This window comes from Aptenodytes patagonicus, chromosome Z, assembly GCF_965638725.1.
Source record: "Aptenodytes patagonicus chromosome Z, bAptPat1.pri.cur, whole genome shotgun sequence".
Taxonomy (NCBI): domain Eukaryota; kingdom Metazoa; phylum Chordata; class Aves; order Sphenisciformes; family Spheniscidae; genus Aptenodytes; species Aptenodytes patagonicus.
This window is the reverse complement of record NC_134982.1, coordinates 53833610-53977788: the sequence shown is the minus strand read 5'-3', so window position 1 is coordinate 53977788 and position 144179 is coordinate 53833610. Positions and strand designations below refer to the sequence as shown.

Below are 144179 nucleotides of genomic sequence, written 5' to 3'. Positions count from 1 at the left end.
TAAGATTTTCAGGTTTTCCTATGCTCAGCTGAAACAGGAAAGAAATTTTTTTTCATGTCTGTTCCCATTTTTCCAAAGGGAATAAGAAATGAAGTTACCTTTCTCTTCTTTGAGTTTTAAATTAGCTGTATCCTTTGAACTAGTTCTTGTTCAGGTTGGCTTTCATTTCAAAAGATCTGCTATTCCTTTGTAAATTCAATTCAAATCTAGAAAATATTCTGATCAATATAAATTTATAATCAGAAAAAGGTTCATCTTCACTAGGTAGATTATACCAGCACCTGAAACTGAGTTCTCTTTTAGAGAAGAAAAAGAAAGGATAACAACAACAACAACAACAACAACAACAACAACAACAACAACAACAACAACAACAACAACAATGCCTGCTTTTATTTTCTCTATAATAAATTGTAATAAAATAAATTATTGTAAGGTAATGAAGCATTCCATTGGAAAGAAAGAGGAAATGAGATAATATGAGTATAAAGTTGGCTCAGGAGGAAATTGATAGAAATCCTCATAGAAATTCTCAGTTCTGTTTATCATCTAAGCAGGGAATCACAAATTTTTCTGCTAGGACATTTTAGATCTAGAAGTGCCATGTGAAAATATGAACATTTTCACTGATTTTAATGGAAGAACTGTAGCACTTTGGATGAGATTTAGGTGTCTGGGTATCTTCCTGCTCACTTTGGTGAAGAAAGAATAGACAGACAGGTGTAGTTCCTTCAAGCTAAACCAGGTTGTAACTGAAGTATGTGAAGTTGCAGCTGTTTACAACAATGTGGTTCTTGGCCTGTGATAACCAGGTCAGATAATAAGGGGAAAGCTGATAGCATCATGCATATTTACCTTTGGTGTCTGGTAAATGCCAAGAACAATTCACAAAAAAATCCCTAGAAGATTGCTAGAGATAGTCAAGCCAGATGATCTTTATTCCATGAAAAAATCAAGTTTCTTTTATAAAATAAATAGGGTGATTATGAGAAAAAATATGATCTAAATAGACTGAAAGAATTGTATATCCAATTTTCAATATCTCAGCAGTAAAACAGGCAAGGAAATAAACATGTGAATTGCATTGGTTTTTTGCAATAAAACAGGCATCTAACTAAAGAAGCCTTAACATAGGCTTCTGTTTTTGTAGGGCAACGGCCTAAAAAGAATTACAACATGACTGCATAAGCAATGTGAGTTTTAAACTTATATTTGTGGATGGTAACTAAACAATATGAACCCAGAAATCTTATATCCCAAGTCCTGGGCTCATAGGATGTAGGACAAACTTAAAGGAAGCTGTGCAGTGCAAACACTGAAGGAGAGGTGGTCATATTATAAGTTTTCAGTTCATATCTGAAATGGAGTACTTACTTTGAGTTGGCAAAAGCTATCAGCGATTAGCTGAACCAGTCACCAATTTTGAGGCATTGACCATGGTGAGAACGGGTTAAACATGTTCTCCTGTCTGACAAAGACTGATGGTGCCTCACCCAATCCAAATGTAAGGGAGATATGAGTAAAGAGGTGAGAAGAAACTTGGTGTGGTTTGAGCAGGCCTGAGACAAGAGCCCTAGGGGCATTTAGGTCTGGCAAATGTTGGTTGTTTTTTGGACAAAGACAAGCCCCAGGAAAGGGCAAAGTGTTGACTGCAAAGTAGTCACTACGGATGTGACTTATGAAGACATGTACCTATTTCCCATTGATTTTAGTGGCATTTAAACAGGTGCTTAAATGTTTTATTTAATAGTGGTAATTTTCTAAAGCAGGGGCTTTGGTTCCTGTACTTCAGGAACATACGGGGAAGAAGGTAACAAGTACATTTTTCATGGAAAACATTAGCTTATAAGAAAACAAAAAGCACATTTCCTCCTGACATTCAGTGAATAGCTGTTTTATTACTACTTGCTCCAGGAGTCCTGGGTTGCATTTTTTTAAGGCTACCTTGGCCTTGAGAGGCAGTAACATTTGCTGGAGTTACGACTGGGTTGTTGACGGAGCTCAGAAGCACTGACGAAACCTGAGTTCTGACCAACTTCTCTCTACCCAACAGGCATGATGGCAGTCAATGGAAAAGTTTATCGAGCAAGAGGGAGTCTGGGGTGAGTAGATGGCATGGGGACAGTCTGCTCATATCAAAGAACATAACCAAACCATGGAAACATACCTTTAATCAAGCTTTTGCATTAACAGGCAAAAAGACTTTTCTCAAGAAAAACATCTTTCTGATGAATACTTCTTTTAGCTGGTTGGTCAAAAATCTTAGGGCAAGCCTGATTACTGCTGAGTGTGATAAAGAAATACTGCTTGCTCCTGTGAAAGTAAAGAGTTAATAAACTCTTAGAAAATTTCTCTCCTGGACCTGCTGAGTGAACTTGAAGGTACTGCAGACATATTGTACCTGAGGTGCCCAGAGCAAGACTGGACATGGGAAAAATAAGTCTTATCAGCAAAAATACTTATTCTTACGGTAAAAGTTCTCAAAACAGCAGAGATTTAACTAATGACTGTTTGTCCAAACACTCCTGGGAACTGCTTTTTATATGTGAATAAAAAAATCAGATGGCAGCAGATGACAGTAAACAAACACAAATGCTCTCAAAACATAGCTGGAAATTATATTTTTCCAGATTATGATCGAAAGTGTCCAAACAGCACTACTGCTGATGCTAAAATAACGCCCTTGATAAAGGTGATAAGGTATTATTATTTTTTTTATCAAGCTTCATATTACCAAATTACATTTTTAAACTAGTATGTTCATACACAATTATTCAGGAAAACAACATCAAAAAAAGATCTACACTGGTCAAAGCAGCTAGGCTAAAAGTGGATTTCACAGGCCAACTCTCATGTTGGTTATAGACAAAGAGTTCAGGAAGAGCTCAATTACAAAAGAAGATGGTGATTGTAGCCTTTTTTTTTCCGAGTTGTTGGAGATGGAGGAGTAGGGACCACTGACCTATCATTAAGGTCATTAAATAGCACTTGCTTTCTTTTAGAAGGGAATAGGAGGCTGAAAAAAAGCCAAATGTAAGTAGTTGAAATTAAATGTAAAAAATGTAAGGGAAAACCATTTCTTTATATACATGAAAAAAATAGCGTATTGTGGTAGCTAATAACAAATGAATCAGTGATTTAGAATCAGAGAATAGAATAGTTTGGGTTGGAAGGGACCTCTAAAGGTCATCTAGTCCAACCCCCCTGCCGTGGGCAGGGACATCTTCCACTAGATCAGGTTGCTCAGAGCCCCCTCCAACCTGACCTTGCATGTTGCCAGGGATGGGGCATCCACCACCTCTCTGGGCAACCTGTGCCAGTGTTTCACCACCCTCAGCGTAAAAAATTTCTTCCTTCTATCTAGTCTCAATCTACCCCCCTTTAGTTTAAAGCCATTCCCCCTTGTCCTGTCACAACAGGCCCTGCTAAACAGTTTGCCGCCATCTTTTTGATAAGCCCCCTTGAAGTACTGCTAGGCTGCAATAAGGTCTCCCCGAAGCCTTCTCTTCTCTAGGCTGAATAGGGGAAGAGAGAGAGAGGGAGGGGGAGGGGGAGAGGGAGAGGCGAGGGGACGAGGAGGGGGGGAGGAGGGCAGAGAGATCAAGGTTTGGGGTGCAATTGCATAGGTCTGTGGCTGACCTGTTATAGAATAGCAAACTTCATTCACTTTGGGTGGCCTGTAAAGTTATCAAGTACAATGAAGAACAATTAAGTGAAACTACTTGTTATGTGCTTTTAAAGAACAGACAGAAGTCATTAGTCTTTGCTTTACTTCAGTGTGATTTCTCAAATTGGCACAAGAGCCTATGTGAGTGGAAGAACAATTGGTAATTTCTAAAGAATACTAACTTTCCCTAAAAAAGAAAAAGAGAAAGCAAGATAGGGAGGAAGTTTTAATCTCCAGTGATTTACAGAAAACATAATAGAGGGAAACGCAAAAGCCTCTGTCCTTGGATCTGGATCTTGACAAGTATGATATGAAGATATAAAAAAAAAACCCCAACAACAATTTATTTTCCTCTTCCTTAGTGTTTATGAAGTCGTCTTTCATCTGTTTACATGGACACACCCTGTTAGACTCCAACCTCCAACAACTCACCCCCTGAGTTTATGAAATTTTATACTCTCAAAACACTCATCATATTTGACCATGAGAGCTGCAAATGTTGTACCAGGTGCATGACATATGGTTAAGCTATCACACTTCATAACATAACTTTTGTATATATGAAAACACTTTATCATAGAAAGGAAAAAGTGATAAGATTAAACGTCCTTCGCAGAGGTCTAGGAAAGGTGTTTTTTCTGAGCTTATGCAGTATTTCAGGACTTGGCCCTTATGGCCTTAGGTATTCAGACAGTAATCCTTTCTCTTTGGTTTAACTATTTAACGTAAAAGTTTTAGGCAATAATTGAACAAAAGTATTTAGTTCTTGTGTTCTCTAGCAGTTATGCAATGAACCATCAATTTCAGGGTTCACAGAAAAGGTCTAAGGACTGATCAATGACACGGTAGATACTGATGCGATTCGTAGCACACAATACTTGTTTACTAAATTACAGCAGCGCATGGGGTATGTTGATGCAGATTTTTAATGACGTTACCTCAGGATGTATTGTTTCAAAAAGTATTAACTTTAAAAGGAAAACAGTATCTTGTTTCAGAGTAAAACAGTGTTATTGTTCTGGTTGTTTTTCCAGATGCCTGAAGCATATTGTGGCATAGTTACTCTTGCCACAGGGATGGGCTGTCTATTCTATGGACTACAAGCTTTGATCTTAAACTACAGATTTTCATCTTAAAAGCAATGGAAACTATGCCTAGAATTTTACATTAGGAATGATTGTTCACATCAGTCAAACTGTTTCATTACAATGTACACTGTGTGACTATGACTGCAAAAGGTACTCTTAAGGGCTTATTGTTATTTCTAATTTGCTAACCACTATACCATCACATATATGGATTATACATATGTTTTATATAAACATATAGCTATATATATACCTAAACATACAGGTATATACATGTAAAGAATGCACTCACACAAGTATACAATTAATATGTTGTATGTTGTATTTATATATAATATGTACATTTTAAAATTACACACACACACACACATGTAATATTTTCAAATGGAAGGACCTAATCCAGTTGTCTTTATTTAAATAAAACTTGTTTTATTCTAAGTGCAAAAGGGTCTTTTCCCTGAGTGAAGACTGAAGAATTTCTGAGTTGCACGGATAATAAATATTTATTAAATGTGAATGTTAAGAGCTAGATACAATGCTTAGAGCATCCATAGTTCTAATATTCAAGGTGTTATTGAATCACTAAATGCAGCAAATACAGAACTACCAATGCAAACTGGCAGACTAGATTTTTGGAGGGTGTTTATTTCAGAAATTCTTACATAGTAAAAAGGTTTATGAATGGAATGGAAAGACTTTCTGGAATAGATTGTGCAAAGCTATGAAAATTAACGTTTCCTTGTCATTACTTCAACTTTACCCCTAGTTATACCTCCATTTCCCCTTTTTGCAGATCCTTGACTAAGACTGACATGGGTGAAGATGCAGTCTGCATGACAATGCAGTCACAGTGCCACCTGAGAAACTTCTGCAAAAATTTTAAGTGCTCTCCCCTCCTTGTATCTCATTGGCAGCCTTTTAGGAATTGAACCCATTCATGAGCACAACCTCTCTCCATCCCAGGAAACTGCTATCCTTTGTTTATTGTGGAGAATGATGCAACTGATTGAAAATTTTCCTATTCCAGATTTATACAGGCTGACTACCTTATTCACTTTGTTCTTTAAAAATAATGCATTATTCATAATGATGCTTTCAAATCTGCTTTAATCTGTATTTATGTGATGAAGTATATGCAGCTGTGAACAATCTTTCATTTAGCTTCAAAATAATCCGGCGTTAGGCAATAGTTTACAGGGATTTATTAACACAAGTTACAGATGATTTTGATCAAGATAATCTGTTAACAGCTAGTCTGTTTATTACACAGTATTTTTTCCTCCTGTAGTATGTTGTTTTCTTCCTTCTTTGCACCAGGTGCAGTAAATTGAATAGAGAGTACTTGCACGTGCTATAAATTAAAAAAAAAACCCACTTGCCTTTCTTTATTATTGTCTTCTTCCCTAGCCATTACAGCCTTATTTAAACACATGTATGATCTAGTTACAATCTTCCACTGTGAGCTTTGCAGCATGGATTGTCTATATTGCTTCTTCATGTCATGTTAGTGCAACATGAGACTAATTCATGACTGAACACTCCTGGTGTAACTGTATGCTAGAATTCAAGGGGGGGTTGTTTGGTTTGTTTTTGAACAATAGTGGGAAGACTAAGACAACATCCCATTAGTTTAAAATATTCCTTTGTTCTGAAGAAAGGAGAAAACATCTGAGCTCCAGGGAGAATGGTATTAGATTTTTATTTAAAAAATACATTAATGTATGCAGAAGATTACTAGTGATCAGTATATTAGGGTATAATCAACAGTTTTCCTCTGAAGGAGGGGAAATCCTTTAAAGGCTAAAATCACTTAATAAGATGATGCTTCACCCTATTGAATATTATATTATTTGGTAACTGTCTAATTGTAATCTTCTTTCCCCAAATCTGAGTGCATATTAGAAATGATGGATTTTATGGCTTCATCCATGCATGAATGCATGGACATACATGAAAAACATTTTAACCATTCATGATGTTCAGAAGACAGAGCATGCATTTTCAGGAAATATATTAGCCTCCACTCTCTCCTCCTAACCCCTTGCTGAGACTGAACTTTTTGTGCTATGTTTCCAGTAAAAATAACACTATAAGATCTTCTTTGCCAAAAACCTAGAATAACACCCTTGTCTTCAGCATTTTAACTTCATCTCTATTGCTACTTTGAAAAGTGAACATTCTTATTTAATTGGACTGATACTTGCATGTATTGTATGCTTACTTTTTACCAGTAATGTTCTTTTTATTATGACTGGATGAAAATCTTCTATGAATTTTCCATGGTTTCTCAGTGGAAAATGATTCGGGTTTTGTTTTTGAAAGTTTCTGCTGCCTATGAAAACATCACAGTATCAAACTGGAAAAGTTCATGAAGAGAAATGCTTGGATAGTGTCTGAGTTGTACCTTAGGTAACCATGCTGACTTTCTATGAGTTGGGCTTCCCAACCTGACTTCACTGTTCATGATACCTGGTGGCCTTGAGACCACCATAATCTTTTCCCCAAGAAGGAAGACTACTGTGAAGATTCGTAGATGAAACCCAAGTTGTCTTTTGGAAACAAGTGGGAATGTTCAACCTCTGACCTACAAATGCTGTGTAGAACACCATAAGGCTTCCAAATTGAAAAATATTGCTTTGGAGTTTTCCACCACAAACTGGAGATTTTCACTGAGGAGAAACAGGGAAGGAGAGAGGCATACCCTGCCCCATCTCTGCCAAATCAGCTCAGAGATAATATTATCATATTTTATTTCCAGCAGCACTGCTAAACCAGGGCAGTTTTGGGAGAATGAGTGAGTGTGTCTGAATTTTGGTCCATCACCTCCAGAACAGTCTGATAATTCCTATTAGTTGCACTCTGCAACCATCAGTGTAAATGTTAGTCCCATGTCTTTGAGAGAACATGTCAATCCCTCTTCCACTGCTTAGACTATTTGAGAAGAGGCCTGTCCTTTCAAGGGTCAAACAGAGTAAAGCATGAGTAGATGAAGGGTACTGGAGAGACAACTAACAAACTTTTGATTCATAAACCAAGCCTATGTGAGATAGGTTAAAGAGAAATAATACAGACAGAAATCCCAAGTCTATTTTTTCAGAGACTTTTCAAAGCAGAACTCAGTAGTGAATGCTACCAAGTCATATCCTATGTTTCTGTGACTAGGACTTAATCGTGACATCAAAGTTATTGGAGATATCTAATCTGTGTACACAGATGTGCATGGTTTGAACACTCATGTATGGATTCTGCCCTTCTCATACCTCATAAATGTGTGTGAGGAAGAGCCAGGAACTCTGCCTTATGTTCCTTGAATTTTCTGCTTTGGGGATCTTCACAAGGGCTAGGGCTCATTTCAGGTCTGAGCTGGAGACAAATTGTTGTTCAGCTATTCTATGGCTGAGTAAAGGAAACTATGGTACCATGTTTCCTTTCCTCCGACATATGTTAGTAGAGCCATAGATGGACTGGCCACATGGCACTCAGGCATGACACAGCCTGCATTATGCTGTAAGCATGCAAAAGAAAGAGCAGTTCTTGCCTGTGAGATCTAGTTGCTCCAGATCGCTTATTCTTGATTAGTTTTGCTCTGCTCTGCTTTCACCATCAGCTGGATTTGTAATTCACATCAGCTGACTCAAGCAAACATTGCAGTTGTATTCCCCACACACACACCTGAGAAGTTGAAATTAAAAAAGTGGGGGTAGCTCAGTTACTAGCGCAGATCCGATTACATCTAGACACTTGTGTTTAGAATGTTATTGCCTTCTTCAGCATGTTAGAGAGATTCATCACTGTTGCTTTCTGATGGCTCTGATATAATCAATTTCCAATGTAGAGAGTAGTGATTCCATTGGGAAGTACTACTGCATGACAAATAATTAGAGTAAGGCTTATATTTTTCATGTGCCCGGTTTTGTCCAACTGAGTGCATTTGTCATTCTTTTTTTTCTTCGAGTTTTTAACTGGAAAGTTTTTTCCTATGAAATGGGAGACAAAAGTTCCTGGTAAAGTACTACCTCTTGTTCTCTGTGCAACAATTTTATCTGATCTTCTAACCTATGGTTCATGAGCAATAGTGAGTAAAGTATCACATTTCTTTACAGCTTTGTCTGGACCACAGTGATAATGATCTCTTCTTGTGAAGATATCTCTTGCAAGGCAGCTGCTCTCCTTCACTGTGAAATCTGCCATACACTCCTCTCCAACTACATCCACTGCATGATTAATAATATTTGGTGCCTGGTCATAGATCCTACAGCTTGGACATATACCCTTCTTACCTTTCTTTGCTTTAACATACTTTGGCTAGTACTAGCTAAACTCTTAGTTTCTTTTTTTACAATCTCTTGTGCTATTTACCTTAGAATCTGCTTATAATAGACCACTTCCTTTTCCTTACTTTTTTAGAAAAAATTGTCTATGTGCTTCTTTTCTCTGTTTCCTTCTTTATACCACCTGCCTGCTGGACTTGGGGTCAGAAAGAGAATACACTTGATTTGGTTTTGGAACTTGCTTCTGTTTCCAGTCAGTCCTTTATGTACCTTAAATAATATTTTTACTTTTGTATCATTATATATCCCTGTTTCATACCATTCTTGATGGCTGTTAGCCCAGCCAGTTTTCCTTTTCAGTGGCTTTTCTATCAACAAAATGAATATACAGTGGAAGTCCAGTACAGCCATTATCATACAGCAGCAGACAGTTGCTACTGTGGGGTTAAAACCTGCCCATTATCACTTTACATTCAGTGTTTTCACTAAAGTCTCCATTCTCTGGGGTTAAATGCCAAATGAAAATGTAAACTTTCATCTGATATATGTTCACAGTTATGAAAGAGAAGTTTGAAACATGACATGTTATTATAGAAGCAGAGAAGTCAGAAAAGAGGTATAAAGATTTCAATTTTTTGTAATATCTTTATTTTTGGAGAACTCAGGATTTCTGAAGGTAACTGACAATACTGTGTCCTTGACACAGGTTTCTGGAGGTCAGTTAGCAACCCAGCACAGCAAATGACTGTCTGTGACCGTTCCTGACACTGGTGCCTGTGGACTTCAAAGAATAAAATATCAAGGTATGTAAATAAATCATAGGAGCCAAAGGTCTAGATTAAAAAAAAAAAAAAAACAAAAAACAAACCAAACACAAAACTAAAGCCTTTCTCTTATGAGTGACAGGGTGCTTTCACACTTCATCCTCCTGAATGCTTGGGTAAAAGAGCAGCTGGGCCTCAGAAACATGTCATGTCCTTCCCTTCCCTTCCCTTCCCTTCCCTTCCCTTCCCTTCCCTTCCCTTCCCTTCCCTTCCCTTCCCTTCCCTTCCCTTCCCTTCCCTTCCCTTCCCTTCCCTTCCCTTCCCTTCCCTTCCCTTCCCTTCCCTTCCCTTCCCTTCCCTTCCCTTGTTCTTTATTAATGAAAATATTTGGATAAAAAGGGATCCTTGTTTCCCAACATTTCATCCGCCTCTCCTGTTTATTCTCTACCTGGTGTCATAGTCCTCTGAGTTTTGGCAGTGTAATAATTTCCATAGCAGTCCTGCTGTGATGTCACAAACAGAGGATTAGGATTTCAGATTTTTAATAAGTAGAAAAAGAAAGATGAATACTTAAACAAAGACTCTGTCTTCAAGTAAATATCCTTAGTAATATGCAATAAGGAAAGAAAAATAGGGGAAATCTCTAATACCTAGGCATAACTGCATAAAAACAGTACAGCTTTTTCAAACTTTTCCACACACTCCCAGATGGATTTCAGGAATGCCATTGCCTTTTGTCTTTATCCTCTGTTAGGAAGCCGATTCTGTACTTTTTGGGCAGAAGAAAGCCCTTGGCAAAGTTTCAGACTTGAATGAATTAGATTTTAATGACCTTTTTCTAATGTTAAATGGCAGGATCCCACCTTAAATATAGGGCTGGATTCCCAAAATAAACAGTGCAGAGAGAATTCCTCTCGGAGGCAGAGCAAGGTGGGTATGAGGTAGACTGGGGAGAGTCAGACAGCGCTGCTGCTCAGCATGTTTAGGGCTTGGGGCTGTGAAAAAACATCAGATGTGGTTCTAAGGCGGCCATCAATTACAGTAGTCTTTAAGGTTATTCTAACCTGCATTGTGGATCACACATTTCTCTAAAACAGATAGGTAGGTTAGACAAATTGGGTGGGTTAGCACATAAATAATTGAGCTTGTAAGATTTTAATTAAAAGCACTATGAAGCCTATGAAGCAATTAGAGTTTGAAACCATTAATACAAACCTTCAGGTGTAGCTTACATACTGCCGATGCAAGTTAAAAAAATCACTAGGGGCCAGATTGTGCAATCAGTATTCCCACAGGGTAGTTGCTTATTCTCCAAGTAATTCCTTTGAAACTAAGCATGTTTAGAACAGCAAAATCTGTTCTAAATAGCTACCGGCAACTGACCAGGTGGCAAATAAGAACCCTCTGAAAAATTATGCTTCCATATTTTTCTCATAACTGTGTTACAACTAAAATAAGGCTTTAAGTGAGGTGTATTTTTACTATTGCCAGAATAATATTTCAGTGTTAGCTATCCAAGTCATAGGATTTCACATGACTTCATAGATAGGATGGTACAACTATAGCCCTTGGGAAATCTGCATTTGTTCCTGATTGAAGTTGTAACTTGCCTGAGACAAAAACATACTGAAATAAGAAGCTAAACGTGGGCCAGTTCTAAGATCTGCAAAAAATAATATGCTGTTTTCCATGGAACATGAACAATAACATGTTCCACTGCACTTTTACAGACACAGTAGGAACAGAATTTTTAAGCTTTGGTTAAAAGAAGCAGTGCACAGCTTAAAAAGACTGGTATTTTACACAGTATATTTGATTTTCCAACAGTGATAATATCTTATGTGAAACGCTTCTCACCAAAGCACTGAATGGCTTTCTCCAGATGTACACTTGAGATGTTCTGAGACTGATTCTTTTCTTACTTACATTGGAGTAAAAGAAATCTACCAAGTATCTGCTCTAAGGGAAAGCCAGGTCCTTGGTACTTTACTTAGTACCTTGCTGTGTGTATGCAGTCTCTTATACAAGTTCAGTAGTCAGAGCAAGGTACGAGGTCAGTACACTCTGCTACTACGACTGCCCTCCATAGTTCTAGTCAGACTTGTATCAGAAACAAACTAGAAGCATGCCGTGCTGCAGTGTGTTGCTGGATGCAAGAGCTTCCAGCAACTCCTTCTTGTACCCTTCTGCATCACTGGGCCAAAGTTGTCTGCCTACGTGTATGGCTTCTTTCTTTTTTCCATTTTAGAACACAAAATGTACACACCAGGCAACCTATCTGCTGTTAAGGAAATGAGTCCTAATTTTCTGAAAATAAAGCACAAAAATAAAAGGTAGCCCTTGAGTGGACTGGATAAGCAGTCTGCTACTATCTAGTTCTAGCAGGTTTTCAGGGCTGCATTTGCATTCCATGCATATGTTACATGGACAAGTTAGTAATATTGTGATGTGTTTGCTTATGCACGTCTGTAGCAAGTTATTGTGTAATTTGCCTGTACAGTGGTTTCATCTGCATATACAATCATTACAATTATATTTGCAAGTTAAGTATGTATTCATGTACACACATGGGATAACTGTATGCACAATTTTTTTTACTATTTGGACTATAAATTTTTTTCAAGTGAACATTTATCTTATTCATTTATCCACCCAATTTGCATAAGTCTTCCTTCTGGGTGAGAGCTATTGTAGGCTGCAAATTACTTCGTTCTTATCTACACTAGAAATATGTTTGTTGGCATTTGTACAGCTCTATCTATACACCTAGTTGTATAATCTGGTAATGTCAAAACACTCACACCTTCTTTTCATGACACTTTCTATTCCTGATGGTTAGAGGGCAAAGCCTTCCACAGCTGAGATATTCCCTCTAGCAGTTTAGCTATGGCAGCATAGTCTAATCAACCAGACATTTCCACAGCTTTTGGGGTAATTTTCTGGTTGACATTGAGTTCTGTGTTACTGTAGGTGAATTTACAATGGTTAACATTACTGGTTCAAAGCTAGCCCGTTTTTCCCTATTCTATGCTAATCATGTTCCTGTAGACATATGCAAAGACAGCCAGGGAAGAAAAAAAAGGGGGAATTTAATGCCACTGGGGGCATTTGGGGACCTGGGGGTTTTTTTGGGTGGGGTGTTGTTTGGGTTTTTGTTCTTCTTTTATGAGAAATTAATTTCTTGGTATAAGATGCTGTGTTGAAGGCAAGGAGAGAAGGGTAAAAATGATAGCTGAGGTGAATGTTGAAGTAACATTGTTTTCTCTGCTGTGTCAGTGTGGAAGAATCTGTTACTTGTAGATCCATCACACAGTGGCAAGTGGTGGCAGGTTGCAACCGCAGGTTTGTGGCCTTAAGCCATGGGGTAAACCCCTCTGTACAAGCACCTACTGTTCATGAGTCGTGTGTCACCATAGCTCCCGTTTCCCTTACCAGCTCCTCTTAGTGTCTGTTCCATATACATAAGCAGTCTCACTACTTAACGTTTTACACTCAGGGAGCAGGAGCAGACCAAGACAGAATGAAGTAGGGAGCACAAGCTCAGCAGAAAAGGAAAAGTTATTGAGGTATTTGTGTAGCAAGTAGATGACTGAGGGTTATGAGACACGTCCCAGATCAGGTGAAGCTAGAAAGGGACAAGAGGTTGAGAGTGTAAGAGGAGAATGATGATGAGTGGGCATGGTATTGGAGTGGGGAGACTGAGGTTGCATGAAAAATGGGTATGAGAAAAGAAAATTAACATATATGCCTTTCTGTGCACTTGTGTTAACTAGTGTACTTTCAGGGATTGCAGGTGCATGACCACCACTCATAACATATAATCAAAGTATGCTGTGGAAGCCCTGGTATAATACTTCTTGAGGTTCTTTAATTGAAGGAAATTTGGTAAAGAACTTGGGAATTATTTGTTCACAGTAACAAAATTATCAGACAGCAGTAAATACTTCAAAGTCCCCAGCCTTTCAGAATCAGACTTGGGAAACAGGATATGGGATTTAACATGCTGAGTAGGCAAAAACGCTACATTTATTTAGACAACATGAAAAACAACAGGAAAGTAAATCTCTCACAGTGCCAAGAATCCCTAAGGATTTAAAACAGGGATTGTCTTTCCGCAATAACATGGCTGCAGGTGCAGGTGGAAAGGTCTTTGAGTAGGAGTCATGGAGTAGATTTTTCTTAACTATGAAAAATGCAAGAATATGTGTTTTAAACGTCAGAGGGGCTCCCATATGATTTTAGGGTAGCCCTGGTTTGGATTAGACTGGATAGCCTGCTACCATCAATTTCTACTTTAGCAGGATTCATTTAACTGTTTATTCCTGAAAGGTTAGGCTTCAAAACTACTGCTTATGTCTCATGTGGGGCTGAGGGGATACGTGGAACACAAAATCAGCTTAACTTACCTTTGTAGATGTGTACTGATAAGTTGCAGGTCAGCGTGCTAATGATGTTTGAGCAGGGAAAGCGGCTGCTGCAAGCTGCACTTCAAGCCTGAAGCTGCATAGGGCCATTATGGGAATCAGTGCTCCCCAGGGAGGAGATACATACAGTTTCACCATCTTCCCTTTTGCTGTGGAAAAAGGGGGTGCCGTAGAAACTACTCTGTCATTTCTCCTACTTTCTGTTGGTTCTTTACCTGAGCTTCAGAACAATATTGTTCAAAGAAAAAGGTAGGATTTAGCCCAATGTGATTCCAAAAATTTGCTATGTATAGTGCCTCCCCAAAATCTTGAATATTGAGGATGTCCCTGCTCAGACTGGACTTCACAGGTTTCAGAGAACTTTTCTGAAGAGGGAGATTTCCTTTTGAACCCTTGCCATAACATTGCTTCTTATACATTACTGCTGCTGATTCCCAAAGTAGCTGCGTTACAGTGGTCCCGTTTGCAAAATTTTAAAACTCTTTTGGGATAAAATAGCTACACCAATATTAAAACACTTCTATTAAAAAAAATCCAGAAATCCTACAGCTTTGTAACGGTAATAGACCCATTAAACTGGACTTTGCCTGCAGCTTCCACTGAGGAAGCAAACCGAGAACTGTGCGGGCAGGGTAATTCAGAGAGCAGAAGTCTTCTGGAAGGCAGAATGGAGTTGTTACATTTGGCAAGGTTGGACGTTCTTTATTTCCTGACTGAAGAGTTAATCCTTGGATAACCAGAGGAGCTGGATTTAGGCTATGCATTCCTATAAGAGCCTGACAGCTTGTTTTGGAACATCTTCTTATCTTTTTTTAATTGACAAAGATTAATGAGAAAAAATAAAAACACAGTAACAGTATCTGAGAACTCAGACATTAAAGGGTCTGAAAGAAGACAATTTATCTGGTGAGGAGATAGTGATGCTGTGCGTTTCTGACATTGTATTTTTTCATCAGGCAGCTCCTCCTTCTCTCTCACCTTCATGAAGTCACACATTGTGACTGTCTTGGAAATACAGTCCCTGGTCTGTAATGGTTGGGTCGCTTTCATGTCTTGCTTCTTTTTCATTTCACTTCTCTTTTGTGAATCACTATTAACATAACTTTGTTCTGAGCATAACTGTGAAGCGAAAAAAAGTATTTGGGTCTAAAAATCAGAAGAATGGGGAGCTTTATGTTGCCAGGTTTACTCTCTTTTATTTTAAGAGGAGAAACTTTATTAGAAATTTATTTGAAAAACCTGGCCAGGGATGTCAAGCACAAGAAGAAAAGATTCTAGAGGTATGTTGGGGATAAAAGGAAGATGAGGGAAAATGTGGGCCCTCTCCAGATCAAAACGGGAGACCTGGTTACCCAGGATATGGAGAAGACAGAGGTACTCAATGACTTTTTTGCCTCAGTCTTCACCAGCAAGTGCTCGAGCCTCACTGCCAAAGCTGCAGAAGGCAAAGGAGGGGACTGGGAGAATGAAGAGCCGCCCACTGTGGGAGAACATCAGGTTCGAGACCATCTAAGGCATCTGAAGGTGCACAAGTCCATGGGACTTGATGAGATCCATCTGCAGGTCCTGAAGGAACTGGCGGATGAAGTTGCTAAGCCACTATCCATCGTATTTGAGAAGTTGTGGCAGTCAGGTGAAGTTCCCACTGACTGGAAAAGGGGAAACATAACCCCCATTTTTAAAAAGGGAAGAAAGGAAGACCGGGGGAACTACAGGCCAGTCAGTCTCAGGTCTGTACCTGGGAAGATCATGGAACAGATCCTCCTGGAAGCTGTGCTAAGGCACATGGAGGACAGGGAGGTGATTCGAGACAGCCAGCATGGCTTCACCAAGGGCAAGTCCTGCCTGACCAACCTAGTGGCCTTCTATGATGGAGTGACTGACTATATCAGTGGACATGGGAAGGGCTACAGATGTCGTCTCTCTGGACCTCTGTAAGGCCTTTGACACAGTCCCCCACAACATCCTGCTCTCTACACTGGAGAGGTATGGATCTGATGGGTGGACTGTCCAGTGAGTGAGGAACTGGTTAGATGTTCGCATCCAGAGGGTAGTGGTTAACGGCTCAATGTCCAGATGGAGGTTGGTGACAAGTGGCGTCCCGCGGGGGTCCGTCCTGGGACCGGTACTGTTTAATATCTTCATCAATGACATAGACAGTGGGATCGAGTGCACCCTCAGCAAGTTTGCAGATGACACCAAGCTGAGTGGTGCGGTTGACATGCCAGAGGGATGGGATGCCACCCAGAAGGACCTGGACAAGCTCGAGAAGTGGGCCCGTGTGGACCTCATGAGGTTTAACAAGGCCAAGTGCAAGGTCCTGCACCTGGGTCGGGGCAACCCCTGCTATCAACACAGGCTGGGGGATGAAGGGATTGAGAGCAGCCCTGCCCAGAAGGACTTGGGGGTACTGGTGGATGAAAAGCTGGATGTGAGCCAGCAACGTGCACTCACAGCCCAGAAGGCCAATCGTATCCTGGGCTGCATCAGAAGAAGCGTGGCCAGCAGGTCAAGGGAGGGGATTCTGCCCCTCTACTCTGCTCTGGTGAGACCCCACCTGGAGTACTGCCTCCAGCTCTGGAGCCCTCAGCATAAGAAAGACACGGACCTGTTGGAGCAGGTCCAGAAGAGGGCCACGAAAATGATCAGGGGGATGGAACAACTCTCCTGTGAAGAAAGGCTGAGAGAGTTGGTGTTGTTCAGGCTGGAGAAGAGAAGGCCTCGGGGAGACCTTATTGCAGCCTAGCAGTACTTCAAGGGGGCTTATCAAAAAGATGGCGGCAAACTTTTTAGCAGGGCCTGTTGCGACAGGACAAGGGGGAATGGGTTTAAACTAAAGGGGGGTAGATATAGACTAGATAGAAGGAAGAAATTTTTTATGCTGAGGGTGGTGAAACAGTGGCACAGGTTGCCCAGAGAGGTGGTGGATGCCCCATCCCTGGCAACATTCAAGGTCAGGTTGGAGGGGGCTCTGAGCAACCTGATCTAGTTGAAGATGTCCCTGCCCACGGCAGGGGGGTTGGACTAGATGACCTTTAGAGGTCCCTTCTAACCCAAACTATTCTATGATTCTATGATTTTATGAAATTAGATGAATGAGAGAAAATCCGGGATCTTACATTTTTAGAACTTGCTGAGGTCCTTTCACAGACAGCAAGTCAGTTTCTATGAGACGCAACTATTATTTTATTTTCAAGTTGTTATCAAGTGTATTGCAACTAATCATCCAATTTATTGTGTTTACCATAGGAAAAAAATAGCCCTTCATTTGCAGCTTCAAGCTTTCCTGAAAAAGTATTGTTTGGATGAACTATAGATCAATACAGAACCACCATGAGCTGTTTGATGAAATATTTTAATTTATTTCAGTGGAAGTTTAAGTGAGGGACTAAGGACAATTCCTGAAAAGTTCTTAGCATGAGTTCTGTCTGATTTTCTTTCAGTTTCAGAGTGCTTGCTGAATGTTCAGAACCTAAACCGATTTGGACTGTAACTCGTGGTCCTGGTCATAAGAAGAGTAAAATATATTCTTGCCTCTCAGTTTGCAACATTATGTTTTGAGGCATTTTTATAAAAGTGATATAGCTATCTATGTCTCTGTATTTGTAGTCTGATCTGGCAGAAGAGAGTCTTTAAGGCAGTGTGTAGTCTCTTTAAGCCTCTTGTAGCATCAAATTTTGAGAGAGCAAGAGCTAGCAAAGAAACATGTATTTCTAAACACACATTAACTTCAATGAGGCCAAGATATGTAATGTATCTTAACATATTTAATATATCCAATATGGCAATATTATAAAACAATGAAATGCTGTCCTAACTGTGAAAATAGTAGTGATTATAAATGTTTTTCTTTAGTTTTTAATTTTAAAAGTTTGCTTTCACAAATTAGCACTCTACATGGTTTTTTTTTCTTTGAGAGAGAACTGCATGAATCAGGAAGTTGTATTTTAGCTTTCTATCAGCTTGATGCTATAGGAGTACTGCTATCAGAACTTTGTCTCTGAAGGTTCAGTTTCATATTTTAATTCTCCTGTAAGCCATATCTGAATTCTTTTTTTTAAGGTAAAATTGTAGCCACCTTAGTACATTTTCTATTAAAATCAAAGATAAATAGAAATACGTGAGCTAAATATTTTAATGAAAATATTTTCTGGTATCCACTTTAGTGCAGAGAATATAATTTTTCAGCATTGTGCTGAAGAATAAGAATTAGAAAACAAATTGAAATTGTCTGTTTTCAGTGGTCTAGATGAAAGGAAAATCAAATCACATAAATAAGGACAGTAGTTTTGTCTAGCAAAAACATCAAACTATAGAAATAACTGTTCTATTTGTCATATATGTTTTCTTTTTAATTATTAATTATGGAAGACATTATAGCTCTTTTAGGGCTTATGAAAAAGGTATTCTTCTGCAGACAGTCTTCTGAGCATACTTGCTAAAATAAAGAGAATAAGTCATTGCTAACATTGGTAAATCTTTTACTGAGTAACTTTAGAAGTTTCACTTACACTTTCAATTAATTTGATTATTTTGACTATTATTTAATTAATAACCAATCCAAGCAATGTCAAGTGCTGTGCAGTCACAGAGCTAAACATGATTCTGGTCCTTCAGAACTTGCAGTTTTACGAAGATACAAATTCAACAGTTACGCCAAAATATGATGCATCCAGATCCAAATCTCAGCTGGTGAGCTCAGGGGCAATATTTAGTTTAGTAGGAATAAAGTCTGTTGGTACTGAGAAGAGAGACACAGAGAGCACAAGGCAGTTTAGAGCCTCACAGAGGTTGTTAAAAGTCATTCTGCTATGCTCAGGCATTGCAGCTGATCTGAAATTTCTATCGCTGGATCTCTAGCTAGTGGAGTAACGTACATAAGATATAGTGGTACAACATCAGATGCTGGGCATATTAAAGATACTAGAAAACTTGGAACTTGGAATTTTCTTGGGTTTTTTTTATTTGTGTGGTTGATAGGCCTGCTACTTTAATGTACTGTAATTCTTTAATTATTCCTCTGCATTACTATGCATTTGTGTAACTGCAATAAAATGCAATTATGAAATGTGTAACATGTAAAAAATTATTCAGATATGTGCACTGATTCATAACACACAACTGTCTCTTACACATAGAAGATAAAAAAGAATATTAAGAAAGCCAAAAATCCTCATGAATGTTCCATTATTTCTCTTTCCTGTAGAAAGTTTTATACGGATCTATTCAGACTGAGGCTTTCTAAGGAATTGGATTGTTTTGCTTTATAGTTAAGCAAAATGAAACGTATTAAGAATTACATTTGTGATTAGAATGTTAGTGCACTTTGTTGAGTTAACCATATATCCAAATAGCATACAGTTAAGGGGTTCACAATGTGATCAGCAGAAAAAACGTAATGCGTTCAGTAACAAGAAATTTTGCACTATGGAAATGAGTCATTTTATCAAAATGAACCAGCAGGAATACTAGACCTCTAAGGCTAATCTTATTTTTAAGAGGTGAAGTGTGTATATCAGTAATTTACCTCAGAGTTGCCTACAGTAATGAAATTTTGAAAGTGTTTATTATAAATTTGATGTGGAGAGACTGCAGAGGTTAGGCATGAATTAATCTAGCAGAAATGCAGATGACCTCTGTGTGCACCCTAAGTTGCCTTATCAAGCAAACTGTGATGGGGGACTGAACACTTGCTTAACACTGTTGGCAACATAAATGAAACATCACATATTGCTTTATCATCAACAGCAGACATGTAAGGGTTTTTGACATACTGCTATATTTCTCTAGTACAATATGCTGTAAGAAGTTACCCACTTTCAAATCCAGTACATGCAGTAATACCTGCAGGAAAACACTGATGTTGCTCCACTGCAAAAGGAAAAAAGGCTAAAGCAGTGGAAGCAAGACTGCTTAAGTGTTTGAGTAGTGTGGATGCTAGTTTTTCAAGTTTCTTGGCAGTGTACAAGGCAACCAACTGAGAAATACAGAGCCCAGCAGTAGTGACTATGTGGTCTCATGAACGAGAACTTGTTTTAAACATTGGGCGGAAATATTTTTCATAGTGCTCAATCTGCAGCTTTCGCTGCTTGATGTGTCACAAGGAAGGATTCCTACCTTATATTATTGCCATCTTCCTCTGAAGAATATCCAGACTAATAGTACTGGAGAACAAATAATGCTTCTATAATATCCATGAAGAACAAGATACCAAATCCACCACAGCATCAGGAAGAGAATTCCTTATATTGCCCTTTAATTTGGACTCTCAACTCTTTTTTGCTCATGTTTGCACAGTAGTAGCCTCACTGAAAATTTGTTTCATATCTTGGAACTCCCAGATGCTCTAATATGGCAAGTAACGCTATTGTGAAGGAATATCCACAGTAATAATTCTCTAATTTGCCTTAAAAAAGGGGAAAGGGCTCAGAGGCTATTAAACAGCTTTAGCAGACAAAACCAGTTTTCTGTAGATGAAAGATTTTCTCTCCTTTTCATGTTAAATAGTACTTGTTTGTTAGTGATTATATTCAGATTTCTCTTAATAGGGAGGGTTATCCATATTAAAGAACAATATAGGATGTCAAAGACACTCAAGATGTAGGAAGACTTGAGGATACTGATAGATGAAAAATTGGACATGCACCGGCAATGTGCACCTGCAACCCAGAAAGCCAACTGTATCCTGGACTGCATCAAAAGAAGTGTGACCAGCAGGTCAAGGGAGGTGATTCTGCCCCTCTACTCTGCTCTGGTGAGACCCCACCTGGAGTACCGTGTCCAGCTCTGGGGTCCCCAGTGCAAGAAAGACACGGACCTGTTGGAGCGGGTCCAGAAGAGGGCCACGAAAATGATCAGAGGGATGGAACACCTCTCCTGTGAAGAAAGGCTGAGAGAGTTGGGGTTGTTCAGCCTGGAGAAAAGGCGGCTCCAGGGAGACCTTGTTGCAGCCTTTCTATATATAAAGGGGGCTTATAAGAAAGATGGAGAAAGACTTTTTACCAAGGCCTGTAGTGACAGGACAAGGGGCAATGGTTTTAAATTGAACGAGGGTAGATTTAGACTGGATATAAGGTGTAAGGATGAAATTTTTTTACGATGAGAGTGGTAAGACACTGGAACAGGTTGCCCAGACAAATTGTGGATGCCCCATCATTGGATGTGTTCAATGTTAGGTTGGAAGGGCCTTTGAGCAACCTGGTCTACCGAAAGATATCCCTGCCCATGGTGGGGCCTTTGGACTAGATGATCTCTAAAAATCCCTTCTAACCCAAGCCATTCAATAGCTCTATTCTATGATAGTTGTCTGCGTCTCCATTAACAAGATTACAACCTGCTTCAGTTGTGATTTCCTGTTTGCTCCCCTGTAACTTTGGCCGGGGAAAGTGATTTGACCTGAAAAGTGTCAGATGAGTTGCTGCTGCTGAGTAACAAGATGACTTGCCACACTACACTGCATAAAGGTGCTTTCCATATTTAATTCATTGATTGTCTGAATAATGAGAAGGTTGAAACAATCAAGTCTTTACCAAGCAGCATTGAAGAATATGACCACTGAGTACATGTTTTCAATGTAAAATACCACCTGAAGATTCCTTGCCTTTTAGCAAAACTGATCACAAATCTCAAAACAAAAGAAAATGCTTACTGACCTATTTTCTTGACCTCAGAGAATGTTGAATTACACAGCTGAAATAAAATGTGGATTTGGCTTTGTGTTTGAGATTGTACTGAAACATGATACTACTCCAGTCTTCTGCTTTTGCACTTGCTGCTTAGATGAGAAATAGCAGGCAAAGAAGAAAATTTCTAGAAAAGTTTATTACTACATATGTAAACAGGAAATGTTCGCCACCTGGGGCACTGGTATGTTTACCATAAAGGTTCAGTGCATACAGTGGGAAAGACACAGATTTGCAACATGGAGAAAGCCAGCTCCTTCTGGCAGGGCCTGGAGCTTTCTAGGTGGAGAATTTATATCATCGACCTTTATTTATGGAAACTTTGTTGTCTCACATACTGTGTGGTGAAATGTTCAGCGTTTCTTATATGAGCCCTGTTTCAAATACTATGTTAGAAAGAATACTTTTCGTAAACAGATAAATTGCACAAGCAATGTGGATTTTATTAAGCTTGAATTTCCCACTGAAGTTGATTTCAAGTGTAACTGTGGAGTTTTTTTCAGTTGGTATTAACAAAAACAAAGCATGAGTGAACCACCTTGTTAAATGATAAACTGAAGCTTACCATAATTGAATTGTAGAGGTAATTGCGTGTAGAAATACAAGAGAAAAAAATCTGGTACACTGAGGGAAACTGTATTTCTGTAGAATATCCTTGAAGATATTGTCCCTTATTTCCATGTGACTATCCTGGTAGCCTGTGAATTCAAAAAGGAGTAGCAATCTGGATTATGTTTTCTTGTTGTTGTTGTGATTTCCTGGTTTTAGCCTCCCCGAGCATTTGCATTTCTGCTGTAGCTGAGTGAAAGCTGTGACTAGACCAAATGTATTAACAGTCTTGTGGATTGTCCAGTCCTGTTCTGGCTAACATAAACTGTAATTTTGTATTTATTTGGAGGGTTCATAGGACATGTAAATGTAGCACTGACTAGTTCCACCAGCTTCACAGCATTCTTGTGCTCAGATACCAGCAAGAGGCTGCTCTAAAGAGCCACAGAATCAGAACTGGTTTCTTCACTTTTCTTCAGGTAAGGAATAAAATAAAGTTGTTTTAAAATAAGCAGGGAAGTACAAACTTTAGAAAACCCAAGTCCCAACCAATAAAAAAACTCACAAAACTTGCTATGATAACCTCAGGGGCCATTTTTCAAGGTGATTCAGATGTTTCAGGGCAGGGGGGCAGACAAAAAATTGTGTTACTCCCACTGGTTTAGGTGTTTAAATCCCTTTAAAACTCAGGCCTTCAGTAATGTGTACTGCACTTAGCCATCAGAACACTCGCAGCCATTATTTTTCAATCTACGTTTTTTTCTGAAGTTCTTCAGGATATATAATTGCTGTGAATCCTGTACTTACCACATTTCATATGCTTTCCTTCCCACTGTCTTCCCCCTTTTGTTCTACATCATTTTCAGGAACTGGGGAATGGGATGATTTTCAACAGTATGGAAAAAAGTTGGATACTGGATTTGAAGATCCAATCATTGTTTAAGAAGATAATAAATCATCAGATATTCAAACTCATTCTATGGTAAGCCCCAGAGATTCTTTGAGCTCTATTCCAAATTCCTCTCTGTCACTGTCATCATAGTTGTTAGCTGTTCGCAGTAGCGATAGCAATCTCTCTTCACATACTTGGTATCCAAATATTCAGTGGTAAAAAATTCAGATAAAAGGGGATTAGAACTCTTCAGATACAGCCGGCATAAGTTTAACTTCAGAAGTTTTCCAGCAGGAACCTACACTTGTCAGCATTGGTTGCAACTCTTTAACCTGTTTTTTTACTTTTCTAAGAATATGAGTAACAAAGTGACTAGAGGAAAAGGAGTTTTCTCACTTATGCCAAGTGAAATTAAAATTGAACAGACCTTTTTTTAAAAGTTTGTTTTAAAGGAAAGCATGACAGAAGAGTTCTGTAGAGACCTCAGACCAGTGGGGGAGAGAGACACTAGGCTTTGTTTGATTCTGGTGTCATCTACTCAAGTTTCACTGTAGCATGAGAAGGTAAAGCAACTGGAATAAGCTTCAGAGTAAAGTGAAAAGAAGATGCAGCAGCTGGTAGCAGATTTTAAGTTCAAGGCTATTCTGGTTGCTAAAATGTCTTAAAAGTATTTCTCAAAAGTACCAAATGCAATGATGTCAGGATAAATCTCATGGAAACTTCTGAGAACTGGAACTTTCTTTATTGAAATTACTGAGTTTACAAGGTAATGTCAAATCAACTAACATCCACACAGTTCCCAGAAGCGAAAGGTACAATAGTATGTTTCCCAGCAATAAATAGAACTTCTTCCTGCTTTGTTATATCATTTAGAAATAGAAAACCAACAAATTTCAAAGCCAAATCAGAAAATGGAGCCCTAATGATAAGTTTAATCGTATAATTAGCAAGGTATGAATAACCTTGGATGAGGGAGACACAGTATCGGTTAAACTGGAAAGAATGCAGCAGTCACACTCATTAGAGAAAGCACTGAAAAATAAACAGAAAAACTAGAGTTCAAAGTTACTAGGCAACTGCATTTAAAGGAAGAAATGTCAAACTATGCGTTTCTCTTTGGGAGTCCTAGTTATTGAACTGACTGCAAAATTATTGCTAAGCAATAAATTAGCCTGAGAAGTTTCTTTAGATATTCTCTCAATTTTGTTGCTATTGCTTTTTATTTTTGTCGGGAACACATTTCACTAACACTTAGTAAATGTTTATAACACTAAAAAAGACAGTCTAGGCAAACTGTGGTGGGATAACTCCAGTCAAGTGGGCAAATTCCCTAAGGATGTTAAGATTACAAAACTACATGAGAAAGCACGAGATCCATACTTTCTTTCATGTCTGTAGCTGACTAAAAAAGGAAATGGAAATACCTATTAATGTTCCACCTTGCTCAGACAGTATGGTGGGAGTAATCCTTGGGGAGAGAAGATTTTTTAAAAGGGAAAGAGAAATTTCAGTGAATCTAGAACCACACTGTGTCCGACCCCTGTACAGAATGCCAGTGAGCTGACCAACAGCCAACGTGGTCAGAGTTGCAGTCTAAGCACTTTCCTTCTTCTTCCTCAGGTGACTAAATCCCACAGGCTGGGCAGAGGTATGGTCCTGACCACAGTTCATCAGCAGCTCAAGGCAGAGGAAAGAGGAGGCATGTTACTTCTTGCAAAGCAAGGTCTTTTTGTATATGCCAGTGGGCTCAGGGAGGACTTTTGGTTCTTATATGATCTATTGTTTAGTGGTGGAGTATAAAACAAACTAAAATATGAAATGATATTCATATTATGCAGTCTGTAAGGATAGCTTGTATCTTCACAGATAGCAATCCTTTTTCACAACAGTTTAAATCTAGTCTTTCTGCTATAAAGATTCTAGATGATGTAGAGTCTCTCCTACAGTCTCTCCTAGAGACTGATGTACAGTCTGTCCTAACTGTGACTCATGATTATATATCAGTCTTTTTTCTAGGTCTATAGCTTCTTTAAGAACTGTAACTTATTTCATTTAATGAACCATTTAATCACAGTATGATGAAGAATGCTTAAGTAGACTTTGTATCATTTTAGGGCATAGAAAGTGAGCTATATGGAGAAGGACATTAGGAGATACCAAATCACTGAATGGATCCCATTCATGTGACAGTTTAATTTTGTCACATGCCATGAGATGATATATCCATAATGCCCATTGACCCCTCTGGACTTTGAGGCTGCTGATACTGTATAGAATCAAACTCAGGGTTGGTAGAAAAAATATGTAATCGATTTTCCACTAGAGAAATCTGCTGTGACAGAAACTTCTTTGTTAAACAAATCACAGCAGTTTTGATCTAATATTTTTTGTAAAAATAAAAATTGGAAAATGTTTAAAAATTATCTAAAGGACCATTTTTATATTTTAAATGTAAGTTTTGTTGATAATTTCAAAATAATTATTTGCTTTTGAAATTTCTTACAGTGTTTCAAAGGAATTTGAAGTCCAAATGAAATATTTCACATTTGTTAAAGTAAAATACTTATGTTGATCCAGTTTGGTCTTTCCAGACATGTGAAATTATTCATGAGCTTGAAAATCAACTTTCTGACAAGCCATAACTAAGCTTGTGATAGAAAATATGAATTCATAAACTACAATAATTAGCAAGATTTATAATCCTGCATAAAACAGTGAGTAACTTTAGTTAGTCACAGAACAAACACCCTGTAGTCATGTAAGAATTTAGTAAATTCACAGGAAAGTAAAAGCTATTACAGAGTCAGCAAGTCTCCTTCTGGAGTGATAAAGCATTATTTTCAAAGTCACTGTCATCAAGTTATGCGCACATACTCATACTAATGAAAGGCTATAAGCTGCAACTTCATTTGATGGATCTTGTATTGATTTCACTGGGAGTCTTGAATAACTATGAACCAAAGTAAGTGAAATGTACAGAGCAAACAGATCTTTACATTTCTACATACTTTACAAAGACAAGCAAGCATTAAGATCCTTATTTGGCAGATACAAAAGATCATGACTTGTGTAAGGTTACACAGGCAGACAGGCAGTTATGAAGCTGGGGAAAGAGCCCCGTTCTGACATGCTCTGAAAGCCCTATCTTCCATGTTTCCCATCAGAAGTTATCCAACTGTAGGAAAGCTGAGGAACTGTTCAGAACAGCCTCTGTCTGCTTTTTGTACACCATACCTATAAAAATCCCGAAGTACAATATTTTAAATTTTTAGAACGACTGGATTATTGCTAGTTATCACCTAGGTCCTGATGAAGCAAGGAGCTTAAGCTTCATTGTTAAACCCTTTGACTTCAATGAGCTTTGAGTCAGTTGCTTTTTTGTATGCATACCCTTTATTGTAAGTGTTTTCTGATGCAAAACAGAGTCTAAGCTGGTTGCATTGCCTACTTGCATACAAATTCTGTAGTTGTTTTCTCTTTATGGTTAGTTACCAAATCCAGAAGCATGGGACTTGTTCAAAGTATCCAAAGCAGCATCATATCACACTGCTGATTAGCTAGCATCCCATGTACACAATATAATATATGTGACGTTGTGATCCTGTGAAGAATTTGGTACCCTTAAACATCACTCCTTCTTTGGAGCTAAAGACATTGAAATGTCTTTGGAGCAGTTACATGAAAAAAACATCCTACTTAAAGAAACGCAAGAATGGTTGTTCTGTTAAAGTTCTTCCTGTGATTTGGAAACAAAATGCATGAGTTTGTGACTGTAATTGCTTCTGCAATAGTCTAGTGTAATATTTGCTTTATTTAAGAAAATTTCAGCAGGGTAAGCTAAATGTTTAGTTAACATATAGTTAAAAAAACCCAACAAAATAAACCCCTCCATTTGTACAGTTCCTATAGAAAACACAAACTTCATCCAAGAAGGACATTTAGAAAATATCTTTTAAAAGTATTCACGAGGAACTCAGCTTAAATGTTAAGCTGAGCACTTCTGCAGGTCTACCACTATTTTATTTCACAGGCATAAAGAGCTGAACACATGATATGAGGTTTTCTCTATTTAGGATAAGCAATCATTCTGATTGCACTCTACTCTTAATCATTTAGTTCCTTTTTTATCTCTCTTTGCTTCACAAATGTTTAGTGTGAGATGAGATCACCCCATACGTACAGACATGCTAATGACTAGTTTCAACACTTGAAGAAAGAAATTCTCAAATGAAAGCATTGCACAAACAGAAAAGGCTTTGGCAGTAGGTCTTAACTACAGCAATGTAGCTATAAATATATTTTTGGGGAAAAAAACACTTTTCATCAATACTTGGCTTATGATCGGAATGTTTTTCACATTAACTTAATTCCAAGTTGTTTACAAGGGAGTGAGAGCGACAACGAGAGAGAGAATGAGAGTGTTTTATCAGTGACTTGGGAAATAAAGTAGAGTACTCATGACAACTATTTCTCTTGAATTAAACATAATAAAATGCCACAATTTTCCAAAGATGTAACCAAATAAACGGTATGTGGAGGGGATATATGGGAAAGGCAGTTGAGACACACAAGCAAGTAAAAGAAATAGAGATGGTCTATGACTCCCCAAAACTTAGAAGCTGTTGTCTGAGTTGAAAAATGAGCATTGTCATTAATATTAAAGTTGTAAAACAGGCTGTCAGATACTGTGAAGACTATGGAGAAAGTAAATGATTAAGCTTTTCCCAAGCCTTGAATAAAAAAATTGTTCATTTTTAAAGAATATGTCACTGAAAGGATACGTTTGTACAAGGATACAAGTAATTTTGCACTTTACTATGTTTTGGTTCCTTCTAAAGAAAAGTATAATGAATATATATCAGTTGTGAGAAAACAGAACAAAAGCAACATAGGAAGGAAGAAGAGACCTAATAATTGCTTTGACCTGTGTAAAATGAACTGTTTGTATACAAAACACCAGATTCATATTGGTGGATTTCTGCTCACCACTGATGGTATGGATTATTTTACTACATTATTTATTCATATTTATGTATTTATATTAAAGCAAATGGCGCCTGACCCTAGGACTTTTGAAACTGATGCAAAGTTTTCCCTTTTTATTTTGCATTCACTGGATCCATCTCATCGAGGATGGAAGAGCAAATACTTGTACACATGGGACATGGTAACAATTATTGGGAGGGAGGGTTATATGTCTTTTTTTGGTGGTGGTGGTGGGGTTCAGTTTGCTGCACAGAGGATGTGGGACTTCAGAAGGAGTTCTCATAAACCCGTCTAGAACAGGGAAGGGCCTTGAAGCCTTAATTGCCCTGACCAGCCTCACCAGGCATCTGACCTTCAAACTCTGCATCCATTGGCGCAGGAGCGCCGTTTAAGCTCAGGTCCAGGTGCCCTGCTCCTTACCTGACCTGTGCTCAGGTCTTTCCTGGACTTGCAGACTGGACTTGTGGGGTTGATGTTGCCTTGCAGTTGTCTGACAATTGCTAGATTCTTGGTGGTCCCTGTCGTTGTCACTAGCTCGCCCTTCTCTCCTTGCTCAGGTATGGGCAGACTGCAGCTTTTTTGGGTGGGCACCTGTGGCTCCCATCTCACTGTCTGTTGTGGAGCAGCCCCACTCTTGCTGTTTCCTGACAGGAAAGTCAGTCTGTAAATCTCGGGTGCAGGACTGTTTACTAGAAATCTTTACAGCATACCTTTCAGAGAAAAAGTAGTTATAAACATATCATCTGTTTGGCAATTGTTGTTACATAACTTATAATGCTTTATCCATGTGCCTTTGGAAGGCTATGACAGTGAAAAGGAGACTGCAATCAGAAGTCTTCTTCACCAGAAGAAGTGGGATGAAAGGTCAGGAGTCAGTCTTTGTATCCATGTATGCCTGTTATACTATGTGGTATACCGGTGCTCACTCAGGAGAAACAAGGCAGCAAAGTCTCAAGGGAGATGATGATCTAGCTTGGAAATGGCATGGAAAAAAGGACATATTTTTAAGGTGCCTTAATCTTCTTTGGTTAAGGGGGGTGGATCTTAAGTCTTTAGCCTTCCTTTGAACTTCTGGGTCATGAGAGGACTACAGAAGGAGGCAGTAGCCATCTTAGATAACAGAAACAAGATAGACTTCATCTCAAAGGAGGGAAATTTCAGCTTAGTCTAAGAAAAAGATACAGAAACTGAGGTGCTAAGCAGAGAAGGAACTGCAAAACAGCATTTTTAAAAGTGCATGTTATTTTCTTCAGATCTTGCCTATCATTAAAGCTCACTGAGAAGTCTGACACAAGAGCTAGCATCTCATTTCCACAGGCATGCTGGAAATGAAAAACAGCAGTACTGGGACCTCTAATACAAACTGCCTCAGCATATCTAAAATATAGAAAAGCAGACCTTCATACAAATTGCAGGGACTTGTTTGACAGCTGGAGAAAAAATGGGCCTTGAATACAGGCTTTCTCCCAGACCATTTCCAACTTGTTTTAGGGGCTTGCACGCTCTTCTGGATGCAAGTGTTTGCAATGATTTTCTGTAAGTGTAGTCTCCTCACCGTTATATGTACAAAAGTAGGCATCTCTTGCAGAACTGCCAATGGAATAGCCAATACAGTAGCTTAAACCACCCGTACTTTAGCCAGCTTTATTGCTGTTTTTCCTTCAAGGCAATTATCACCTAAGAATGTTACAGTTTTGTTTTAAGTCACTGAAATAACTCAAGATGTGGATAGAAGCCTCAGTGGGACTTTCAAAAGCTGACATTTATCTTTAAATTAATTAGATGTGCGGAGTTTTTTGCAAGTTCTGCATAGGCATGTAGTCTTTAGATACCCTAACACCTTTAAATACCAGCACCTTGATAAATATCAATATAGGCTTTCAGGGACATCCTTCCAGTAAGTAATAAGCCCTCTTTGTAGAACAAAACTAATTTCTTTCTGCTGTTTCTTCTATTGCACATACTTACTAATTTAAAAGACAAATGGGTCATTTCAAGCTGTAGAGTGGGGTAAACAAAGAAGTTGGTATAAGTGCTACAACCTCTGACAGATTATGTAGAAAATAAGAAGCATATATTTCAGAGGTGGTTTAACATCTAAGTACTTAAGCATTGCTATCAAATACAAATGATTGAAATGTGTACACTACCATTTCTTCAAATTAAAACAATGTGGCAATATATGGAGAATATATAGAATGATATTTAAGTTTTATTTTTTAACTCTTGCAAGAAGAAAAGCTCAGACTGACATTTTTGCCCAATATTTTTTATAACTGTAGGATGGAATGCTAACTAAATAAACAGCTCCCAACAAGTGGGAACTTTATTCCTGCTTGTCATCTTTGTGGGTCTGCAATAATTTTGCAGTTTGCAGGACATACTGTCTCTCTGTAAACTTCTCCACACATGAAGTTCAAAAAGTCACAGTTTTGCTATATTTTGTGTTTTAAACCTGCAAGTACTAATGGAATATTAAGAGCACTTGGAAAGAATGATCATTTCCCAGTTTACTCCTAATACACTTGAAATTATTTTCACTTCAGTCACTAGTGTCATGCAGTTCAATTGCACACAGCAGTCAGTAAAGACACTCCCCTCTTGGCTACATGTCTTACAAGGCAATAGGTCCCTCTTCCTTCTTTTCCTTCTTTGCCCAAAACATGGGAATTTCCATGCAGCTTCCATTCTCAAGAGACCACCCACCCCCAAGCGCTGACAACAGTTACTACGTACTCACTGTGCATTTCCCAATAAGGAATGAAGCCAAATTCTTTGACCTTTCATTTAGCTTTCACAGTAGTTTTGTTCCACTGACAATGCATGGTCCTGCCTAGCTAGGTTCTGCAAGACTGGCTGTAAAACCAGTTTTAAGGGCGAACATTTACAAGTGGTACTGCTTACTCACTCACTCATTAACCTCTCAAACAGTCAGAATCCAGGAATTGAGTATGGTAGCTATGAGTTTAAAAATAAACAATTGGGATTATTAGCCTGCTCCCCCCACCCCCCTCCCCTCCACCCCCTGCTTTCACGGAAAGCATCGTGGTGGCACGGTGTGAAGCCAGCAGCTGCCACACACTGAATTTTGTACGTAGCTCTGAGTGCTCTGTATTGAAAAGCAGTAGGATGAGAAAAGGTTCACATAATCCAAGCAAAGCAGATGGTCCACGAGCAGGAGTGGCATGGAGGCGGGAACACATACACTGGAGCTCCTCACTTTGGAAAAGCCTGAAGGGGACCCAGAAAGCAGTCCATAAAAATCACCAGGGACAGGGAAAAGGCAATCAGGCAATGACTGTTGATTGCCTCTTCAAATACAAGAATTAGAAACATCTAACAAAACGCCGGAATGGCAGACTCAACTAAAACAAAAGGGAGGTAGGTTAGGTAACTTCTTGCTACACTGCATCTGTCATGCTGATTGCAGCGCTCTGTCACTGAAGGTATACTAAATACCAAACTCTTTTCCAAACAGGAAGGATTCCCAACAGTGCAGGTTGGATTCACTCTAGCCTTTCGGCAATAGCCGTCCTTATCCATCAGGATAATTGGGAAGTCCCCATTTCTCTCCTCCATTTTGCTACACTGCAGTGATACTCTAAATTTGACTGCTTTATGCTTATCTAGCAAAATCAGTGAGGCAAGCCTCGCAGGCAAGAACTGTTAGTTACGTAATAGCTTCCCTTCACAATAAATCAAGTTGAATTTCTTTAGCATATTTATTTTTACACATTTTAGGGATTATTTAAAAGAGACTATGCAAGTAGCCATTTCTTTGTACATATTACTTAGTAGGTTTTCTCCTGTTTGAGGGTAGGGTGCAGCCAGAACGTGGCTCCTTGCTTCTTGCTGGCAGCTTCCCCTCCTCACGGTCTGCAGGACTGCAGTTTGACAGGCTACCATGGAATTCAGTCCAATTAAACTTGGTATTTATTGTGACCCTACTAATTTATTCTGCCAAGAAGGTTAAGTGAGCAGCTTTACAATGAGCTAGGAGGAGGGCTGTGTGACAGAGCGACTGTAAGTAGAAAATTCTGCCTATTGCTGGTACTGACTTCAGCTGAGTGCCTACATGGAGCCCTGGATCCAATAGAAAGAGGAAGGCCCCAAGAGTTGGATTAGATAGGGCGGCAGCTGCCAAAATAATCTTACACGGTGGAACCTTGAGCACTTCCCAACATACACATCAAAAACTAGTGAGTGTAAAGCCACAGAGGGGACACAGAGATTCCTTCTGAGCTTCCCTGCAAAAGGCTAGCAGGAGGTTTCTGAAACTGTGTCCACAGTAACTGGAGAGGGTCTATGTATTTCAAGCACAAAATGTGCATGCCAGCATCTTTGCTAACCTGTGATATATGCAGTATTGTAGCCTAACTATATATTGACCTGAAAATTTTCTTGCCTGAAGATCAGTGCTTTGATCTTTTGGAACAGAAGTGAATCCTTCATTTAACGCTATGTAATTTTTGTGCAACTCCCCAGTTGCTATTTTCCCATTTTTCAAATTTTCTTTGCCATCTATGAACATGGTAATCAAGCTGCTCACATCGTATTTGTGCTTTTTGCATCTCCTGAGGTTACGAGGAAAAAATGCACCAGCTAACTGACTTAAAAGAGTGAGCTATTCACTTTACCTGCCAGAGGAAAGTCAGAAAAGCCTCCTCAAACTTTTTTGGTTTTGAAAGGGATGAATTATTTTTTCCACATTCCTCTAAGTAGAGAGTAGTAGCACTCCTCTTACATATTTAATGAAAGGGGCGCAAAGACATTTCCAAAAGTCAGACTGAGAACAAGCTCCAGAGTTTTGACTTTGACTTGACAACCCTGCTCAAACTAACAGGAAACACTGAAAAACCTTCTCACATACAGATTATTCTGTTCCTTTGATAAATATAAGTATAAATATAAGTATAAACATATATAGTAAAACTTCACCACCATTTATAGGTGCAGTTTTATGATTCCAAAAGTAGTTGCAAGCAGAGCCTCTAGAGCAGGCATATTCCCTACAGGACTGAAGCAAAATTCCTATGGTGTGATCACAAATTATCTTGTGCCTCAGAGTAACCTCCTTTACTGTGGAACTCTCTTTTTCAGCCTTGCTCTGTTGTTGAAACGTCCAGTCATGGGAAACGGCGATTAAAACCCTCCTCCTAACACATTGTGGGAAGAGTCCTTTCAGTTGTTACCATGGCTACGAGATATAAGCCAAGGTCATTGTTTGTTATGATTGTAGCTGTGCTGAGCCTGTTTTTTTTTTAAATCGACAGCTGTTGCATATCAGTGAATTTAAATCATGGTTGAGGCAGATAGAAAGTGTAGGATTTTTCTAATTCAGGTGAGTCATGCTGTTATTTCTATCTTTTCTGTGGTCCAATCTCTGATCTTCATTATCACCATCCTTTAAATACAGAGTAACACCTCTAATTGTCCTGCGCCATTAAAAAGGATATCAGAATGTGTAACTTCATATGGATAATTTCAAATAAACCTGTAGTTACAGAAATGAGTTAAGTTTGCATGCTTGCAAACTTTGCCATATTTTAGAGATGCATTTTCTAAAACTAATGACATTGCTGACAATCTGTACTTGTGCTTTATTTAAGTTGTATTATCCTCTGAATTAATCAGATTTATCACATTTATTCTGGGTGGATTTGGTATCAGTCATTCACAAGCAATTTCCAAAATAAGAACAACAGAGACGTGATGTAAAAAATAAGGTCCCTTCTCTTTTTAACTATAAGGTTGATTTGGCTATTTTTGTTGATATTTCTAATTTAAAGAAGTTACTTCTAAGTATCTGGACTGTAAGAAAGTCTGTCATGTATTTTAAATGGGCCTCTATACTAAGGACAACTTCCATATATCTGGTTAAACCATAGCGTAGGATGCAAGGAGCTGGTCCAATGCTACCTTCTTGTTTTTCAGACCCATTTGGGCAACAACAGAGGTAAACCCAATTCCTAGGGTAAATTAAAGCAGATCCAGCATTGCTTTATTGTATATGAACTGGCATTATTTCCTCAAGGAGCTCTCAAGTGACTTAATGCTTATATTGGTTAATGTTGCAGCAGCAGTCTAGCAAGGGTTTTGCTACAGAGCAGAAACCGAGGCAGTAAATGGGATATGGTGTGATATTGGATAAGACACTAACTTCTTTGGGGTAGTTTTTCATAAATATAATACAGAGAACTAAAATATAAAAAGCACAGTCAGGTACTATTTCATATTTTATTTACTTTCTATTTCTAAAAGCTGTTTTTCACGTGTAACTTTCCAAAATACATAATGATAGTTCTGACAGGTATTTATCACAAAAGAGAAATATTTCCCACTTGTGTATTCCTCTGTAGAGAATTTTCCATACTTCTGCATTCTCCTTTAAAAATGGTGTAAAACAACATACTTGGCATCTCTAGATCAAATATGAGTAGTATCTAAACAACCACTTCCTTAAAAAAAAAAATTATATATATACACACACATAATCAAAACTGTGCTTATCTTCCATTTCATGTGGACAGTCATGTAATACATGTTCTTAAATGCATCCATGACCTTAGTTAAACCTTACAGTGCAGGCTCTTATTTTCCATCATTTCCTTTCTGACAGTGTTGACAGTAAGCCAAGTGAGCAGAGAGAATCCCTATCTTGATATATACTAAAAGGTTCATTAAGTACATCACTTTTCCAGGACTGAATTATTCAGTTTCAGAAAAGCATATAGAATAGAATACTTCAGAAAGAAGCCCTAAATATTAATTATCTCTTTACTCTCAAGCCTTAGCATATTGCAATATTTCTGAATGTAAACAGACTGAAAATTTGTTAGTAGGGAGAATACTGAATGACAAATTCTTGGGTAAAAGTATTTACAGGAAGATAGGATATGAGTCAGGAATCTCAGGAAAAAATAGCTATCTTACAGGCATCTGAAAAAATGTCCAAAACTTTTTTTTTTTTTCAGATGGAGAAAGGAAGAGGAAATGTATCAATAGGAGTTACAAATCACAAATCCCTAACTTCCTTCTTAGCTGCATACCAGCTTTGTCTTAAACTTTTAGTGCTAGGCACCAATGGGTAAACCAGGCAAAGGAGAGAGATTGTTTGGCTTTATTCTGTATATTAAAGTCTCCTTGATGCAGACACTGAATAGAACTTGAATAAGTAATTTACTCTGCTTCTGAAATTCTTTGGAAATCTCAATAGCACTGCACAGAAAAGGTTTCTGAAATCTGCTTCAGGAGCTTTTCATATGCTATGCAGAATGCATTTTCATATGCTAAGCAGAATAACAGAATGGTTAGTATGTAGTGACTACGGTTTTACATGCTAGGAGGAATTCAAAAGGTTCATGAAAAGAATATTCACTTATTTCTAGGTTTTATCATGGTAAATAAAATGCAGAAAATAAGGAGAGTTAAAAGTGTAGTAGCAAGTTTGAAGACTAGAAAAAAGACAACTTTACACTCTTCCATTTGCTCTAAGGAAGGTATCAGGGCACACAATCAGTAAGTAACATTTCTAAACTTAGATATTTCAAATAAATGGCTTTCTACTTGAGGGAAAGAAGATTTCAATAGCATCATCCGGTACATTCTTTTGGGATGACTTGCCATTCACACGTGGCAGTACATGAGATGGATGTCTTCCTGTGTTCTCAACTCTCTCCCTCTCCTTGGTATCCAAGAGATACTAAAGAGTCTGTGAGACTCATGCTAAGATCAAGTGCAAAAAGTTGCTTTCTAGTCAGAAATTTTAGATGGATGAAGGACAGGGGAAAACTGAGGATACCTTTGATGATACATTTTTGTTTTGCTAAACAAGTGAGAGGAACTCTCACTTGTAAGATATAAGTTTGCAGATGACACCAAGTTGGGTGGGAGTATTGATGTGCTCAAGGGTAGGAAGGCTCTACAGAAGGATCTGGACAGGCTGGATCAATGGGCCAAGGCCAATTGTATGAGGTTCAACATGGCTAAGTGCCAGGTCCTGCACTTGGGTCACAACAAACCCATGCAACGCTACAGGCTTGGGGAAGAGTGGCTGGAAAGCTGCCTGTCAGAAAAGGACCTGGGGGTGCTGGTCAACAGCTGGCTGAATATGAGCCGGCAGTGTGCCCAGGTGGCCAAGAAGGCCAACGGCATCCTGGCTTGTATCAGAAATAGTGTGGCCAGCAGGACTGGTGAAGGGTCTGGAGAACAAGTCTTATGAGGAGCGGCTGAGGGAACTGGGGTTGTTTAGCCTGGAGAAAAGGAGGCTCTCTACAACAACCTGAAAGGGGGTTGTAGCAAGGTGTGTGTCAGTCTCTTTTCCCAGGTAACAAGTGATAGGATGAGAAGAAATGGCCTCAAGTTGTGTCAGGTGAGGTTAGATTGGATATTAGGAAAAATTTCTTCCTGAAAACATTGTCAAGCATTGGAACGGTCTGCCCAGGGAAGTGGTTGAGTCACCGTCCCTGGAGGTATTTAAAAGATGTGTAGATGTGGCACTTCAGGACATGGTTTAGTGGTGGACTTGGTAGTGTTAGGTTTATGGTTGGACTTGATGATCTTAAGAGTCTTTCCCAACTTAAATGATTCAATGATTCATGAACATGAGCACAGAGAGAAAGGGCTTGTTTTTCTGGATAGTATAATTAATAAAAAAAAAACCACATTTTGTTCATATGGGCAAGTTTTACTGGCATAGTGGCAGTAGAGTCATTACTGCCTTACAGAAAAGTTGGTCAGTTCCTCTGTGTAGAGGAGCTTACATGCTGCAGAGAGCAGCTGCTTGTAAGGCCTTTTCCCAGATTTGGAAGATACAAGGGGCGTGGATATTTTTCAGTTAAACTATTGTAATTCGCCCTTTAACAGTAATTAGATCCAGTCTGACACCTTTATTTCCATTTTAGCAGGTCAGTTTATAGCTCCACAGTCCACAAATCCATTCAATTAAATCAATTGGGAAACATCTCTTTCTCTTAGCCCCAAGAGAGTACCTACATCCACAGCTCTAAAGCAATATTCTCAACAAAGCAAGCTCTTTGAAAAGGTGATGATTCCCTGACCACTCCATTATCAGGAGAAATGGAGGAAGACAGCCTGACTGTAAGTTAATTTACACAGAGTGAGAATGGATTGAGATATATTTGGACAAAGAAGTACATGTCAATCAAATCTCACTTATAGAGGCCTTTTTCCCCAGCGAACCTATAACTTATTTTTATTGTAATCCTCAGGTACACATATGTCTGCACTAAAAAAACCAGCCCAAATGGCAGTCCAGGGTTTAAAGAACAATACATGCCTATATACTAAGAAAAAGCATACACAGATGAGTAATGAAGTTGGGTTTTTTTTTTCACACAGGCCTGCTTAGGTTAAATTACCAAAATTGTATTTGCTGCTGCTCCCCAAAAGCAGCATCAATAATTGAGTCACATGCATATTTAAATCCAGAGCTGCTCTTGCCTAAAAATATCTCCAACTTTGACTGTGACAGAATAACTATCTTCCATTGTGTGATGGTCCCAGATTGTGATTTGGCAAAACAAGCAGAAAATTACGTAATTGACTCTCTCTACTCTTCTTAGTTTATTTCAGTCTCTCCAAAACTGCAGAAAAGTATTTCAGGTACGTAACATATACTTCAGATAGTCTGTGTTCTCTTAGAAATATTATTAATTGAAAATAAGTACTTAGAGTATTTTCAAATCAGAACAGCTCAATCCCTTCTTTTATAGTTCCCAGAATGGGTGATGATCACAGAATGAATAGCCAGCCAGTATTGTTATGCTATCATTTGGTGTGAGACCTTGTGCATTGTTTACTGTCCATCATTGAAATTATATTGTGCATACAGAAAGACTCATTTCCTCCTAGATTTTCCTCTAGTAGTCTCATGATTTTAGGACTTCTTTTAACATGATTTAATCATCTTCCAAGGTCCTGTGTCTATTTGCTCAAGTTTTTAATATGACTATTTCATCTTTGGGTACTTACTACCATTAATGACCTGCCTCTTGGTTGTTTATAAATGTTGCTTAATAACATCCTGTGAAGTTAGTTAGTAGTTTTCCTAATTGGGGAGAGGGAGAAGGGTAGGAAAACATTAAACTTGAAATTAATTCAGAATTGACAGTTTTATAATAATTAATAGGTGATCTTTTTCAGAATGTTTAGCATGTAATAGATCATTGAAAAGTCAAACTCTTGACTTCAACTGCAACAGTCATTGCTCAACTCTACTGCAGATCAGACCCTATGTGTTCTAAGTTTAGCTCCCAGAATGCGAGAAATGCGTAGCATCTGAGAAAATGTGACTTGGCCAGCATTGCATACCATCATATTATTCAAGGTGACATTCAAGTACCATGAATATGAAACTTTCCCCCCCCCCCCCCGAATTTTTTTGGCTTGATTTGTTACCCACCTTTGATTGCATGCAGTAAGTTATATAGCAAGACTCCAGATTTCTTTCAGCTTAAAAGACTAACACAAGTATATGATACTAGCAATGTAATGTATGCATTATGTATTCTGGTACAGATTTACTATTTGTTGAATAAACATTTCAGATGTTGGAATTTTTAGCTTTGGATAAAATTTATAAATTAGTTCTGCTATTAGGCTAGTTATTCATTATTGAAATGCACTTGAAAACTTTGACAATCTGATGATTGCCTATGGATTACTAGCAATGCATGCTATTTTGATAAGTGAGTTTGAATACACTTACTTAAGCTTGCACCTCTAATTCTGTCATGTATGATTCCTAAATACTGAAAATGATTTAATGTATATTTGTATGTACATCTGGATGCAAATGCAATTGTATGGAGCCAAAGTCCTGGTGTCGGAAATACCTGTTTAAGCCAAGTATTTCACAAACTCTCCTCCTAAAATTCATGTCATGGATTATGCTGTTCTTTCAGCCATGTAGCTGAAACAACAGTAAGTCTCATTAATTAATTAATGAGAAGGAAAAGAAAGAAAAGAATCAGCTTATCAACAAATACATTCAAGAGTTTAGTCATAATAAGGTTCTCTTACCACCATGTGAACTTTCAGGATACAGGATTGAGCAAAATGGGTACAGCTTTCATTTTAAAGGTCAGGTACTGTTTGAATTTCTCTTCCACAGAGAAAAGAATTCATTTTACCCTCTGGATTCTCACCAGGCTGAAACTTGTCAGCCAAATCCAGTTCAAATCTCTGATTTTTCAGGTCCCATTGGTCCAATATGTATGCCTCTAAAAAGGCATTGTTGATTGGTGAAAACCTACAGAGTTTTAGAATCATTTCTCTAAAGCTCCTTTGAAATTGGATATTTTCCATGTATAATTATATTTCAATCTTAATTGCTATAGGTGCCAAGCTTCTCTTTCCATCTTTGAACCAAGAGCATGTTCTGTTTTACCAGTTTAATTTAAAAGCCAGAAAGCCATTTAAAACAGGTGATCATCCCAACAACTGTATACAGCTTAAAGATGTGGTGAGGATGGAGGAGGGGGGAAGAGAGCTATATTGTAGTTTTAATGATATAAATAAGCACTAGTACAGTTTCTTGATGCATCTTTGCTTATAGTGGTGGGTTTTTTTAATATTATAGCAGTATTTGAGGACTTCAGGCAGGACTGAGTTCTTACTCTGTTACACATTGTGCAAACATAGTAAGAAACAGTTGGTCCACTGAAAAACCTCTGGGTAACCTGAGACAATAGTAGAATCATGAAGAGAAGATAAAAAGTCATAGCACAAAAGTGATATCTAATTGTTATATAGTCAGCTGTTGATTATCTTAATGTGTTTATATACTTCTGATTAGCTTAATTTTTATTTATTGCACCTGTGCAACCTACTGCAGCAGGTTGACTGGAGCATGACAGTTTCATTTCTCATACAAGGTAAACCAGGCAAATCTGTGCAGCTGGTAAAAATTATAAAAAATAGAAGAAGTGAAAATCCCTTAGGTTCTCTATGGCCTTCTGTCCATTTAAGGAGAAAGTAAGTCTGGCAACATGAATTTTCCACAAAATTAAGACAGCAAAATAAAGAGAATCTGTGATTCACAAAAGATGTAGCTTCATGTTTTATTATGCTTTCATTTTCTCTCAGGACTACAAGGCATTGTGCTTCTGGAATTAAGATAGTCTTGACTCAAAAAAGAAAATGTGATATTCTTCTTGACCCCCTGCACAGGAAGTTATTAGAATGGTATTTGTTTTCAGCGACTAAGCGCTGGGTTAACCATGCCCCGGATTAGCAGAGCAAATCATCTGTTCCGGTTGAAAGTGTTTGGCTTTAGCCTGTAAATAACCAAGCACATTTTCAGCCCACAAGAATCTTGAATTGCATTAATTAATTCATGAGACATCACAGTCGAAGAAAGTGTGTCCTGTTGATTAAGTTCTTGGATGGGAATCAATGGCTTCATTGCTTGGACGTATTAACTTTCTAAATAACATCACGATGGGTTTCATTACAGAGAACACAATGGATTGCACATTGCTGAGTGAGATATACCCAGGAAGCCAGTCACTTAGAACTAATACACAGTCCTCCATGAATCAAGCTGTCCTGCTGGTGTTCTGCAGAAAGGGAGAGAAGCACATACTTGAAGGCCCTGATTCACAGCTGACATTCAATCTGACCTCTCTTTCATGTAGCATGAAATGAAGATGACAGGCTGGGTGTTTGTTTGGCTTTAGAATATGTGCTACTGTGATAAATTGACAGGCAAGATGATCAAACCCAGGGGAGGAAATAAGGGAGTGTGGTTTTGGTAGTTTTAGGGAAATCAGGTGGTTTGACAAAAAATTTTTTCACTGACAAATGGGAGATTTTTGAAACTTAACTAGAAATGAGTTGTCAGGTATATTTTCCTTCTCTCTTTTCTTCTTTCTGTCTCATCCCATTATTCTTTTTCCCCCACTGAAGACAACGTAATGTAGTATTTAGGGTTTTTTTTTCCTGTTTCCATTTGAGTCTTTTTCAAAGTGAGGAAAGTTTGGTGAAAGAAAAACAGATTACTTGTATTTTTTCCTCCAATTTTCGTATTTTTATAGCTAGGGAGTTACCTATTCTGCCACACTCAGTTGCGAAAGAGAGAGAAAAAAGGAGAAAGCTTAATTTGTATTAAAATAACCACAGCGTTCTGGAATGAAAATCAGAAAATGTTTTTACAAAAAAAACTTCTTTTTCTTTTTTTTAACCACTCCAGTTACAGGAGGTGTGGAGTTTCTAGAATATAATGTAAGTATGAACTCTGCAAAATCTTGAGACACTTGAATGGAAGTAAATTTTGCCTTCATTTACAAAGAGGAGGGCTCTTCGGATGTCCCTAAACATGGTGATAACACTGATAGGGGTGCCAGTCAAGTATGCTGTTATTGTGGAATTGCAGTGTGTTTGGGATGCTCCAAAGCTACAGTGTGTTAGCATACCACACTGTCTTGTTTTGTTTTAATGAGTTCCTTGGTTTTGCTTTTCTTTTCCTACCCCTTCTGTATCAAAAACTTAATTGCCTCACGTTTTTATTCCTGTTTTCAGCACTTTTCTTCTGAATTTTTGTTCTGTAAGGAGAACAAAAAAATCTTTCTGAAATAAAGATTAAATTGGTCGATAATTACCATTCAGGAAATATGCCTGACTCACTGTACAAATCACCTACGTAGCAGCTACTGCCGTCCTATTTGGTATATAAACTCGGTGACAGAAATGCTATGTAGTTTATTCTGGCAATGGCTTCAAATGACCACGCAGGGGCCTGCAGGGGCCTGAACTACTCTCCAGAATGTCCTCTCTTGGTGCACTGGTGGGTTAAAGTACAGGCTCCCTTGGAGCTGAGCAACAGCCTACCTCCATCAGATCTTCCTTTGCCCCATGGTGCATACAGTACTCAGCGGACCCCAAGCACTAACACTACCTTAAAAATGTAAGCATTGCAGACAGATTCTTTCCTCAGACACTCTGCAAGTCTAGTGTACCTTTTTTTACTGTTTTTTGTGTCAACAGTAAAAATTAGAAGGGAAAAGATAATACTATGTGTTTCCTAAAGTATTTAAAATTCCTCTCCAAAGACTGCCATTTCTATAGCATCCTACACAGCTTTCCATTTCCAGAGTTAGAAACATTTCCTTTACTTGACATTATTTGGTAGATTGAATGGACACATGGTTAAAAATGTTTTTTCTCTAACTAACGGGGAGCTGGATTCCTGATGTTCAGAATATGCAGAGTGTTGAAAAGATAAACAGCACTGCTCTATTAACATCTTAATAAATTTACTGAAAAGCTCATCTGATGTCTTAAATTCACATTTCACGTGTAAAAAAAACAGTTTTATGTTTCTTTTACATTCCTTTGAAGTCCTTACATGCAAAAGATCATAACAGAATTTTTTTTTAATCTCAAATATTAAGATCAGTTGCACGTCTGACTCAAGGCATGTTACTGACTGCTGTTAGATGGCATACCAGAGAGAAAACAAAGTACCATGCCTCTATCATAAACACCACCTGTTTCAGAAACTGTCAGTCACCAGCCTTTTGAACTTCTCGTTTTGCTACAGACATCACATTGAGAAGGAGGAAAGGGAGCTGGGGAAGGACAGAAATATTTCAAGGCAAAACCTCCAAAAACAAACTGCAGTTTCCTTCCAGCCCAGGGAGTACACCAGAAATGTCCCTGCCTGAAACAAAGCAGAGGGAGGAAGGGTGAGGTTGAATTTTGTGTTTTAAAGTCTATCTTAATTCCACATGAGCGTTTATTATAGATCAGGCCTGAAACATAGTGATTTCTGCATGAGGACAGATGAGAGCAACTTGTTTCAACATTTGCTTCATAAAATAGTTTCACAGTTTCATAGGTACACCCTTACATGGACCATTTCCACAGTCCATTTAATCTGTGAGACTCAGAACAATTATGAAGGAACCCAATTTTCAATCTAGGCCCCTTTGACAGGGATTTTGGTAATACCTTAAAAGACTGAGTATTTAACTCAAATTTTTGAAAATTCTGTCCTTACATTGTAATTTCAGGAACTGAATTCCAAACTCCGTAACTCCATCAGACTCACTATTTAATAAAGTGAGATGAAGGCATTTAATTTTTTGTGGTCATTGTTCAGATGGTGTAATTATCTGTAAGATGATGTTAAAGAAATAGCTCCTCTGTGGTGTCAGTGTCTGTATCACAGTGTAGAAGGCTGAGATCCATCCGCGGGTCCTGAAGGAACTGGTGGATGAAGTTGCTAAGCCACTATCCATCATATTTGAGAAGTCGTGGTAGTCCAGTGAAGTGCCCACTGACTAGAAAACGGGAAACATAACCCCCATTTTTAAAAAGGGAAAAAAGGAAGACCTGGGGAACTACAGGCCAGTCAGTCTCAGGTCTGTGCCTGGGAAGATCATGGAACAGATCCTCCTGGAAGCTATGCTAAGGCACATGGAGGACAGGGAGGTGATTCGAGACAGCCAGCATGGCTTCACCAAGGGCAAGTCCTGCCTGACCAACCCAGTGGCCTTCTATGATGGAGTGACTGACTACATCAGTGGACATGGGAAGGGCTACAGATGTCGTCTCTCTGGACCTCTGTAAGGTCTTTGACACGGTCCCCCACAACATCCTGCTCTCTACACTGGAGAGGTATGGGTTTGATGGGTGGACTGAGGAATTGGTTAGATGGTCCCATCCAGAGGGTAGTGGTTAATGGCTCAATGGCCAGATGGAGATTGGTGTCGAGTGGCGTCCTGCAGGGGTCCATCCTGGGACCGGTACTGTTTAATATCTTCATCAATGACATAGACAGTGGGATCGAGTGCACCCTCAGCAAGTTTGCAGATGACACCAAGCTGAGTGGTGCGGTCGACACGCCAGAGGGATGGGATGCCACCCAGAGGGACCTGGACAAGCTCGAGAAGTGGGCCCGTGTGAACCTCATGAGGTTTAACAAGGCCAAGTGCAAGGTCCTGCACCTGGGTCGGGGCAACCCCTGCTATCAACACAGGCTGGGGGATGAAGGGATTGAGAGCAGCCCTGCCCAGAAGGACTTGGGGGTACTGGTGGATGAAAAGCTGGACATGAGACAGCAATGTGCACTCGCAGCCCAGAAGGCCAATCGTATCCTGGGCTGCATCACAAGAAGCATGGCCAGCAGGTCAAGGGAGGGGATTCTGCCCCTCTACTCTGCTCTGGTGAGACCCCACCTGGAGTACTGCCTCCAGCTCTGGAGCCCTCAGCATAAGAAAGACACGGACCTGTTGGAGCAGGTCCAGAAGAGGGCCACGAAAATGATCAGGGGGATGGAACACCTCCCCTATGAGGAGAGGCTGAGAGAGTTGGTGTTGTTCAGGCTGGAGAAGAGAAGGCTTTGGGGAGACCTTCTTGCAGCCTAGCAGTACTTCAAGGGGGCTTATCAAAAAGATGGCGGCAAACTGTTTAGCAGGGCCTGTTGCGACAGGACAAGGGGGAATGGGTTTAAACTAAAGGGGGGTAGATATAGACTAGATAGAAGGAAGAAATTTTTTATGCTGAGGGTGGTGAAACAGTGGCACAGGTTGCCCAGAGAGGTGGTGGATGCCCCATCCCTGGAAACATTCCAGGTCAGGTTGGAGGGGGCTCTGAGCAACCTGATCTAGTTGAAGATGTCCCTGCCCATGGCAGGGGGGTTGGACTAGATGACCTTTAGAGGTCCCTTCCAAGCCAAACTATTCTATGATTCTATGATTCTATAGGAACATTTTATGGAAATTTTATGTCATAACACCGAGTTATGGATCCTGGAAATGTTAATACTGCGGATTGACATTTTTGTTCACAGAACTTCCCATGGGTCAAGCTTGAAAGCCATAAGCAATATTATTACTTACTCTTGATTTTTTCTGGAGCAACTTAAGTGATGTATGTGGGTTGGAATACTTCTCAGATGTTTTTTTGTCCTCTCATTCTGGTTATATGGATGGAAACACATTTACTGAAAAGTTTTTTTAAAAAGGTCCTTATGAGCTGAGAGCAATCTATGCACCATTGAGAAAGCTCAATGAACTGGGGTGCTAGGATTCTGGGACAAGAAATAGTATTGATTTAATTGCTTGCATTGCTGTTGTCAATGTGCAAAGAAGCTTTCTGACTGAAGACTGTCATATCAGTAAGCTGTTTAATAAAATAAGAAATAGTATCTTAAGGATACTTGTGCTGCCTAAGGGAAAGTAAGTGCTGTAAGGCACATTGGAGACCTTAAAAAGCAGCATTGGCTTGTTATGATTGTAATTCATATTTACGTCACTTCAGTTGTCACAGACTCAGAAAAGCTAGACAAACTGAGTCATCCTGGATAATATCCAAAACCTCCCACATACAACCTGGAAAAAACTGTCCTTTATAAATATGTATCTGTATCTTAAATATCCTACCCATTTTCTGGAGTTACTGTTTGATATCCTGTTGTCTTCATGTTGCAAAAGCCTAATTATGCATGGCAAATAATATACCATTTTCTACTGTTTTTCTAGTAAGAGCTTAAAATCCTTAAAACAGGTAGGAGGCACCTTCCTAATAACATATACATTACTCTAAGAATTACTAAGAAATTCATAGGAAATCACTGCTATTCTGGTACATGGTGCATTACTCACACGTTTCTGTAGACTGGAATTCAACTTCTGATACAAGGCCTAAGTGAATATTAATGAAGTATTCTCAAAGTACTTAATACATCCCAGAACTGCCACCGAGCTACAACTGGACCTGCTTGGCAATTTCCCATCAGTAACTCCCCATGAAAAGTGGAGACAGTTACACAGAAACAAGCTGAACTCTGAGAACCCTACGGACATTCAGTATAAACGACTTAGAGCTGTAGCAGATGTTGAATCATACTAAAAAAGCATCATTTAGTTTTTTGGATCAAAGCTGGAGAACGCTATGCTCTGCTATGTCTTTACTGTTCTTGGGAAAGTTGCTTTAGTTGATTTTTGTAGAATCAGCAATAGATGCTTTATTTGTACATTTCCCCTGTGCATACCATGGATGATAAACCCTTCACTTGCAATCATCTGATAGCTGATCTGTATAGTACCTAAGAGGGTGAGCTTTATAACTATACCACTTATTGCTCCCTCATTGGATATTACTGACTGCAAGTCTAGCTTGTCACTAAAGGAATTTGAGTTATTTAAATGTCATGATGTTTGGATTTGTTTTGTTGCTAATCAGAGGATATCGTGTCTTCAAATGAAATATTGGGACCTTGGTAAAATTGTCACATCTAACCTTATCACCACTGTACCAAATTTCACATCTTGTTTCTGGTTTTGAACTCTGAATAAAATGTGCTTTCATGGTATCTAACAGATGATGGAGCCTCACAGCAGCTTATGAACTGCTGGATTCTTTTAAAAATTATGCTGGCAAATACTTAAGTGTAGAAAGTGCCCTTTTTAGAAACTTGTTTGCCCGCCTACTAGATTCTCATAATCTCTTTTTTAATTGCTGTATATTTATTGGATTCTGACAGAAAGTTGCAAAACATGCCTCTGATGATTGCATACATTCAAACACATTTAGATAGCACTTGCCTTAAGCAATCAGTGCTGTGAAAGCAATCCTTATGTAAAAGAGGCGAAAAAACCCTGTAAGCTGAAAAAGAGACGATGTTCTGTCATCTTCAGAAACACACAGTCAGTCAAACACTAATGCCAAGCATGCTAAAACAGTGGAAAAACCCCAAGCATTATACATCAGCATTCCAGTATCTTTCACAAATGGTTCTTGCAGCTTTGGACTCATGCAACAAGAAGACAAAAGACATCAATCTTCTCCGTAACTGTAACAATAAAATCATATGCCACTTGGAAGATGTAATTTATTTTCTCTGTTTTATATGCAGGATAAATGTTTCCTCATGCATTAAAGTGCTCTGAAATATATGTGGAGCAGTGCTGTGTCAGTGAAAACCATTATTGGAATAGTATCATAATCATACCAGTCTAAAGATAAGTGAGAAGTAACGTATGTAAGGGTAGGTTTCTCTCTTATATTTTATTTAGGCAGCTGGAAAAACATTTGCAAAGAATGTTCTATCATCTAAACAGTTGACTTGATTGGCTTAATAGGTCATCGTTTCCTTTTTTCTACAAGAAGATCATCAGCATTCATGTATCACCTTGCCGTAATAATTGGTATTGATACCTGGTTCCCTCTTACTCTAACAGTAGAAGGCATGAAAGAGGTGCCAGGAGGAAAGGATATAGGGGAAGGAGTATAACACAAATTATAATTTCAGGGAAAAGTGGGCGGAAGTCACTAATACGATTAAAACAAGGAATTCCTTAACAAAAGACAGTTCAGTGACCTATTCCTACCATAAGTATTAATTATGACACTGGTGTGTCTCAAACAGAGCACTTTCAGTGCACGGCAGATTCTGCTTGCAAAATCCATTAAATAACAATATGAGAAATTGTGTTACTGGCTACCCAGACATTTGAACATGTGTGCCTTCTCTCCGCATGCTGGCACTGCCTCTTGCTCGAATTTAGTAATGCAGAAGATTAGAGCTGTCAGTTACATATAAGGGTTAAGAACTCCAAAAGGATTTATGATCTCTGTGCAGTCTCCAGGGAGAATAAGCAGACTGTTCCCTGCCAAAACACTCCTAAGCTGCCCTGCAGTGAGGAGCGTTACAGGAAAAGTACCAGAGTCAGACAGGGGGAGAAGGAATAGTGAAGGAATAGGGAAACGCAGCTGTCAGCATCTTACCTGCTATGTCTATTCTCCATTCTTACTTCAACATACTTCCTCTTTTCTTTCAAGAAATGTATTGTAAAATTGACTTAAATTTAATGTGAAGCTGACTTAATTCAAGTTAAAGAGTATCAGTATACCTTCTGCTGCATATAGAAACTTCCTTAGAATAATGAACTTAAAGAACTTCGAAATAATGAACTACTAAGAATAGTGAACTACTAATGAAGATTGCTCCTCTCTCAATTTGTGTGTTCATTGCCAGGAATCTAGCCTGAGCTAATATTCAGTTTACAAGTCCACTGATGGCTGAGACAATTTTTTGTTGCTCTAGTGCTCTCCTGAAGAATAGTGCTTGTCAGACTGTAATTAAAGATTACAGTCTTTCAGTGTCTGAAAATCTGGGAATACAATTTGGTTTCAGCTCCTACCATTTAGGTATTAACTAGGGGAAAAGCTTCAGAATTATCACAGTCCAGTCTCTTGTCAAAACATAACCGTATCGTCTGCCTCCCCCTCCGCCCCAGTAACTTTTGCACAAATTTACCACTCAGCAGAGATCTTTCAATCACTAATTTCTCAAAGGCTTTGCAAATGGGTTGTTGAGGGGACAGAAACTCCAGCTGAGGAAAAAAACCTGTGATTTGACTACAGATCTGCAGTTGAGACAAACTGCTTATGTGCCCCAGCTGTGTGAAGCCTCCAGCTGGAAGAATATGTATCTTTTTAAACATCAAAATCAAGCATCAACCATAGTTCATTCATCCTATTGCTTGCTGAGCAGTTTGCTTTTCTACAGCTGCATTCAGATTGTGGTAAAGGTGAGGGTGATGATAAAGGTTTACAAGAGCTTAAGCTAACCCATATGCTTATTCGTGGGATTCACGTCATTTGGGTTAGCTCTTTAAAAACTGTCCAGTCGGCATCGAATCTGCTGCAGAAGAGTACGTTCAGTAGGGGTCAACCCAACCTTGAAAATGTAGGGGCGGTTGTTTTTCATTGCACAGCTCTTCCCCATTAGTGATGAAGAAGCAGTGTTTTGTCAGTCCCAGAAATAGAGGAAAACAAGCCAAAGGGAGGGTTTCACTATCTGGCGCAGGGAAGGGCCATGACAACTTCACCTGAATAGCCTTTTCAAGCATAACGTTGCATGTCCTCACTTGTGTAGCAATTTATATCTTGTTTGCATAAGGTGTGTGAATGAGATGCATCTTTCCTGTGAAACAGGAGCATTTCTGAACAGTTATGTAATAAAGGTATTAGTGTGCCTGTCTGCATGCATAACGCCGAAGGAAAAGGAGAATAATGTCTGAAACTGGAGGAAACATGAAAAAGCTTAAAACACCTCTATAACTCCAAATTAAATTTCTGTGCACCTTTGGTAATACCGTTCCACGTTATAAAACATTGGCAATAGGAAATGCAGTCTGGTGCAAGTTATGCACAAACAACCCGACTGTGACTTTGAATATGCCATGCAGCCCTGAGTACTGCTAAAACTGGGTAAGCAGGGAAAGAATTTGATACCTCTGTATATGAGATTGGCTCCGAAACACACCTTAGTATATCTGTGAGGTAATTTTCTTATAATTTCATTGGGTGATTTAAGCAAATGAGAATCCATGTGTAACAATTCATAAGCGGGGGTGGGGGGGGGCGGGGAGGGAAATGACCACAGATTACCTAGAGATTTCGTTCTACCTGAACTCTGTAATTTGGCACTGTTTGGGTTAAAGTGGCTGTCCAAATGACTCATTGGACCTGGATCACTACACTGGAAAAGAACTGTTCTGGAAAGAAATTAACGAGTTGAAGGTACAATCTAGCAAGACCCAGGATGCCGATATCTGTTCCAAGCAAATAGGCAGTTTCTTTACAGAACACATGTATTTTTGGATAGCACTAAGACAGTGCCATAAGGAACTGTAGGAGGATAGCAGATTACAAGCCAGGATCTCAGAGAAAGTCAGAGGCAGGAAACAAGCAGAAGAAGTCGTGGGGAGTCTGTCTAGATCCAAGAGCCTCTTTGGAATGCCTCTGAAGCTAGGAACTGAGAAGATACAGAAGAAGAGAGACAAGCTAATATATTTTCAAATGATATGATGCTTTTATTGTTATCCCCATCCCTTCCGTGCCAGAGGTAACAGCTTTATAAATTTTACGACTGTTTTTGTCAGGAAATGAACTGAAGCAGTACTGCAACATCCCCTTTTGCTTTTAGTTCCATTGCTGAGCCCTGGTGTCAGTCCTGTCACCCTTCAACACCTGACTTGTCTCCTCTTCCAGGCAATGCAGGATTTTTCAGTCTTGCCTGAACCCCTTTCCAGCATGGTTCCTCCTCCATGTGGGTCAGAAGTCCAAGGCAGATGGCTGACAGCAGTTGACTGCATTGTGTCTCTAGCCACTGACTGAATATGCATAAAATTCAAACTAGGTATAAATATACGAAATACAGTAAAGCAATCACAAAATTACGATGAATACAGTTCCTTCCAGCACTTCACTGTTAGACACTGAAATCAGGGTATTTATTAAAGAAAGCTGGAAAATAATCTTAATATTTCTTCTTTCGTCAAGGATAGCCTCAGGATTTGTTTTTTAATTTAATGCTTTAGTTTTGTAATCTCATAATCAGGTGACAGTAATTTCCCTGTATTCCCTGTCATATTCTTCTATGGTTTTCCTGTTCTGGAATATATCATTTTTGGGGATTTCTTTCAACTAACTTTACCTGTTTGAAAGTTAGATATCTTGTATAAATTCATCATCTAGGTGACTTCTCTAATGGAAAGACAGGCATGTCCCATCTACCTTAGATTTCTATCTTAAAGTGGCATTAATCATCCACTGGAGGTGCTTATCTCTCTCCATTAGCATAGTGTGAGAATATTCAAGTAATTTAAACTTGATGTTTAAATTTAGATGGCTAAAGTTAGGGGTGATAAATCCCACCCTTGAGACTTCAACAGCTGTTTAAGTTACACTTCTCTCTCTCTTATTTCCAAATGAGAACAGTTTGGGAATATTTCTAATTGCTGATGCCATACACTTCTTGCAGATGATCCCAAAGCAATCAGATGTGAAACTAGTTTATAAATATTTGTTGAGAATAGAAAAAGCAAACCAATTTTTTTGTTCCCTGGAAGATTTTAATGGCATTCATGGACAGAAGGGAAATTTGTTACTAATTTGGGGCAATTTCTTGTAGCAGAGGAAGATACTTTAATCTTCATCAGCATTGTTTTGTAGATTGAATCTCTTAACAAAATTTAGCACACCTGATTGCTGTGTTACAGAATAGGCCATGTTTTCAAGCTGCCCATACTAAATCTATAGTAGCTTAATGTTGAAGAAGTATGTGGTTAGAGCTTTAGTTAGAACTCAGTTTTGCTGAAGTGAATTATGGGAGGGTGAACCTAATTTATAAACATATTACAATGTCGTATTATCAGCAATTCAAAAACATCAGTTTATAAGCAAATAGCTTTTGTGACCTCTGAAAAAAACATTGTGGCCAAACACTCTTTCTTAAAGGTACTTATAATTAATTACATTAATGTCCAGCAGATGTTCAGAACACTAACTGACTTTACAATTTTTTTTTCTGGTCAACATTAGGACCATTCTGCCTATATTGGCAAGAGTTAGAAAGGGAAATACAACAATTTTTAAAACAAAGCTCTGTTTAAGATGCATGCCATTTAATTTTCCTATGTTGAGTTCTGATACTCCTACTGAAGTGCACAGGAGCCTCAATTATCACAGGAAAATCAGTTCCTAGATATCTTTAATTGACTTTGCAGGATCAGGGGATGCTTTTGAAAGCTCTGATATGAATGATTATTCAAGGTTACCCTCAAAGACAGCAGCAAATCTAGGAACAAAGCCTACTTATTATCAATCTGCTGTTTCAAATATTTTTTTCTGGTTTCTAGGATTAGCTTTCTACCACAAAATTGGAGCAATTATAATTAAAAAATACCTTTAATACCTTGTGCCTTAAACGCAGCGTGTATTCAAGGGGGTCCTGGATGCATAGATGAAATTCCCAGAGACATCCACAAATCAGTGTAATACTTGGTTTTGTGTACCTCCATAGTTCACACATTTTCTTTTTTTGTAAATCATTAACTGAGAGAATTAATTTCTTACCAATAATGAAAAAAACCAAACATTATTTGATCTTGACTTTGACTCACGATGTTGCTCAGGCAACAAAGCAAAAGCTGAGGGCTACGTAACTAAAACATGTACATAGACTCAAAGAAAAGAAAGCTTCACAGAGCTATCATCATGTCTCTTTAGAAAATGTCTGGCAGATAAAATGAATAAGGAGGAGCCTCAGCAGTGAGTTCTGCAGTACGGCCTTTCAGTCCATCAAAAAGCATGTGCTTGACACAGGTTTCCCCACTTTTTACAAGGCAAGAGCAAGAGGAAGGCTGATTCCTTTAGCTTAGCTGATCCAGAGAGTGCAGCAATGTTTTTCTTCTTGCAGTTGGGAGAATGTTACCATCACTTGATCCCTAAAAGTGCACTTAGTGAGAAGCACTGTAACATTTAGGAAATGTCTTTCTTTACAAGTTCTGACTGTTTGTATTACTTTGGAGCTATCTGCCATCTTGCTAAAAAGTGACTTCATCTGAGAAACTTGCAACAAGTTACAGCCAAGTGTCAAAGAATGCAAACAATAAGACAGAGAGTGTAGAAGTTTAATATTTACTTAGCGTTTTAAAATAGAACATCTATTCCAACATACGTAGGGTTTAGATGCCACGGAAAAGGCAGAGCACTTGTCTGAGAATCAGTGGACTGTGCAGCTATTCTTACCTCGTAGCTTTCCCCTTTCTGCTTTTCAGCTGTAATGAGATTTCACAAACAATTGTGTTTTCAGGTTAATTTACACATTGCCTTATACTTGTCAGTCTTTTTTTTTTGTTACTGAGAGGAGAGATAACTGGAGGATGTGTGTAACATCAAACACTTGCAGATTTGTATAAAGTTAAATAGTTTCTCGTTTATGTTTCCCGTAACTGACTTCTAGAATTTGGAAATGGGCCCAGATGAATACAGTTAAATATATGCATTGTGTAAATACGGCCACATCCCAAAGAGAAGCATTAAGTGAGGGGGCATTGGACACTAGATAGGTTTTTGCTGATGTTTTGTACATCAGTACATCCTGTAAAAAGAAATATAATTAAATATGTGGGCACTTTTATGGCCTGTTTTTCAGAAATTAGAATACTAACAGCTAGTAGGTTTCTAGTTAATCTGCTTGAGTGCAGGTTTAGACCTTTACTTTAGCATTTTATTATTCAAACTCTTGGCCACAGATATTCAGATGCTGTTTTCTAAATCCATGCCTTTATGTTCCAGGCTGCAGTTCAGAATAAGGATAGCCCAAGCCTGCACCACAAAGTCCAGGCAGTCCTGCAGCCACTCGCGTTTCAGCATTTTGCTGGGAGCTGAGGTTCCTACACACTACTTGGGAGAGCTGGTTCTCAAAGGAATGGCCTTTCAGAAGATAAAGTGAGCACGAGCTTTAAAGAAGAGCTTAGGAGGGGAGCTTATGACTAATCTGAGTCAGCCAGCTGATAGGCATGCCTCTTTCCCAAGATAATCAGCCTTCAATCCTTTCCTGGTGGTAGTAATCATTCAAGAAGCTTAGTTTGGACGTGCTAAACCCCTGTACCTATCATTCGCTCATGCTGGCTTCTTCCCATGTATTCCTTAAGTTCCAAGTGTTTTCTGCATGAGTCCTCTGCTGTCTCTCACCTATTAGGGACCTGTCTTCTCTCATGATACTGTTAAGTAATAGTTATCAGGCAAGTTGTAAGAGTGCCAACGAGAAGGAAAGGCTGCCTGGGGCTCATGTTGTGAATAGTTCAACTGTGGCACCCATAACAGTCTATCTCACGTGGCCGTGTATGCTAGACTGAAAGCTTATGGGTAGTCCTAATCCTCAGCTGTGCCAGGAACTAGGTTATCGTGAGACCCAGCTGCACAGTCAGCCAAATCCAGTCCAGCCAACATCCAAACTAAATCCATTGGAAGCTCCTATCATCTGCCTTTAAACTCCCAGAGTTCTTTCCTTTCGGCCCCTCCATGTGTTTTCTGTAGTCCAACCTTTGTGAACATTTTGACGGATGGTTCGTAAGATGGGCAAGATTGGCTTAAGGAATTGTACATTTTCAGTCTAACTAAATAATCCACTTCAGGGACCGTGGGACTTTTTGAAGTTGGGTTTTGCATGACGTTTTAGCCCTGGGGAGGCACACAGTGGTTTCTAAATAGAAAAGGTAGAAAAACAAATGGTAGCAGACAGTCATCTGAGCAATTCTGAGGTTTTGTGCTGGATCAAGAGGGGAACGAAACCTGAAATTGCTATCATAACTTGCATGTCAGCCTCTCTTCAACTTTTTATTAATTCTGTTTGTTCCAGTAATGACTAAAGAGTAAACATGAACAGGGCCTCACTTATCACTGTACAACGTTAAATATGTAGAAATGTATATTGTTGCTTTTTTAGTGCTTTATATCGAAAGTACATTTGGAGGCTCTCTGAGGTACATGTTGTCCTACTTGCAGCCAGCCAGTCAGTTAGATGAACAAGCATTCTGTGCTACGCAAAACTGCTATTCTGGTAACATTGCACCTCCTAAACATTAGGATGAAAGCAATTTACCAGTGTACAAACCTGCATATCCTTGAATAAGAAAGATCTTGTTAATGTGGAAGTAAAATGACATGATGATTGGGACAAACTCTAAGTTACTAGAATCATTCTATTCAACACAGGTCAGCATAATCCAAGTAAACTTAAAGTTTAAAAATGCTCAGCAACACCTTGTGTGATGCGATTCTCCAGATCCACCTTGTTCATATTAACACTTGATTGAATCTCCTGGGAAGGGTCCCTGCAACAGGAATAAAAAAACCACTCACTTTTCTCAGGCAAATTTTCAGAATACTTGCTTCTACTTCTGCTTCACCTATTAAGTTTGTAGGGCTATCGTAAGCGTTTGGGTTGCCCAGTCCATGCGCACATAGTGAGAATGGACTCATGGTGCTTGAAAAGCGAAGACAGTTGCACAGGTACAGAACTGATACTGGCAACTGGCTGCAAGGGAACCGTCTGTCCAAGGCTCCAAGTGCATTTTATTGTCAATATCACTACCAAAATATAAGTGTTGTTTCCGACTCCCCCACTATTGGACCTCTTCTGAATAGTTTAATACCCTCAATATTACTACATGTACAACTTCAGAAGATCTCAGCCTAAGGTACATTCTTTTGTCTTCCTCTAAATGTTTAATTACTGGCTCACAGCATAACGTCCAGTTGACACAAGCATGCACACATCCTGGTGTCTACATTTCCATTACCTTATAATCACACAATATTTTATGAATGCTGTGTTAGAAGACATTTAAACATTTTGTATCACAGGAAAATCACTGTGCAGCATATTGGGTATTTTCACAAAGATATGCAAAAATCCACACAATTATCACAATCTTTTAGTGTCTCATAATTAAAATGCACTTTGATAATACTATAAAGAGGTGGTGGATGCCCCATCCCTGGAAACATTCAAGGTCAGGTTGGACGGGGCTCTGATCTAGTTGAAGATGTCCTTGCCCACAGCCGGGGAGTTGGACTAGATGACCTTTAGAGGTCCCTTCCAACCCAAACTATTCTATGATTCTATGATTCTATATATTGATATGCATAAGAAAAATATAAAAAATTAAATTCTCAAAATTCAGAGATCCACTTTATAGAAATTGGACATACAGAAAAGATAATTCTGCATTATAAAATATAACAATGCATGGAAATATTTATACTGCATTTACCTTAGACAATGTAACTCTAAGCTCTGCTGAAGTATGTAAGATTTTGTCAAGAAATGTCAAGTAAATTTTTCATATTTGGATCACAACAATACAGCAAACCTAACCCAATATTCAAAACACAGCAGAATGCATATGAAATCTTAACAATTCTGCCTGACAGATATTTGTAAGTGTTTTGTTTGGATGTGTCATAGCTTGTTCCATTTTTAACATTTTTAGTAGAAAACAAGTAAATTCAGCACTCCAGAGGTGAAAAGAAATGTGAAAGTGCTTACAGAATCATAGAATCATAGAATAGTTTGGGTCGGAAGGGACCTCTAAAGATCATCTAGTCCAACCCCCCTGCCGTGGGCAGGGACATCTTCAACTAGATCAGGTTGCTCAGAGCCCCGTCCAACCTGACCTTGAATGTTGCCAGGGATGGGGCATCCACCACCTCTCTGGGCAACCTGTGCCACTCTTTCACCACCCTCAGCGTAAAAAAATTTCTTCCTTCTATCTAGTCTCAATCTACCCCCCTTTAGTTTAAAGCCATTCCCCCTTGTCCTGTCACAACAGGCCCTGCTAAACAGTTTGCCGCCATCTTTTTGATAAGCCCCCTTGAAGTACTGCTAGGCTGCAAGAAGGTCTCCCCAAAGCCTTCTCTTCTCCAGCCTGAACAACACCAACTCTCTCAGCCTCTCCTCATAGGGGAGGTGTTCCATCCCCCTGATCATTTTCGTGGCCCTCTTCTGGACCTGCTCCAACAGGTCCGTGTCTTTCTTATGCTGAGGGCTCCAGAGCTGGAGGCAGTACTCCAGGTGGGGTCTCACCAGAGCAGAGTAGAGGGGCAGAATCCCCTCCCTTGACCTGCTGGCCATGCTTCTTGTGATGCAGCCCAGGATACGATTGGCCTTCTGGGCTGCGAGTGCACATTGCTGTCTCATGTCCAGCTTTTCATCCACCAGTACCCCCAAGTCCTTCTGGGCAGGGCTGCTCTCAATCCCTTCATCCCCCAGCCTGTGTTGATAGCAGGGGTTGCCCCGACCCAGGTGCAGGACCTTGCACTTGGCCTTGTTAAACCTCATGAGGTTCACACGGGCCCACTTCTCGAGCTTGTCCAGGTCCCTCTGGGTGGCATCCCATCCCTCTGGCGTGTCGACCGCCACAGCTTGGTGTCATCACACTCAGCTTGGTGTCATCTGCAAACCTGCTGAGGGTGCACTCAGTCCCACTGTCTATGTCATTGATGAAGATATTAAACAGTACCAGTCCCAGGACAGACCCCCGCAGGACGCCACTTGTCACCAACCTCCATCTGGACATTGAGCTGTTGACCACTACCCTCTGGATGCGACCATCTAGCCAATTCCTCACCCACTGGACAGTCCACCCATCAAACCCATGCCTCTCCAGTGTAGAGAGAAGGACGTTGTTGGGGGGCAGTGTCAAAGGCCTTGCGCAGAGGTCCAGGTAGAGTCCATCATCATTATCAGTCCATTAACGTGTGGAAAAGATGGCACTGTCTCTGGCTTTGCTATTACAAAAATCAGTGTTTCTGTAGAGACACTGTGCAACAAAGTGCTGTAGTATGTGCCAACATTTTAGCACCAACTAATTCTATTCCTGCTCACCAAAACAGCTCGTCAGTTTTAACAGAATTTAAGTATGTATAAAAATTGTAAGTTTAAATGTTTTGCTCAAAGCAACTCTTCTTCTGACACAGAATTTTACATCACCTGAATGGAAATGCCATAAATTAAACAGAAGCAGACTTCTTCTTTCACTCCGGGAATTTTTTTGATAGATCACTTTTAAGTTAACAACTTTACTCATACAGCACTTAGTTTGCTGTTGCTCTACTGAAATTAATCAGTTTTGCTATCAATTACTGATGAGGGTTAGATTTCTATTTTAAATTAAAAAAAGAATAAAAATCATATTTCAGTCCACAGTGAGTGCTACACTAAAAAAACAGGTTTTGTCTGATGCAGATTTCTAACTTTTAACAATGTAGATGATAATGTTTTAATCTAATTTCCACCAAAACTTAATAAGCAGCAGATTTCAAACTCCAAGGAAAATCTTGTATTCCCCAAAGTGGAAGTTACCAAAGTACTTCATAGCCCTAACAATAGCCTTCTGGCAACCTAAAATGCAAATGACATCCGCTGGCTATTTGTTAATTATGTTTGGCTACACTAGAGGATATATTCCAGGCTCTGATTTCTATTAATAGATGCCTGCTTTGGAAAGCATAAAAAATCCTCTGTCCTATCCAGCCTCTTCATACCTAAGACAGCAAGTCCCCTTCTTTTAGATCATCTGCTCTCAATAAAATACAACAAACTGCTGCTCTCCCGTAATATATATGGAATATCCATGTGAGTGCATAATGTGTAGTCCTCTAAGATTTGTGAAACCATTTGTGAGCACTCAAGAAATGTGGAAGACTAATTAATTTGAGACAGCAGTTGTATTTAATGCTTTCATAGACCTCAGTGTTCTGTAATCCTTCAGGAACAGGTTAGGTTCAGTTCAAAGGGATGTTTATCGTAGCTATCTAAACGTCTTGAGATTAGACTAGACTGCAAATAACATAAAGTGAGCTTTCTTACTAGGCATCTATTAATTTCTCTTTTGATCACTCGGAAACAATTCAAGTGCAATCAGAGTCTGAGCCAAAACCTGGAACTGTGGAGCTATAACGTTTACACAATGTTTTGATAACGACTATTGAATTTCAGAAAGTTCTGACAAAAGCTCAGGTCTGCTTTTGTTTTACCTCCTCAACTTTACTGAACTGACTGAATCAAAAGAAGGGCCGTAGTTATGTAAGTTATCTCCCCAGTTTTAGGACCACTAAGAATGTAACAGCTAGTCCGTATTACAGGAGCTCAAATATTCTGTCTCACCATCACCTTTAAGTCCCCATCTCTTTCTACACCCAGGAGGAGGAAGAGAGATGATGAAGTACCTACTTTCCCATGAGTGTTTCCAATAGAAAATGTAAGATATATTTTGAAAAGTAAGAAGATGTAAATGAGAGCAGCAATGATTTAATCCTGAAAATGCTGTGCAATGATCTCTTCAGAAGATGGAGTATCGCTATGATAAAACCAGATATTTTAAAAATTACAGTACTTATTCATAAACTATTATAATGATGGTGTAAGTAATACTATTAAATTAATTGCTCTTTTTGCGTAACCAGAAGATAGCCTCTTAAGAAGTCTTATCCTGTTTTTCAAAAAATGTCCTTGAAAAGTATATACTCACTGCAGACACAAACATTTACATGTTGCAACTCGTGGTACAGATAAAAAAAAATTCCATAAAAACATATTACGTATGTATTGACAAGTTGGATAAGAATGTAAAGACCGATCCAGGAACATGTATCTGCTACTTTTGGCACGGAATAAGCCCAACATTACACCTGCCCTGGCTAGGTGAAAGATTGTCTAGATATGAAAAGGCAGAACAAACACTAACAATGAAGCTTTCATGTGAGGAGCTAGAGAACTATGTGGTGTGAGGGTAGGGCAGATAGAAATGTCTGCTCAAATGAGCTCTCCAAGGGCAGAGCATCAAAGCTAGTTAAACACCAGAAGAGAGAGAGCCAGTGGGAAGTCTACCGTTGCAGGTTTTATTAGTGGGTTAGACAAACATATATCATGAATGTCATTGGTGCAGTTGATTTGTCTCACTCCAAAGCAACAATTACACACCTTCTCAAAATCTGTTTTCCTTCCTCCCTACCCTGCCCGTTATTGTTCTCATGATCTTAGTCCACTGCATTTTTTTCTTGGTCAAATTTGCCTCTCTAGGTCATCTTCAGCCGTTGGAACTCAGGGCTGTAATAACTCTACTGCTTCCTTTCAAGAGAAAAAAAGAATCAAGAAGAAACCTGGACACACTGAATCCAGAGGCAAAGGTTTTATTCTCCAGCAGTAGAATCCTGTTTAAAACAGCTCTTTTCTCACAAACCGGGTGACAAAAACCTGTCCTCTCCTATCCTTGCCTGACAGTCTCTGCAATCCTGAGTCTTGATGCAAGCAGCAACATACCTCTTGGGTTTGTGTGCCAGCTACCTAATTTTACAAACTTTAAGAACTTAGCTAGCCTATCTGTTCTCCATAGCTAGTAGAAGGAGTCAGGACCCTCAGCTGGGGAGGGGTGGTGGTGATTAGACCTTGGCTAGGCCAACTGCCTTCTAGAAGTGCTCTCCCCAACAATTTCAGGCTGACTCTGGGAAGACAAGGCAGCTCAGCTGAATGGATTCATTCACTTCATGTGAATTGAGGCTTCTGTGCAGTAAAACAAACGAATTTCCTCAGAGAACAGGATTGCAAAACTAAAGGGCTCTTGGAGTTAACCTTTAACTTGAATGGCTAATCCAGTGTTTTGTATACTGAGGATAGGCAAGTTCCTAGTGTTCCCATAAGAAGAGGAAGAGAAGGTGCTTTGGCACAGTCAGGATGTAGGATGTTGGCACTGGGAGGCAGTTCAGATGGGAGCTCTGCAAGAGGCTGCTCTGTTGCTGTCTTCGGGCAATTCCCGCTCGGCCTAGTCCTGCAATGCAGACAACCCACAAGGAGAAATGAGGAATAAAAGCAGTAAATTTATATAGAGAACGTGCTAAAAGTTATGTTTATGCTGGTGGCTTTGTAAGCCTGGTGGTGGGGAGCAAAAGAAAGACCTGGCTCTTACTGACTGTGGGGAGGAGAGAGAGGAAGCAAAGGAAGAAGAGGAACAGCCTTATCCCAGCAGAAAAAGAGTGGGGAGAGGGATGGGAAAGAATTTTCTCTGCATCTTTTCCCAAGTCAGAACACCACTGAGGAAGCATCTGTTTGATTTAGTTCTCTGAAGGTCGTTTGTACCCTGGAATCTTTGGCAATAATTTGACATACAAGGTAGTTACACCTGTATTTACCAGGCACGAAAAACCAAAGTACAGCATTTCTTTTGGGAAATTAAGAAGACAACAAATGACTGAGACCATGGCTTATAACATTTTGGGCAAATATATATGTGTACATATGTAATTTTCTAATACTATACTGCCTAAATCAGAGTAACTGTCATAATTAATTCATATTTAACTAAAGAATCCCTACTTCCCTGCATAATAAATAAATAATGGGTTTTTTTCAGTTTGCATTTCCAGCAAAGTTTTAATGCAAAAGTGCTGATGTTTTATCTTCCTTATTTATCCATAGTGCCCATGAATTACTGGGATATGTTTCAGTTAGTGTATCGTAATGATTAACCTCTACAGCTATTTCTGAAAAATCACTATTTTGAAGAAATGCTAGTTGATATTTAGAAAATAAATCTTAGGAAAATAAAGCTGGCATAAGGATATCAATGTACAGACCCACTAACCAGATTCAGAACAAGGCAAAAGGGTATCTACTACCAAAGCAGTCTCCAAACCTGACAAGAATTTGAAAAGAGGTTATAATATTTCACAGAGAGGGCAGGACTAAAATAAACAGATTTATAATAAATTTTGACCTTGCGGTTTGGGTTTTTTTAAATAATAAATTAGCCAAGGATTTCAGTGTTATTCAATTTTCATCAATTAGATTAAAAAAAGCAGCACAACATAAATTTAAGTCAGAACTGAACAATCTCACTACAGAATAATGGAAAAACTAGCCAGCAGAGTCTATGCTTTAGCTCAGTACTGTGTTTTTCCCAATATCTGCAGAATGACTCCACTGGTAAAAAATAGTTCTGAAATTTGACCCATGTCCAAGTCAGAATGCAGGTGAAGAAATCAAGACTGCCTTCAATTGTGTGTGTGAAATGTTTAATGTTCAATATGACATTAGCCAGATTAAAAACATGAATTTTGGTACATCTGGATAGTACAGAAAGAGGGACGGCAACAGCTGCAAAAATTTAAAATGTATTATGTACTGTAACTTTTTGTCCTCGATTTCAAAACTTTCTGCCTTTGGCCCTGACCTTTCCTTCCTGTGCATATTGGATAAACAAAAAGCAAAATTTGTACTGCAGAACTCTCAGTGAATCATATTTGTATTTATAAGTCAGTTATCTTAAAGGAATCTTCATTCATCCACCAAAAGAATATTATTTATCAAAAGAGTAATTTTTTTCCAGAAATGTAAGGACTACATTGTACAAAGTATTCCTAGCTAACATAACAGTTTTAATGTAAAGTTGTTTTCTAATTTCATGGTCCTCAGTGGTAAAATCATTATGCTATATAATGTTTTAAAGTCACCCTGGTTTCTTTGAGAAAAGTCATCCCTTTTCTTTGGGGACAAATTGATACATTGGGGTTTTTTAATTGAAAAATATTTAATGAAATATCATCAGAAATCTGTTTGAAGAGAAGATGTGAATGCATGCAAAATGATTAGATTATGAAATCAAAGTTGCAGTTTTCACAGAGCACTTCTAAGTATAAGTTTTCAGATAATCTTATTAGGGAAGGCCTTTTGAGTGTCTTCTATATATTTAATAATGCCTACGTTTTAGTACCAAGATGCCATGGTAATCTTCCATAAATTGACAAGACCATTTATTTGTATATAGTTGCCAAATTCCTGAGATGTATACACTTCGTCAACCTATTGACAGGAAATCAAGGAATAAGTGGGGTGACAAGCACTGCCAAAATGCCATATTGAGCATTTACCTATTTGATTTGGTAAAACAAGAAAACACTTGCTCTCCTGTTGGAACATGAAAATCAGTACATTAATATTCTACCTAAATAGAAATAATTGTCAAATTAGCAAAGTAATGCTGGCATCCATGTTCTAACAGAACCAGGAATTTTGAAAAAAAAGAATAAAAAATTTGTCTAATATTATATTTCTGAAGTGTATATTCCCCATCACACAAAATATGCTGTGTGTTATTTCCTGCAATAGCTGTAATTAGAATTTAAAATTTACCAAGAGTTTTCCCCCAAATAATATGCAGACTATTTCCTTATATTTAACACAAGAACAAGCTACAATGCCTACAGATGGACAGTTCTGTTGCACATGACAGTATACGTTCATCTGAGGAGCAGGAGTTGTAGGGCCAAATGCAAAAACTCTGTATGAATCTTAAAAGAATCTTTTACGGAGTTCACTGTCTGTGGCTCACAACTAGGCTCAGTTGCTAGAAAAATAAATCCAGGGAAATTCAATGTAAGTGTTATTACTCAATTCTATTTCCAGTTTCTATTAAATACATTTCCATACAAAAAAAGAGCAACTAAACAAATAACCTCAGTGAAAACATTTAAACATGTCCAGTGAGAGGTGAAATATTTCAATCTGGAACTCTAAACCTCCCTGTTAGCTTCCATTTTTTTTACCTTTTTTCCATGTACCAAACTGCAAAATAATGTTTAATGAGGGACATCTTTTATCAATCTACCTCTGTTGGGCATGGCTCTTAAACAAACTGCTTGACCTTAGTGGACCTGGACAAGTTTAATGCTAAACACACTCTTCAGTGCCTTGCTGAATAGCAAAGGAGATAGATAAACACATGCTTACATAATTGCTATGTTGGTGTCTAGCTATGTATATAATATAGCTATTCAATTGAATAGCAATATTATACATCCATTTATTTCAATAGAGTACAGGTCATTAAGCAGTTTTTAAAACTCAGTGGCCTAGAGGAGTACTGAAAACTATAATCTGGGATCCGATACCTTTCAGCCTGCTAAGACCCAAGCTGTATTACTGGACAAAGGCCAAGAAGAAAGACGGAAGCAAAAGAAGGTAAGAAATATAAAACAGAATACTAGCAATGGTATTGCTAGTAGTATTGCTATAGCTTTAGGAGAAACAATCAGCTAGGGATTCAAAATTTCACGTGTATATGAGACAAGACAGTGACAGAATGGAGGCAAATTAAGGTGTGTCTTGGCTATGGGAGGTAGCTGGTCACACAAAGAACAACCTTGTGAGGTTTGTCATTACGGGGCCAACCAGGAAGACAATGAAGAATCAGTTAACATTTCCATTACAAAACAAAACAAAAATATTCTTTTAAGAGATCATAACATACAGGGATAGGAGGAAAAACTGCTGCTTACTGACAGAGTAAAGAGATGATAACAAAAAATACTGAGCAATGCAAAGAGACAAATTTAGATATTTTTGCATTTTGACGTCCTAGTTGAGAAGGATAACCAGATCTCACAATTAGAGGATGTGCAGAGACAGCTGCAGGGAAGTATTTCTACTGCATTTCCTTCCAGCCCATTCTGAAAGATTAAGGAGTGCCTATGATATTAATTCCCTTTGACATAAATGGGTGATGACAATAGGCTGCAATGTGTGGGGGTGATGCTTACCATATGTTTTTTGACACAGTTGAAGTAGCTATTTTTGAAACTGGATAAAACAAATTTTACAATATGACATGTGGGATAGAAATGAGCTATAGTTATAGCAGAAGTTCTCCCTCTTGGTCTGAATGAACTGTTTACAGGATGTTTTGAAAATATGAACCGGTTAACCGATCAAAGCAGGAGCAAGTTGGTATCTGTTTTGCTGGAGTTTTATGTACCTTTCGTCAAGGGGGAAGAAATCAAAAGAGTAGATTCTCTTTTGAACGTTCTTACCAGAATTTGCATCAGATTTTGCGCCGCCAGTTTAGTTTTCTAGAATTTATAAAGGTACCTGATGACCACTTTTGCCACCAGCTGCCTCTGAATAGGCAGCTGAATAGTGTTTTCCTAGGAGCAAAAGCACTATGTAAAGTGAGATAATGCAAACATCATCTGGAAACCTAGTCTCTAACAGTGACCAGTGCCAGGAGCGAGCATGAGGAAATTCAGAGTAGCAATTAATACACTGATTTGGGGAGAAATTCTTTCTAATCCTTGAGAGAGTTCACTTAAACTTTGACAGAAACAGATCAAGATCTTTAAAATTTTCTTCTGCTTGAAAACTATTGATGTTTTTATTGGTCATTTGAACGGCTAGTCCTTTCTTTCCACCTACCTAAGTCTATGGCATCTGCATCAACAAGTTAATTATGCTGTGTGTCATTACTTTTTAACTTAACTGATTGTCCCATTCTAGTAGAAAGGTAGACTGTAGCTCCCTATTTTCTCTCTTCCATTGCCTTCCAGCATTTTGCACACATCTACTATCCCCTTTCTATTTGACCTCTCTAAAGAACCACAGCCTTTTCAGTCTCTCATTTCCCCACTTCTAAGTACTTTTACTCCTCTAAAACTGGAAACATTTGTTTATTACTGTTTTTTTTTATGCAGACTAATCAACTAGAACTGTCTGTATGATTTCAAATGGAGATGAGTGACTGAGTATTATTATAACAATTTAGTGTGTTTTTATCCCTTTTTTAACTGCTGCTGCACCATGACAGGGGTTTTCACTAAGCTATGTTAACATAATTTAGATTTTTTTTTTTCTTTGAATCATTTGTGTTTACTTAGAAGTACCATGTACATGCTATCTTTTCCAGTGAATTTTCATCAACATTAAATTTCCTTAGCTCTCCCAGGGACCATTCACCCAGGTCACCCTGAACTTATCCTAGGAAAAAAGTTCAAAAATATTTTTAAGGATAAGAAAAAAAAATATTTGGATTCTACCCTATATAAAGACATGGGGCTACGTTTTTTTATAAAACTTTAGTGTAATGATTTTCAGAGGTTAGTGATAAACTCTTTCAAAGGATGCAGGCGAGTCACTATCTAAGCATTTAAAGACTTCAAGAGCACATACAAAAATACCCCAAGAAAAAAGAACACTTGACCACAATATTTAGCATTGTTCAGGAATACAATAAATTATACAGCAACTTATCCTGCCAACATATCTTAAAAAGCTACACAAAGGACCTACAACTAATATCTGTAATGCAATCTGTAGTTCTAAGATAAGTTCTAAGACTGAAAGCAAGGGAAAAACAAGTGCATTACTACAAACCTGTGTTTTCAGCTCCCACTACTTATAAGATTATAATGGATTTTACTGCCTTTGGTATTAGTAATTTCCCCAATGAATCTGTGGGTGGAACAAAAATGTGGAAATGAAAACTGAGAGGGTATTGTATGTTCAAAATATCCACCTCCACTCACACACAGTAGATTTGATTCAAGCTGTCAACTTTCCATGCCTCAGTTTTCCCCTTTGTAAAATGGTTCAAGTCAGAATATGCTTTTTTACCACTATTAAACTTCTTCTCCCACCTTAGTTCCCTTGTGTTCCCACATTCATTTCCTCTTCTGAAGACAAAAGGAGAGAAATCATTATTAGAACTGCTTATAAGCAAGCTTACTTGATTCCTTCCCAATGGCTGCGCTCCTTGGTGCTATCACTCCAAAGGCTGTACACATGCTGGGACACGAGTGCCCTATGCAGCCATCCTCAGCGATGCGGTAAAGGTCTACCTTCCTTGACCAGACACTCAGGATCTTATCCTCTGATGCCTACCAAACATCATAAGCGTCACAATTACATACCATACCTCCCCAAGTATTTGAATATGAATTAATGCTAAATGAGTAAGAGAGGATATTGGTGACATACGATAGAAGTAGTGTAATCTTCCTTTCCCATAACTGTAATTTCCTTAACATGTAAACTCTTTAAACTCATGAAACAACATGAAAAAGTGTATGAGTGGATAAATAATATTTTATGCTGCTGGCATATGGGAGATGTTTAGTTTGCCGTATCAGAGGAGGGTATAAAGATTTCCATTCAAACAATTAGACTTCTCCCTCCAGTCTGAATGACTCAGTTTTAAGTGGTTATTTTACCCTACTTTGTCAAATACCTTTATGGCACCTACCAGTGAGAGCCTGGAGCAAAATTCTGCTTAGATTTCTAACCATCTTTAATAGCATCCTAGAATTAATTAGTATCCATCCTCCTGGCATAAATTCAGTAGTAGAAAGGAATGAAAAATTCTTGCATTGCAGGAACACGTAGCACACATGAATCCCTTTGGCAGTGCCTACTCGGTTTCCCACTCTTGTTAAAATGCATGTTAGAACTTCTGTTGATGAGTGGTAGATCTCAAATCTAACTCAATTTGACTTAACTTCTATAAGGTCAGCATACAAGACTTGGCAAGTTTAAGCTGCTGGAGTGCTACATATAAAGAGTCCACTGATTCCACATGAATATAATGCAAAGGAAGTATCATTGAGGTATGACTGGGATCAAGTAACATCAGGCAGTAACCATGAAAAACTCCTTAAGAAACACTCAAGCTAGGAGTTACACTTTACAGACAGATCATGACAGTTTGGAACATGAGAGGTAGTAAAACTGTTTGAACAGCCATGGTCAAAAAACAGTAAAATAAGTCTACACAAACCTGTCAGCATCACTTGGAGTACAGAGGTTGTGAATGCAAAATATCATCCTGTTAATTTCTGTACTTTACATTAGTTCTGTATAATTGTTTACAAGTATAACCTTATTTTGGAATACTAGGATTTTCTTGCTTTCCTTTTTTTGAGAAAACTGTGTTACAATCATCTGGATGTGCAACAGTTGATCAATATTTAAATCATGTATTTGGCTCTTTTTTGATCTGACAAAATAAAAATCAAATAATTTTGGACTGAGGGGGGTTGCTGCCCGGGGCTGGGGGACACGTTGTGGGTGCAGGGGAAGAGCAGCTTGGGATCCCATAGGATTTATTGTGGGATGTTTGGGGAGGAACCAGAGCTGGGAAAAGGGGGTTGAGGTGATCTGGGGGGGAACAGGAGTGGGAAAATGAGGGGCAAGGGGGCAAAAAGGGCCGGTGGCAGGTAAGTAGTTGGCTGGTGGGTACACTTGTCAGCCATGCCTGCGCCTGGCCAGCACAGCCTGTTGTGGCTGCTCGCCACAATCCTTCCTCACTCTGTCACTGATGGCTGTGTGTGTGTGTGCACGCGCATGTGCATGTAACGGTCTGTCACAGCAGCTGGCGTGGGGCTGCAGCCTCAGGGGTTGTATGTCCCGGTGCCAGCACCTGGGGAGACTGGGATCCAGGGGCAGCTGCTGGTCAGGCTGAGGGGCAGCTGCTGGTCAGGCTGAGGGTCTAGGCCGGCTGCCAGGACCCACCTCGTCCATACGTGTGTGTATTTTGTCACTTGTGGACCCCCACCCTGCTCCGCTGGAGAGGGGAGCAGGATGAGGCCTTCGGTGCTGCCTGTGTCTGTGTGAGTGCTCTGGGTCTGATCCGTGTGTCCAGACACGTGCATAGGTACGTACGCGGTGTATACATGTGCTCCGTGTGTGTCTGCCTGCTGGGAATGCGTCCCCAGCCTTGCTGTGGGTTGGACCTGGGGACGTGGAGCTGAGCAGCCTCGCCTCTCCCAGGCTCTTGGATCCGGCAGGATATATTTGCTCACATACTTTGTTTCCTACACTTTTTTTTAACTTCTGTCACTTCACCAACCAGTTGCTAAACAGTAAGTACAAACAGTGCCAGGATTCCATTTCTTGGAAACATTAGATGGTTTCCAATAAGAAAAACTCAGGAAAAAAAAATTTCTAAAATAATATATTATAATAAGGCAGAACAAAAACTGAGAGTTTTCCAAACTCTGAATGAAGTAGGCAAGGTGAAAAAAACAAAAGGATGACTGCAGCATAAATGATTGGTAACTTCCACTCAATTTTGATAATGAGGGTCTATAGAACATGAAAAAAAAAGAAATGAAAAATAATTTAATGGACTGTCATAATACAAGGAGAATTAAAAGAACAGGACTGAAAATTAATTGTATGAGTGGAATGTGGTTAGCTGGCTTGAGCTTCTGGAAACATAGACATCTTGTCTGTGGGCACTGGTGGGCGGCTGGCCAACCCACTTCCTTAAGCTTCTTTATATAGTGGATGTCTACTCCAAAGCACATCTATTTCAGAAGCTAATGAATGGGATACAAAGATGTGGAAGTTATTTTATCTTCAAGAAACATGATTAAGTAACCAAACAAAAAATATCACTTGGAAAAGGAAAAATGAGAAACAGAAATCACTTAGATACACCCCTGAAGGGTAAAGCAGTGCCTCATCCCTGTATTCTGGCTATTTCATGTCTATATATGGAGAATGATCTCCAGAAGTTTAATGTTTGAGACAACTTCTTGCACATAGTTCTAGAGAGCATATAGATGAACTGAAGAAGGAACTGGATCATGCAAAATGGACTTAGTTCACGCAGAGGTGTCAGGAAGGAAGTATCAGAACAGGTTTCTAGCTCACGGAGAAATGAAATAGGAGGATCTCTTGTGAGAGAGACTGTGTGAGCTCTGTCCTGAGCTACTTGGCTGCAATCTGCATGCAAGGTTTGGAATCAAAATTAGTACTCTGTGGTCTGGACTGAACAGTTACTGAGCATTCAGGCTGTCCGCTTTACATTTCAGCAGCGCCTCAGTGCTACCATGCCGCTTCGTCTTATACTATAAAATTCCTTACAGACTGAGACTTAGAAATGACTAAAACTAGAAACATAAAAAAAAATTCGTGGAGTATCATTTTGCTTTGAAGATGCATGGGACTGCACAAAAAGCCTGTTTGTTTGTTTGCTTATTTATTTACATTTCCAGAATTGTTGCAATATGTTCCTCTATATTCTCAAGTTATTCTTGATGTAACTGCCTATAACCACAGCAGTTTAAGATAAAAACACCATCTCCCCTTTTAATAATTTCTTCTTCCCAACACATGTACATACACACTGCAATTTTCAAATGCTGGGCAAAAAAAGGAATGAGTCAGACATTAAGTGCTCTGGATGATATGTGATAATTAAAGTCCATAATTATAAGGTCTTCACATTTAATCTCACTTTGTCACATGTAGACCTTGGCAATGGTTTCTAGAGCCTGTGGGGCCTCTCTGGTCTCGACTGGACTGACATGGGCACAGGATGAAAGGCAGTCTCTTGGATACTAAGACAATCAAAACTTTAAAGATAAACCAGCACCCTAAAACTAGACATGGAAACTCACAAACTCATGGCAGGGAACATGTGCTGAATGTCCTTCCTCCAGCTACCAAAAAAGCACAGCATCTTGAAAAAAATTTCCATTTCTGGATGGACATGAGATATACCCTCCACCTCACTCCTAAACTAACAGAGTATTAAAATTGAAGTTCTTTGAAGAAGTTATCCAAAACCTATCCTGCATGTTAGTCTTCAAATTGAGATGTTAGAAATACTCAAATATTAGAAATAACTAGAGTCATTACTGAGGTACTCTCATTACCACCGGCTCAGTAAAAACAAGGCAGTGTTGTGTTAGGGCAGTGGAATACTGAAGACACACACGGACACATCAAAAGCATGGTCGGAACAAGAAAGGTCCCTGAAACAGATTGTTCCACCACCACATCCGACTGCCAGCAAACGGGTTTAATTTCTGACTGTCTTAATCATAGGATTTATCTGGCAGCCTTTCAGAAGTGTTGCTGCAATTACCTTTTTTTCTTGTAAGCTAGGATTAGTATAATACAAATACAGGTAAGTTGCCGCATGACAATACAGTATTTGTTAGGACTTCCTCCAGATTTCTGGGAAAAGAAAGACAGTATTACTTATACACTGATTTGGATGAACACCTGTAATAATTATAAAGGATACAATAAACAGCACAGTAGTAGAATACAAATATTAACTGTGCCTCTATTTGTTATGGAACAAGAAGGAAAAAAGAAGGAAGGAAAGAATATAAAAGAAGACATGAAGGAAAAGAAGGGAAGAAGAATCAGGCCATGTGCTGACTGGGAAACTGTCACATGGGATCATGATGCAGAAACAACATTTTTAGATGCTAACAATGACTGTATCAAGGAGCAACTAGATAGGTAGTACACAAGAGGGGAAATAATCCCTCATTACGGTTCAAGCAGTGCACACACAGGACCTGTTCCAAAATTTTAGCACTGAATAACTGTGTTGCAACAGTGACTATAGCTTGCCCTGCAGAAACAAAAAGTATGCAAAATGCCCAAATCCACCAGACCTATGCTCAATAGAAAAAAAAATACAAAATGAGGAAGCTGGTCAAAGACAAAGCTGGAGAGGAGACCAAAAAGAGTTAGGTTCTTACAGGTGCTGATTGCTGAAAAATACCATTTTGGAGAGACAGAGCACATTTATACCACCAATCAAGAATGACTTGAGAAAGGTTGAGAGGGAACTGGCACAACTAAACAGCAGGAGTAAGGCAAGTTACTAGAAGAACGAAGTAACCCTTTGAAAAGCTGAAGTTGTGTCCAAACATATTAAACCCAAAACAAAAACACAAATCATAAGCATGAGATGACTGCTGTCAAGAGCCTAAGGCCAATGGATGATGAAGATATAAAAAGAGCACTCAGAGAAGATAAGGCCCTATCAGGCAGGCAAAATGAGTTCTTGTCATCTACCTGCACTGTGGAAGAGGCAGGAGATGTTCCTCTGCTGAAGCCCTTCTTTGCTAGGCATGAATAGGCGGGATCTGCCTGAACAGTAACAAGGCAACAGGTCCAAACGGCACTCAGCCCTAAGCTCTAGAGGAACGCAAGGACAAAACTGCTGAATTACTAACTCTGATGCACAGCATCTTAAAACCAGCTTTGTGCCTGAGGACGTGAACTTTGGAAATGAGATACGCATTTTTAATGATTTGAGGGAAGATCTGTGGATCTACAGGCTTGTAAGTCTGGTGCCTGTCATCAGACAAATCATGAGAAACTGGAACAAAGCATACAATCAGCGGACACATGGGCAAATATGATTTTTGGAGTGTCAGCACAGCCCTTGTACATTGGGAGTATACCAGAGCTTTCTGAAGGCATTCACAAGCAAGTAGGTAGGATTTAGTTGAAACTACATGGTTTTCTGAAACACTTTTGACAAAATCTCTTGCCAAAGGCTTTTAAGGAAACTAAGGATCAATGAAATAAGATGGAAGGTCCATGTTTTGATACCTGATTTAAACACAGGAAAGAGAATAGGACTAAGTGGTCTGTTCACACAATAAAAGGAGATCCACAGTGCACTTGCAAACTGAACAGTGTGTGTGCATCTCAAAAAGGATCTGGTAGAACCAGAGAGGAGTAAGGATGTGTGGAACAGTCCACAGGAGCAACGACATAACTAGAGTTCTTCTGCTTGGAAAAGAGGCAAACAGGAGAGAGATCTAGTCAAGGTCTAAACAGCCACGATAGTCATAATGTCATAAAGCGGTCGCATTTTCCAGTGTTTCATATTGGGTATCGAACGAGCACTATGGAGTATCTGGTGAAGCTGGCAGATGGCAAGTTAAAAGTAGAAAAAGGAGGCAGTTCCTCACACCACATTTACATGTAGAAGTCCCTGCCACAGGATATTGGGGAAGCTGCATAACATCAGGGGGAAAACAGACAAGTTCATGGAAGAGAAAGCTTGCTTAGCCCTAGCTGCAAAGTGTTGGAGGCTGGGAAAAGTACCTGTAAGACCCGTGCTTGCCCTGTTCTTAGGCAGTCTTTCCTTGGTGGCCACTGCTGCAGGCTGGTTACTGGACTTACAAACTCTTCGTCTGATGCAGAACAGCTGTTCTATTCTGATCTTCTTACATGGAGGTTTGTACAGATGTTGAACTCCTTCTACCAATGCTGACAGCCATTCTCACAGACCCTTCTGATGCCCTCCAGTGCCAAAAGGACATGTCTGGTGACGAAAGGTACCTCTGATAATGGTAAGCCATTGAGCCAACTGCATCTGGTATTTTCTCCAGTAAGTGTATGTATTATACATGTATAAATATTAATCCAATGTTCCCAAGTTCTTAAACTACCAAAACCAAATTTGGAATTTAAGTAGTGCTTTTGCATCATTGTCAGGACACTGAAACCCTCCACAGCGCCTCCCTCCACACTTTGTAAAGAAAAAAGAAATTTGTTGACGTTCTGTGGTAAATAATCTTAGCTAGAATTAGAGTAATTTATTGCTTACTTTTATTTAATGTGTTACGTTTTTATTTTGTTCACCAATGACACCCCGACTCTACTGTGTTAATGTTTTAAGTAGCAGTATGTCAGAAACCGTTTAATTAAGAGCTTAAATCATAGAATTATAGCATCATAGAATAGTTTGGCTTGGAAGGGACCTCTAAAGGTCATCTAGTCCAACCCCCCTGCCGTGGGCAGGGACATCTTCCACTAGATCAGGTTGCTCAGAGCCCCCTCCAACCTGACCTGGAATGTTTCCAGGGATGGGGCATCCACCACCTCTCTGGGCAACCTGTGCCACTCTTTCACCACCCTCAGCGTAAAAAAATTTCTTCCTTCTATCTAGTCTCAATCTACCCCCCTTTAGTTTAAAGCCATTCCCCCTTGTCCTGTCACAACAGGCCCTGCTAAACAGTTTGCTGCCATCTTTTTGATAAGCCCCCTTGAAGTACTGCTAGGCTGCAAGAAGGTCTCCCCAAAGCCTTCTCTTCTCCAGCCTGAACAACACCAACTCTCTCAGCCTCTCCTCACAGGGGAGGTGTTCCATCCCCCTGATCATTTTCGTGGCCCTCTTCTGGACCCGCTCCAACAGGTCCGTGTCTTTCTTATGCTGAGGGCTCCAGAGCTGGAGGCAGTACTCCAGGTGGGGTCTCACCAGAGCAGAGTAGAGGGGCAGAATCCCCTCCCTTGACCTGCTGGCCATGCTTCTTGTGATGCAGCCCAGGATACGATTGGCCTTCTGGGCTGCGAGTGCACATTGCTGGCTCACGTCCAGCTTTTCATCCACCAGTACCCCCAAGTCCTTCTGGGCAGGGCTGCTCTCAATCCCTTCATCCCCCAGCCTGTGTTGATAGCAGGGGTTGCCCCGACCCAGGTGCAGGACCTTGCACTTGGCCTTGTTAAACCTCATGAGGTTCACACGGGCCCACTTCTTGAGCTTGTCCAGGTCCCTCTGGGTGGCATCCCATCCCTCTGGGATGGTGTCATCTGCAAACTTGCTGAGGGTGCACTCGATCCCACTGTCTATGTCATTGATGAAGATATTAAACAGTACCGGTCCCAGGACAGACCCCTGCAGGACGCCACTCGACACCAATCTCCATCTGGCCATTGAGCCGTTGACCACTACCCTCTGGATGCGAACATCTAACCAGTTCCTCACTCACTGGACAGTCCACCCATCAGATCCATACCTCTCCAGTGTAGAGAGCAGGATGTTGTGGGGGACCATGTCAAAGGCCTTACAGAGGTCCAGAGAGACGACATCTGTAGCCCTTCCCATGTCCACTGATGTAGTCAGTCACTCCATCATAGAAGGCCACTAGGTTGGTCAGGCAGGACTTGCCCTTGGTGAAGCCATGCTGGCTGTCTCGAATCACCTCCCTGTCCTCCATGTGCCTTAGCATAGCTTCCAGGAGGATCTGTTCCATGATATTCTTTCCTGGTTTCGGCAGGGATAGAGTTAATTTCCTTTCTAGTAGCTGGTACAGTGCTGTGTTTTGGATTTAGGATGAGAACAAAGTTGATAACGCACCGATGTTTTAGTTGTTGCTAGGTAATGCTTACACTAGCCAAGGACTTTTTAGTTTTCCATGCTTTACCGACTGAGAAGGCTGGAGGTGCACAAGAAGCTGGGAGGGGGCACAGCCAAACTGGCCAAAGGGACATTCCATACCATGTGACGTCATGCTCAGTACATAAACTGGGGAAAGCTGGCCGGGGGGGCCGCTGCTCAGGGACTGGCTGGGCATCGGTCGGTGGGTGGTGAGTAATTGTACTGTGCATCACTTACTTTGTGTATTATTATTATTATCATATTATTATCATATTATTATTATAATTTTATTTCAATTATTAAACTGTTTTTATCTCAATCCACAAGTTTTTCTCACTTGTGCTCTTCCAATTCTCTCCCCCATCCCACCGGGTGGGGGGGTGTGAGCGAGTGGCTGTGTGGTGCTCAGTTGCCGACTGAGATTAAACCACGACATATTCCCAGGTACAGACATGAGACTGACTGGCCTGTAGTTCCCCAGGTCTTCCTTTTTTCCCTTTTTAAAAATGGGGGTTATGTTTCCCCTTTTCCAGTCAGTGGGAACTTCACCTGACTGCCACGACTTCTCAAATACGATGGATAGTGGCTTAGCAACTTCATCCGCCAGTTCCTTCAAGACCTGCGGATGGATCTCATCGGGTCCCATGGACTTGTGCACCTTCAGGTGCCTTAAATGGTCTCAAACCTGATGTTCTCCCACAGTGGGCGGCTCTTCATTCTCCCAGTCCCTGCCTTTGCCTTCTGCGGCTTGGGCAGTGAGGCTCAAGCACTTGCCAGTGAAGAGTGCACCAAAAAAGTCATTGAGTACCTCTGCCTTCTCTGTATCCCAGGTAACCAGGTCTCCTGTTTTGTTCCGGAGAGGGCCCACATTTTCCCCTCATCTTCCTTTTATCCCCAGCGTACCTCTAGAACCTTTTCTTGTTGCCCTTGATGTCCCTGGCCAGATTTAATTCTATCTGGGCTTTAGCCTTCCTAACCCAATCCCTGGCTGCTCAGACAATTTCTCTGTATTCCTCCCAGGCTACCTGTCCTTGCTTCCACCCTCTGCAGGCTTCCTTTTTGTGTTGGAGCTCCTTGTTCATCCATGCAGGCCTCCCGGCGTTTTTGCTGGACGTCCTCTTTGTTGGGATGCATCGCTCCTGAGCTTGGAGGAGGTGATCCTTGAATATTACCCAGCTTTCTTGGGCCCCTCTTCCCTCCAGGGCTTTGTCCCATGGCACTCTACCAAGCAGATCCCTGAAGAGGCCGAAGTCTGCTCTCCTGAAGTCCAGGGTAGTGAGCTTGCTGTGCGCCCTCCTCAGTGCCCTAAGGATCTTGAACTCCACCATTTCATGGTCACTGAAGCCCAGGCTGCCCTAGAGCTTCAAAGGGCACTTTGACTTTCACTTTGAGTATTTCACTTTAAAGTGGTTGTTTTTTTTTTTGTCTTCAAAGTGTATTTTTTAGTATCAATGGCATTCTACTTGGCAGTTAATGGGAGTTTGTGTGCCTTTTATTGTCCTTTACTGTTACAGATTCTCTCACCCTTCTTACAGGCCACGTGAAGTCCCAGGATCTTTATGAAGACTTGGTCTATTTTCCTCTTACTCTTGTCAGTTTCCCATACAGTGGTATTTCTTAATCTCCTTGATGCTTTTGGTTCTGAGAGGCCTGCATTTTCCTCATCCATCTTCTTCTTATTCTTGGGTCCTCTATTTCCTTGTCTTTCGTGGGGACTGTGGTAGCATCCTCAATTCTTTGCTTTCTTCAAAGACAGTATTTAGCATTATCTCACATTATGTTGGATGGATGCACATCAGAAAAACTATTTGCTATGAACGCTACACCTTGTCTTTTTCTTTCATTTCCATACGGTTCTCCCTCGTGTGGAGTCATGTGCCCCTACTGTCTTTCCACTAGGATGATGTACTCTCCTCTCTTAGGGCTTTTCTGTGCCCCATTTTCTCCCCATTAGCACTCTTGCCACCCAGTTCCCTTTTCCTTCTTCTAAGAAGGAACCACTTCTTGAAGCCTGAAGTGCAAGGGCTCCATCTGCCACCTGTTTCGCTCAGACTGGCGCTTTGGCCTCACTTATACTGAGGGAATATGATCACTGATTCTGGGGATGTAGAATTGTGGGACAGGTTAAATGTTTGAGCATTGCATTGCAGTAATATAAACAAGGACGAAAGAGGAACTGACATCAGGCAGGCTCTGGGCCTTGCAGATGTAGCCAACACATACCTAGTCATACTTATAGAATGCTACTTGATTTAAAATAGCTAATCATAATACAATCCCATCATCATCAACTGTATCATGAGTATGGGATTTCACAAGCTGCTTTCCTCCTCTTCCCTATTATTACTTATTTATATAGCAAACTGGCAAAAATAACCACTTCCAAATCTAAGTTTCTTCCAAACACCTTACCATGTGACATTCTATGCAGGTGTTGATTGTGCAGTGTTTATGTCTTCTTATGCAAAATGTACAGTGGAGGATTTTCTTTGCACATCATCTGCTGTTCTACGGCTGTTTGCTTTCAATTCTGAACCAAAATCCTTCATTCTGACTTGTTCCCTTTATCATCCACTGTTTTTCAAGTCCTTGCTCCCTGACAAAAGTAAAAATTTCGCCATGGTTTAATCTTTTATTTTCCAGTTCACTCACAGATTTTTGTTTATTCTTTACACTCTGAAAATACGCTGAATTCTTTTTTAATCCGTTACTCTTGGGAGTTTTGGAATCCAGCAAGGAATTTCTCACACAATTTTGAAGTATATGATTTTTGTTCTTTTTCTATAACAGTGTTTGAACAGGGAAGCATCAGTGTACCCATCTTTTCAATCTACTGAAGTGTCCTCAGCTCTTTTACGCGTGCACATATCCCTAAAATTGAAATACTTCTTCCTCTAAGTAACTGCTAAGAAAAAGAAAGCTTTGTTTTATAACTCCTGTCCTTTTCTGTTAGATTATGTCACCAAGTTTGTTGTTAATTTAAATAAAACAGCAGAGAAGCGGTGAGCTAGAAAACAGACATTGGCACTCAGAGTTTGCTAGACAGTGGGGAAAAATATGCAAAACTGCACATCATTAGGAAAAAAGATTTGGAACCAGGAAGTACCAACCAAAATGTTTTTGAAAAATATAGGTGCCATTGCTTCAGAGGACTAACTAAAATGAATGTTTGCTTGATGATTTTTAGCAACTAAGGTAAAATTGTTTTGGCAACCATTGCCCAACTCTCCTGCTGTTCTGTGAGCATTCTGTGACCTTCAAGTATAAAGACAATAAAAATACATGATGAAAAATTGTTGGTGGATCTCTTTCCAATTTCTTACTATGGAAGCAGAAGGATTTTACTTACGTCTGAGGTTTCTTTTTCACAGCCTCAGAGCTAACCTCCCATGCTTTAATGGATTATCCAGACACTTATGTTCCACTAAAAGCAGGGAGGCAGAACGATTGCATTTTTTAAATAAAAGAACTAACCATGTATACTTTTGGAGAAAGAATACAATTTAAAGAGAACAGGGGCGAAGAATTGCAACACAGGACACAGAAAAAAAGACTTATTAGCGACATTAGATCTATTACGCCAGGAGAAAATTATTTTTACAGCACACTCGGAAAAGATCTGGAGGCTGGAAGGTGAAAACAGCGCTCTAACGACCACCTACTTTCGCTCTCTTCGTTTATTCCTCCTTCAAGGCAGCCGTGGGCAAACATTCCTGCGCATCCCCGGCACTTAGCGGGCCACGCTTACCCGCCGACACACATCTCATCTTTGCACCTACTCATCCAAGCCGTGCATCCGGACCCTTTACGCCCTCCCGTGAAGGAGCAGCTAGGTGGCGTACGGCAAAGATCAAGACGAGGCGGCTCAAAGCGGGACTGGGGGTTTTGCGGGGTTGTGAGCAGGCGAGGGGCCGGCGGGCGGGACAGAGCCAGCCACAGCGGCGGTGGCCCCCCGGCGGCCCCAGGGCTGCCCGGGCCTCGGAGCCCCGCGGCGGCCTAGCCTCCATCCCGCCGACCGTCCCCCGCCCGCGAAGCGCTTCGGGCAGCGGCCGGGGACGAGGAGGAGAGCGAACAGCCCCCTCGCCCGCCATGTGCGGCCGGCCGCTCCTCCTGCCGCGACGCCGCGAGCGGTCGGGGGGCTGCTGGGCTCCCGACGCGGTGGGGCGCCGAGCAGAGCAGCGGGGCGCCGAGCGGGGCAGGGGGGCGCGCAAGCGTCCTCGCAGCCCGCGAAGCCGGCGCGGCCCGCGCATCCCCCGGCGCTCCTCTCGCGAGATGTGGCGGCGGCCGGAGGGCTAACAGGCTTTGACAGGCGGGCGGGCGCCGGGGCGCCGCGACCCCCGCCGCGGGCCAGGCCCTCCCCGGGGTGGATGCGGCGGCGGCCATAGTTTGGGCGGGGGGGAGCCGCCGCCGCCCTCCCCGCGAGCGCCGCCGGCGGGCCGGGGAGCTGCTCCCGCCGCCGCAGCCGCGAGCGGGCGGGGCCTGGGGAGCAGGCGGCGCCGGCGGCCCCCCGCATCTCGCCTCCGCCCGAGCGGGGAAGCCAGCGGGCGCGGCGAGCCGGCGCTGGCCGGTTCGCGTCCAAGTTCCTGCCTCCGCCGAGCGGGGATCAGGTGGAGCGGCCGGAGGGCGGGGGCGGGGAGGCGGAGGGCACCGGGGGGCCGTTTCCTTCCCGGCGCCGCCGCCCCGCGCCGGCCGCGGGCCCCGCGCCGCTCCCTTCTGCTGAAGCCCCGGTGGGCTCGCCCGGCGCGGCCGCTCCTCCCCGCGTGGCACTGTCAGAGCGGCGGGCGGCGCCTTCGCGTAGCGGGCGCGCTCGGGGGAAGGCGAGCGGGGGCGGAGGGAGAGAACGGCCGGTGCCGAGCGAGAGGGCGGCGGCGGGGCCGGGGCCGCGTCCCCGTCCCGCTGAGGGGGCGCGCGGCGGGGGCGGGGGGGGGGGGGAGAGGAGGAGGCGGTGGCCGCACCGGCGGCATCATCACCTGGCGCTGCGGCGGGGGGGCGGGGCGGGGCGCGCGGCGCCTGGCGTTGTCTGCGGCGCGCTGCAGCCCCGGGCGCTGGTTGGCGGTTTAAAGCAGCGGAGCCGCCGCCGCGAGGGGCGTTCAGAGCAGCCGGGGCCGCCGCTGCGCGCAGTGCTCGATCGGCAAGAGGCGGGCATGGAGGGCAAGCAGCGGCTGCCGCCGCCCGGCCCCGCCGTGCCGGGGGCCGCGGGCGAGGAGGAGGGCAAGGATGCGGCGGGCAGCGGTGCGCTGGGCAGACCGTTGGGTCCCACGCCGAGCCAGAGCCGCTTCCAGGTGGACCTGGTGGCCGAGGGCGCCGGCCGCCCGGCCGAGGAGCCCCGCAAGGCGAGCGGGGAGTGCGGGGCGGCGGGGAAGGGCAGCGAGGAAGCCAAGGGCAGGTTTCGGGTGAACTTCGTGGACCCGTCGGCCGGCGACGAGAGCCCCGGCGAGCCGGGGGGCGGCAGCTCGGAGGGCGGCAATGTCAGCTTCCAGAACGGCGGCGACACGGTGCTGAGCGAGGGCAGCCTCCACTCCGGCGGGCACCACCACTACTACTACGACACCCACACCAACACCTACTACCTGCGCACCTTCGGCCACAACACCATGGACGCCGTGCCCCGCATCGACCACTACCGTCACACGGCCGCCGACCTGGGCGAGAAGCTCATCCGGCCCAGCCTGGCCGAGCTGCACGATGAGCTGGACAAGGTGAGCGGCCGCCGCGTACCCCCCGGGCCGCCTCCGCGCCGGGCGGGGAGCGGCCCCGGGCCCCGCGTTGTGCCCCCGCCGGGGCCGCCCTCGTCGCTTGTGCGCCTCGGGGCGTGCGGGCGCTCGGTGCGTGTCGGCAGTGGTGGGAGGAAAAAGCTAAAAGCTCGCAGGGCCTCGAGGAGGCGCAAACAGAGCGAATACATCGGGTCGCTTGTGTCTTTCTTTTCCTTTTTTTTCATGACGCAGTGGGGCTTCCCCCTCCCCCCATTTGTGGGAGATGGTCCCGATGGTGAGAGGTAGTTACAGCTGTAGGTCTGCGAGTCAAATGTTTTCTCCATAACCGGGAGAGGCTCTGTTACAGACACAGTGGTTTTTCACTTCTGGTCCATCTCGCCTTCAACAGATAGGGAATTCGGGATCTGTGAGAGGTATTAGCCTGGGAAGGAGAATGAAAATGTTTGGGAGAGATGCTAAAAAAAATAAATAAGGATGCACTTGCTTTTAGTAGCGACGGGAGGTTTGTCTCCCAAACAGCTGAAAATGCATGCCTCTCCCTGTGCACGCAGTGCCGAACCAAACCGCCTTCTGGTGTGATGCTGAAGGCTGCACAGATACAGCTGAGGCACCTTCTCCTTAAGGAGCCTTTTCAGTCGTGCTGAGTAGCCCTGCATGTGAGGGTGTCGTGACCAAGGCTTCAAAAATTTTGAAGCTGTGTGTGTCAAGCTTTTATTATTTTGGCCTAGTCAGTATGTTATTGGAGACAAGTTACAGTGAAAGCTTATTTGCATTGTAGGCTGTCTTTATTAAAAGACAAGCTTTAGCTGAACCTGGAATTAATTTGATGTATTTTTTAGATCATGATTAAAATGTTAAACTATAATGACTAAACTAAAGCCAGATCAAACTATTGCAATGCTGTTTTCTTCCAGTCTGAAAATTGCCTCTTGGTATTTGTGCGCTAAGAAGCCCATGTTCTAGTGGGCTTTTTTGCCGGGTTTAGGAAAATACAGGAACATGTGGGCCACATCCTAATGAAGTGAAGCATAGTCTCTTTCCACAACTCTTTTTGTCCCGTCTTTCACTCCTTATAGGTGGAGTTCTGTGAGAAAATGTATGTTCTTTTGAGACTGTCCTCTTTCACACCATTATTAGGCAGCTCAGTGCGTTTGCACTGATCTGTGGATTTTTTTGGGGGGTGTGGTGATTCCTTAAGTGTGTTTTTTGGAATTGACTCTTCATCTGTTCTGATAGAGATAATTGTTTGGTGTGCTATAGAGATACTTCCTTGCAACATCTAAGATTAGATATCAAAATAATTACTAATAGTAACAGCAAATTACTCTTTGCCTTTCAGGTCCCCTCCTGATGGAGTTAAATGGTGTTCTGTAGTCTGATTCTAAGTTAGTATGGAATGGAAGCTGGCCATTACTGTCTTGTGCATGGAGTTAGATATGGTATAAATAAACCACATAATATATGTGAAAACACACTGATTTCCCCCGCCACTCCAGTTTCTGATTCCTGGTCCATGATGGGATGACCAGGTCGTTACATACACTGTTCTGTAAGCAGAATATTACTTGAATTTCTAAGCTTGGCAGGTAGGTTTTCAGTGTGTTTATATTGCAGCAGTCAAGAAAGCTCTTTATGACACCATTAAGACATTTCGGTGTGGAATCTAACTTATTCTGGAACTATAGTTTCTAAAAGTGTAATTTCTTCATATTTCATTACAAAGCATGGCAAGCAGTTTTCTTGGTAGGTTGTAGCATAGAGGAGCTGTAGACAACCTAATTACATGATCATTATCAGAACAGTTTCATTGTGAGCATTAATTGACTCAAATTATTCTCAAATGTCATGAATTTGTTCTGCAGAGTGGTTAGGTGTCTATGTGAAGATTTTTTTAAAGTGATGTCCTGTCTGCTGTTGTTGCCTGCTCCCCCCCCGAAAAAAAGAAGATGGGGGATGGAATATGCAATTTCAGTTACATTTGATACTATACCTAAGTTAATTTTAAAAACTTTCATGGTATAAACTTCAGAAGTTAAGTTTCAACATAGTAACTCAGATGTTCTGCCACAGGATGTTTCATTTCCAAAGCAATTAATGTGTTAGCAAGCATTTAGGCTTAAATGATGAAGAAGGGAAGCAATTATTTTTGCTTCAGACTTAGCAAAACAGTTTGCAAGATAAAGTTGAGAACACAAAAACTTTTAATAAGGGTGTGTCATTGGATACCTACATTTTTCCCAATCTCTGGAGTATAAAATATACCATATCTATGATTATGTATTTGATTTCTGGCCACAGAGTGCTGATAACTTTTAAATCATGATGGTGCTGTACTTTTGTATGAAAGATGTTCACAAAGCTGTTGTGCTTTTTTCACTGTGTTTCAGGGGGCTTATTGTCTCCATTCCCAAAGTGACTTCAGTTCCTGCTGACTAACAGTAATGGTCTCCAGTGTTGAATAATACTATGCATTAAAGAAGATATTTCAGTGACTTCTAAGAACTTGAAAAATTAAGCTCACTCTTTAGCTGTGGTTTTTGTACTAACTTAAGTTGTCCAGCATGTATGTCAAAGACTTAGTAGGGCAGCTGGTATAAACACCCTAGTACCATTACATAAAATTTGCACTACATAAAGACCTACTGTTATGTCCCTGCTTCCTGACCCAGTGCATCAAGGTTGGCAGTTATTTTGTGTTAAGACTGATCCAAAAATGTGTTCACCAGCAATGTGGTTCACTGCTTTGAATGTAGCAATTTTGTCTTGCAGTTAATGTTTGTGTTATTCTTTTTTCCTTTTAAAAGGTAAGTAAATTTTGTGAGGCAGTGTTACAGTAATGTTGATGCTAGTGCCAATTATAGAACAGATTATTTTTCCTTAGTTTTGTTTACAAACTTCATATGTCTAATGCTTCTACTGATTCTGTTCTCCCAGAAAAGCACTGTTTGAGGAAGATGCATGTACACGTACAGAAGGGTTACCTTTTGACGAGGGTTTGTGTTGTGGTCCTGGTAGGATAGGTGTCTGACCACCTCAGGTTTCATGTGGTCATTTCAATAGTGGCTTTCCTGGTAGAACAGAAAGGGATTGTTCTTGAAACTGGTTGTGGAAACATGGCTGGGTGATGCTACAGTACTCTGAAGTGGATGAATTGCTTACTACTGATCTTAGTCTATCATGTTAAATTTCAAGTGAGGGGTCTTGTCTTCATATATCATTGGCTGCAGATAGCCAAGGTGATCAATCTCTTGCTTACCCTATTGGTGTGCATTAATCTTACTCTGCTTTAGAGTGATGGTAGAGGTAATTTGGATGCTGTTACAGTTGCTAATCTCATAGGTAAGGTGATGCTTTGCAGGAGCATTAGTGTCCAGAGATGTAGAGGTGAGAGGATGGTTATTAACGAAGAGGTGTTAGGGAAACGGCATACCACGGTACATAGGTTTTTGTTGTAGTCGCAGTGGTACCCCCTGCCCTCTCGAGTGGATCTGCCTTCAGACAGTAGGAAGATGAAAAGTGTCCTAGCTTCTCTTAATTTTTTTTTTTCTATCTTAACAATTTAGAATATTTGTTTTGCCTAGGTCAGCTGCATCTGTAAGCAAAGCTATAACCTGCAGAAGACATTCCATCTGCCTTTATGTCTTCGTCAATGTAAAAATTACCGTGCCATAATGTCATAGACCTTATGGTTCTGAAGGTGAATACTTTTAAAGTATTCAGAATTGGACTGTGTTTAGTAATCCACTACTATGCATTAATTTATAGTTTTTCTGTATAGCATTGCCTTAATTGGAGAGCTTAGTTTTTTTGAAGAACAAACTTCACAGGATGTGAGTGATTCTGATTTGATATGTCTTTTGTGCCGTCATTTACAGCTGTGGTTAAGTAGATGTTAGGTGAACCAAGCCCTCTACTGGTAGCTTTCTTCTGTTGTTTCTTAAATACTTGCTGAGAGTACTAGTTGGTTCCCTTGACAGGCTAGAAGGTGGTGATCGCAGAGGAAGATCTTTACACCACCCCCAGCCCAAATTAAAAAATGAAACAAAAAAACCCAAAGGCATTTAAAACCACGTGTGTTTTGCTTCCTCCCACACAGAAATCCATGCACCTGTCCTCTGAATTTGGAGACAGAAGTAAGAAAGAAGACATTACTGATAGTCTTGATGCACAATTGAGGGTGGTTTGTTTTTTGTTTGTTTTTACTCAAGTTGGATGACTCTAATTTTTTTAAACTATCTTTCTGGCTTTGATTTGTATTTTCTTGAACACTGCAGTTTTTCCTCTTATGTGATAACTTAAACATTTTAACTTAAGCCCAGTGAAAAGGCTGCGTATGGCACTGCTTTTTAACAAAGAATGTATTCTCTCTTGAAAATGTTAAACAACTGCTGCACCTCTAACATTTGTTCATACTTTTTTTTTTCAGTTCTTGGTTTGTGTCTGCTTAGCCTGTAAAGAAAACGGAGCTCAGCTAAAGACACATAAAAGGTTTAAAGGTTATTATGGATGATTCTAGGCTATCAAGTTAGCTGACCATGTTGTCTTTAAAAACTGCTTCCTCCCCTCTCCTTCTGCCGGAAGACTGAGACCCTCTTGCAGATAATTTTTGTTGTACTACCTTGCTGAATCTTGCTTACAATCAGTAGGTCTCTTAGTTCTCGAGCCAGTGTAATTTAATTCAGATAGCTTCTTTTCCTTCTTGCTCTCCTTTATATTTGTACAGAGAACGTTGAATTTTCCTTCTGAACTTCATTGTACTAAAATTAAACGAGAAACTCTTCTAGTCTTGGTCTCTGTGCTCTTGGACATACTAGAAGCTTTTAATTTGTAACTGTTCTCATTCATCATTCTTGAAAAATGGTGAGCTCAATGCACCTGTACTCGGATGAGGCTTTACTAGCATTGTGCAAAGTGCTGTTTTTATGCTTTTTCAATCTGTGTGGAGAATCCTCACTTGGTTATCCTGATACTCCATTACCACCCTCTTCATGAAGGGAAAATAAATAATATTCTGCTCTGTTTGCAGCAGTAAATCATATTAGTCCTCCAGGGTTTGTATTTTATAAGGACCATGTGTATTTCATAATTTTACATTGCTTGATGCTTCAACCTGTCTTATCTGATCGTTGTGATAAGTCTTTAGTCCAGAACACCTATGGAATACTGAAACCCTTGAACTGTCTTGAGCAAACTGCTAATACTGTTCTTACTACTCTGTTTTTGTTTTGTTCCTGAGAAGCTGGAAATAACTGAGTGCTGTTAACAGGTTATAGTTTGACAGCACAAGTGTGGGCTGCTGCTGAAAGGGATAAACTTTGTGCTCTCTCTTGTGGTGATGTTTGTATTTTTGAGTTGGATCTGGGAACTGATCTGGTTTACAGAAAGCAAACACCCCCCAGCTGCAAAATCTTGCTGGTGAGTCAGTTCCCTGATCCAGTACACCAGTGGTCTCCACAGTCTTTCGACTGCACGCTCTTACCAATAAAAAAAATTTTTGAGCATGCACCCCTAATAAAGGTATATTTATTTACCTATAAATTATATACATGTAGTACTGTACTAATGTTGTGTATGGTACAAAATAAAAATTAAAAGATAAGATAAAGATGAAATAAACACTTTCAGAAATCTTTTTGTACTTTATTAACACTACAAAAAATATTTTCTTCCCGCAGTCCCAATGGACTGTCCTGTGCACTGCTTGGAAGACCACTGCAATGTACTATGAACCCCTTGAGTGCTCATGTCAGAAGAAAAGGCATTGTAATTTACCAGAAGAGCACAACTAGGGAAGGAAGGAAGGAGTGCCTGTTTGGAGGAGCTTCGGGTTTGTTTGTTTTTTTTTTTTTAATAAACCAATCTTAGCTGACATATTGTCAGTATCAATGACTAGTTCAAGACCAGAACCTGAAAGAATAGCAATAACTTCTCTCCAGCTGGGCAGCTTTTCTTTCAGCACAAGCTATTTCAGAACTGATTAAAAAGGAAGGTGGTGCAGAGTTAATCTTCAGATTAACTTTTTCCCTTTTGGTACTGCATTTGATTAGACCTCAGATGATTTTCATTCTTGAAGAACATTCTTGCAGAGGAGGAGGTTGGCAAGATCAGTATCTTGGAGTAATTCAAACCAGTGTACTACATCTTCTGTTGCATCCTTCAGATTTTTTCCTAAAGCCCCATATAATATTCATACAGAACAACCACAAACTCATTTCTCCCCCGCCTTTTGGTACAGGTAATAGCAATCACAATATGATCACTTGTTCACTAGTAAGAATTTTTTTAAATAGTTGACTTAGAATTGTTTGCCTTTCAGTATTTTGGAAGCTATCCAGTTTTTGCAGCTTGAGCACATGGAATGTCTTTGATTTATTTCTACAGTTCAGCATGCTGGTTAGGCCTGATAAACTTAACAAAATTTCTTTTTATGCATTAAAAACTAACTAAGATGCATTATCTGTGCCTGATAAACTTAACTGACTTAAGGGTGCGGTAATTAAAAAAAAGTAATAAAATTCCATTTTAACAAGGAAGCTTATCTCTTGCCTCTTCATTTTGCTAGTTAACTTTCCTTCTTCAAATGAACTGCTTCTATTTCAGATTATTCAGGGTTGTTTGTTTTGTTTTTTTTTTTTAATTCAGAGAAAATAGTAATGTCTGTTTCAGCTGTAGAGAAACTGTGATGCTAGGTTAATGTTTCAGCTTACTCTGAGGGTTTACATGGTAGAGAGACTCCTAAGACTATTCTGAGTGATACTGCTCTTCAGCTGTAAGCAGTTTGGCAACTTGGTTTGAATGCAGTGCTGTGACAGTGCAAGTAAGTGCTGCGCTGCATGAAGGTACCAGCTCTGCTCGGTGTTGGCTCAGGGGCTGTGCCTGTAGCTGTATCCAGCACTTCATGGCATGACGTTAAAAATTCAGGCAGTACTTAATTGATTTTTTTAAAGATTATTTCAATGGGCTGTTTAGCCTATTGTAAGACAACAGGTTAAACGTAGTAAGTTCATGAAAAATTACACTTAGAACTAGACTTCTAATTAAAATGGGAAGTTTATTAAGGTCACTGCTTGTGTGGTACACTTGCTTCCCATCCACCATCTCTTGAATGGAAAGTACATCATTCTGTTTTGCAGAAGTGGATGAAAACTGATAGGTGTTAAGAGCAAGAATGCTTCAAATTAACCTTTTTTTTGGGGTGGAGTATAGAAGAAGACTTGGGGAATTTGTTGTGTTGAAAACCAAGTTCTTCAGCAAGGCTGAAACCGATTCTCTTTTGTACTTATTTACAGAACATTGTATTTCTCAGACTATACTTGAATATGCAAAACTGCTATGCAAGAGGCTTGCTAATAGGATTTAATTCAGCTCGTACACAACTAAATGCTGCATCTCCTTCATTCTGGAGAACAAGTAAATTATATGAAACACTTAAAAGGTCTATAACCATTAGAGATGTATCAGGGTTATGTTTTTCAGATAATCAAGTGAAAACTACCTGTGTTCAGAGCCTGGATCTCTTTTCCTGAGAAGTGTTATTTCTCTTTTCATACCAATGGATATCAAAGGGAGTATGACGGTCAATGCACAGTAATGAATAATAACTTTAATAACCATTCACAGTACAGTGGTTCTTCTGGAAAGGATCAAATACATGGGTGCAGTAAGGAAACTAGTAGTTTGATTCTGGAGAGGGCAGGAAAGGAGTCATCCATCAAAACCAGAACTGAGGTGTACTCCTGAGGTGTGAAGTAAACTACATGTATTTCTTCCTCTTAAGCTGGATGGATTGGTTGCCCCTACACTTGTGCAGGAAGTCGTGCCTCCGTTTTTGTAACTAGATGTTAATGGTGCAATTTCCTGTTAACTAGAAGAGGTGGAGAGACTGGCAAAGGAAGCTTGGGGTTTTTTTTACGGTGGCAGACCGTGTTGACTGTCATTCCTTGACAGGAAGGCCTGACTTTGCCTACAATATTTCTGGGAGTGCAGAACATAAGCACTGTGGGTCTACCATGGGGTAGCCACACTGCATAGCTGCTGAACAGAGGTCTTTTCTCATTTGTCTCTAATTCTCATGATCAGCTTGCTCAGAGTATTCATATCATCTGTGCTTATGGGGGGATGTATGAATCAAGGTGTGAAGATATAGAGAGTTTTCTCTATCTTGATGCTTTTGCAAAATGCTCTTGTTCTTTGAGTAATGTTTTTGGTATGGAGGAAAAAAATACTATTTATATTTCAGACAGGATACCACTCTTGCATACCTGCAGATGCCAACAAAACTTTGCTGCCATATCACATGTAAAAACTACTTGAAAGGATTCCATCTGGTCGTATCATACTGGCTGCAGGCTTTCAAATCTCAGCCCTTGCATGTCTATCTAGACTTCAGTGCTTTCCTCTGGAATTTTTCTTCTGTAAATATGGCTAGTCCTTCTGTTAGGTATGCAGAGATTTGAATCTGAACTTCCTATGCTGATGTTATGACAACTAGATCAAATGGTGTTGACACTGTCACTGTTTCCAGAGGCACTGATTAGTAATCTACCTTGAGAGAGACCTTATTTTGATGTGATGCTTAGGAAAGCATTGAAACTTTTTTTTGCTTGTAACGGGCTGAAAACTCAAAATTCCTGGTGATGCGGTAGAGAAAGCAGGTAGAGGAAGGGATGAGATCACCCTTGGAATATTACGCAATGTTCTAATGCCTGGATTACTTAAGTGACATGACAAGTTAGTGGCTGTGGAATACTGCTACAACAATCATCAAGATCAGTCCAGGACCAGATTCTGTCTATTTTCAGCAATTAAAGTACTCTTAAGTATGGGCAGTTTTGCTGTTCCTTCATTTCTGAATTGATTCCAGACCTTTTCCTTCAGGCAAAAGTCTACCAGATTGCAATTTGTATCCATCCCGTATTAGGAGGGGGGGATCATAATTGCCTTCTTAAAGAGAAAAGTCCATAGCCTTCATGTGGTTAGTAAGATCAGTCAAAAAAAAATTGCATGCAGGTAAGATGTTAAGTGGTGGTGAGCTTTATAAACAAGGCTCCTATCTATTCTTTGTAAGTATACCACCTTGCAAGAACAATGATTTACTCCTAAGCGGAAATCAATTGCCTGAGTAAGTTTCTTGATTAGCTAGTCTTGCTAGCCTGGTTAATACATCACACTACTTGTAAGAGTTGGGAGGAAGAATGGATGACTGTCTATCCCTTTTAAAGAATTAAACTAAAAATGGCTTTTAAAATCAGAAAAAAAAAAAACCACACACAAAAAAAATACTGTTTAATGTTTCTCTGTTAAAAGCGGTATTGAGTTGCAAGACACTGAAATACAAGCTGATGGCAGAAACATGTAGCTGGCTAATTCTTCAGTTGACGTGTTAATTGTAACTATAAATTTCTTCTGTTTAAAATTGTTCTGCTGTAATCAAAGTACAACAGACTTTAATTTCAGCTTAAGATAACAGTAACGTTCTGTGTTTGATGCAATCTCTTTTAAAATCTTTGGAAGTGGATGCCAAAAGCATTTGCTGCTATATTTTAAATTGGTAACTGTAGAGAAGGTAATATAGCCAAAGTGCTTAAGTTTTGGTCTCTTGGCTGCAAACCTGAAAAGGATTTCCTTTGATTGAGGCAAGTAACCAATGGTTGAAGCTGTTCATGTTTGATTCCAAGGAATCAGGAGTTTTAAGAACAGGTCATGTTTTATCTGGGTAATTTATCTCCTGTTGCTGTAGGTAACTGCTGGGTGCCATTTGATGGGTTAGTAGGCTTTTTTTAGGTTATGACTGTAAAGACACTGGAACCACAGTATAGCAGCAGCATTTTACATGTGCCTCAAACAAGGACTGGGAATTACAAATTCTGTTAGCAAATTTGCTATAATTCATTCCTGGTTTAAAACCAAGCAGTAAAGTACCTAATATGACTGCTGAATTTTCTGAACTGCCGTCAACAGCTAGTCATTGCACAGTGACTAGCAATGTTCCCTGAAAGTTTGTGGTTTTTGAGTTTGTTTTTTAAAGAAAATGCTAAGAAGGTGTTTAGGCAGACTGGGATGTCTCGAACATGTCTTCTGCCATGTTTTCTTTTGTATGTGCTCCCTGACTGGTTTTTTTCCACTGGTAGCAATACTAATCGCTCAAGCTTCCCATCTAACTCCTGAAAAACTTGAACACCTGAATCTGTTTTGCTAACTTGCCAAGTTTACTTTTAACTAAAGCATTATCAGGAATTTGTAAACTGTTCTAGGTGTCTGTGGAAGCTACTCTCTTTACGAGTAGCAATCTTTTTAAGTGAAAGGTAACTGTGTTCACTTGGATTATCAACCTGTTTGAAGCACTCAAGAATCAGACTATTACATCTGTTGGTAAGATGTAAATTAGTGATGTAATTAAGATGTAGAAGGTGATAACCTACTTGCAGGTTTAGAATTTGCACTTTCACTGCTCTTTCATCAGAATGAGGGCTATTATGAAGCATTAATCAAGAGTTGGGCATGCTAGTTCTTAGTTTCCACGCTAACTCATGATAACCCTATCACCATCCTTATCCCAGCAGAGGACTGGTAAGGAAGAACTAGAACTGCATGCAGTATTTAAAGTTCAGGTGTACTACAGATTTTTTTTTTCCTTGATTTACTCATTACAGAATTATTTTTCTGTTTTTATAATCTTTTCAACTATTACTGTGTAACAAGTTGATAGTTTTCTGAAAGTATTTAGGGTAGGCCAGAAAAAGACTTCTTTTAAGGATAGTGAGAGACGTAGACAGCATATGGTTTTTTCCTTATTACTTTGCATTCATAGGCATTGAATTTCAGTTGTGTTAATTTCCAGTTCCTAGGTGTAACAAGATTATTCTGCATTGTTTTATAGGTCTAAATAGCAAATTGCCTTTCTTAAGAAGTAACTGTTTTAGTCAGGTTTGGATATTGATATTTACTGTACAGTTGTGGGGTTTTAATGGGAGGGAGGCTTAGGTAAATTTGTTGTGGCATAAATGAAAGCAATGAGGTTATCTAACAAAGCTTTAGGGTTAGCACTTCTGAAACAGATCAGTGTAGAGAAGAAAATAGCTGTTTGTCAACAACAGTATTGCTAGTGTTACTAGTTTACAAAGTAAACTGTCCATGCCAGTGCTGGCTGTTCTTTAAGAGAGTGTTACGTAGAGTAAGATACTGTAAAAGTAATTACCTACAATACTTACTCCCTTTTAAAGCTGTTTATTTCCCTTACAAAAAACACTTGAAAACTGTCAGACCTGGCAGAGGTGTTTTTCAAACTCAGTATTAAAAACTTGCTGTGATTTGTAGTTAGTCTACAGAGCAAAGTTAACAACAGTATCACAGCCATTTTGAACAGTGGTTGGTTGAAAAAAATGGTTACAAACAATAGACAGTTTCAGCAGATCAAGTCGAAGACTGGTGAGAACTTACTTTTCCTCTTGCATATTTAAGTACTGAAATAGTTTGTATTCTCAGTCAGACAATCAAATTTGAGACTTTTCTTGATAAAGTTAGTCACAGGACTCTCTTGTGTCCCTGGACAACAATATGCTTAAAACCATTCCATAGAGATTTAGACAATTTGGGAAGGAAACTCAGTGTTCTTGGTTTCTTTTGCTACTGGTTAGATAAAAGCATTAAAACATAAAAACAACTTATCAAAGACACTTAGGCCCAAACTGGGAATTTTATGACTGCAAATGTTAGCATGCTGCAAAAGCAGTGTTTAAAGAACAGATGTGTTTGGTACAGTTTAGTGTCCTGCAGTCAACATTTAATAGTTGGCTTATTCTTTGGTAGTACAGTATCACACTTAAATATATTTGTACCACTACAAACTGTTTGCAAAAGTTGTCACTGTTGCATCAGAGGTAAACACCTATGTCAGCAGCATTATTCTATGCAGTTATTCTATGCATACAATACATCTAGCACTTTCTAAACCTTTTATTCAGATCATTAGAAATGTCACAGGTGAGGTGGGAGGAAGAATCCAAAAGTTCATTCCAGAAGGGAAAGTGGAAGGCTTACTCATCCAAGAAAAGATTTGTAGTGTTTAAAAATCATGGGAAGTGTTAGCAACTTCTGGGGCAAAATGTTTAGTAATTCTGCTGCTGTTGGATAACTTTCTTTAATCTGTCATTTTTATTTCATCCACATTCTGGCTAAAGTACGTTTGAATTAGAAAAGCAAAAACAGATGTTCCTAAGCTTTTCTTCTGTGTCTGTTCTGAGCTGTGTTTACTCTGAAAATCTTCTGTACTGTCAAGTTTTGTACTTAAGTAGCCATAGTCTTAACTGTGTGCAGCTATAGAGTTGGGCTATTTAGGAGTGTAATCTCTACAAGTAACGATTCTTCCACTGTTGAGACAATTGGCATGCTACATCTGGATCAATATATTTTATCGGTTGCTTCCTTCCACAAAAAAGAATTTCTTAAAAATGGCGATGCCTATAAAGTTAACCTTTGGGAGATGGAAACCAGAAATTGTTGTGGTAAGGTGTAGTGAACAGCTTGGCAATAACGCTGGAAGCTGCAGCGAAGGTGTGCAGAAGATGTGTGCAAGTCTCTTGTGAAGAAGGGTTCCACTGTCGTGATGATTGCTGCAAACACCTCTAACCATAAAAGCTCCTAGCAGGTAAAAGCATGATCCTGTTGTTGAGGCTTCGACTGCAGCTGGTGAGGACAGAGAGCCATTGCTGTACAGAATTGTTCTGTCGGTACCTCTGTTGGTGAGAGACGGTTCTCAGGTGGCTTCCCTTATTTCCTGTCCTCAGTAAGCGTGTTAAATGATGAGAGCGCTATGCTCGGTGTCAGAATATGTAAGTACAAAGCAGTTTTAAATGTAAGCAGCTGTTCTCTTGATTAAATGTAGTGGAATGCCATTTTTCTATTTCCTTGCAGAAATTGGAGCTTGAAAAGATGAGGCTCTTGATTTTTCTTTAACATTTTGGTAGTATTAGCTATTTAAACCAGCTTCAGTACTGTACCCTACTAAGACAAGAAAAAGCTATTGTTGTGAAGCCTTTCTAAGGAATTTGTATGAGGAGAAGCCTATACTATATGGCATGTGCTAAACCTGTAACTGGTCAAACTTGAGAGATGGAAAAAGCAGTTAAATGTGCTAGTCTCAGGTGCTTCTTTGGCCTCCTCTCTTTGCACAAGGGTAATGGCAATAGGAAGGATTAGCTAAAGAAGTTACTACTTGGGACATGCCAAATCAGGCAGACTGCAAAGAAAGTGGTCTGCCTGAAGAACCACTATGTGGTTTTAGATACAAACTTGCTGTTTGTCCTGTCCTTTACTTGGGGCTTCCATGTTGTGATACTTGAAAAAAAGCAAGAGCAGAAGAGTTCATGTGTGTTTATTCTGGTACCACCTCATACAGTTCAACATAGCTTACGTATGTTGCCTTTAAGATGGCATCTAGATAAATTCACCACAAATAAATGTGCTCCATGACATGTACCACTGTCAAGAACTCTCAGTAAAACTAAATAGCAATTTTTACTGATGAGAAACTTTTCCATGCACCAGTGTATTTCAAGCTGTGTGTGAAAAATCTCAGATCTCTTCTGGCTAACAAGTCTTTTCTCATTATTAATCCACTTCTAATAAATGCAGAGGCTATTCACAATTGGCACAAATAACTTACAGTTATGATCCAGTACTGGAGATGAAATAGTAGATTATCTGTACTTTTCTGTGCACTGTGGTACAGCAGTGGAAATTTCTGTGTAGGAACAGAACTTAACTGTTTCTCAGTTAAATTCCTATCAGTGTATGATAGAATTGACAATCTGTAAATGTGTCTTATTTCTCCTTTAACAGTGCAAGTGAACACCGTAACTCTGAGTGTTCTTTGGACTGATTAGATAAAAGACACTATTTTGATTAAAAAGTTGGGTTAATAAGAGCATTTCTCATCTGAAATGCTAAAACTTTCTCTTTTCTTTCCCCTTTTGTTACACCCCCTCCAAATCCACAGTGTGTTAGTGTTTTTTACTGTTTATGAAGATCTTATCGTACATGTATTGCTGTTCTAAAATAGTGCTAGTGCGTCTTTTTCCATTCAGTGTGTGACTTGAGTAGAAGCATTGTTTCCTCATGAGCACAAGCATGAAAAATACTACACCTGCTTTATTTACAGCTGAGACCACAGTGGTGCTTTCTTAATTTCACATTAAAGGGCTGAACTTGGAGCCTTGTGTAGTGGAATTCTTTTGTGCCCACAGTCTGTAATATCTGTTCTCACTGGTGCTTTATGGGGCACCCACTAGCACTGGTAACCAGCAATAACCTTTCAGTTATTACATTTTGCATGTGCTTCAAAATATTTTCCTAAGAATATTGCATAGTGTGGAGAGACAAGACATACAGAACAAAACTTTCTTGTGTTCGTAGTGTGCATATCTTGGAGCTGATCCGGTAACTGGTAACTCAAAATATCAGTTGCAAGCCATTATGTCTTTCCCAGAATACAACAGGCTGAGCTATGGGCTTGTTGGAGCACTACAGTAAAATGCGTAGCTATCACATGATGGTTGAGGCTGGAAGTGACCTCTGGAGGTCATCTTGTCGATGTGTGCAGGTTCTACCAATACCTGGCCAGCCATGGTCATATGCTGAAGTCTATAATTGTCTCTTACACTAGACACTAGGATATTCTCCACCTTCTCCTAAAACCTAAACGTGCAGCAAACAAAAACTTCTGGCTTGTTTAAAAAAAAAAAGTGGTGTCACTCAGTATTACAGCATTAACTAGTTTAGTTGCGTATAATGTTTCAGTATTTTGGGACATGAAGGTACAGATTTCTTCTAGCCCTTCCTTGATCCTCCCTGGCCAGTCTTTTCAAAGAACAATTTTATTGCTTCTTACTAGAGACATGTCATGCCTTTTTGTAATACCAGAAGATCTTATCAAATGTTGGCAGTTTTCTTGGCCAAAGCATAAAAACTGCTTAGATACATAAATGTGACTCCCTTTATGCAACGCCTTAAAATGGAGTTTGTTGAAAGTATAATGTGATGCTTTTCTGTGAGAAATAGGAATGGATTTTATATGAAGGAATAATAATACACAGTTACACTTTTGCATGCTTGATTGGAGGTTTTGTTGTCATGGTTGTGAACATGTTTATTAATCCGTCCGTCCTTTTAATATATCTTTTTTTTTTCTTTTCCCTCCCCACTTCTGAAGGTGGGTGGGGGAGAAGCCGGGAGAAACTTCTGGTAAGCGCTGCTGGATACAGCAGAATCTGATGAGGGAGACGTTAATACCTAGAAAGAGTTTTGAGGTTTATTGCTGCATTTCTAGGAAAGATATCTGAAGGATGTGTACTCAAGGGTATTGGAGCAGGGCAGTATGTAGGCTCATTCTTTTCTGTTGTGAGCTTCAGGTGTGTCCAAATTGGGTGAGGGGCCTGATTAGAGGGCCTTCCATGTCTTCAGTTCTGGTTTAGGCAGGTCAACATAGCAAATGAGTGGCTTGTAGCTGTGTGTATTAAATTAAAACGAGTTAATTATTATTCTACTTCTTGATATAGAGATGCTAGAGTTAATTCTATGTAAAATCTTAAATGTCGCAGCATGGTAATTCTCTTTTTTGGTCCTCACTGTTCTTCTTACCACTCTAAATGGATCACACACCACTTCTTGCTTGATTTGGTTTAAGTTTGAGTACCTGAATACAAATAACCAGCAAATCAATAAATTCATCTGATCAAAGGCTGGCAAATCTCCCGAGAAGTTACAGCCATTAGTTCTCTTCTGTACAGAAGAGCTGCAGTTCAGCAAACTGGGTAATTCCCAGTTATGTTTCTTTTTGTCCTCTGTTCAATGTACGTAACACATTATATACATATATACACACACACAAAAAAATATATGTGTATATACAACATACATATCTATCTTTTTTCCTAATCCCTTCTGGAGACAAGAAAACCTACTTTTTAAGAAAGCTGTCTGTTAAAGGTAATGATCTGCAAACTGATCATGATTCTGCCTACTGGTGGAAAGCTAATGTCATACAGGATTGCCAGACGTGTTGCAGGTGCACCTGTTTTTATGAGAATTTCTTCATGCAGAGTTAGTGAGAGAAGCACTGACATGAATCTGTGCTAATGACCTTTGGATAAGGTTGATGTAATCTGATTTTTTTTTATCTCTTTGTATGTTTACTGCTGATTGTAAAGGGATATGGATGACACCTTTCATAAGTGACAGTTCTATAAATATTTCCTCTGGACTCTGCTGATGGTACATTTGGTATTAATGTATCAGGAGGAGGAGGAATTTAATAAAGTATCTCACATTAAACTTCCTTACTGTGACCCTTCAGCACAGAACATACTTCTTGAAAGCATAATTTGGGTCCAGTCTATTTTGTATCTTATTTAGCGAATGGGAATTTTGCCCTTTACCTCATTGGGATTGAACCTCTAATTGCTTAAATGTTTTCTAAGCACTCTGGGATGCAGGCTGCTTCACAAATACTGCTTTAGCTGGTTTGTTGAATAGTATTCTCTGAATGGTATTCAGGGTCTTTCTAGTATATTCATTGTTTATACTTGTTGCCTTGGATAACTAACATACTTTGCTTAGAGTGCTTCCTGCAGATTTCTTACAGCAAGTTGAGTTTAAACGTCTAGGTGTTTTTGCCTGACTTTGGCAAAACAAAACTGCCTCTTGAAAAACAAGCATGCAACAAGTATGTGTATATACACAAACATTTTTAATATATATCCAACAGTTAAGATTTCTGCATTGTAAGGCTGAGAGTTGAATGGTAAAGAAAAGCCACAAGCTGGTCTTTGTCCATGGGCCTGATGTTTTCCGTGTCTGTCATTCTTCCCTTTTAAACAGGGAAGAGTGTTTGGGAAGAGACTTCTCTTCCCTCCTTCTCCCTGAAATACCACTCTCCCACCCTCCTTTCTAGCAGCATCACCCTACAATGAATAGTTTGCAGGGGAGTGAATAATTTATTTCCTGAAAAATTGATCAAATGACAGCTAAGTCTGAACTACAGGAAATGCTATAGCTGAGACTAGTTACTTGTGGTAGGACAGTATACACTTTCAGATTAAGAAATAAAACTTCCTGTGCTGTAGGAGTCGCTGCATTTGAAATCTTGTAGCTCTTTTTCTAAAAGACCAGATGTTTGTTTCTTACGGCTGTAGAACTGGTTCGTAAAAATATTTATTACTCTGACTGCTAACAGTTTGCTCTAACTGAAGCAGAATACCAAGTCATCTGTGTAAGTTTGTTTTATATTCCTTGAAATCTGTGAGATGTGCCTCATGCAAGGAACATAAAAGAAAAGCTTAAAACTTCTGACGTGTCATTATTTAATTTTTCTGTTTGCACAAGTAGACGGGTTTTTTTTACAACATGAGTATCAAATGCCCTCTCTACTCTGTTAATCACATAAAAGATAAACTTTTTTTTCCCAAGGAGCCCTTTGAAGATGGCTATGCAAATGGTGAGGAAGGCACACCAGCTGGGGAAGCAGCTGCCACTTATACACCTGATAGCAAAGGGGTGGTCAAGTTCGGCTGGATAAAAGGTGTATTGGTAAGTTTGATGTAATGTACTTCAGTTTCTTACTGATATGGTCTTTCTAATAACCTTCTGTTTTGAAAGGGATTGTGACAGTGCTGAATAAAGAAAAGATTGTATCTATGAGAGATGTGAAAAATGCCATAATTTTAGGAAGGGTTGCTTTTACTTTTACTGAATTTTAAGGAAGTAAATACTTCAGGAATTCAAGTTTTGAAGGGATCATGGTTTCTTAGCACAGGTTTTACAGTTTTGAAGTTGCATAATTTCCAAGAAGGAAAAAGATTATGTAAATATTCATATGTACTAGAAAAATTACATATGACTCAAGTGACAGACAAATGCAAATGGAGAGAATACACTTAATGTGTGTTCACTTTGGATCTGTAAAGTTTTGGACTGAAGTGTTAGAAAACTTGATTTTTATTTATTTATTTTTAGAAAAGCAAAAAATACTGTGTTGAGGGAAGCACCTACCTGTATATGGCAAAACTTGACCAGGATTAAGTATTTAAATTTTGTTGAACCTGTTACAAAAAGTCATCTTAAGCTGTGGAAGTCTTAACACTAAATACAATATAGTCATGGTGGAAAAAACTTGAGTCTGTCCCCATTTGGAGCAGTGAAAAACTAAGGGTGACATGGGGGATTTTATTACAAGTACATATTAATTTGTTTTTAATATTTTGTCAAAGAGAAACCATGATTAGTACGTACTCTCCAAAGTGATAAGAATTTATAGTGATGGCTACAAATGCAACAGTTGGTTAAAACATGCTGAACTTGAGTACTCAGAATACCTAACCAGTTCAGCAAGCTTCCACTGTGTATTAGCAACTTCCTTAAAAGTCCTGAAGTAGCCATATACTCTACCTTGGGAGACACAGTGCCTGTGGAAGCTGTGAAACAGGTATTACGGACTTCTATTGATGTACCCCAACCAAGGACAGACTTGTTCATTTTAAAGCAGGTATGAAGCTGACTTTCAATTTCTCCAAACCCAAATTCTGTATTGCACTATTTTTGTAAGCAACAATTCTAAGTATTAAAGAGTTATGGGATAAATGTTGCTGACCATTTTCTTCCAAAGCCTATTTAAAAGTTTCAAGGAAGATGATCTTCTTTTCAGTGGTTTGAAAGTTGCAGTTAGTGTTTCCTAGTAGGCATAAGCTGCCTGGGTGAATGTTTCCAGCTCAGGTGATTTACATTTTGCAAAATAATTTTTAAAATCTCAGAAAACTTTACTTTTGTGGTTTGGAGAGGTCTTTGTCTCCCTTCTAGTCCTAATGACCAGCTAGACTTTTTTGTAGGATTGATACCGTACTCTTTAGGTAAGAGAGAGACCTAAGACCTGCTGTTAGACTTCTGTCTAAATTCTGTGCAGTGCAAACTCTATTTTATTGAGGACTAAGAGTTTAAAATACACGGATTAAAAAACCAAACGCCCCTCCCCCCCGCCATCCTGTTAGTGTGCAGCTGTGTTGTGAGATAGAAAAGTTCTAGGACTGGGAAGTTGGGGGGGGTTGTTTGTTTGGTTTTTTTTTTAAATTTTAAAAATTTTAAAAAAGAATATATTATTTACTAGGGTATTGCTTTGCATTTTTTGGAGGAGACTTGTGGGAGATCTGAACGGGGGTTGTAGACTTCACAATCATTGTACTTTTAGTTGTGTATTCTGTAGTACGAATTTTGGATCCTAAAGGTTGGGGTCTAAATTATTTTTATTGATTGGTCAAGACATACTACAAGTGTCAGATATTGAAGTACTGTAACTTTATCTATGTTCAAGGTAGTAACTTGTTAATCATATTTAGGTTCCCTTTTTTTTTTATCAAACCTAAACTTGATTAATGAAAAAAATCTATTCTTGTGAAATAATTTGAAAAGTGGTGAGGGAAGACTGCAAGATAATTTTGACAACATTAAAAACTGAAATGAAGAGTTAGTGAAAATGACTGCAGATGTAAGACCTAACCTATGCAAAATTTCTGTTTTATCTTAGGTACGATGTATGTTAAATATTTGGGGTGTGATGCTCTTCATCAGACTATCATGGATTGTAGGACAAGCTGGGATAGGTATGCGTACTAATGCTATAATTTTATTTCAGTGACTTTTAAATGTGATCCAAAAGAGGTGTTGATCCTGAGCTTACACTTCAAACAGGTAGAAAATGACCTCAATATTGCCAGTTTTTTAGGTAATTTACCCTTATCAGAACTTTAAGCAGTATAAAGTGACTTAGACTTTTTCATTTAGCAGTAAGGTATGTAATTTAAAATTGACATTTACAAGTTTTCAGTGAACTGTAGAGATAAACTTTTAATTTCGGGTTATTAAAATCTGCGTATAGACTGTGTAGTATATAAACAGTTTTCTTCAAAGGCTTAACTTAGTATTGGACTTACTTATTATTGGATTAGATTGGAGAAAATCTATCATCTGCAAAAGGCATGTGTTTCCTTGAAGCTCTAGGATACAGCTTTCACCCTGCTGATTAAAGAGAACATTTATCCAGTTTTGTTTGTATCCTGGAAACTTCTCTGTACAAAAGGAGAGTGAAGAAGCCTTTTGCTTGAATGTGCAGGACCACACACAGTAAATTTGTGTTGTATTTGCAAGACTAATTCTTTAAACCACGTTAAGTTGAAGATTTGTACATTTTAATACTGCTGGACTTACACCTTCTTTTTCCTCCTCTTTTTCCAAAAGGTCTGTCTGTCTTGGTTATTGGAATGGCCACTGTTGTGACAACTATTACAGGACTGTCTACTTCAGCAATAGCCACAAATGGGTTTGTAAGAGGAGGTAAACCTACTTTCATAAAGTTTTTAAAGCTTTCATCACTTTGATGCATACACCTTAAGCACGGAACCTCTAATTTATTTTCCTTTTTTTTAGCATCAGGAAAAAAAACAGTATGGATGAAATGTAGGGAAGAGTTAGTTTTCTGAGGAACAGAGTCTTCCCTGTGTTCTGTATTTGACTAAGCAGTCATGTAATTAATGAAAAGTCAATAAGTAGCCTACTAATTTGATTTGACTAGTGGCTTACTTTTCCACTGTGGAAGAAACATTATCTATTCTTAATTTTTGGAATACAAACATTGTTAGAGATACATATCCAGGAATGAATAGTGTCTTAATATTCTCCTGCATCTGCACTGGTTGGTTAAGAATGTGTGTGTGTTCATGTCCTGAAATAAAACTTAATAATGAAAAAATACATCCTATAAAAGGATAAGCTATATCTATATGAGAGCATACAAAAGAACATGTTCTATTGTGATTTTTTTATACACAAAAGAAATTCTCCAAATTCTTGATTATCTCCAGCTTTCCTGAGGGTGATGGTTTTCATTCTCTTTCATGGTTTATGTGCTGTTGTCAGCAATTCCTGCAAAATAGTTTTGTATGTGGTTGGTGCTTTTGACATGCTCAAACCGCTTCATGACATTACAAGACTGCAACTAGTAGAAAATGCAGTGGAATCAAAATAGAAGCTTCTAAAATTCTCTTGATTACGAATGAAGAGAAAAACCTCACTATCACAAAGTAAACAGACCCAACGGGAAGGATCAGCTATAAATCTTAGCATTATGTGAAACTTAATTTCTAAATGCCCTTTCTTTTTTAAATTGCATTATACATATCAAATTTTCCTGTTCTTATGAGAGCCATTTTTTTTTTGAGTTACTCTTGCAAAATAATATGTCATTAGAAAATTTGAAGTGCTGAATGGGAAGAACTGTAGAATAAAATCACAGTTGTTCCTATGAAAATCTTACATTACAGTAATATTTTTCTTATGTTAACATTCTCATTTGCAAAGTATGTCAAAGCTGGGTACCTACATATGTTTTGCACAAGAACTGTAATGTAGTGAAATTAAGGATTTCCTGTTGCAAATTTTTAATGTGCACTCAATTACTTCAGACTGGAGCTGGAGGATTTTGTTGCTTCTAGAAAGCTTAGCCTTAAATTGGAGGAATGTGCCTTTGCTACATTTTTTTTAGTTTTACTCCTCTCTAATGCTGTAGGTACTCAGTTTTCCATTTGTCACATGTGGTGTTTGAGATGTTGTATTTGTCAATGTCAAAAATACAAAATAGGTTCTGAAAAATAGTGGCCATGTGATTGTTCTGAGAGTCCCATTGGAGGGCAGAAAATTCCCTTAACAACAGAACTTTAAGAAACAGGTCACGGAGGTTTCGAACTTGAGTGGGTTTATTACAGTCTACTTTGCCAGCTTCTTGAGCTATAGCTAATGAAAATGTGTAATAGTAGAACTATGCACAAATGCTTTGAGTAGTTTGAAGTAAAAAGCCCAGTAATACTGCTGCTTGTGTTTTACAATTTGTTTTTTAACCATAGAACTGGTTGCATAGCTGAATAATAAGATGTGGTGCATGAGTTAGGTGATTATTTCCAACTGTTGTCTTTTCTTAAAAATTTGAAATGTATTCCTGAAACTTCAGCATGCCTATCCCTAAAATACTGAGTTTTGGGTTATTTTCTAATACATCAGGGAAGATGCAAGAATAAATAGCATCTTGTTCATGTCAACTTTAAATTGCTGATGACTGTCTATTCTTAGGCTTTTTCATGTAGTGGGTTTTTTTTGTCTTGTCTTTTTTTCTTTCAGGAGGAGCATATTACTTAATTTCCAGAAGTCTGGGGCCAGAGTTTGGTGGTGCCATAGGTCTGATTTTTGCATTTGCCAATGCTGTTGCAGTGGCAATGTATGTTGTTGGCTTTGCAGAGACAGTTGTGGAGCTGCTCAAGGTATATGGATGATAGTGGTTATATTGATTATACTGTCCTTTTATGCAAGTTTGAGCTGTCATCTAATCATAGAATGGTTTGGGTTGGAAGGGACCTCTAAAGGTCATCTAGTCCAACCCCCCTGCCATGGGCAGGGACATCTTCAACTAGATCAGGTTGCTCAGAGCCCCCTCCAACCTGACCTGGAATGTTGCCAGGGATGGGGCATCCACCACCTCTCTGGGCAACCTGTGCCACTCTTTCACCACCCTCAGCGTAAAAAATTTCTTCCTTCTATCTAGTCTAAATATACCCTCTTTTAGTTTAAAATCATTACCCCTTGTCCTCTTGCTACAAGCCCTGTTAAAGAGTCTGTCCCCATCTTTCTTAAAAGCCCCCTTTAAGTATTGAAAGGCAGCCATAAGGTCTCCCCAGAGCCTTCTCTTCTCCAGCCTGAACAACACCAACTCTCTCAGCCTTTCTTCATAGGAGAGGTGTTCCATCCCCCTGATCATTTTCGTGGCCCTCTTCTGGACCCGCTCCAACAGGTCCGTGTCTTTCTTATGCTGAGGGCTCCAGAGCTGGAGGCAGTACTCCAGGTGGGGTCTCACCAGAGCAGAGTAGAGGGGCAGAATCCCCTCCCTCGACCTGCTGGCCACGCTGCTGGTGATGCAGCCCAGGATACAATTGGCCTTCTGGGCTGCGAGTGCACATTGCTGGCTCACGTCCAGCTTTTCATCCACCAGTACCCCCAAGTCCTTCTGGGCAGGGCTGCTCTCAATCCCTTCATCCCGCAGCCTGTGTTGATAGTGGGGGTTGCCCTGACCAGTTCAAAGACATGGAATGAGGTACAAGCTTGCTACTGATATATCAGTAAAATAATACTGTAATTAAGTAGCTTTTTGGTAAAAAACAAATTATTAATGGTGTCAAATGGAAACTTCCCACACTGTTTATCTACCTGAAAAAATAAATTGTATAATTTGTGGTAAAGTCCAAGCTGGCTGTTGAGAAGAGTGGCAGTACAGGTACATGATGCAGAATCATAACTCGTTAATGCCGAGATTCTTATTAGTGAACTGTTTCTTGTAAGTGACAGTTGTTTATATTAAGCTCATTTTCAAAGGAGTTCTGCTTATTAAAAACAATTCCTTAAGTTAAACACAACCAAGTATTACTTGTCTGTTGGATTTTTTGATTAAATGTAATACTGAGAAGAACCCAACCATACTTTTTGTAGGTGGGAGGAAATTTGGAATACATTAAAAGAATTAAGAGTAATAGTGAACAACAAGTAAAATACATGTATAGGTGCAAGGTGGTAGCAGTTGCCTTGCTGATTAATCTAATTCTCTGGCAGTTGAAGACAGGCCATTCTCTCTGGGAATGGGCTATGAATAGGAATGATAATTTCCATTTAGAAGATTCAGTGATTTAAAGCAAGGCAAAAACCAAATTACTTGTGTCCATACAGGGAATTTAAAATGAGTAAATTTGTGGTATAGAGGTTAACTCTATTAATAAATTAGAGTCAATAAAATGCTATTCTGCAGTAGGGAAGATAAGTACTTGATAAAGTATATGACTGTTTTTTTGTTTGTTTGTTTTGTTAGGAAAATGGGACATTGATGGTTGATGAAATGAATGATATCAGAATCATAGGGGCTATCACAGTGGTTATATTGCTGGGTATTTCCGTTGCTGGAATGGAATGGGAAGCAAAAGTAAGGAACTGTCACTTTTTCTTTTCTTCTCTGCTTCATAATTTTTACTCCATTTTCTACCTCAGCTGTTTGGTTTATTTTTAATATATTTAGTGCACTCAGTATTGTATGTATGGTATGTTACAAGTCAGTGGACAGTTTTTATGTAATAGCTCTTTGTCTAGCACTAGCATGTGCAGGTCTGGACAGCATTTCAGACCTTAGATGACTTTGCTCCACTGGAAGCTTAAGCATCTATCACAACCTAAAAACCAGCATAATCTACTCTTAATGACACTGTCAAGCAGGTTAACGGTATTGCCCTCTTCTGGGCGACTACAGCACAACAAGGAAAGGTAAGAGCACTAGCATGGGAATTTTCCCTCACTGGGAACTTCAGATGAGCTCCGTGGATGGAAAATAGAGGGCTGGAGCTGAAGCCAATCTAAAGTTGTGTAGTTTCTGCTAACTCAAAACCAGTATTCTTACCTTCCCTTCAACTCTCTTCTGGTTTTGTTTTCACTTGGAAACAGCCAGACAGTGTGATGCAGTCACTAGGCCTAGCATTGAGGAGGGTTGTGAACATTGGTGGTGATGAATGTGTAGGAGGGGGAACCTACTTTCCTCATCTTGTTGTGGCTGCACAATCTTAGGTCAACTCTGATTGTGGAAACAAACACGTACGGATCCTAGGATACCGTAATATAAAGATTGCCTTACTAGTTTTGTGCTCTGCATTACTAGGCAGTGTAGCTTGCTCAGTGTTTCTTGCACCTGGTAGGCTTTTTCTGAACATCTGTCCATAGTGTGCTCAAAAATAAGAGCCTCACTTGGTCTCCCTTCCCATTTGATATTTTGTTCGCAATAGCTCCTATTTTCTGCAGTCAGAGGCAACTGAAGGAGCTTCTTCATGTGAGTGTTGTAACACTTTCTTATGCTCCTGCATCAAGATGACAATGATACTAATTATCAAAATGATTGTTGCTCATTGTTGCTTCCAGCCCTAGAAATAGGGATCGTAGAAAAACGAAGTGAAGATCAAGTACATTACTTGGCTCTACCACAGGGAAAAAAGAATCTACAGAAATTGACTTTGGCATGTACTTTTAAATTGAACAGCATGCTTCTGTAAAAATTGCTTACCTTTCTCAGGTAGTCCTTCACTGTCTGTAACTTCAATTTGTAGTGGTATCTTTATGGACCCGAGTTCGAACAATACTGTCCTCCTTAATCTCAACCGTTCGGTTTTTCCTTTGAATGCATTAGTTGTTATTAACCCTCTGGCTGCTGTCACTTAAAGTCACAAGAAATACCTTGCTTTGCTCTATAACATGAACAATTCTATAACAATAGCTTGCATAGAAATACCCCTGCTGTTTAACGTTTCTGTATCAAACCTTAACTGTGGTATCACTGCAGTGTCATCCTTATTAGGAAATAGGTAGCTTTCAAAAATCCTGTGCTCAATGCATAAATCAAGGCTTGTTGGCTTGGTTTCTGCATCATGGAAGAAGGCAAGTACGAGCAATGGTAAGCAACTGAACCTGCCCAACAAGCATGTGGGTTAACATACAGCTTAGCATAGCAAAACACTTCCTGATTATAGTATCTATGATGTTCTCTGATGCCTTCCCCATGACTTACAGAATGCCTTGGCAAATGGGACAAGGGGAATCTATAATAATGTCTTTGAAGTAGATCTAAAAGCTAAGAGAGACTGAGATTCCAGGGAAGCCTGCTTAAAAATCGACTTTTCAGAGTTTGTGATCTCTTACCACTCAACTCCTTGAGTTGAAGTCTTAGAAGCCCATTCTTTGTCTGAGACTTTTGAATGTAAGGAAGATATTCAGAAAATGCTCTTAACTTGAGGGAGAAGCCTGGGTTTGTTACTGGATAAATCCACTTGTGGCAATTGCTCTGTGGTAACTTCATGTTGAATTCTGTAGGCTTATTGAAGACTTCTGTAAGCACCCAGCTGCATCCTTACACCTCTCACCTATTCTGTAGGCTTGGCAAAGGAGAGATCTAAATATGATGCACAGACTGGTTTCTTCAGGTGGTCTTCTAACTCTGCTCTTGGCTGTCATGCTCTGTTTATTGCTGCACTACCCTGTTTACTTGCGAGGCTGTGTGAACTGAAAACTTTGTTTTGTAACAATCAGCAATGCCACAGTGCTATTGCATATTAAGTTCTGATCTTGGGCCTGAAAAAAAGTCAAACTATGAATAGCTTCCTCTGAGCCACTGGCATATGCCTTTATAAGGAATCAAATAACATGAAAGGTAACAGGGCAGTGTGGTTGCTTATTTAAATGTAATACCTGAACCGTCTCTTCAATGCCTACATTTATCTTTACTCACACTTTTGAGGTGTTGGATGGTTTAAAGTACTTGTTTGAAGTGTAGGGTTTATAATGGTTTTATTGAACAGTGGTTAGAAATCTAGGTTGTAATGAAAAAAGTATCAAGAAAACTAGAAATTAACAAGTAATTGTGGTAGTCTGCAATTCAATTTCATAAATAAGGGTTGAGAACATGAGAATGTAACAAAGTAATCTAGTCCATTGCATAAAATAGCAAACAAAAGCTGTTTGATTCCTGATGTAATAAAATTCTTAGTAAAGTAAATACTGCATACTGAAGTATAAGGCAAAGCATTATGATCACAGTTAATAAGGCAACACTCCTGGCATTTGTGTGTATTTAGCTCTTTTCTTGTGAATTTCAGTCTACTCAAATCCATTCCTTATGGAAGGCTTATAGAGAAAATAGTCCTTTTAAGTATTTTGTCTTTAGAGGCATAACTTTGAGAGGTACCGTAATAAATTCTCTTTTGAACGGACATTAAACTTACAAATTACTCCTATTTATTTATTAAAAATCCTGGTACATATTCTCTCCAGCTTGCCTTATTTATTTGTGGAAAACAAACTGAGAAGACTAAGCTGAATTTGGAATAAAGTAAATATTTACATTTTAGAACACAACATTGAAGCTTGAAACTGAAAAAGAGCAAGTTCTTCTGTCTGACTGCAATCATTATGTTTCAGGCACAGATAGTCCTACTGGTGATCCTCATACTTGCTATTGGAGACTTTGTCATAGGAACATTTATTCCTTTGGATAGCAAGAAGCCTAAAGGTTTCTTTGGTTATAAAGGTATGTTGGAACAGTTAGTATTGTAAACAATATCTTTGCAAAGAGGAGACGTGCTGTTACAATTAAGTTAAACATCTAAAATATCTTATAGTCCTATTTAACTATAGAGATTTTTTCCTGATTCTTTCAAACTTCTGCAGTTTTGTTCCTTAAAGGTATTGGACCAAAACTTGGTCCTGCCTGCTTCATATCAATTACAGTAAATTTAAAAAAGCTCGATGATACTATAAGTACTTTTTCTGGTTTTAAAGGCTATTTAAGTTTACTGTGTTGACTTTTATTTTGAGTTGAAGTGATGAATTAGGACTTAAATGTTCTATGCTTAATTTTAAGAAGGTCATACAGCTGTGACTTTCAGCTTTTTCATGGAGCTAATAATGGCTGGAATGGGCTAATACTGTAGCTTCTATATGAATATTGATAGACTTAAATCTTTTTCTGCAGCTGAAATATTTATGGAGAATTTTGGACCAGATTTCCGAGAAGAGGAAACTTTCTTTTCTGTATTTGCTATTTTCTTCCCTGCTGCAACTGGCATACTTGCTGGTGCAAATATCTCAGGTGATCTTGCGGTGAGTAGTGAGTTAGCAAATATTGTTCACAAACACTGTACATTTATCTCCGTCATCACTGTCCACTGACATTTTTCTTTCAGGATCCTCAGTCAGCCATACCTAAAGGAACGCTGTTGGCCATCTTAATTACTACATTGGTTTACGCAGGAATTGCAGTATCTGTAGGTAAATAGAGAATGTTTTTAACTTTATCCTTTCACATTCATTCTGAGGGTCTGTTTTGATGCAGTTTACATAATTCATTACATAAAGTCATTATGTAATTGGCATTCATGCATGGGAAAGTCATAGCCAGAGGTCTCTAATTTTTATTGTTGGAGGTTCAATTTTCAGCTGGTTTTATAATTACCTGAAGTGAGTGATATTTTCCTAAGACTAGTGACTGCTTCAGACTAAAGATGACAAAAGACTTCATACAGATGTTTCCTCATTTGTTGCAGTTGTGTATGTTAAAAGATTTACAATTTAGCAGTGGGATAATCCCTGGATTAGAAAAGTGCGTTTTCAGAAAATACTCACTGAACAAACACCTGTATTGGTTTGAAGATGATGGTAGTCAGCTACTTACCTGAAGTGAATTGTGGGATGATCAAACAGCTCTTTGGTGAGGATGTGTGACCAGTAATTCCGCAGTAGAGGGAAGAGAGTGAGTAGTACCTTCATCTGGCCAGCCCACTTTCAGGAGCGTTGTCATGTTCTGAAACATTGTCTGTAGCTTTATTTTCATGTGGAAAGAGGAGAAGCAATCACAGACTGATCTGAGTCTTGTATAACCTCTCTTCCCAGTCTTCCCCGCCCCACAGTGGTTTGAAATTCTCTGTAGAAGTTGCCTTAGAGTTTGATGCTCTCTATATCAGTTTTGCTCTAGAGTACCAACGGTGAACCAGGTTTTTCCCACCCATAAAATAATTCTATTCTAGTAATCTTAAGAACATAAGATTGTAATCGTATCTCGCTTATTTCTTGCCTATGACTGGAAATGTTTTTATTTGTGTCACATAAATTAGTTTCTGGCAGCAGTAATCAGTTTTCTTATATGAAAGACCTTGCTTTATCTTAGTTGTGCTGCCTTTTGAATGAAATTCTCATTTGTATAAGAGTACCATTGATCTTACCACTAATGATACTTCCTTTCCAAAGATACCAATCTTGCTAGTCTGCCTCTGTTGGCTAACATTGTACTGTAGCTCTGCCAAATAGTTGCTCTGTAGTGATTGTGCTTTGTGCAGCATAGTGACCTACGCTTATTTCCTAATTAGGTTGACTACATAGACCTCTGCTACCAAATTTAAATACTTTAGAATTTGAGCCCACGAGAGCAAAATGCTCATTAATATTCATTTGTTAATGGAATACTTTGATCATCTTTCAAACATGAAACATCTCATTTTTCATATTGTGAAAGGAACAGTTTGCAAAACCAACTGAACATGAAATTGTTTGATGCATCAGAAATGTCCTGCCTTAGTTGCCTCCTATAACTTACACTTAGAATTCTGCTAGTTAGAAAAGGCTACTGCAGAAGTTGGAGATCATGACATGAGTGAAGTTTAGCTTTTTTTGAGGCATTGGATCAGGAATCGGACAAATGCTTTTATTCCTTTCTCCACACACTACTCCGCACTGTTAAGTTTCCAGAGTAGTGATAAGCAAGTCATTAAAATTTTGAAGGGGCTAGTAAATGTCACTGAGTAGTCATGTCTGAAGGGGAGTATGATGTTCTGAATTTAGCTCAATATTTGCATGCTCTGTAGTAAGAGGGTTAAGAAACTGAGTAAAGAAGGCTTAGAAGAAGAAAATTGCTAGTCCTACTGCTAGAGCTAGGCAACGTATTTCAAAAAGATAACAAGCTGTGAGGAGAAAGTGCAGTTTCATATGTTAGCAAGGGACTAATGCAGATGTGCAGGTGGCAGGATGAAGATTGCGTAAGCAACTTTTATATCAAATTCTTGAAAGGCATATTTCAAAGAACATTTATTGCTTTAAAAACAAGGGAAGCTCTAATAAAAAACCCAAGCTTTTGAGTAGGGTTAAGACATGCTTTCTGTACACAGGGAAGTAAAACTAATTAATAAGAGCCTAACTGTAGCACTGGAGAAATTCAGCACTCTCAACTGCAGTCTGAAGGAGTAGGGTAGTATCTCTGGAATTCTTGCTGGTTGCAGGTAGTTAGGAGATAACTTGATATAGATGGTCTGTTAACCTTCTCAGGCTTATAGCATGGCAAAACTTTATTTGACTTTGGCAGGAACGTGTTTATAAAGCCTCTGAAAAGGTGAAATCCTGTTTTTACAGGAAAGAAGACCTAGAGGTTCTTAGGGAAAACGTTGCCAGAATCTTATAAATAAATAAAACTTTTCTGAATGAGTGTTAAATAAAATATCTGGACTCTTACTTATACCTAAGTATCTTCTGCTGAGAATGGACCCTGCCTAGCTGGCTTCTGTTCTGCATTCTCTCATAGTAAGACTCACATTAAGTTTGTTCATACTGTCATTGTCCCTTTCTGTTGTATTTTGACTCCATGTGTGAAAGGCCTGCCAGCCAGTTGGATCTGAACTATGAAAAAGGGTATGAGGAAGAGGAGGGCTGTGAAAGTGCACTGTAGCTATTTAATGGGTTGCTCAACTTAATGGGTCTGCCACTGCAATCTATTACCAATAAAATGTTATCTACAAATAGTTCAACTAGTAAGTATATTGTCACATCCATTATATACTGCTTGAATGGCTGGGGCAAATACTTGCGTAGTGGAAGAGAAAGAACTTTCTCTCATACAGAGGTTTTGATCCCATTTAAAACAGAACAACAACAAAAAAAACCCCAGCCCCTCCACATACCCACAAGAAAAGCATAAGACAGGTGATCAATATAGGAAACTCTTACTGAAATTTAACCAGTTGGGCCTAATAAGTAACTAAAAAATAAATCTGAAAAGTGGAAGGATTAAGTAATGTCCACCTACCGGGACCAGGTGTTATTGTGGACTGTTAGTCAAGTTCTGATGGCTCAGAAGCAATCTAAATATGGTATAGGTACTTAGGAATTCATTTTCCCAATAAAAGAGAGACAAATTACATAGGTAACAGGGATTGTTATTGGAGAAACTTAAACTTAAGCTTGCAGCACATCTGTGCCCTCCGTCTTATTTTGTAAGTAAGTAATTCAGGTTCTTTGTAGTCACATGGTTCTGTTCCCAGGACCTCCGTGTCATTCAAGTTCCTAAAAGACCAAATTAAGGGAATGCTATTTAGCTATTGGCTACTGCTTTGTAGACTTCCCTCATCTCTTCCCCACTACTTATTTAATTCCTGTTCCTGGAAATATTTGCTGGTGTCCAAACAATTTGACTACCTCAACTATTAAACCATAGAATTTTAAATAATACTTAGTCTGCTCTAGTTTTTGTCCTTTGAGACAAAAAATGTTGAAGACTTGTGGGCTTTTTAGTACTTTTTAGTTTTTCTTAGTACTTAAGGGCTGAAATGCTGTTTCTTCAGCATTTTCTTGACCAGTGAAATTACAAATAATCATACATGAATTGAAGACAGCAGTTTAAGTGATAAACTTAATTATAAAAAATGTGGTAGGAATGGGACTGTATGGCTTTGTTTTTCACCAAGAAACCACCTTAAAATACCACAGTCACATAGGAGGTGGCTTGTTTAAGCTTTGGGAAAATGGCTTGCAACATGTTTTCATGACAAACTACTTAATTTTTTTGAATGTCTGAGCCATATTAACTGGAAAAGAAATAACTGCAACACTGTGCACACCTGTCTACATACATCTGTACATACACTACAAAAATGCATTCCTCTGGGAAAATTGACAAAAAGAGAAACTATTAAATCAAGTAATGGTGCATAATACTAACTTCAATTAAAGAGCTATGCGGAAACTCATGATTCGGAGAAATAATATGTTGAGCTAAAATTGTGCTGTTAAACTTTTGCAAGTCTATTAACATTGTTTTCCTCTGTGCTAAAACTTTCCTTTTCTTATTAGACTCAGATTTATTCAAAAACTGAAGATTATCTCAGGCAAGAGAGCAATTAGTTCGCTTGTTTGTATTTGTTCTTCATAGTGAAGATGTGCTTAATACAGAAATGTATTAAAAATGTAAATGCCATATTTTAATGTTGCCCTGTGAGAATATGCTTATGTAAAAAGGGAATTGAGTTTGACACATATCCTTAAGTTCAGGTTCAGTCTGTTAATGCCTTTTTTTGTGATTGTGTCCACTCTAGGTTCCTGTGTTGTTCGAGATGCCACAGGGAACATTAATAACACCATTGTCACCGAGCTGACAAATTGCACTACTGCAGCTTGCAAATTAAACTATGATTTCTCATCCTGTCAGACAGGGTGTCATTATGGGCTGATGAACAATTTCCAGGTATAAAACTTTCTCCTAAACCTGTTTATTGGCTTTTGTGTTTCTTCTTTTTTTTGAATTGCATATTAAGAAAAATCATAGGCTAAAAATGGCTATCTCCATAAATATAAGGTTTATCTGGAATAGTTAAGTGGTACACTGTAGATAGTATGTAGAACAACAATGTAACTATGTTAAAAACTCTTGGATGTTATACACAGGTGGTATAAATATTTACTCGTCTTCTGAGTAAACTGCTTAGGTCAGGTGGTGGGACTGCAACTTTCTGTCTTCAGATACCTGAATGTCATCATTCAGTGATGTGGATAGAAGTACTCATTGTTCAGTAGTGATGCATAGTAATCGTAGGTAGCCTCTGTCAAATAACTTGTGCCTTAATTTTTTAAGTTTCTTAGAAAATATGCTGACTTTTTAAGAATGTTTTACATATTTGTCACAGTATCCTCTTTAATGGTAAGAATGTTGTGAATTTTCATAAAACCTGATGTTACTGTGTTTAAAAATCCTCTAGAAGTCATGGGGTAATTCAGTCTTCAACTTTTACTTCACAAGTAATTGGGATGTCCATGAACTATCGGTAAGGGTTTGAAAGAAACCAAGGAAAACATATTTATTGCCGATTGTCTTAAACTTGCTTTGTGGTAGTCCATCTTTGCCCTAATTTTTTCTAATCAGTGTACAAAAAGTTGGCTAGAGATTAAGCTGAAATCCAGTGATGAAAAAGGTGTCTGGCTTGTGGGTTTTGATCAGAAGTACATGTGGTACATGTACTCTTTACGTGTACTACTTAAATGTTAGGCTGACAGCCTTACCTGCAAAGCTCGCTGGAAAACCTATTTTGTACATGCTGAAATAATGTTGCAGTGCAGATTCTATTAGAGTAAAATACATTTTTATAGTGGAATAATTTGAGTATCTGTGTGGTGTTACTTTGTTCTGGTTTAGAAAAAGTCTGTATTAGAAACATTTCAGAATTGCTCTTGAGGGAATAATTATTCTGCAAAAGCTGATGACTTTCCTCATTTGTTTAAGCTCGAAAGAACCCAGTATATCATCAAATGTACAGCTGAGAATAGCGTAGAACTGTTTTCCTCCGACTGTATCTTTTTCTTGAAGTCATAACTTTGGTAAGGTTGCTTACCATAAATGTTGCTTGTATTTCTAGTAAGTTAGTCATTAATGTTCTAGTTTCTTACCATTTGGTCTAAAGAGTACTTCTGTCTCCCAAATTATTCTTGCTTCTCTCTGTGGAAAAACTAGTGGGTTCCAAATAGAAAAAGTCACTTTCAATGCCAGGGGCTGCACAGAGAATGCATTGCCCCGTACGCCCCCCTTTTTGTTGGGATTTTGAAAACTGTCATGGAGATTGCACAGCATCTCTGGGCAACCTGCTGCAGTCTTTTGCCACCTTCTCTGTGGGGTTTTGTTTTTCTAATACCTAGTTGGACTTTCCATTGCTGTTTGTGTTTTCTCTCATCCTCACAGCTTTTGCTGTGCATGTCTGAGAAGAGTCTGTTTCTGTTTTCTCAGATGTCAGAAGGAAATCGTTTGCATGAGAGACTGTCTACCTGTAGATAAACTGTTGGCCATTTTCTAACTGAAGTGCCCTCAACTTAGTAGCTCTGAATGGTAGCTATAAGGAGAGAATTTTTTTTTATCTGCAAGTCACAGCATGTGTGTGGAGGGGACTCCAGGCTTGTGTACTTCTCAAGCTCTTCATACAAATGCAACTTCTTTCTGTAGGTTAAATAACTGAGGACAAATACTTCACAAAAATAAATTAATCCCCAAAGTAAGCAAAGATTGTTGTATTTGTCTTACAGCTTGTAAGCATGCAGGTTCCGAGGTTGAAAGTGCCAGCTTACTCGTGTGCACAGCCTGATGACTTTATCGCTTCGGTACACTTTGTGCTGCATTCAGTTCTTTTGGCAAAGAAGTTCGTGCTTAGGCAGCTCAGGTTTTGAATGTGTTTAGGCAACAAATGGATGACTTGTAGTATGATTTACCTGTGGAAAGCTTAGATGATGCTAAGAAACTTAAAATGAGAACAGCTGGTGAGACAGGCTTAGTCAGACTTGCATATAAAGACCATCTTCAGTTTCTGTTGTAGTCAACGCAAATGAATTACAGGTCCTCACAGGCTTCAGACATTTCTCTGTTCAGTGTCAGTGACATTTCTGTGCCCAGGCTGCCACGTGGTACAAGAGTAACTTCAGAAATTTGTTTTGGGCTCTGTAGCCTCAGCCTGGAACTTCCCTAGAATAAGTTATAGCTTTGGGTAATTTAAATGCAGAATTTGGTCAACTTTGGATGAAAGTTGAAAGTAGCATCAAACTCCATTCCACAAACAGTGTAAACGTTTTGCTAAAACATTCCTCCTACAAAGGAAGGCAGCTGTAAAACATTTGAAAAAAGTTAGGGGAAGGGGGAGTTGAACAACACTTTGTCCATATTCATTATAAAAATCTAACTTTAAAGAAGCTGCTGCTTGTTTTCATGTGGCATTTTTTTCTGCTCCACAATAGCTGGACCAAAGAACTGAAACTGTAGTCAAAATACAACATTTCATTATCCCAAATGTTTGAAATGTAAGAAACTGTCTACATGGTAAAGGCCAAGGAAGCACGAGTCCCTTATCAGCAGTAACTATATACCTATCCCACCACACCAGTGGTAACAGGGCAATTCTTACTAGATATCTGTCCTTCCAATTCTGTGTGTTCTTTAAAGGATGAAAATTTCAGTGCTATAGCTAACTGCATATGTGGGCTCCTTGGTTTTGTGGTCATGAAGTTTGGATTATGGTATGTATGTTGGCGGGGGGAGGGACGGAGGGATGTTTAACACCATGGCATACTGGTTCTGCTGGAACTGATTCCCCTTTTGTTCCCCTAGCTTAGAAGAAGCTTCCTAATGTCTCTTACATTAGTAACCTAAGTCCTAATTTACTAGCTTTTAAAATGGACAAACATTATCTGCATACACCTTACTCAGATTTCTCTCAAATTTATAAAAAAGATATAATATTCAAAAATAGATCATGTAAATAAATGGAGGCAATGAACAGAACCTAGAAAGAGAATGTAAAATCTGAGTATATTGTAAGAACTAAATTGCAAGACGTTGATGCAAGAATCTGATGGGAAGAAAAGTGGTGGAGACTTGTACCATTCTGTCAGTAAGAAGTCCTTCCAGGGAAGATTGATCAAGCCATCCTTGCAAGGAAGAAAATTTTCATACTGCTTCTATAAAGATTATTCTATGCCTGTTTATTGTGTTGCTATAGCAAAGGTTTCTTTCTAAAATATTTGTCAGTAAAGCATTTACACCCTTAACTTCTCTCATAGAAATATAGTGTAGGGTTATTACAAACTGGCATTTACAACTTTTTCTGTTGATCATAGAACTAACTTAAACCTGGGCGTAGGAGGGATAGCTTAATGTATGTGTCATTAGTTTTAGTCATAGATGAATAAAGGCCTGTCCTATCTTTTGTTGTTGTCAACTACAAATATGCTTCAGGAAATTCTCCTTCATTCATTACACTACTATGACAGCTACTTCACTTTCATCTTATGCACCTGCAATTATTTAAGTCCTCTTTTTAGGCAAGGCATGCCTTGAACTGACCAATGAAACCTGATGTAGCGTAGAGATTCAGTTGACTGTTTGAGAGACCCAGCAGTTTTTGTCAGTCTGATCTTGAGAAAAATGCTAAATTTTATCATTAGTTTAGCCCTAGGAATATGAGTAAAACTTCATCAGTCACCTGTATATTGTTTCCGAGAGCATGTCCTACCTAGTAAGATTGCTTTAGACAGCTAGATTTTACAACTTCAGGTGACAGTAACTTAAAAACTGGACACTTCTGCATGATCTTTCTTGCCTTCCTTCAGTACCTTTCCTGGTACTCTAGGTGAGGTTGCCAGGATGACAAAGGCAAGTAATCAGTGCAAACAATGCAGAACCTCATTCTGACATGTTGTGCTTTGAAAGGCACTGTGCTGGGTTTGGTCCGTGGACAAAAAACATAAGCTTTTTCAAGATGGTATCAAATTCTTAAACGCTGGCTGTCTTCAAGCAGTTTAGGCTTTTGTTTCATAAAGAAAAGTACTCTATTAAACCATGATTGTTTTTCAAATACATAGTTCTGTGTCTTAATTCACTTGACATGTGTGAGGCTGGATGCAGCTGTAGTATGGAAGTAATCAGTAGAATGGTAGAAGAGGGTCTTTAGGCTATATGGCAATTAGACAAACTGCTTTGGTTTTACTTTGGGATTTTTTTTTTAATGTCTTATCAACATTGTTCTTTTACACTTAGCTTGCTGAGCATTATTTTGTAGTCATCCAGTCTGCCAAGAATTGCATGTTGTATTTCACTCACTGGGGTTACAAAGATGTCCTAGGATGTGAACTTGGGGAGATAGGAAGGAAGTTTGTGCTGTCCTTGTGGTTTTGAATGGGAAACAAGCCTAACTTAGAGTGATGGAGATGTTGAGAAAGACAATCAGCTTTCCCAAGATAGTCCCCAATTTCAGTTGTTCTGTCACTTGGGCTTTCTGAGACCATGTTATTCAGCGGTAGGCTAGTCAAAATATGTAACAAATTCCAATGTATTTTTCTTCCATGACTTATTTTTAATCCTCTTATGAACCCATGGAGACTTTCACTGTTGATTGTTTTGACCTGAGAATTACATGGTTGGACTACATATAGTGTGAAAAGCCACATTCTCTTGTTCTGAAATTAGGATCCATTTATATCCCCTGATTTGTCCCTAGTTCATTCACTGGCATGAATGCATGATATTCAAACAGCTTTTAAGTGGAGGGTACATAGTATTTTATTTTTCTGTTTGTGTAGTTAATGTTGCCATCCATTCGTATAGTATACTTTTTCATATTCTTTCAAAAAAATAATTATTTTGCTTTCAGGTGATGAGCATGGTATCAGGATTTGCACCACTGATTTCTGCAGGTATTTTTTCAGCCACCCTGTCTTCTGCATTAGCATCTCTTGTGAGTGCACCTAAGATCTTCCAGGTAAGTATGGAAGCAAAACCATAATCTTTTAAAGAATAATTTCAATTAACTTTTGAATCAGAATTTTTGGAAGGGGACTTTGACATAGTGCCGTTGTGATTCATACCAGTTGACATCAGTAGATTGATCTAATATTTACCTGTTGCTTAGAATGGGAAAACAGTGTGTTACTGTTAGTAATCGTAGCTAGACTATAATTTGTTCCAGATCTCATGTGTTTCTGGTTAGTTCAGAGATTAGTTGTGGTGTAACTAACATTACAGGAATCTACAAACTCCTTTAGATATTTTTTGTTGTAAGTAACAGTGGAGCACATACAAAGATAACAGTTCATTTCTCAAAGTAATCACAGAAGGAGACAGCATGAAGTAGAACCTGTAGCTGTGGAATGTTAATCGTCAGAGAATACTTTATCAAAATAATTGTGTGCCAGTTCTTGTGTAAATAATTTACACTGATTTTGTTGGTGTTCCTGAATGTATTTTGCTTTACCTTCTTTTTAACCATTTAATCTCATTCTTTGTCTTACAAGTTCTCTTTAATTGGGTGAAACTTCAGTGTCCTCTAATGACCTTCTTTCCCAGAAGTTCAGTAGGGAGTCAAACATAGAAGGGATTTTTTTGCGGAATAGAAGCACAAGTATTGATGCAGAGAACTAGTGTATATATTGGGCAAAGTTTCCACTTTCTGAGAAAACATCATCTCCTAAAGAAAGACTCTTTGTGGTTGTAAGACACCAGTAAAGTAAAATAGTCAATTACTTACAGAAGAGCAAAGCTTGTTCTTATAGATAGAAATTACTGAAGGGTAGAATATTGGAAATGCAAAATGTCAAGATGCAAAGACAATTGAAAATAGAATTAGTACATGGTGGCTATAAACCTTCTTTCAGGAAGATAATACGCAGTGGAAGACAGCATTAGTAAGTATTAGTAAGGATACATTTTGAACAAAATGCATGCTGACTCTTGAATTTTATTTTTTCTTAGGCTTTGTGCAAGGACAACATTTATCCAGGATTTCAGATGTTTGCTAAAGGCTATGGGAAGAACAATGAACCACTGAGAGGATATCTTCTAACATTTTTAATTGCTCTTGGATTCATACTAATTGGTTAGTTTGAAATTATAATAAATTTCAATATCCTTTTGTCCTTTACAAAGCATTCTATTCCATATCATGACTTGATGACAGTGTCCTAGAGGTCTAATGCACAGCTTAATTCTAAGCCAGCATTCTAAATCTGTTTATTTTGAGGGTTGCTTTCTCCTATCTTCTAGATACAACTCTGTCTAGAACTGCAATAAATTTGAATTGAACTGTAGCAATACTGCACTTTTCTTAATAACCGCAGGTATCTGTCTTTAGATACTATCAATCAATAAAAATACATCGTTTGCTTGAGGTAGAAAGATGTTATATCTTGTTAATATGAAAGTTTATCTCAGATTTTTAATAATTACAAACAGTTTCAGTAAACGGCAAACTTGCATGAACAATACTTTTTAAAGTGTGTTTTTCTGTGAAGTTACAAACAGTAGAGATGAGTGCTGATGCTGCTGTTGCTGAAAGTAAAGGTAGTCTGGGTAGAATTACATGTGTTCTGTGTAGATGGCAAACTAATTGTGCTGTGTCCATCCATGAATCCTGTACCAGTGCTTTTAAACTTCTTTTCCCAGTTTGCTCTTTCATCTTTCCCCCAAATCTGCTTAAGGCATAGGTATACCCGTGATGCCCCTACTGCAGCATGCTGACTGGAAACTTGATTACAACAAGTAGAAACTTGCAGACTAACATGGCACATTCTGCATTTTGATCACTTTTTTTTGATGGTGAGAGTACACATATAAATGTTTTGTACCATGCTGCCTCAAGGAAAGGAGAGCATCAGGTTCTTCCGTCTCTTTCACTGAAGAGGGTGTACTCATCACTGTTGTGATAGTATTGGTCTGTAATAATGCACTATACTAGTACCATTGATGCAACTTTTAAAATGCAGGCAGATGAAAATGTTTGTCACATTGCTCACACTAACTTTGTCTGCTGTTGCCATTCACCATAGTTGATTGTCTCTTAAACTTATTAGTATCTTGTTCTTTGCTGTTTGAGAATTGAGCTAGAGATGCACTGCAGATGTATTAATGCTCTGCCTACTGTTTCTGACATTCTCCAGAACCCAGTGTATTAGTGCATTGTTTGATCAAGCCATGGTGGGAAAGAAATTTTCTCAATGAATTATTTTGAGAAAGTATGTAGTGCTTCAAAAGTGGCAGTCCTGGAACACTTGGTAGTGCGGAAAAATGTTTATATTTTCAAAACTGAATGTTACACTTCCTGACTATTAGAAGATACCTTAGTAAATAAGAGACCATTAAGATAATAGCTCTGTCTGTCGAACAGAAAGGACAAACTGCTTCTCCTTAGAGTACATCAGAAAATAAGGTTGTTTGTAGCAGATTTTTTTTACTCTGGAATCTACAAAGCCATTGGATGATATCTTTCATAACAGCCTGCTTTGTTTTTGGTTTTACAGCTGAACTGAACGTCATTGCTCCAATTATTTCTAACTTCTTCTTGGCCTCATATGCCTTGATTAACTTCTCTGTATTCCATGCTTCTCTTGCAAAATCTCCAGGTAGGAACTACATTTTGGGGGTGACAGTTCAGCCTGCAATTTCTTTATGCATAAATACAATCTAAAAGGTATTAATAAAAACGAATGTTTAGTTTAATCTAGTTACTAAACATCTATTTGACTCTCATGATGCATCTGAATTACAAGCATAATATGGTGTGTACTTGGGTCTTCTGAAATTTTGAGGACTGAGTGATCCAGTAGAGCTTGGGAGCTACTAATGTTGTCATCTTTGCTGAGGGAACACAAGATAATTCAGTGTTTATTCAGAAACTCTTGAAGAAAACTTTCTTGCTAATTCAGTATCTGGCGTTCAAGAACCACCCTTTTGTCGTCTTTGGATTTCTCTGTTAATATGTTTCATCTTCCAGGCCAGCAGAAGCTGGAATTGCAGGTGGTATTGCCATATTTTTATAGCCTTTGGTGTGGAAGGCTAGTTAGATTATAGAAGTAAGCCAAAACACAGTACTTGCAGAACGCATGTATACCGTACCCAGTCCACTATGCATTTGTAGTGAAATAATGCCCTCAAAAGCTTCTTAAGTTGCTGAACTGGTAGATACCATTATTTTGCCAGAGCATGTGCATAACTGTTTACACAACAGTACTATGTCTAATGCACTTGTTAATCTTGGGTGTGTTAGTGGGGGTGTGCGTGTGTATTTATCTGATTTCGGATAAACTTGTGACAAATAAGGATGTAAACCAGTGACAGTCCAGTATTTTGACGTACTCAAGTTCTACTTGGATATATCTGTCCTTTACCTTTTCATGTGGTGAAAATTTCTGGCCATGTGAAAATAGTAAAAATACACAACTAGAAACAGTTAGTGGTATGTGAGAGAGCGAGTCACGAGATGATGATTCGTGTTATACTACCTTTGAAAGCAAAAATCAATTGTCAGGCAAGCTATTGCCAGAGGTTCCTGTAGCCTGATTCAATAGACATACTGGCACAAGCATCTTCAAACTTTCCTTTGAGATATGCTTTTAAAGGGCAAAATTAGGAACATTTACATATCTATGTAAGAAAGATGCAAATTCATTTGAAAGGTGTTGGAAAATTGAAAGCATAAATGTGCCAAAGTCTTTATTTTTTACATTACTGAATCTGTCACACATTCACATGAAATGGGATGCAGAACACTAGGGAAGGAAAAGAGGAATAGTGCCTTCCTTCTCTTGGGAGTAGTGATTAATTTAATTTCCTCCCTCTTTTCTCTTCTATCCTCCAAATTATATTTTGGCTAGGTTGGCGCCCTGCTTTCAAATACTACAATATGTGGATTTCTCTTGTTGGAGCTATTCTGTGCTGCATTGTGATGTTTGTCATTAATTGGTGGGCAGCACTTCTAACTTATGTCATAGTCCTTGGACTCTACATTTATGTTACTTACAAGAAACCAGGTATGTATAAGGGCTTCTTTGGGTTGCAGTGGGGGGAAGAGGGATGTAGAAGAAGGGAAAAAGTGATGGCCTTTAGGGGAAAAAAAAAGATAACTTATTTCTGTTTAGCCAACTAGTTCAAACTTTTGTTTCAGGCTTTTTAGTTGTAATGAAATTTAATTATGCCTGCATAGTCACTGCTGTTGTTCTCCCTTTTCCCAAATTATCAAGATGCATGCCTTGCACTTAGACATAAACATCTGAATGAAAATTAGAGGAAGAGGTGCATATTGAAAGAGCTTGAATTGCAGCAACAAAGGCAGTGAGAAAGCAAGTTATGTTTTGATGGGAAGTGAAAGAGGATACTCTCTTACCTTTCCAAATTGAAAAGGGATTTGAGTGGTGGTTGTTTTCTCAGTAAACCATTCCTATATCTATGAACAACAATTTATACACTTTCTTCCCTCTTCTAAGAGCACTGTATGATTGTAAGTGCAAGATGGAGCAGAACTGAACCAAAAAGTGTTCCTGAAGTTGAAAATAAGGAAAGCCCTACATCCTAGGGCTATGAAGATTATGAAGTACTTGGGTTATAAATTCATTGTAGCTATCAAAAGATGTATATGGGAACGAACAGAGAGGATACTGGGATCTTTCATTTCCTTATAAAAACAATAATCTAAAAGGAACTGCTTAATCTAGCAGGTTTTTACTGAAAGTATTTGGCTTTGTTTAGGCAATGTTTTGAGATTACTTTTTCCTCTGCTGTGATATAACTCAGCATGGCATTTTTTCCTGAAGTGTTATTTTTTTTTGACTCCAAAGTTGTTACAATATTTGAAATGTTGGGGGAAAACCCCCTCAATTCTTTCTTCCTATAATTGTAAAACTCTAATTTGTTTGCTAAAACTTCTACAGAAATGTTATCTTTAAATAGAATTGCTTATTTAGCTGTAGGGTTTGTTGTCTAGTACTGTGTAGAATGTACCAACATGTAGCTTAAGTATTCTGTGTTTTCAGTTGGTATTCGACATTCATTTTGTGATCATGTAGTTTTACAATGAACAGCTTTAAATAAAATACTGCAACTTCAAATCTTCCAACAGATGTGAACTGGGGATCCTCAACGCAAGCTTTGACTTACTTGAATGCACTACAGCATTCTATTCGGCTCTCAGGAGTGGAAGATCACGTGAAAAACTTCAGGTAACAGTTGATATTAAAGACATGGGAAGTCTTTACTTCATATATACATATATACAATACATACTTCTATGTATTCAGTAGGGTACTGTAATGATGTTTGCTATCATGGTTTCATCTCCTGTGGGTTACAACAACTTCGAATTTCACCACCAGGGACATCCTCTGGATATATTTACATCAGCATTTTATTACTGATTAAGAATGCATTTTAGAAGCAAGTCTGTGGATGATGCCAGCTTATTGTTAGATGCCTCATGGTTTGAATCGTGAACTGTGAATTGCATTCTTCTTTGATGAAACTGAATTGGAAGATATACTCCAAACTGGTGATGAGCAGTCAGTCCATGTGCTTGAGATAAAACTGATCTAACCTAAAATCCCCAAGATGTGTATGTTGTGGATGTTGGCCTCAACACCAGCTATTTCACATTAGACGTATTCTCTCATTGCACTCCAGTAATGACAAACAGGCTACACGAGTGTTTTTCACACAACTGAAGAAGAGAACTGATTTGCTGTCTGCCAGCATGGCTACCCAGGAAGGTCCTACTCAAAGAGGCAGTTTTCTATCCTATAGTATTTATGCCACTTTTCTACAATAGCTTATTCCAGAAGAAAGATGCTTCAAAAATTTTTAACAAAAAGTATTGACTTAAACTAATTCCTCCAAATAAATAGAATCATAGATTGAACATGACTTTACCATGTGGTCTTATCTAATCCCCAAATCAACTGACTCACCATAGATCCGGCTGCAAAGTTAGATCCAACTTTGGTGTTATATCAGATTGCTCAGGGCCATATCCAGTCAAGTTTGAGTATTTCCAAAGATGGAGGTTCTGTTGACCTGTCTCTTTTCAAATAGAGCAGTTACCTCCTACATGCTGCCTATGCCCAGCACAGGATTTATAGTGTTGACACTTAGTCTAGTAAATCTCTATCATCCCTTGCAGCTGTGAGAAGTGTATTATTCTATTACGCTCAGCGTATTAGCAAGAGAAGCTAGCTACTAAAATCTGCTGTTGTGTACGAAGGGAGACTTTGTGTACTTAGGGCAGAATTTAATAAGGAGTGAGTTCAGGGAGAGATTCTTGATAAAGGTGCAATTCTCTGAGGTTAAGTCCAGAATGCAGAACCTGGCAGCAGCACAGTTTTTCAAAGAAAAGATCTATGGTATTTCCTGTCAGTTGGGAAAATACTCCAAATCTGACCCCTAGCCTCTCTTGGAAGTGACTAAATTTCCTTGAAGTACAGGACAGGTACTTAAAATGTCTATGTTGTATACATACAGATGAAATTAGATGTGTCAAACAGTCATGATAGGTACCAGCACAACCTCAAAGAATATGACAGTAAAACTAAATTACAAATGTATTAATATGAGTATTAATGGGCTTTCCAATTCCAAACTGAAAAGAGTTGGCTGTTGTAGGTATAAACCACAAAACTTGAAGTTTAATTATGAAACCGCTCTTTCTGAAGTCGTAAGTCCTAATGTGACATCAAAATCCCCGATTTATTTACAAACATTGTATTACCTATTATGTCAAGCTGCATTGTTCACAGGAAAAAACAGTCTACATTCAGAAGCTTGTTTATTGCTTATGTATCAAGAGCAGCAATTTTCAAACTTTCCCTAATGCAAATCTAAAGGCTGGCATTAAATAATTTGCAGTACCTAACTGTGATTAGTGTTGCAACCTTGCTTCTGTCTGCTGTTGACTCTATTTTGGGTTGCAAACTTCAATATAGAAACAAGCTTTATAGGAAAATTCTTACCAAGTGTAACTTTCTGCTTGTGCTGATACTGATCAGCAGAGCATTCATTTACTGTATGTGTTTAGGATTGCATTGGAAGTACTTCAGCTCTTTTGTTTGGGAAGCTAGTATACAGCTGTCTGAGTTTTAAACTCCTTCAATTGTTATCCTAAGGAGATATAGATCCTAATGTAAGCCGGTTTTAAGCACAGTGGCTTTAGGAGAACTATTTTTGGCCTGATACTGGTTTCTAACCTATGGCAACAAATGTTTTGAGTTCTAGAGATACATTTTTAAACCAGCGCAGTTCAATATTTATTTGTTTGTTTCTTTGTTTATAATAGAATTTTGCAGATGACAACAAGTTGGGCAGGAGTGTTGATCTGCTTGAGGGTAGGAAGGTTTTACAGAGGGATCTGGACAGGCTGGACCAATGGGCCGGGGCCAGTTGTATGAGATTCAACATGACTAAGTGTCAGGTCCTGCACTTGGGTCACAACAACCCCATGCAACGCTACAGGCTTGGGGAAGAGTGGCTGGAAAGCTGCCTGTCGGAAAAGGACCTGGGGGTGTTGGTCAACAGCTGGCTGAATATGAGCCAGCAGTGTGCCCAGGTGGCCAAGAAGGCCAATGGCATCCTGGCTTGTATCAGAAATAGTGTGGGCAGCAGGACTAGGGAAGTGATTGTCCACCTGTACTCAGCATTGGTGAGGGCGCACCTCAAATACTGTGTTCAGTTTTGGGCCCCTCACTATGAGAAAGACATTGAGGTGCTGCAGCGCATCCAAAGAAGGGCAACAAAGCTGGTGAAGGGTCTAGAGTACAAGTCTTATGAGGAGCGGCTGAGGGAACTGGGGTTGTTTAGCCTGGAGAAAAGGAGGCTGAGGGGAGACCTTATCGCTCTCTACAACTACCGGAAAGGAGGTTGTAGCAAGGTGGGTGTTGGTCTCTTCTCCCAAGTAACAAGCGATAGGACGAGAGGAAATGGCCTCAAGTTGCTCCAGGGGAGGTTTAGATTGGATATTAGGAAAAGTTTCTTCACCAAAAGCATTGCCAAGCATTGGAACGGTCTGCCCAGGGAAGTGGTTGAGTCACCGTCCCTAGAGGTATTTAAAAGATGTGTAGATGTGGCGCTTAGGGACATGGTTTCGTAGTGGACTTGGCAGTGTTACGTTTATGGTTGGACTTGATGATCTTAAGAGTCTTTTCCAACTTGAATGATTCTGTGATTCTGTTCTATGATTCTAATATGGAAAATGAACTGGAGATGCTATAGAGAATGAGACAGATGACTTTAGGTGATTCTTACGATGTGAAAAATTATTTTCTGAAATGAGTTCTGAAGTCCGGACACTTCATATTTTAAAATTGATTAGAAGGTTGTCTAGAATAACTTACTTGCAGTTCTTTGGCTCTGCCTTTTGAATGATAGTAATTTAAAAAAAGCGTATGATTACGGTTTTTCTGTTGGGCACAGAAGAAGCTAAGCTAGAAAATGCAAAGGGATGTGACTTAAAAATGGGAGAAGAAATTCATCCCTCTGACCTAGTCTTGTCTAAAATCTGTTTCTGATCTTTTAAAATGTTGTAAATTTTCAGATTTAGTGGGATTACTAAGTTTGGAACCAATTAATCATAGGTCTGCTGACAGTTGTGGAAAAAGTGATCTTTACTTAATTTAACATAATCTTGTAAAACTAGATGAGGTTACTACCTCTCCAGTGACAATTATGTTCTTATGGCCAATGTTTGGAAGAAACTTCTTTCTGTTAATTAAAAAACTCCCACAACTCTAGATGAAGTGAATTCCAACCTTTTTTTTCTTCTCATCGATTCACAATTCTAGACCTCAGTGCTTAATTATGACAGGTGCTCCAAATGCACGCCCAGCTTTGCTTCACCTTGTCCATGCTTTCACCAAGAATGTGGGGTTGATGATCTGTGGCCACGTACATATGGTAAGTGTATTCTGTCTTTACTTTAAAGTTACCTTGTTTTTTGTTTTGGGTTTTTTTACCTATTTGGTTTTTGTTTGTGGTTTTTGTTCGTGTGGGTTTTCTTTGTGGTGTTTTTTGGGTTTTGTTTTAAATGAAAGCATCATTAAACATTGAGAAGTGCAAAAAGAGAGTTACTGGTAGGATCCACTCATGTATGGGTCACCACAATTCCAGTTAGGTATACTGCAGGGGAAACTTTGCAAAATTATACCTTTGATCATTTGATGCTTAAATGCTGAGGAAGCTTTGTAGGAGTAAAGTGAACATTGGATTACAGCCTGGGTCTCTTTCTGTTGTTGTGTCATACAATCTCATGTACTCTTCTCATGCTTTGGACAGAGTAGTTGGTCAAAATGATGCGCGGTATACAGCTAGATTTCCTCTCAATGTTACTGTTTCAGGGAGATTGATTCCTGTGCAGCTTTCTTACAAAACCTGGTCTAAAATAAACCTTCTTGAGCAGTAAATTCAGTATCAGTTTAACCAATAGTTAAAAATTGCTCTTAACCTTTCCAGTAGTTTTTTATTTCTTCAGTTATCAGATTCATTTCATTGGCAGGTGAAACAATAATGTGAACAGGTATTTCCTTTCCTGTTCCCTTTCTGCCCAGCCCCGGTATTTCACTAACTTTCCCTGGTTTTTGTCAGCATATGAGGTGTGAGTTTTTTGGGGGTTGGGGGTGTGTGAGGGCTGTTCTGCAAGGACGTAATTTCAGCAGTTCTTACTTTTTTTTTTAAAAGTAGTATCTTCTGTGGTAGACCTGTAGAGGTTTTGGGGAGAGGGGAAGGAAGCAAGCTTCAAGTAACTGTTCTTCAAAATCACACTTGTCATGAGTTGTCTTAACTGTGATACAAGGTGGCTGTCATACTATGATCTGTACCAAAACTTCAGTTAGCTACAGAGAGGCTGTTGCATCTCTGATAAACATCAGTAAATATGTTTTGGCATATTGAGATTGTGTAGTTGAGCTTCATATTTTAAGGCCAAATTTTTTCTGTCACATCACTAAGAACTTTTAAGCAAGTGTAACTTTAAATACAAAGATTGATTACTCTTAAATGTTTAAATTTACCACGCTTACTAAATATGACTTGCTTCTGATCTAATGAACAGATAAGAGCAAATCAACTTAATGCAATCCACAGAACATACATTTTGTTAAGCAAATACTGGCCAGTTTTGTCTTCAGAAACTTTAATTCCTTTAATTCCTGTCTATACAAACTTAAAATTTCAGTGAGTGCAAAGGACAGAAACTGAGTAATACTAGAGAGGTAAGATACCATAGATGGGATTACTGTCTTTCAAAAGTAGGTCTGTACTGAAAAGAATGAGGTAGTGTCATCCTTCTTGTAGAAAAGCAATTCTGATTAGAGATTTTCTCAGAGCATATCCTATCTCTATTTAAAATTGCTTTCCTACAAGAAAGATGACACTACCTTACTCTTCACTAACTCTGACCATTTGGTCAGAGTCTGTATCCTTTTGCAAACTGTATCCTTTTGCAAAAACTGGGCTACTGTGTTCTTGATTATACCTCATCCTGTATTCTTCATTTTGATGTCTAGGAGGAACACAATGATTCATCCTGATGGAAGTAATAAAAAGAAAGTATTTAAGGAGGAGATAACTTTGCAACATAAAACTGCAGAAGTGACGCTACTGTGACAAGGGTTTTCTGATTAGGATTACGTACACACAGAGGCACGCTTGTACAGCTTGAAATGAATAATCCTATAAAGCCTAATATTAGGTCATCCTATATCTGTGTATGTTTCATTACAAAGCCCTTTCCTTTTAAAACCACGTTTGGAGGACAAGCTTGTGCCACCTGCTGGGGAAGTGGGTTGTGCTCTACAGGAACAAGATTGCTAAAGCTTGAGCACCCCTCTTCCAAAAAAATGAGAATCTGATCCACTCTTTGCCGATGATAATGCCTGGTATTTTGTTGTTTGGGTTTTTTTGATAGTGTGGAAGCATTTCGAGGTTCTTCAAGTTTGAATTGGATTCTAGCAGTGAAATTAAAAAAAAAAAAAAGAGGGGAGTGCTTTATTACTACTCATACCCATAATTCTTGTTCCCTCTCTTCTTTTTATTTTCTTTTTTTGAAAGGGTCCTCGGAGGCAAGCCATGAAGGAACTGTCAACTGATTTGGCTAAATATCAGCGATGGCTAATTAAAAACAAGATGAAGGCATTCTATGCACCAGTGCATGCAGAGGACTTGAGGGATGGAGGACAATACTTAATGCAGGTACACCTCTCTCAAATTTTTTTTTTACGAAAGTGGTGAAGATGAGCATCAAAATTGGCAGTGGTTTTATACTTTGAAGTATTTTCATTTTGCAAAGTTATCTTAAAACTTTGATGAAAAATACTTTGTTTTCTTAAGAAAATAATAGAACCTTTAGTTGTTTCAATAACAGTTTTTAAAAAATATTTTTTGTTCTTAGGCTGCTGGTCTGGGTAGAATGAGACCTAACACCCTTGTTGTTGGATTTAAGAAAAACTGGAGACAAGGTGACATGAGAGATGTTGAAACCTATATCAATTTATTCCAGTAAGTAGAAAATGCAGAGGTGTAGCTCTTACGTTCCATTTCAGTATGTTTGGTAATAAGTCAAGAAGATCTTACCTGCATGAAGTCTCTTTTAAGTAGACTCAGATTTTCCATATTGCTGATCTAGCAGTCTTCAATACCTTGTGTTTTTTTCTGATATGGAAATTAATAAGTGAGTCTTTATAGTTTAAACAGATTAGATTTCTATATAACTACTCTTTTAGGCATCTAGAAAGAGTTGTGGCAGTGGTCTGAGGTTCAAAAGTTACTGTCTTTAGAGATGGAACTAGTGTTTTATGTGCCAGTCTGCTGAATTCTTTAAAGCATAGTTTCTATTGAAAGCAGGGTTTTTCCTGCACTACTTCTGTACAGATTAAGTGTAGTAGAGAATGAATCAGCTCTTATGCTGAAGTTCTATCTTCATTAAACCTTGCTCTCATATACAAGAAATATTTTACTTACAAGATACACAGCGCTGACATCCAAAGTAATACAGTAGCCAAAAAGGAGATGGAAAAGGAAATCCTAGTGTAATTTGACAGTACTGAAAGGCAGACCAGTTCTGGCTGAAAAATTTTAATAGACTAACTTGTGCTACAAACACTTAAGAAAACCAAAACTTGCTTATTGCACTAGAGGGTTTTTTGTTTTCCTTATGTGCTGCTTAACCCGCTTCATTTGTGCTTTATACTTCTCATTTACTGTGCATTTAAAAGAAAGAGAGGATGGGGGATTACAGGCAGAGATTAGAAAAGGAAAAAAATCATACCCTCCCACTCTCCCAGTTCCTTAAGAGAAAAGCAGGAGCACCAAATGCAGTGAAAAATAAGGAAACATGTTGGTTAGTTCTTGGTTGTTCTTTTTCTCCCTATTTTATTTTGGAATGGGTTGTGCTGGAAGATCTGTCAAGGCCAACAAGTCATGTGGTTCTCTACATCCCAAAAGAGAAACCTCAGGAGGTAATAACTGTAGGTCAAGCATATTTCTGGAAAATCTCTGGAAAAAGGAAAGTTTCTGAAGCACACAATAGAAACACATCTAATCTATACAGATCTAACAAATTAAATAATGAATTAAAAATTTTCACTAATGGACAAAACATTTTCTTCTTAAATCAACCTCAGTTTTTCTTGCGTTTATTATAGAATATGCTGATACTTTGAACATTTCTAATCAAGTCTTACTACTTTTAAAGAGATGTGTTTAGAGTGAAACCCTGAGAAATGTCTATCTGTGGAAATGACACGGGAGGGAGTTCTCTGATTTATAGTTGTTTGTAGTGAGGTATTTATATTTAAAGGACTGATGATTAATGGCTAATGCAAAATGTATGATACGGTTAAGTTCATGTTTTTCTGCCTTTTATCTTGGGGGGTTTTTTTGTCCTTAATTTTACTCCACTTTTACTCAGCCATTTATTCTGGCTTTTTGCTGGTTTCTACAATAATGAAGTTTTCCCTCTTTCTTTATTTTTTAAAGGAGCGAGTTCCTTTCCCATCAGATATAATGGGAATAGGCACATTATAGCTAGCTTATAGCTAATTTGATTCTAAATTACAACTTCATGTTTTTAATACCCAAATGTTTTGGAAAGACGTCAGAAATTTTTAGTTCTCAGATCAAGGAGATCTACTCAAAATAAATCTCTTTATTGATGTGGGGGAGATAAAAAATTTAGATTTCTCAGCGTATGTTGTCATCATCTGTGCAGAACTTGACTGACCTGTTCATGTTGCTTTTATGTAATTGCTGTTTACATAGGGGAGAGAGGGAGGAGAGGAAATAGATACCCTTTCTATATGTTGCTTTTCAGGATATGGTTTTCAGTTCACTGATGCAGTTGATAGTTTGGAATTGAAACTGAAATTGTAACACAAATTTGTGATTTGGGAGTTTAAACGGCAGTGTTTAATCACTGGAATTTGTTCAAAGAGGGTGTGTAAAGTAGGTCCTTTGGGAAAAAATGTTGTGAAATACTTTATTTTTGTTCCTTTTGTTTAGTGATGCCTTTGACGTTCAGTATGGTGTAGTTGTCATCCGCCTAAAGGAGGGCCTGGACATTTCTCACCTTCAGGGCCAAGGTAAGATTTATTTTGTTTCATCTGGTGAATAGCTGTTCTAATTCCCTTTTAATACTGCTTTCTGAAAATATTAAATGAAGATAAGTTATTGAAAAAAAACAACAAACAACAAACCAAAACACCACTCTTGTTATAGAATAAAAATCACTGAAATTAGCAAGTCTGAAATGTAAAATAAGAATAACCCATGTTCAGCAACAGAACTTGGTTTTCTGTGGGTTTCAACTTTCTGTATTTGTAAGCTGTATATGGTTGCTTCCCAAGGATTTACTATTTTACTGAAACAAATTAAAGAGGCTGCCAAATTGGCATCAAGTGTTTGTGACCCAAGTCTAGAAATCATGAAAATCAAAACAAATGTTCTGTGATCCAATGCCATGGGTCTGGTGTGGGTTGCCAACTTCTACACACACCAGTTTAGAGACCTCAGCAGTAGTCTGTTTCAAGTTTGGAAAGGTTTTCTATTTTCAATGTAGAAGACTTGATTATGCTTTGTAGATAGTGGTCTTAAGCCGAATGGTATAATTTTAGTTTTAATTTCAAGCAGAATAATGAAGGAAGCCTGTGAGCTTTGGCAGCAACTGTCTACTGAATTGATAATGTCTAATTTGTTTGTAGCTTGCTCCATACAACGTTGCTACAATGAGGAAGAATGCTTGTGACACAGGCTCTGTAGAGGGGCATCCTCCTGAAAGAGGGGAGGGTTATTCCTTCACTGGAATGTCTTAGGATATGGAGAGAGGCAGAGAGCCTGTCAGTGTGTGCAAGAGGGCAGAGGAGTATGAGAAACAGCAAGGAGTGAATCTGCAGTGTGAAAACAACACTGCTGAGAAGACTGGGAAATATAACACCAAGGTGGCAGAAGAGTCTTAGTATCCACTGGGGACTGTGAGTTTGCTTTAACTCTGACAGTTACCAAGTAGCCTCACTCAAGCCAAACCTGGAAAGAAACTTGGCTGTGAGACATACTTGGTCTGGGCCTTGTCTAAGGCTTATCTTCCTCTTGGAGTTAGAATGGAAATGGAAAATGTTTCGCCAAGTAATTTTTTTTCCTCCTGGTTGTACTTCCTCAGTATTAGCTAGCTCTGTTTTATGTTTAGCCTGTGATAATGCAATCAACACCCAAAATCTGGGAAGGAAGTAGCAGGAAATTACAGCTCTGCTCAGGGGAGGAGCCCCTCTGTACTCTGAAGCAGTTCATATAAGATATTTTTGTTGTTTTCTGCCTTTTTTTTTTCCCCGCCCCCTCTCTTTGCCATAGCATAACAGTTGCAGTAAAGTTTAACCAACTGTGAACCATCTCAGTATAGTCACATACCTCTATTGATACCTTTAGGAACAATTAAGTGGTTTACAATGTGTTTCTTTGCTCTCTCAAAGAAGAGTTACTGTCATCCCAAGAAAAATCTCCATGTACCAAGGATGTCATAGTAAAAGTGGATTATAGCAAGAAGGCTGAGACAGACACTTCTATAGCTTTTTCTCCATCATCTAGTGAAAGAACTCCCACTCTGCATAAAGGTAACTTGCTAGTTAGCAATGAAATCTGAGTTCTCACTCTTCATGTCTCTCATTCCCTCTTCAGTCTCCCCTCACCAAGGAATTATTTAAGGGATTTATGTGTCTGTGTAACAGAAGTGTGTCATGCTTTTCTAGCCGTTGATGTCTAATCACTTAAGTACTTGGTTTAGAGCTTACCAGTATGTTAAATAAATCTTTCACATCTAGTCCCCTAAATAAAACAGGTGGTAGACAGTGATCTACAATGGATTTTCTTTGTTAATGAGTTTCACAGGCATTAAAAATTGCTTCAGAATCGTGCCACACATCTATATATTAAGTGTGATTTGAAGGCCGCTAAATTTATGAAGGCTTTTTCACCTCACACTGGAATATTGTATGCATGTTAACAGACACAAATCATTCAGGATACTTTGACATGACAATAACCAACTTTCCTCTTCTTCTTAAAGTATAAAAGCTTGGAGTGACTTAAATGAGTAATGTGATTAATTTTTTTTTTTTAAAGTATAAATAAATCTCTGGATCTGGTAGACTGCATTTGTGTGCTTTTATTTGTAAGAAAATCCATTTTATTCTACATCTTTATTTTCTGTTTGGTTTTTTTTTATATACACTAGTAGTGTTTTCATTAACATCACCAAGGAAATTAACCTTTTTATTTTATATCTTTAAAAATCTTCCAGAGGAGGACGAGGATGGAAAGACTCCAACACAACCACTGTTGAAAAAAGGCAGGCATTTTCCACCTTTTTGTGTTAAACCATTCTTTCGCATTGTTAATTTCAGTTTTCCTTTTGTACTCCTTTCTACACATACGTATGAGAGAGAGGAAATACCAACCATGCAATGTCAATTTGTTTCTTCATATCTGCTTTGGAATGTGCTTCATCTTTAGGGATTAGGCTATGGAAAAATGCAACTTTGTGGAAATTCCCAGAACAAGTTGCTACTGAGAAAGGATTGTGCATGTGTCTAAGATATGAATGTTGGATATCTTTTTTTTTTAAACTTTAATTCTTAAGTAATATTTGAAATGTGGTCAGGAGCTTGCTTAGTTCCCTGTGTCTCAGGTATCTGTTTCAGTCCTCACTTGATTGAGGATTAAGGGAAATACTATCTAATGGTATAGTGGAACTGCTCCATCAGTCTATTCAGTCGATCTTCTAAAGCCATAGTTGTTGCCCTGTTAATTTGGAATTGTTCAATAGCTTGCAAATTAAGGCATAATATAGCCGCTCAGTGAGATTAACATCTGAAATAATACAAGGTAGTCATTCAAATAAACAGCATTTTGAGAGATGACTTGAGCAGTTTTCACTTCCTGGTTTATTTCAGACATTTTTTGAGTTAAGCAAATATTTTTGCCTTAACTAAGATTCATCTAACTTTTTTGGCATTTTCTTCATAATTTCAACAGCTAGAAGCTGTTGTGTTTTAATAATGGAAAGTGAGATTGCATGTTGAAGCACAAGATGGCAGTTTGGAAGAAGTCCCAGTATGCAGTAAAGTAGTATATTAATGTAAATCAGTCACAGATGTACTCTAAATTTAAAAATTCCTAATAAAATAAGGACTGAGATGAATATCAAATTCCTGGCTCTTGTTCAAACTGAGGTTTTAATTAAGGGAAAGGGGTTAGTTTTTTCTATAGTTTTAAAAAAAATATATTTACCTGTATTAATCTAATTGAAAACGTTATTGTTGTCTTGTTCTCAGCAAATCCAGTAACTTTGTTAGGCAAAATAGTCTATATTGTGCTTCAGAGCCTTGCACATGCAAAACAGTAATTGTTGCAAAAGATAGAATTCCAATACGTAGAATTAGCTTTTATTTTCACCACATGCTTAAAGAAAAATGGATTTAAGGAGAGTGCTTAGGACATGGTATTTACTTGTAAATTAGTATCTACATGTTTTTAGGCAAGTTTTGTCATATGCGAGAGGTAGCAACAGTGCAGGACCTAATGCTCGGAAGTATGTTTGCAAGGTTAGTTAAATTGTCCAGGCAAATGACTGTATGAAGATCTTACATTTATATCTTATAATTAACTGCTGAAGTTGTGAGTTCAGTCTCCCTACATATAGCTCAGTTTATATCCATTCAATCAAAATTTGGAGTCTGGTTGGGGGGGAAGAAACAATTTTTATTTAAACTTAAATAGATCACAAAATATTAAGAAGTTGCATTTGATGAATTTCAGGGTGATTAACCAAAACACTTAAAAAATGAAATCTCATCATACTTTTTTCCAGATTCAAAGAGCCCATCTTCTCCTTTAAACTTGGCTGACCAAAGACTTCTTGATGCTAGTACTCAGTTTCAGAAGAAACAAGGCAAAAGCAATATTGATGTCTGGTGGCTCTTTGATGATGGAGGTAGTGTGCTTTGTACTTTAAAAACAAATGTTGAAAAAAAAATTATTGAAGTGATTTTGAATTAATTGTTAATAGATATCTTTCAGTCAGTTCATATATAGATCACAAATTTCTATTATTAAACTCTAACACAATGCTGTGTTTTCTGAATTATTCCTAAATTCTGGTCAAAATGCAGGTTTGACACTGTTGATTCCGTATCTTCTTACAACCAAGAAGAAGTGGAAAGACTGTAAGATCAGAGTGTTCATTGGTGGAAAAATAAATAGGATTGATCATGACAGAAGAGCGTAAGTTTACCTTTAAGAATTTCATTTCAAATGCTAATAGAGCATGTTATACAGTAGATGACTTTTTCTTCCTAGTAGCCTTCTTTCAATTGTTCTTTGGTTGAGGTGTAATCATATTCTATTCCCTTTCTCCAAAAAAAGTTCCACTTCCCCCAGATTGTTTTGGATGAGATACCTCAAGTTAAACTAATTTTCCTGCAGCGTTGTCTGACACTAACATTTTCTTTTTCAAATATTTTCTGAGATTGTCTTTAAGGGAGAGCTCTTCTCTTAGTTTTATGGTTTTAAAATATTTGGGTTTTTTTTTTCCAAGGCATGTTGTTGATTTATAGCCATATGCTAGGTCAATTTGATTTTTTTTGTCCTATCACATATAAGTTGCGTTTTTTTCCTTAAACTAGTGTTTTTATAACCAAACACCTATCTTTTTACCCGTGAAATAATTAAAAATAGGATCATGCAAAAGGCTTGTCTTTCTGATACAGGATGGCTACTTTGCTCAGCAAATTTCGGATCGACTTCTCGGACATTATGGTTCTTGGGGATATTAATACTAAGCCAAAGAAAGAAAAGTAAGTCTCAAAAAACTGAAACTTGTTTGTTAGTTGAATTCTTGATGTCTTTCATGAATTTAGAATACTTCATTATTTCCTACATAACAGTTTTGATAGAATAGTTCCTGTGACATCCAGTGTTTCACAAAAAAGCAGAAAACAAATTAAGCAATAACTCCTACATCCAAGAACATAGGATTTTGTATTTTTTAAATCTCTGGCCCTTAGACTGTAATACTACATTTAGAAAAATACAGTTTAAAAAAATCCAATTTGTCTGGAGCAGTCGTCTTTAAAAAGAAATGCTCACAAAAACTTAAATGGTCTTTATCTTACTTGGAGTCTTAGCTTAATGTAATAAAGCCTGGTCTTCAAATAGCCTGATCTATTTTTTCTTTTTTTTTTCTTAAATTGCTTGGACTTTTAATTTACACAGGAATGATCATACATGTGATATTTTTGATATACAAGTTTAAAAAATATTAATTGCAGATGACTTTCAATACAAATTTATAAAAGAATGTATAAGATATAAAAATGTTATCCTCCTTGAAGTCTTATTTAGTATGTTGAAGTTGTAAAAATAACTTTTACATGGATATGCATGTATCTGAATAATTTGACATGTCATGCAAATTAGGAAATACTGTTTTACAGCTTACGTAAATGGAAAATGCTAATATGCATTCTTTTATACCCTGCTTTTTAATCACCTTTTCTTAAATGTATAGAATATATCAAGCAACTAAAACAGTAGAGTACTTCTGGCACTCTGATGCTTTTGGATGTCTTTGCTCCTGGGAGCCTGCTACTGTAAAATGTGTAAACTTAAAGGTAGCACACATTTATGCATAAAACATTGAGATTGTAGAATTACATGGAATTATTTTTATTTCATAGAAGTGATCCCTGAGTTATTTCTTCCGAGAGCATTTTTTTCTATCTCTGTGGATACATTCCCCACAATATATCCAAAACCTTTCTAAGATACCAGTTGGCATTAACCAATAGCTGTAAACTAGGTGGAGGAAGATGATTTATTTTTAACAGTTGCTGTGCTGTATAACAGAATATTGTTATACTTCTCCTTTTTGTTCAGCCAAAAACCAGCTGTCACATTTGTTTTTTCCCTTTTGATGAAGGTGAAGTCATTGTATCAACTAACTTAAGTAAAGATCACCAAGGGTAGAAAAAAAGGTGGGTTTTTTAATAGTGAGGGGTTTCCTGGAGGAACAGGAACACCTCAGGTAGAAAATGGGCGTGGGGGGGAGTGTTCAACTATACGGAAGCTAACACGTTACACATACTGATACTACAATATATCCTAAGAGGTATTCCTTAGTGTTTGTGAAAGCTTCCACACTGTAATTTGCAACCACAGAAGATTGGCGATACCTTGTCATCTTCATAAAAAAACATTCAAATAGCATCAAAATGTAGCTATTTCATTGGATGTAAGGCATACATTTCAGTATGTTCTGCTAAAAATCTTGTTTATTTTTTTCACATCTCACATGCTGGGGCTATTCAAACACAAGTTACTTTCGTAACTTGTGGCAGCCTTTGTTTGCTGTTCAAGTATCCTAATGTGGGTAGAGAAAGTAGGGTAAGGTAAGTTGTTCTTTCTAGTAGAAATGAATGCCTCTTTGGTCTTCAGAAAGCTTTCTTTAGAAGTTCGTGCTGAAGTTCAAGTAAATTCAAAGTAACACCTCCTATTCAAACAAGTGCAACAGGAAGACGAAACAAGATGGCTGTGGTTATTTGCATCTGAGTGTGGCTCTCAGACCGTATTGGAAAGATTAAAAAGAAGCAAAATAAAAATATCAAAGCCAAAATCCTAATGGCACTAGCATGAGATGATAGCTATTTTTTTTAGTGTGACATATAAACTCCCTTCTCTTTCAAATGTAATTCTGAAGAAGCTACTGTTGGTTGCTGTGCATTTTCTAAGGTAGTACTCTTCAACTTTCAAACAATTACAGTAAAACTCTAGCAAAAGTCTTTTGTGTTTTTTTTTTTTAAACTGGCTAAAACTTTATATTTAGTTGCATGATGAACAGTGAAAGCTCCTACAGATGTCCCTAATTGTTTGTTGAATTATAATGTCTGTGTATACAAATAGTTGATGTTCTAACTGCAATTGGCAGTGAAAAAATTCCAATTCACTTTATTTTTGCATGGTGGTAAAACGTACTTTCTGATACCATGAAAGTCATTGCTGACATACAGACTCGTATCTGTTTTAATATGGCTGTTCACTTAATCGTTCCAGTATTGCAGCTTTTGAAGAAATGATAGAGCCCTTCCGACTTCATGAAGATGATAAAGAACAAGAAGTTGCAGACAAAATGAAGGAGGATGAACCATGGAGGATAACAGATAACGAACTTGAGCTTTACAAAACAAAGGTTCTGTATTCTTTAGTGTTAACTGTTGTTAAACTTTTTTCTCCTACTGCATTTATGGATGTGATATCAATGAGTTCATTCTTGTTATTCTCTCTCTTCCATAGCTGTTTTTATGAATAGCTGATGGAAAGCAACATCTAAAACCAATTAGGTAGTTCACAAAAAAAAAGAAATGTTTCTTTATTCAGGGCGGGGGGGCCCTAAACTGCTTTTCTACAGTATTTTAACAGTTAATTTAGAATTACAATTTAGTCTGTGCTCAGCTGTTAGACTTTTTTTTGACCAAACTAACATTTTTTGCTTTGTTATTGAAAAAAAAAAAAACAACCCCACCACACCATGTCTAATTGTGGTGTTAAGGAGCAATTAAAGGTTTGACATTTTTCCCAAGCAGTTATGCACTACAGAGACATGAGAGGTATTCCTTCTCAAGTGCTTCTATGGAGGAGACTCAGGTAGCATCCTATAACAGGATGCAGATACAGACAAGTATCTAAAGAAAGACTGGTTAAAGTTTCAGTGACCTGAAGTTCTTTAAGATGGTCCTGAGTATATTCCACTTTATGTTCTTTTTCCTGTCTGGGTTTTTACAACTTCTGTGAGGATTTGCAGTAGAGAAGAAATGGGAATGATAGGTCATTCTGCATTGTAAGTGTAAAAAAAAAAGCAGGAGTCTGTTTAACAGGTAGGTACAGATTGATGGGCAGCTGCTGCTGAGGTCTCTTAACTACATATTACCAATGGGCTGGGGGGAAGATTTTATAAAGTACAGTTACTTTATAGTTAATGAACTGTTTGATGCCTTGCTGTTCCTCATGTCTACAAACACCACCAAAACTCATTTCAGTGAGATAACTGAAGTGATTTATTCTTTTGTCTGCCGATAGCTTAATTGTTCCTGCAGGTGCTAGTCTGCAGACTAACTAGACTTCAGCTGATCTGAGAACAACAGAACTATAAGAAATGGTTAACTCAAAGTTTGCTAGAAAATGAGTTGATGTAACAGAGAACTGAAAATTACTGAGGAAGCTACCTCAGCTGTTAAGACAGGATAGGGCAGTAAAAAAGGGAGGCCCATTATGGAGATAGCCTTACCAAATGAAGATGGGGCTTCACTTCTGTAAGACTTGCTTACTATGAGCTTATAGGATATAGTTAAAAGAACCTTGAAGAGAGCATAAGGGGCTCTTGCTTCCAGGAGCTATGGAGGATGGTATCATTATTAGAGGAATAGAATAAATAGAATTTAGCTTTCATAGTACTTGGCTTATTTGCACATTTTAAGCTTAATGCTTTCTTCTCTCCCTGCCTTGCAACCATAGGTATTTTGGAAAAGTGAACAAGTTGCCAAACTGAGGTGGAAGCACATGCTTTCTATAAATGAGTCATATCAACTGCTCATAACTGTTTTTCATTTTTCTTGAATAAATGAACTTCTGGTAGTTTTATATAAAAGATCTTGCTAACAAGTTTCACTTTAATTACAGACTTATCGTCAGATTAGGCTAAATGAGTTGCTGAAAGAACATTCAAGTACAGCTAACATAATTGTCATGTAAGTAAATGATTTGTACTGTTATCCTAATTGATATAGAACTGTAATTTGAAATATATGTCAATATATGTTAGGAAAAAGCCTGTGTCTTGGCATTAAAGTGTAGAAATACTCAAGGAGGTTTCAGTGCTGAAAGTATTTACTAGAACTATGGAGCCACTATACTGATGAACGAAAGATGGCCTATGTAGTTTCGTGCTTCTGATATGCTGCTTTAGGTGATTACCTCCACATATGTAGTGTGGCTCAGGATTCTCACGTTCCTTCCACTCCCACATGCCGACTATTACCCTCTCTTTCAGGTCCTTCCTTTCAGTTCTTTTTCTAGGAAATCTCTCTAGATAAAATTAGATCATTATCCTGCTGAAGTATTTCAATGGAATTACTTTTGGTATAAACAAGCGGAATGCAGATCGTAGGTTTCTTCGCTGTGTTTTTCTTCAGGAGCCTGCTTCAGAGCTCCATAAAGTAGTACTACAGGTGAAGTTTGAGTAGGGCAAATAGACTTGTAGTAGTTTTTTCAAAAGAGTATGGCATGTTGTGGAAGGATTGTGAGAAGGAATATTAGACTGCACCAACCTGGCATCATAAGAAACAGCTGTATTTTAAAATCTTGAAGAGTCTTTCAAGAAACTGTCTTCAACTGTGGAGGATTTTCCATGAAGCTACCTGGCTACAAAACGGTAGTAAGAGGCCAAAAGTGAGGGGTAAATAGATGTAAAGGCCTGTGGTGCTTAAGATACGAACTCTGAACTCATTAACTGATTTCTGAGGAAAAACCCAACAACTAAAAAGGTTAGGAAATTTATCTTAATATATCTTAATATCTACCTCTTTGCAGAATCATACTTTCATATTTATATGATATGACTTGTACTCCACCAGGTTTTCTAATTGTTGAATGCTTTTTTCCCTTGTGAATTGTAGGAGTTTGCCAGTTGCACGAAAAGGTGCGGTTTCTAGTGCACTATACATGGCCTGGTTAGAAGCTCTTTCTAAAGATCTGCCACCAACTCTCCTTGTTCGTGGGAATCATCAGAGTGTTCTTACCTTCTATTCCTAAGAGTACTGCACATGGGACAGCTATGATGAAATGGTACTTCAGTGCCCAGGGGAGAGTGACTGACGTGGTCTATAGTTTATTAACATCACAAAGGCAAAAAGTGACTCTTCTTTCACTATTTCACTGACTTGAAAGCACACAAGGAAAGTCACTGTATTTCTAAAGTTGTGACATCTTCAGTTTTATTCTCTATTTTCTGTAATTTAATCTTGCTTAATGGGGGAGGATTCCTTGTTAGACTGAAGAACAAGACAAGCTTTTTGTTTGCTATTTGAATAGCAGCAATAAAATGTTTTATTTTTGATCAATGAAAGGATTATAGATTTATAAAAGCCTTTTAGCCTTGAGGTGCCTTCTGAAATTAACCAAATCTCATCAATACATCCTATTTTGTAAATTTATATAGAATGTCAAAATCTGCCTTCAACTAAGAGTTTAGATCAGACTTCCTTTAGTTTCTATTCTCTTCCATATTACAATAAAAATGAATGCTGCTTTTCAGTCTTCCATTGAGCTATTAGTTCTTAGTACTGTATGTTTTCTATTGTCAGAAAGTTTTTGGGTTTTTATTATTATATCTGTTAGATTTAAAGGTGAGAATTGGGGCAGGTCAGTTGAACTAAAACAAATTCCTGATGTTCTTGTCAAGACTTTGTGCTACTAAATTTTGTAACAGTTGAAATAAAACTAATTCTACTAGCAGAGAGGATCTTTTTCTCAAATTTGAGAATGTGTACTACTTTGGCACTAGTCTGAGATACACAGCTAACACTGGCTACCTTGGTGAAGGATACTGGTCAATCCTTGCTCTGTAGCTCTAATATGAAACGGAATTCATCTTACTGGCTGAGGCTTTTTATCTTACTACAAATTAGAAGAAAAGAAAAAGACCTGTCCTAGTTCTTGGCCTATTATGTTTTGGTGTCACTTTCAACTTATTTTGAAACAAAACTCAACTTAAGGCTTGAATGGGGATAATATAAGCAATGTGATGCTATCTAACAGAAAACAGTAAACACTATGTGGAATCTTGCTATCCAATATGAAATGTAAAAGCTACAGTTCTTTCGCATTTTTCAACAAATGGTTAAAAGGACCACTAGTTACTAGGGGAGATGTTTTTAGGTCAATTCATTCAGCTGTCAGAAAACACATTTAGTCTCATTAAATAATACTCAGGTTTGATCGTCTAGCAATTCACATCTATTCCATACTTCCTACTTTATACATTTTCTATGTTCAGTAAAGAAACTGCCAATCTTGTGTGCCCTTTCATTGTATATTTTGAAAACTTCATAACTTAGTCTACTATGAACACCTACACAAGAAATTTCACTTGAGCCTTTGTATAAAGGTTAGTAATGTGAACTGTTTTTTTAAATGCCTAATATATTTTGAATAGAAAGGATTGCCTAAAAACATTTCACAAGCTTTTGATATTAGCATTGGACATGCTACTGGATCAGTTTACCAGTGGTTGAGTGACTTTCATTTAAGGATGCACAGAAAAGGTGTATTTTTATGCTAAATACAAGATCAAATTGAAGTGTAACTGTTCCTTTTGAAGGGCAAAGCATAATCATTGTGTGGCAAGGTAGAGCTTCAAGTTCTTGTGATTAAAGATAAAAATATTCTACACAGTGCAGTAGACACTTGTCAAGTTCTTGGTAAACTGCAAAAAATCTTTTTTGCTGTTTCTGTCAATTGGATTTGAGACTATTGAATCAGTTTAAAAAAAAAAATAAGAAAAACAAACATGCATGTTTTGCTGCTAAGTGTGAGGTAACTGATGCCAGCATGAACCCAGCTTGTTATGATAAACATTATAAGACAAGACAGTTAGCAGTAAAAGTGCTGTTTCCTTCCAGGTGAGGGGGTGGGGATCAAACGTACCAATGTATCTATTACAGGTTTTACAGTGTTTTTTAGGGGATAAGGATGTCACATTGTGAATACGGAATCATTGCCATGTTTCTTGTTTTGTGGGTTACATTCTTTTGAACAGATGGACAGTAAGGCATGGACTTAGTGCTGCTATCTTAAAAAAAAAAAAAGAAAAAATGTGCACAGGTACACTTATTTAAAAGGTTTTTTGCCCATTCAGGAAACTATTGCTTGTGATCTATAACACAGAAACCAAATGAAGTGTGTGTATACATGCATATATGTGTATAAAATTATATAAAATATATCTAAAGATGCATATGGGGATAGTTAAGGTAATGTCTGTGAAATTACATAGGATGCTTTTCACGTGCACTCTCAGAAGTCCACTAACGCTAGGCACGAGGTCAAGTTTCAAGATTAATTGCTACACTAAAATTTCAGTAGTTAATGGTAGTAGTTTGCAGCAGATGTCAGTTAGTGGCAATCACTCCAACTTCTGCTTTGATTTTGACGCCAAATTTAGTTATGTTCCAATCATTATTAATTACTCAAAAAATGAAATCACTTACACATGGCAATTCATACCTTCTGTAGATTAGGTTTCTTTGTATGGGTTTAGAAAGACAGTAATAGCTGGAGAAAATTATTTATTTGTTCACTTGTATTTAGGTTTCCTTTTACATACATTCTTTTTATATGCTTTTTCTGACATTACATATTTAAAAATAACTGAAAATAATTTAAAGATTTGAGCGTTAGTGGGTAATGGCCCACTTGATTTGAAGATGTAAGATTTGATACTGTACTGTAACTGTCACACACAAATGCTTTTCTAATGTTTTAACGTAATTATTGCAGTTAATACTTTGTACCAGGGGGATGTCACTGCAATAAAAGGAAGTGAATTCAATACAACTGTCTTGTCTAACAAAGCCTTTTTTTAATTGGTGGGGGATATGGTATAATGTTCATAGTTTAACAGATTAATGCTGAAAACAGTTCTTGATATATGAATATGCTTATTGCATGCATCTGATACTTACCTTTATTGTGGAATTTGCATAGGACCATGAGTAGAACTTAAAGCCATTCAGGCATCTGGTATAAGGAGACAAGTGTTCTGTTCTCGGGGGGAATGTTTGCCACTACTGGGTTAGGAACAGCCGTGGTTGTGTAAGAAAAATTAACCTTGTTTCACTCTCTAAAATTTGTCATGACTTGCCAGACAATGCAGACAAATCTGCAATACGTGGTGTGTTTAAGCTGGAACATTAGTATCTGAAAATTTATTTCTATTACATACGCAATTTGTTTTGCCTTTGAATACAGTGAACAACTGTCTAACTCCTCTTTCTCCCTCAAAATAGTATTCCAGTGGGATATGAGGAAATATGTTGGGAAAAAAACTTAGATTTTCCAACTAGTTTCTAGTTTCTAAGGCCAAATGTGTCTTGCTTACAAGCGGCTTTGCAACTGAGTCTTACAAGTTAAAGAGCATAATGAGAAATGGCAAGTTGTTTTCTCATATCAAATGATACTTAGGACCACTGAATAACTTTTTAACCTCATAAATTTTGGTGT

General features: G+C 38.8%; 1 protein-coding gene across 2 annotated transcripts; it reads left to right on the top strand.

Moving 5' to 3' along the window:
* Positions 1-79516: 79516 nt before the first annotated feature.
* Positions 79517-143513, top strand: SLC12A2 (solute carrier family 12 member 2). Of its 2 annotated transcripts, XM_076363372.1 has the most exons (27): positions 79517-80095; positions 97574-97693; positions 99681-99756; positions 100391-100486; positions 102323-102462; positions 104055-104165; positions 107195-107303; positions 107748-107875; positions 107959-108043; positions 112129-112277; positions 117214-117321; positions 118311-118434; positions 119855-119956; positions 121208-121363; positions 122449-122548; positions 126152-126263; positions 128415-128555; positions 128755-128861; positions 130863-130942; positions 132323-132463; positions 133150-133197; positions 134719-134841; positions 135020-135131; positions 135617-135703; positions 137958-138093; positions 139581-139648; positions 140576-143513. In XM_076363372.1, exons 1-27 carry the CDS (start codon positions 79541-79543, stop codon positions 140709-140711), a joined length of 3450 nt encoding a protein of 1149 aa, XP_076219487.1. In that variant the 5' UTR covers positions 79517-79540; the 3' UTR covers positions 140712-143513. The 2 variants fall into 2 exon arrangements, with proteins under 2 accessions (XP_076219487.1, XP_076219488.1); XM_076363373.1 differs by lacking the exon at positions 133150-133197.
* Positions 143514-144179: the final 666 nt, after the last annotated feature.

Coding starts and splice junctions, on each gene's coding strand:
- SLC12A2 (XM_076363372.1), top strand. CDS start 79,541: ATGGAGGGCAAGCAGCGGCTGCCGCCGCCCGGCCCCGCCGTGCCGGGG. Junction 121,364..122,448: donor TGTTACTTACAAGAAACCAG/GTATGTATAAGG, acceptor ATCTTCCAACAG/ATGTGAACTGGGGATCCTCA. Junction 130,943..132,322: donor TTCTCACCTTCAGGGCCAAG/GTAAGATTTATT, acceptor GCTCTCTCAAAG/AAGAGTTACTGTCATCCCAA.